General features: G+C 35.6%; 7 protein-coding genes across 18 annotated transcripts; 3 read left to right on the plus strand and 4 right to left on the minus strand.

The window, feature by feature from the left end:
- The first annotated feature begins 2382 nt into the window (after positions 1-2382).
- LOC125664426 (uncharacterized) lies at positions 2383-9901 on the plus strand. The gene is made up of 4 exons (XM_048897194.2): positions 2383-2641; positions 3242-3325; positions 8933-9133; positions 9480-9901. Exons 1-4 carry the CDS (start codon positions 2572-2574, stop codon positions 9734-9736), a joined length of 612 nt encoding a protein of 203 aa, XP_048753151.1. The 5' UTR covers positions 2383-2571; the 3' UTR covers positions 9737-9901.
- Positions 9902-10171: 270 nt separating this feature from the next.
- LOC125664424 (WAP four-disulfide core domain protein 1-like) lies at positions 10172-16433 on the plus strand. 2 transcript variants are annotated; one of them, XM_048897190.2, is made up of 7 exons: positions 10172-11509; positions 14035-14248; positions 15113-15154; positions 15347-15388; positions 15890-16033; positions 16159-16273; positions 16382-16433. In XM_048897190.2, the coding sequence occupies exons 1-7, from the start codon at positions 11378-11380 to the stop codon at positions 16425-16427; spliced, it is 735 nt and encodes a 244-aa protein (XP_048753147.1). In that variant the 5' UTR covers positions 10172-11377; the 3' UTR covers positions 16428-16433. The 2 variants fall into 2 exon arrangements, with proteins under 2 accessions (XP_048753147.1, XP_048753148.1); XM_048897191.2 differs by having other exon boundaries at positions 10757-11509; positions 16162-16273.
- Positions 16434-18354: 1921 nt separating this feature from the next.
- On the minus strand, positions 18355-35003 carry LOC125664423 (uncharacterized). Of its 8 annotated transcripts, none has more exons than XM_048897185.2 (5): positions 27955-28379; positions 27284-27629; positions 25960-26145; positions 19883-20089; positions 18355-19519 (listed from the first exon to the last, which is right to left on the minus strand). In XM_048897185.2, the coding sequence occupies exons 3-5, from the start codon at positions 26099-26101 to the stop codon at positions 18486-18488; spliced, it is 1383 nt and encodes a 460-aa protein (XP_048753142.1). In that variant the 5' UTR covers positions 26102-26145; positions 27284-27629; positions 27955-28379; the 3' UTR covers positions 18355-18485. The 8 variants fall into 8 exon arrangements, with proteins under 8 accessions (XP_048753142.1, XP_056007199.1, XP_048753140.1 ...); XM_056151224.1 differs by having other exon boundaries at positions 27280-27629; XM_048897183.2 differs by lacking the exons at positions 27284-27629; positions 27955-28379 and adding an exon at positions 34253-35003.
- A 5639-nt stretch (positions 35004-40642) lies between these two features.
- LOC125664422 (uncharacterized) lies at positions 40643-45245 on the minus strand. Its single transcript, XM_056151212.1, has 5 exons — positions 45167-45245; positions 44709-44879; positions 44399-44605; positions 43233-44255; positions 40643-40946 (listed from the first exon to the last, which is right to left on the minus strand). The coding sequence occupies exons 2-5, from the start codon at positions 44848-44850 to the stop codon at positions 40915-40917; spliced, it is 1404 nt and encodes a 467-aa protein (XP_056007187.1). The 5' UTR covers positions 44851-44879; positions 45167-45245; the 3' UTR covers positions 40643-40914.
- Positions 45246-51889: 6644 nt separating this feature from the next.
- Positions 51890-76266, plus strand: LOC125664421 (vigilin-like). 2 transcript variants are annotated; one of them, XM_048897178.2, is made up of 24 exons: positions 51890-52203; positions 52299-52373; positions 54510-54731; positions 59908-60022; positions 60904-61019; positions 61199-61405; positions 61880-62095; positions 62405-62608; positions 63174-63386; positions 63596-63674; positions 64325-64464; positions 64556-64774; positions 64890-64976; positions 65611-65742; positions 68317-68535; positions 68892-68978; positions 70008-70142; positions 70790-71008; positions 71612-71753; positions 72897-73024; positions 73518-73757; positions 73913-74134; positions 74336-74554; positions 74711-76266. In XM_048897178.2, the coding sequence occupies exons 3-24, from the start codon at positions 54558-54560 to the stop codon at positions 74939-74941; spliced, it is 3744 nt and encodes a 1247-aa protein (XP_048753135.2). In that variant the 5' UTR covers positions 51890-52203; positions 52299-52373; positions 54510-54557; the 3' UTR covers positions 74942-76266. The 2 variants fall into 2 exon arrangements, with proteins under 2 accessions (XP_048753135.2, XP_056006993.1); XM_056151018.1 differs by having other exon boundaries at positions 52188-52224.
- A 2808-nt stretch (positions 76267-79074) lies between these two features.
- LOC130050770 (uncharacterized) lies at positions 79075-99647 on the minus strand. 3 transcript variants are annotated; one of them, XR_008799032.1, is made up of 10 exons: positions 99240-99647; positions 97205-97297; positions 96019-96093; positions 92417-92456; positions 91952-92020; positions 91283-91404; positions 83101-83175; positions 81058-81420; positions 80561-80712; positions 79075-79922 (listed from the first exon to the last, which is right to left on the minus strand). XR_008799032.1 is itself a non-coding variant. In XM_056151303.1 (9 exons), the coding sequence occupies exons 1-9, from the start codon at positions 99457-99459 to the stop codon at positions 80618-80620; spliced, it is 1152 nt and encodes a 383-aa protein (XP_056007278.1). In that variant the 5' UTR covers positions 99460-99647; the 3' UTR covers positions 79075-80617. The 3 variants fall into 3 exon arrangements, 2 of the variants coding, with proteins under 2 accessions (XP_056007278.1, XP_056007283.1); XM_056151303.1 differs by having other exon boundaries at positions 79075-80712; XM_056151308.1 differs by lacking the exon at positions 83101-83175 and having other exon boundaries at positions 79075-80712; positions 99240-99645.
- Positions 99648-103159: 3512 nt separating this feature from the next.
- Positions 103160-112347, minus strand: LOC130050790 (uncharacterized). The gene is made up of 9 exons (XM_056151386.1): positions 112049-112347; positions 110338-110430; positions 109814-109882; positions 108235-108265; positions 107373-107408; positions 105454-105545; positions 105154-105201; positions 104502-104681; positions 103160-103449 (listed from the first exon to the last, which is right to left on the minus strand). The coding sequence occupies exons 1-9, from the start codon at positions 112266-112268 to the stop codon at positions 103436-103438; spliced, it is 783 nt and encodes a 260-aa protein (XP_056007361.1). The 5' UTR covers positions 112269-112347; the 3' UTR covers positions 103160-103435.
- Positions 112348-136226: the final 23879 nt, after the last annotated feature.

The raw sequence follows: 136226 nt of genomic DNA on the forward strand, positions 1-136226 counted from the left end.
CCAGGAATCAAAAGGTATAAGTAGCTGACTTCTTTAAACGTGGTATCTGGAAATTTATGGCATGTCAAAATACCTAGTACCACTCCACTTCACATGGATGGTTGTTAACTAGTCAGATATCTAATACAAACACAGAGTTCTTTAAGATATTTATGAAAAACTTGAAATTTCAGGTTACCTGGAATCAAAAGGTATAAGTAGCTGACTTCCTTAAGGGTGATATCTGGAAACTTATGGCATATCAAGATACCTAATATCACTTTTCTTCACTTCGATAATTGTAAATTAGTCAGATATCTAATACAAACAAGGAGTTCTTTAAGATATTTATGAAAAACTTGAAATTTCAGGTTGGCTGGAATCAAAAGGTACAAGTAGCTTACTTCGTTAAGTATGATATCCAAAAATTGTTGGCATATCAAGATACCTAATATCATACTTCTTCACGTAGATAGTTGTAAATTAGTCAGATATCTAATACAAATACAGAGTTCTTTAAGATATTTTGAAAAAACTTGAAATTTCAGGATACCAGGAATCAAAAGGTATAAGTAGCTGACTTCTTTAAGCGTGATATCTGGAAATTTATGGCATGTCAAGATATCTAATATCACTCTTGGTCACTTTGATAATTGTAAATTAGTCAGATATCTAATACGAACTCAGAGTTCCTTAAGATATTTGCGAAAAACTTGAAATTTCAGTTTACCTGCCATCAAAAGGTATATGTAGCTGACTTCCTTAAGCATGATATCTGAAAATTGATGACATATCACGATACTCAATATCACTACTCGTCATACGTATCGTTGTAAGTTAGTTAAATATATGATATAAACACGGAGTTCCTTATGGTATTCAAACGGATCTTGAAATTTCATTGTACCGGTAATCAAAATGTATAAGTAACTGATTTCCTAAAGAGCGATATCTGAAAATTCGTGGAGTACCAAAACACCATCTATCACTTCTTGCCATATGTATAGTCGTAAATTCGTCAGATATCTAATACAAATATAAAGTCAAACATAAAGTTTCTTACGGTATTCACACTTATGTTGAAATTTCAGAGTAACTCGAATCAAATTGTAAAAGTAGCAGATATCTCAAAATGGATGGTATATCAAATGATCGAAGGTCTGAATTCAATCCGTATCACTTTTAAAGTAAACACTCAGTTGAAAAAGTTTATTCGTATTTTGCATTGCAACGTTATGTAATTGGGGATAATTGAGCATGAAATTTCATACGACTCCTCGTCCTCTTTAGAAAAAAAATCTGATAGATAATAATTTTCAAACTCATTAACCTTTATCTGGTAGCGAGCTATCAGTAATTATAACTTTTATATTTTGTAGTAGCTGGCTACGAGTTGCTAACTTTTCTTACTTTTAGTAGCTGGCTACTAGTAACTGGCTACTAGTAGCTAACTTTTCCTGGTTCAAGTAGCTGGCTATTAGTAGCCAACTTTTCTCTTTTTAAGTAGCCAGTTACTAGTAGCTGGTTACTAGTAGCCAACTTTACCGATCTTACAATGTACCAACTGACTCATCAAAGTTTTTCATAGTATTTCAGTTTGAGCTGATTGATCTGTACTGTATATGAATGATAGAACATACAATATACGGTACTTGTGATGTGGAGAGAGAGAGAGAGAGAGAGAGAGAGAGAGAGAGAGAGAGAGAGAGAGAGAGAGAGAGAGAGATATGGAAGGACAAAACTTCACGATCAATGATGATGAACAACGGAGCTAATATTGATCGATTGATTGATTGATCGATTGATTGATTGATTGATTACATGTATGTACGACGACGAGTTGATGTGGAATTTTATTTCTTAAAAAAAGCCAGCTGTGTCTTGTTTTGCTCTATAACACAGTATTGTTATTGGAACAGGAAATCAACATCCATCTGGATTCAGCATACAATATGAAAAGGTGAAAATAACTAACAGTGACCAATCTCATAACTTCTATAAAGGTGAAAATAACGAACAGTGATCAATCTCATAACTTCTATAAGGAATATGTCATTATAAGAACTTTCCCGTACATTTCATAAAATGAAATATAAAGTCATATTTGAATGTATTGAAGAAGAAAAAACAAGTAAGCATGAGATGGGAATAACAAAACCACATAGACAAGGAGAATGGCATTCTTCAAAAGAGAATTTCCAATCGAAGATAAATTATCTCACTCAATCGGTCTTTTCACACTGAAAAAAATTGTTCATCCCAAGATTTTATTATTTTGAAATGGTTAGTTCATCTAACGTTAGTTTGTCTTTTCTAAACAAATTTAAAAAAAACAACTTAAGAGTCTTCAGTTTACAATTGATCTTTTCAAATATTTAAATACCAGGCACTCATAATGCAAATCGTCTACCGTGTCAAGCGTGTGTTCAGACAGAACCAGCCACCCGTGGAGTATGCATTGCACTTAAAGGTTTCCACCATGAGCGGAGTGATACTGTAATGTCGAGTGTGTGTCGGGATAAATATAATTCGGGACATTTTACACATACAGATAGTGTGAGTTTTCAAAGACAGCTGGAATATCTAGTCTAAATGTCGCTTATTCATCGTATAGGATTAATCCTGTGTGTGTGTTACGGATTGTTAACATCTCAAAGTTTGGGTACGTATTTAACAGTTTAAAGAAAAGTTGTGAATGTACCAGTCGAGGTTTTCCATTTACCAATAAAAGTGATTTAGTGACAAAATTTACATTCATTGCAAAGAATTTAATAGAAGGAGCAGAAACGTATTGAATTATTGGTATTAATCTTTTATCATCCCGGAAGTAAAAATATGCAAATCTACTTCCTGCTGAAAAGTAATCGACCAGTCATGAATAATTTGTGAGAAAAGTAAAGTAAAGTAAATTATATTTAAAGTCGGCACTATATACATTCAACAAATCAAACACAAGCTCTGTAAAGCTTTTTAACCGACTATTTAACAAAAGAACACAAAACATTTCATGCAAAAATATACAGATACGAAAGCATAAGATGCAGAGGAAGAAAGAAAATACTACAAGCAACAGTATATGTATATAAAAATCATCATTAAAAGATAAAGAAGATAAAATTGTCTTTTGATTTCACTTTGTTAATTCGTGAATTGATTTATTCAAAGGTATTAGAGAAAAATATGCATTTCCCTTCTGTAAACACCCTTCCCGTTTTAATTGGGGTGTATTTCTTAAATACATATGTATGTGTACCGATCACAGGAGCAACGACGTCTACCGCTGACAATGCAGGAACATCTACAGACACTTACAGCACAACGGAACACAGTGACGTCACCACGACAGGTAAGGCAAAGTCTGTTTAAAGCTAACATGGATTAATAAATATAGTAGAATTCTATGTGTGCACCATATTTCTCTGCTAATCCGCCATATTAGTTGGATGTTCTATCGGAGTTCGCATGGTATATAAGGGGGCGAGTTTTGTTTCGTTTTACTTCACATCCGTGTTTTCGATTTACCTGTGCGGGTAACTTCAACAGGTAACACGTCTTCGATGATAATTTATTAGACATCAAGTAGAAAAATAATCACGTTTTAGAACAAGATGCAGTGCTCAAAATTGCAATAAACATATCATACAGTTGTAAATCATTCTAAAAGCTTTGGATAAATAAATATAGAATGCCTTTTTTACGTACATTTGCAATAAATATGTCAAAACTATACAAAAACGCGGAGAAATATTTTATCTATTATCTATTGATAAAATGAAATAAGCAAAGGGTATAAAATCTATACCATTCACACTTCAAGCAAAATGCAAATACATAAATACTACTGTACTTATAAAACATGACATGTATGCTCGCCATGAAAACGCATCGAACGCGGACGACTGTTTACCTGGGTCTACTCGTAATATCTGTAAAGGACCGCAGATGTACGTGTACACTTGTCGAAAATACTCTACAACTGTAAGTAGTAGTAGAACTCCCTTTATTAGCATAATCCATGAAACAAAATGATAATTAAACTCTATTTGTATTCCAACAGTAAACAACATTGTTCATTGTACAGACTGCGACACACTTAGCCCGTGCCGACCAGCGATCTTCAATCAGGGGGAGTATCACAGTATAATATTTACCCTGTATTGTGCATGAATCCGTATACCGTATGATTTACTGGTCAGAGTATTGCAGATTTATAAATCAGGAAATCATTTAGGTACATGAATTGTTTGTGCACGTATAATTTGCATATACAACACTGTACGAGTGTATGGGATGAGAGAGAGAGAGAGAGAGAGAGAGAGAGAGAGAGAGAGAGGGGGTCAAACGAGAATCTTGTGAGCATCTTGTAATAATCATGTTCTTATCCACACAAATGATATCGTTAATTCAATAAAATAGAACAGTAACTCAATATTGCTCTCATTAATTGATAGTACTGATTTATTTGATTCATTTAAAGCACACAATAATTAAAAATTAAACATACCATTAAATAATGTTATTTTCAATCGCTTTATTTTACGCTAATTTGGCGCTCAATAGATCTTATATATCTATGCCATTTTGCGTTATTACATTCTGCGTCGAACTCGACGCAAATTGTACTAATGTAAAATGTAACAATTGAGTTTATCATGTTATGCGTCGTTATCAGGCTCATCCAGTGTAGAATTAAGGGGTGGGACAAGGAGGTCTGCCCCCCCCCCCCCCTTTATTAATGATATCCATTATTTGTTATTTTGTAATGCATATAAAAGATATATTGTCGTACCTAGAAAATATAATATTCGTTATAATTTACAATTGTGATAATATACAATATATGTTTAGGTTCATGTAAGTACATAATCGGGCATAAAGTGCAAAACATATTTTGAAAATAGGATTTATTTGTAATGCATAAGTAGGATTTGCAAAAGGCAAGGGTATAAACATTTTCTTTTCTTAATAGTAGTATCAATATCTATATAATCACGAAAGAAACATTACATAATTCATATCCGGATTCATATACGTGTACCGATTTAGATATCAATAAAACCAAAGCTGCGTAGTTTGGGGGGATGGGGTTTCTAATGCGTCAGATGAAATTAAAAGAAGGAACCCCACATTTGCATTCAAACTAGGTGTACATGTACTTCAAAATGAATTCATTTCTGTTCTGACTGAAAGCATGTTTCTAAAATTTCGGGAACGAATCTTGCATACAAAATAATTAATAGGGGAACACATAAATTCGAGCTTCTTTGGAATTTGATGAAATGTATAGATGCACCTTTTTTCAACACGAATTGAACTTAATTGTGTAAATGTTGTATCAGGCACGTATACGGGGGTTGGGGTGGGAAAGGAGGCTGGTCTGCTCTCCCCACTTTTTTGACAATTTACTTTTCTCCGTTATTCTAACATACAAAGTCAGTATTTTCTACATACACAGTTGAAACTAATATTTTTTTTAAACATTTGTAATGAATACAATTATAAGCATCAACTCCTATATTTCCAATATATTGTCAATCACAAATTTTAAAATAGCTGGAAATTTTTAATTCTTGTAGACTTACATTTATAAATTTCAGTGATCAATTTTCTTTTCTTCTGTGAAATGATTTATTGTACATCAGAGTAGAACTCTCTCTCTCTCTCTCTCTCTCTCTCTCTCTCTCTCTCTCTCGTTCAATCAATGAATATGGACATGCACAGACCGTAAATAATTATGTGGTTTCCAAAGAGACAATAAAAACTATATTTTCGTTTATATATTTCCTTTTATATATGTCTTTGTGTAATCAACTGTTTAATATGGATTGCAAATGTAATACCCGTATTTTCACACAGATGTATATTTTCGATCATTATTCCCTTATTTATTTATCCAAGTTTGTATATGATCATCGATAAATTTTTAATTGTGCAATATATCCAACCAGATGCTCAGTGTATATATATGTGCATAATTAGATTTCCGATTTCTATAAACTGCAAAACCGCTGACCAGGCAAGCATTCAATACAGGAAAAATTTTCGATTCTGATATCTCCCCTGATTGAAGACACCCTGTTTGGCGGTGAAGTGGTTTTTTTATTTGGGGGGGGGGGGGGGTATGCCATGTGCATTACATGTTATGCATATGGCATGCACCTGTATTTTGCAAGAATTGATATAAATGATATATTTTATGCTCTTTGCTTATTCCATTCTATCAATATGTAATTGGCAAATGATTTCTCCGCAATTTTACATGTGAACATTACTAATCCTTTTAAAGTTATATGTATATTTTTAAGCGTTTTTTTAACTTGCATTTTAAGCTCTAGTATTATTTACTAAGTAAGTTTTATGCTCTTATGTTTCCTGACCTTAGGCAGCCGGTGCCCCCCCCCCCCCCCCTAAAATTGTCAAATTTAAGGTATATCTTGGTGTCTTATTTAGAAAAATGTACTAAACGATAAAAGAAGTAATAAAAATTTCTTCCACTTCCGGAGAAATAAATGACAAAATCTTTTGATTTCTTGAATTACTTAATTGGGAGAACTTAATTTTTTCCAAAAATCCTTAAAATTTGCGTCATTTTACTAAATTTACTTTATTTAAAATGATAGAAAATAGTACAAATGACTTAAATAGGAGACATATTTCAAGCCCTATAAAATCTGTAAAATCCGGGGACTTCGCCCCCTGCCCCCCTCCCACCAGGGCTTCGCCCTGGACCCACAGCCTCATAAAGTGGCGCCCCCCTTAAGTGCAATTCCTGGATCCGCCCCTGGCTTCCTTCACTCCTCGCGCTTCTCAGCTTCCCGCAGTATGGTGTTCCAATCGAGGCCATTTCACTCTTCTCATTGCTTTCTCTGTCCTTTACTCTCACCCCCTGTACTGTTCCCTGCAAGATAGTATTTGACAGCTAGTCCAGATAATTGTGTGACGTGCCTAGACCACGTCAGTTTGCGTCTTTTCACTGAGGTCAGGAGGTCTTCACAAGGCCTTAATTCTGGTTTTCACTGAGGCCAGGAGGTCTTCAAAAGGTCCTAATTCTGGTTTTCACTGAGGCCAGGAGGTCTTCACAATGACCTAATTCTGGTTTTCACTGAGGCCAGGAGGTCTTCACAAGGACCTAATTCTGGTTTTCACTGAGTCCAGGAGGTCTTCACAAGGTCCTAATTCTGGTTTTCACTGAGGCCAGGAGGTCTTCACAAGGACCTAATTCTGGTTTTCACTGAGGCCAGGAGGTCTTCACAAGGTCCTAATTCTGGTTTTCACTGAGGCCAGGAGGTCTTCACAAGGCCCTAATTCTGGTTTTCACTGAGGCCAGGAGGTCTTCACAAGGACCTAATTCTGGTTTTCACTGAGGTCAGGAGGTCTTCACAAGGCCCTAATTCTGGTTTCACTGAGGCCAGGAGGTCTTCACAAGGACCTAATTCTGGTTTTCACTGAGGCCAGGAGGTCTTCACAAGGCCCTAATTCTGGTTTTCACTGAGGCCAGGAGGTCTTCACAAGGATCTAATTCTGGTTTTCACTGAGGCCAGGAGGTCTTCACAAGGATCTAATTCTGGTTTTCACTACCAGGTCCTATTGGCTATGTGATCTCTACACGAGATACCACGACGGAAACATCCCATCTCTATTGTCCGCGTCCTTCTTTCAATGTCTACAGTTATGGTCCACGTTTCACTTGCATATATAGATATGGAAATGGTCAGGAAAAACATCACTCTGATCATGGAGGTGATGGCGATGATCTTTTCGTACCAAACAACTTTTAGTTTGGTCACTGCCGCTGTGGTTTGAGTTACCCTGGAGACTACTTCAGTCTTGGATCCCTCATCCGATACTATAGCTCTAAGATATTTAAAGCTACGGACGGTCTCCAGTTTCTTGTCTACAGTAATACCTAATCCGATAATATGGTTCTCAGATCTCCAGTTTCTTGTCTACAGAAATACCAGTCCCTAATCCGATAATATGGTTCTCAGATCTCCAGTTTCTTGTCTACAGTAATACCTAATCCGATAACATGGTTCTCAGATCTCCAGTTTCTTGTCTACAGTAATACCTACTCCGATAACATGGTTCTCAGATCTCCAGTTTCTTGTCTACAGTAGTACCAGTACCTAATCCGATAATATGGTTCTCAGATCTCCAGTTTCTTGTCTGTAGCATTGCCATTCCGTGTTTTATTTGTCAGCAACTGGGTCTTCTCTGCACTCATCTGCATGTCATATGCCGTGGGGGCGTTTCTAGGATAATTAATTAAGTTGTCCTGCAGCTAGACCGTCAATGTCATAGGAAAACATAAGTTGGTAATTGTCCTGCCTCTTATTCTGACTTTTCCTTCGTGGTATTCAAGCGCATCAGCCTTTATTCTCTCTTTGTTCTGTCTCTTATTCTGACTTTTCTTTCATGGTATTCAATTTAAGCGCATCAGCCTTTATTCTCTCCGAGATGTTGAACTCGACCATCTACTTCCTTTCGATGACGATGGAATTCTCACCACGCTGACGTCACGCGGTCACTGAGAATGTAAAAGGGATACAGTCGTTTGTCTTAAATTTAAGAGGATCACACAAGATGCACAAAGCATATGAAATATTTGATTAAAAGCAGTCATAGATAAACTAAGCGAAGGAATACCTGATCACACCCACAGTGTCACCCACATTGTGTGTGCGAGCGTGTGTGTCTTTGTGGGCGTGTCGTTTGCTAAACACCTTTTTTCTATCTTTAACACTGCCAATGTTTTGTAATATTTCATGATTGATGTTCCTGTAAGTTAAGATAAAATACTTTATATTGTATAGATGTAATTTGTAATAATGTTATTATCAGTGAATGACGTGCTGTGCTACAGTTGTATGATATAAAGTGTAATTGTTTTGTTTAAGTGAATGACGTGCTGTGCTACAGTTGTATGATATAAAGTGTAATTGTTTTGTTTAAGTGAATGACGTGATGTGCTACAGTTGCTCGGACACGGTGCGCGGGGCGGAATGTCAGAAAAACACAAGGGCGATGGCCGAAGAAGCGGGAAATGTTAAACCCCAGCAGACACAGGAAGGAAGGAGTAACAATGTCTATGCGAAAAGCTGTAAAGGCTACCAAAATTTCACATACTGCATGATAGAAACCATTGAAAATAGAGGCAAGTGTCGTTTTCTATGGAAAGTTAACGGGGTCCAAATTCTATCCCTGTAACTGTGTAACTCCGCAATGCGCCATTCGTTCAATGTAAATGTAGAGATGTTAAATGAATGGTGCATAGTTACAAATACAGTTAAATGGATAGAATGTGGACCCTGTTGGCTTACCATCACTTAGAAAATGCGGTAACGTTTCACCGATTTCATCATCCCTCGGCTTATAAATGACATAATTGTCAGTGTAGGACGCATGCATTATCCTGGAGAGCAAATAACTATGAATATCCTGTATTCATATTGTGATTTAAACGATGGTATTTTCAAATAATGAATCTTATTTTCATTTAGGCGAGATGCATTCCTACCGCCGAGATTGTTCGGACGGGGTGTCGTTCTCCTACGATGCCGCCAAGCTGCGGGCCGTCCGCCCAGACAATCAGACGACATGTGCCTACAACGGCCAAGGTTACGTCATCTGTGTACGCCTGTGTCAAAGGAACTTCTGTAACGGACCATTCCCTTTCTCGTCAGCGAATACAGAAAGACAGTGGTCTTGTCTGATAGTTTTACTTGTCATTTCGTTTTATGTGATGTTTGGAGAATGACATCCTGCAAGGACCACTCGCCTGTACATGTATTTATAACAGTAAAAACTGGCTCTCAAATCCCTGAAGTACGGAATAAAGTTTCGAATTTGTGTTATTTATTTTTGTATTTACCAATAACTTGTTAACTTGTTATACATCAGAACAATAAAATATACGATTATATTTCTGCTTTTTACATTTCTAATGTTTTTGACTTTGATGTCTTTACAATTTGTAATGACAGCCATATCCTCGTGAACGCGTGTCAGTTGTGAATAAATGCACGAGTAATTCGTTATAGATATATAGTTCTTCTAATTGAACAGCTAAAACGAAAATGAAAGTAGAATGTAAATATGAGAATTTCTAATGCACTTCATGCAGTATGCTGATGTGAGGCGTGACAGTTCATCGTGCTCAATACCACGTGTATTTACAAAAATGAAACATTTATTAAATGTCCTCCTAGCCTACAATTACATGTAATTGTTAATAGTTTTGTGTACGTTTGACTGCGAAAATCAAGGAATTAAATAGACGTTCGTTCAGTCTCTCCCTCCTTTCCTCCCTCCCTCCTTACCTACCTACCTATTTACCTACTTGCTCACCAAAGATAAATCATGAACGCTCAAAAGCTTATTTGTAATAGGGTCCTTTGATGCACGAGTGTTTTCGCTGGTACAGGTACCTATGTACAGGTAGTCAAGGAGTGCGTTGGATTTTCTAGATATGGAAACTGGAGTTTTTCTTTATGTTGCATCATAACATTTTGAAATTGATATATATAAATGATAGAAACATACAAAAAGTTACTAATTCTCATATAATGATTGAAAATATTAAAAAAAAAAATTGTTAAAATATTTGAAATGTAAAATAAATATGATGCAACTAATTTAGTCTTGGTAATTCCCAAAACTCGCTAGAAACAACAGTATTTTGATATTTCCACCAATCTACGATGTACCGGTTAGAGAAGATCTGATTTTAATCAGATTGATATTTCCACTAGGAAACACTGGGGATCCTCAAGTTTACGCGGGAGACTTTGCTTTATAAAATTAACATATGTGTGTAGCGCCTTTTATAAAGAAAAATACATGTGAGTCATGCAACAATATGTCAAAATGTGAACAAACAGTTATCTCCGGGAATTTAATTCAAGCGTCTTTGAAAGATAATTCGCTAGTAAAATTAAAATCAATTTCAGTTCTAAATTTAAAATACCAGACCACCTCCGTAAGCAATAAGCAGTCGCACACGAGATCACAATGTTTGCTTAGGTAAAGGGCTACCTTTGGAATACATTGCTTTTCAATTATCATTTGCTGGCTTGATGAATTTGTTTTTAAAGCCGTCTGATAACCAGAAACCCCCGCACGCGCTATACAGACGTTTCCGATCAAAACTATCATAATTATATTAGCGTCAAAATAATACAAGCCACGTGCACTTTCCGCCGCTGCACAGGCGAACCACTGATAGGAGAATGCAGTGACCGTTCTGTGAAATTGGACAATTTTACACCTTTTTTCCAGTATATATATGTGCCGTAAAATTGTAAAAGTGGTGCGGATAATTGCCCTCATTCTTCTCTGATAGGAAGCCTCAAGACTGTGGAATTTTCTCCAATGTGAAATTTGTTGAAAATTTTGAGCGATGGAATTGACGTTTAAAGGTTTGAATTTGATCTGTTTCGTAATTTGGAATTTTGTGGTATGTTTTTCCGCGAAAAGTGTGAATGATATCCGTGTGTCTAAAGGAAAAACCAGGTGGTTGGCAGATGAGCTTGTGAGTATTAGTTAACCAATATTACGAAAATAATTTAAAACTTATAAAAAAAAAAAAAAGAATATGTAATTTATTTGAAACCAATATTGTAAAAGATAAATCATATTTGATTATTTGATAAGCGTAACTGATAATTAAAACTTTATAATCAATGTTTTTTCTTTGTACATGTTTTAATCAGTAAAAGAAGATCTTTATGACCAAAAAAAAAAAAAATTGCATCTTTCAAGTAAATATTATCACCAATTACGATACAGCAATGAGTTAGTGAAGCAATTGTCCTCCTGTTAGGTAAATTGGAGGTATATATGTTTGTACATGTACGAAAAAAAGTCTGCATTTCCAGTCAAGCTACAAAACCTGCGCTTTCCCCTCTCTTCAGAGAAAGTGGCTAAGCTTTGAAATCGACCTTACTACTTGCCTCTACATCTTTAACAATGCAGATAAGAGAAAGATCAAAGGGGGCCTTCCTCAGACAGAATGTTTAAAAACATCGCCGCGTCTCTGCTAATGTTAGAAATTCCGTTTTACGCAAAAGCAATCTTGCACTAATTAAGTTTGTTTCTTCTAGTCTGTAAACCGTGCTGTAATTTATATTTTAATTCAAGGCAATGCAAAAACAATACAGATATTGGAATGAAATGATTTCAACGTGAAAGGATTTTCATAAAGGGGAGGAGGATTTCGATATCTGTAAAATGAGACCAGGAGAATTTCTCTTATCAGTTTTCAGAATCGCAAATACTATCTTTCTCACTTCTGAGACAAACTGCAGGCGGATTCGGTTGCCATTCCGAGGCCGTCATAGCAGGTGCCCGATCTGAGAAATACATATATTTCTATTGGGGTTTTTGTGTGTTTGAAGCATACTGATTGAAGTAATCATAAAAATTTTAAAAGATGTGAAAAAAAAAATCAGATTCTGCTAATTAAAAGGGTCAGAACGTGTTTCGGATGATTTTTATCTTTAACCATCTGCGGGTTTACATTCCATCTGACATAGACAGGTTGTAAAAAAAAAAATGTGGCTTATTATATTCAGGACATCGACCTAGCTGTAAGTCACCTTATCTAGTATATTACAAATACTAGTATTCAGCCCACTGGACGAATAGGACGTGCCCAAAATCAGGTGGTCCCGAAAATTTGGCAATCTAAATGTTCGTGTTTGTGGTCATTTTAGTGATAGATAGATAGATAGATAAGTAGATAGATAGATAAGTAGATAGATAGATAAGTAGATAGATAGATAGATGTCGTATTAATTTACGAAGTATGCTGCCGTAAAGCGTTACAGTTCATAACCCTCATGTATTTTTGAAAAATGAAATTTACAATTACTTTAATTACATTCTTTTCTTTCTATCGCGATTTCCAGCATTTCAAATAGATGTATTATATTGCCAATATTCATATCAGCATTGTTCATATCTGCTACTAATTTATGAGGAAATGGCTATCATTACAATTTGTAAAGCTATCAAAGACAAAAACATTGAAAATGTAAATACAATCAATTTCATCTCAGAAACTTAATTTTGAGGTAAAGAAAACAAAATACTGCACATGTCCAAGTACAAGCCAAATTCTGGTTTCCTTTGGAGTTAAATGACTGGAATTTACGTCTTTTCCTATAAAACCCCTCGCTTCTACCCAGACAGGTGTAAATCAAAAATAAATTCGTTGCGTATAACACCGGTCTGCTTTTTCTCAGCTCAGATAATGTATATATCCGTCATTAGCAAGAACACTTACAAAGATAAATAGGCGGTTAGCTGATAGATATAAAACGGAGTCGACAGGCAATAGCCTCCTAAAGATCCACACGCATGTACCTATCGAGAGAGAAAGACATATAATATCTCCAGCATATTCGTTTGGTGTTCTCTGATTTTTATATTTTAAAAGTGAAATCTGAGGCTTGCTTCAGCAGATTGAGAAATATGATCGTTATAGGTTGAATACCTTTCCACATCGCGCTTCCGTGACATTAGAAAGTGAGATCTGTGGCCTGGTGATGGCTTGCTTTTCCTTATAACAGTAAATTGAGAAACTTATAGATTTATATATCGTATGTATGAACACTACTCCCCTTGTATCACAAAGTTGATGTCGGGGAAAATCTATATTTTCCAGTGTTTACATTTCTAATGTTTTTGCTTTCAATGTCTTTACCAATTAAAACGATAGAACTATATTTCCTCATGAATGTGAACAATGTGAGTATGAATCTTGATACATATAGTACGGCTATTTCAACGGTTGTGAATATTCCGACAAAAATGGGGAAAAAAGATGCAAATATAAATTTCATTTTTGAAAAAAAAATTATCAATTAAGGTATAAACTGCAACGCTTCATGCCAGCATGCTCTTGATGAAGTGCGCTTCATGAAATATGCTGGCATTAAGTGTCGCAGTTTATGACCTCATGTACATGTATTTTCAAATGATAAAATTTATTTTTAAATGTCTATGTTCTTATTCAGTCGTCTATGACTTTCATTTGAATTTTCCTCTTCGTAGAATTACGATGACGATGATTACAATGACGACAAACCTCAGAACCTTGCACTGAGTGATGACGTCGATGAATGCGGCCCCGTTCCAGATATTGTTCTGACCGGGTTCTGCAAGAAGAGGGTTTGTTCCAGCCATGACGACTGCCGGAAGAAAAATCACCGCTGTTGTTTCAATGGATGTGTTAAAACGTGCAGGAGACAACCCAACCCCCCTCCCTGTAAGTATTCAGTGCAATCTAATTACACTGTAAAACCAAATGTTAGATCCGCTCACATACTCGCTACACAAACATCTAACAACATCCCAATTTTATAAGTTCTGCAAAAAATGGAACCCTGTTGAATTATTGCATACAGGAACCCCCCCCCCCCCCCCGTTTTATTTTTACCACAAATATGTCTGGCCGAATTAAAAACGAGGGCGATGCCGTCAGCAAGTGTAGAAAGGCGAAAATAACACGGAGCAAAAATAACACAGGGCTAAAATAACACAGGGCTAAAATAACACAGGACAAAAATAACACAGGGCTAAAATAACACAGGGCTAAAATAACATAGGGCAAAAATAACACGGGGCGAAAATAACAAGGGGCAAAAATAACATGGGGCGAAAATAACACAGGGCTAAAATAACATAGGGCGAAAATAACACAGGGCTAAAATAACACAGGGCTAAAATCACACAGGGCAAAAATAACACGGAGCGAAAATAACAAGGGGCAAAAATAACACAGGGCTAAAATAACATAGGGCGAAAATAACGCTGGGCTAAGATATTGTACTTTATTTATGTAAATGGAATATACTCAATACGCTGATATTTAATTTGATATTTTGTAATAAAGTTCTATATTCTTAATATTCTTAATTTTTATCGTTGATCAAGTCATTCGATTTCGCTTCTATTTCTTATTATTCTTCCCTTCAATATATATTTCATTTTTATATTTTTACTCTGAACAGCACATTAGATTGATTTTTTGATAATTGTATAAAGCACTTTATAAATATTGTATTATGATAATAAATTAAACCTCAACAAAACTTTTAATTATCACCCGTATCTCGTATTCTATATACAGTTATTGACTGGATTAGAGAACCCAGAAGCAGAGTGGTTTCCGGTAAGAGATTAATTATTACATGACGTATATATCTATAAGTGTTTATTAGTGTTCAATGTGATTTTAGTTGAATTTACAGTATATAGGAATGATGTCACATGACTTGTTCACAAAAAGAACCATAAATCAATTGATAAACCTGTAATAGCTTACTGACTGCAATGCACGCTGTGAAGGTTTTATAAATTTCAGGTGTTTCCTGGTTAATTAACGGTCCCTCAAACAACAACGAACGTGAGTATGCGTAATCTAACGATGTAAACAGGTGCTTATTGATGATTGCATACTTTGACTTCAGGAATTCGATGAGAAAATATGTTGCTATTATATCATTCGTGTTAATCAATGCCTTGTTGCGAACTTTAGCAGTACAACGCAATTTATAACAAGAATTCAAAAAACAAAAAAAAATTCTTTCCAAGTAAGCTGACGTAATTAAATCACGCGCGTTGTGGTAATCAGATTTTATGCTGACGTAATTAATGTTGTGGTAATCAGATTTTATGCTGACGTAATTAATGTTGTGGTATCAGATTTTATTGTTTGAAATTCAATTACGAGCAGAGTAACGCCTGGAATTTTACTTCTATTTTTATTTCATTTCCTTCGGTCCTCCACATGTGCATCCATAACGAAAATATCTGCAATAAATATGATAGCAAGACAATATAGATTGTAGATGTCCCAATAATTTACCCCATTCTGAAAGTGATCTCGCTTTTCTCATGTTTCAAGTCCAAACATGCACGACATCTCGATTTGGGAAAAACGAAGATCCATTGCTTTGCCCCCATGGATATACATGTCACGTGATGATCAAGGGCAACAGAAAGAAAAGAATCCAAAACAGGGGATACTGCGTTCCGGAAAAGGATAATGGTAGATAACTAAAACCCAAGCGTGTCACGGTTATGAATACGTCAAGTTATTTTGTCTTCTATCAATGCCAAAAAGCAGCGAACACATCTCGTATTTATATAATATTGCTGTTTTTGTTATTGCAGCAGTTGTGCTTGACCAACATAAGCAAAGCAAGAAATCTTCACTCAAAGGAGAATGTTTACTTGATAAATACATTTTAGCGGAGGGCGCTTTCATGTTGTTTGATGGTAAAAAATGGTAAGAAGTAAGATTTTATTTAAACCTGTAAGCGCAGCATTCCTTATTTATCATACGAAATATTTATACCCATAACACGACCATAATACAGCGTTATTTACCTTTCAGCTTTTGCAAACAAGGGTTTCTGGAATGCTTGGGAACGAAAGGATGAATAAAATGTGTTTGGTGAAGGTGAATATTTTTGTATACAAATAAACAAATATACCAAAAAACTAGACGTTTTTACTTTATCAGCCTTCTTCCACCACCCCCCCCCCCCTTTTTTTTTGGTCGAACTGAAAGTTATGTAAGTTTTTTCCATAATATGTATACAAATAACAACCTACTCCACGAAAGCCAAAAATCATCCTGTTCTATGGGATTCTCTTTTCCCCGTTTGTTGTTGTTTTGTTTTGTTCCGGTGTCGTGAAACCGCCGCATTAAACCACAGTCCGGAGATGTCGGCGGTCTTTCTGTGTGTGTGATAAAACAGAGTTGTTAATATTAGACGTGTGTGTATGTGTGTCTGTCTGTGTGTGTGTGTATGTGTGTCTGTTTGTGTGTGTGTGTGATAAAACAGAGTTGTTAATATTAGACTTTGATTTAGATAGTTCATTGGTTCTAATTTAAGTAGTTCTTAGTACTGGAGTAGTAAAGCTCTGGGAGATCACAGATGTACCTGACAGTCTTCCTCTGACCTTCAAATCCTGCTCAAACAATATTGCATAGTTTGAAGGTTTTTTTTTTTTTTGTTTTTTTTTTTTTTGTTACCTGTAATATCAGGACTTGCTGAGAATGTACAGTGTCTTCTCAAACAATCAGGTTATGCAATATCAGACGTTGTGATTAATATTGATTGCAGAGCACACTGGTACTTAAAGATATTGACAAGATATGAGAAAAAGTATTTTGCAAAAAATGTAGATGTCTGCATTCATTTCATTATGCAAGATATATCGAAGTTAGCTAGAGTTCATATCGCATGAAAACAGACTCAATAAAATTGATATTACGTAACGAGTCTGAGAACAATATCAAATTTATGGACTGATAAAATACCAGTGATACACCCCATCTACAACAATGCATATGATGCATTTAAAATCGTCTGGTCTACGTGTGTAATATTGAATGAAGAATGCACGATCAATATTCATACTTCTCCAATGAACACTTGAAGATAACGAACAGTGTTCAATCTCATAAAAATACAGAATTAGGAGTTGGGCAAACACTGGATATACCAGAGGTGGGATCAGGTGACTAGGAGGAGTAAGCATCCTTTGTTCTCCTGTCACATCCGCCGTGAGCCCTGTATCTTGATCAGGTAAACATAGAAAGTGTCGCGTCATCAGAAAGGAACGGAAGACGAGTATAATACACATCTAGTGTTCCCAGTGTGATGCAGTTCCATTAAAACTCCGACATTCTCCGACAAGAATTACACTGAAACTGTACTAGTCTCCTCAGAGATAGAGAATACATGTCCGTTTATAGGACCAGGGGTTGATTTTAAACATAAAGAGAACAAGATGTGTTTGTGAAACACAAATGCCCCCGATAATGGCCAATTCCGAAGATGGCCAAGGTCATAAGGACAAATATCTTGGTACTAGTAGAAAGATCTTGTCACAAGAAATGCTCAAGTACAATATGAAAACTCTAATATTTACCATTTAGAAGTTATGACCAATGTCAGTTTTTTAAGAAGTTGGTCAAATGTCAAGGTCAAAAGGTCTAGTACCAACGGAAAGGTCTTGTCACAAGGAATACTCATGTGAAATATCAAAGCTCTATCACTTACTGTTCAAAAGTTATTAGCAAGGTTAAAGTTTCAGACAGAATGACAGAATTACAGTATGACAAAATTACAGACAGGACAAAAACAATATGCTCCCCGATCTTCGATCTCAGGGGCATAAAAAATAGGTATCAATGTATAATCTGATATCAAACACGAAAAGGTGAAGATAACAGTGATCAATCTCATAAATTTAAGAGTTGGACAAAGACGGGTCCCTGAACACACCGTAGGTGAGGTCAGGTGCCGTAGAGGAGTAAGTCTGCCTTGTTGATCACTCACACAAAGAGAAAATCGGTATAGTTGTAAAATTTAATATTGAAATATTTATACTTTTTATGTAAATATCATAAAATACTAATTTTTAAAGATTAAACAAGTGCCTTCAGTTCAATGTGTATAATATTTTCACGTTTATCACAGCTCTCTTCACAAACAACATTTTTCAGCTACTGGACATTCCTCTCCGTATTTCTTTTCATCTACCTTTTTCTGTAAAAGTCCGATATTCAAAATCGTTGCACAAAAACTACAAACTGCAATGATGACGAAACTCCACGTGAAACAATGCAGCCCATAGCATTGGTTGTTGGACCCGGTGTTCACATCGTATAATACACCGAAGATTTCTTGCAGTATTAACCCGAGGACTGCGTTTCCTAACATTATGAAGCCCCAATTTCTACTGAAATTTTTCATTCCATAAAACTCGCTTATCATTGTGGGAGTTAAACACCAAACAGCACCGTTGGCAAATCCGATCACGAGATCCGTTATAAGAAATAACGTGAAGTTACTTGCGTAAAATATGCATAATCCCAGATCTATGGTTTGTACAATGTTAAACGATAGCAGGACAGCTGACCTAGGCACCCAGTGAATGATGGCATCGGACGCGAAACCTGCGAAAAATTTGGAGAAAATAGCTGCAATGGGGTTGAGTATAGTAAAAAGAGTAGTATAGCTCTCCAGGTCGTATGATTTCAGATATGTACCTAAATTGTTTTGAAACATTAGCTGCAGACCTGCGCAAATAAAGCATGCCCAGGAGAGATAGTGAAAGTCGAATCGTGTCAGTAATTTCATTCCGGTAATTTCTCGAAGAAAACTATTTTTGGATAACAGTGAGGCCTCCTCGTCATTATCACCGTTCACGTTACTGCTAACGACACGGGTGACTTCAATATCTAAATCGTACGTTATTCGTTTAACGAATATCAAAGCAAGAAAACCGACAACCAGAGCACAGACAATGTTGAGGAGGTAGAATCCCTTAAGATCTTGATTGTCTTCGTCGGTGACGTGTCCCTGAACGAATAGAGCTCCGTAAAGTCCAGCAAAAATAGCAGGTCCGGCACTAAACGAGGCATCCATTATTCCCACTATTTTACCTCTGTGTTTTGGATGAAAATTTCCCATGTTTATTGATAGAGGTGTCATGTAGAAAAAGGTGGCCCCAAAACCTGTGAAAATGAAAAAGCGACATGTAGTATTAACTAAGTTTTTATCTTTAAAGTTTTTCGAAAATAATTGGCATTTGGAAAGACGACCAATCCATAAATCTTGACATTCCTCATTAAGCAGGTTTCCTGAAAACTAGATTAAAAGGCTATGGATTTGTTATAGATATTCTAGAACACTTGTTTATAAATGATTATGTTCGCGATTTTAAAATACCCGCTACGTTAATATTCACCTACTGTGAAAATGACGTGATGCACGGTCAATAGAATACGAAACTATTCTTAGAATACGAAACTATTCTATATTCTTATATATATAGCAATTTTAACACAAAATGACAACATTTTATGAAATATACAAACCTGCAATGAAGAAATAAATACACTGGAGCCAGGCTTTTGAGTGGTACAATTGTCGTTGCGTGGTAGTAGTATACAACAAGGCGTAGCCCACAGAGGTGAATACCACGCCCCCTAGTGTGGACCACCGAGGACCCAATTTTTCGATGATTATTCCAGCAGGAAATGCAAATGAGATTCCAATATTCGGCATCGAACTCAGGAATTCAACTATTAAAAAAATATATAAATAAATGATTATTACACCAGGAAATGCAAATGAGATTCCAAAATTCGGCATCGAACTCAGGAATTCAACTATCAAAATATATATATAAATAAATGATTATTACACCAGGAAATGTAAATGAGATTCCGATATTCGGCATCGAAATTCATCTATCTAAAAAAAAAAGAAGAAATAAAATAAAAGTGATAGTTTCTCACCTGAATAGGATGTCTATCATGTTTCATAACGTTAATATCACGTGTACCCAGACACGTACATATAATGTAACCCACGTTATTACGTCGGAATTTTTTTTACAGATAAGTGTATGTGTTGAATATTTGAACTGACGGTGAAGGCGTTAGTCCAAATATTCAGCCGATCCGAACCTCAGCCGAGATTAGTGTTAATACATACTCTAGGTTTCAAATTCAAATTAAAACAAGAGGCCCAGGGGCCTTATAGGTCACCTGAGTATCATGTAACAACCTTCCAATGTTTGAATTAGGTTTGTGTTTAAATATAAGAATTTTACTTTTGGATGGAAGAAACACTGAATAGCTATGTGGTCAGCCCCGCCTTTGCACCAGAACCCCTGACCCAGGGGCCATAAATTTCAGTTTTGAAAGAAGCATCCTTGATCATCATTATCATACTATTAGTTTGTCTACTTAATACCCAGCAGCAGAGGAGAAGATTTTTAAAGAAATAAAATGCATTTTCACTATATGATCAATAGGGCCCCACCCTAATACCAGAACCCCTGACCCAGGGGCCATAAATTTCACAATTTTGAAAGAGGCATCCTTGCTCATCATAATCATGCTATTGGTTTGTCTACTTCATACCCAAGGACAGAGAAGAAGATTTTCAAAGAAATAATGCATTTTCACTATATGACTTATAGAGCCCCACCCTAGCACCAGAACCCCTGATCCAGGGGCCATGAATTTCACAATTTTTAACAAGAGGTACTGTGAGCAATGCTCACTAAGAATACCCCCCGCTTACCCCAATCTCCCAAAGGGTGTTGGTAATAGGTATAAACTACCTCTTTTCTGAGTGTTGCTACTTCGATGTCCAGTGCGCATGACCTTTGACCTTTTGACCCCAAAGTCGATAGGGAACATCTTCATCCCATGAGTAGTCCATATGTATGATATGGTGACTGTAGGTGGAAAGGATAACGCTTTAGAGCCCGGAAACCATATTGCTACTTCAATGTCCAGTGCGCGTGACCTTTGACCTTTTGACCCAAAAATCGATAGGGATCATCTTCATCCCATTAGTAGTCCATATATATGATATGGTGACTGTAGGTGGAAAGGATAACGCTTTAGAGCCCGGAAACCATATTGCTACTTCAATGTCCAGTGCACTTGACCTTTGACCTTTTGACCCCAAAATCGATAGGGATCATCTTCATCCCATTAGTAGTCCATATATATGATATGGTGACTGTAGGTGGAAAGGATAACGCTTTAGAGCCCGGAAACCATATTGCTACTTCAATGTCCAGTGCGCTTGACCTTTGACCTTTTGACCCCAAAATCGATAGGGAACATCTTCATCCCATGGGTAGTCCATATGTTTGATATGGTGACTGTAGGTGGAAAGGATAATGCTTTAGAGCCCGGAAACCATATTGCTACTTCAATGTCCAGTGCACTTGACCTTTGAACTTTTGACCCCAAAATCGATAGGGAACATCTTCATCCTATGGGTAGTCCATATGTATGATATGGTGACTGTAGGTGGAAAGGATAACACTTTAGAGCCCGGAAACCATTGCATCTACAGACGGACGGACAGACGGACAACTCGATTCCAGTATACCCCCCACAACTTGTTGCGGGGGGTATAAAGAGGCATCCTTGCTCATCATTACCATGCTATTAGTTTGTCTACTTAATACCCAGAGACAGAGAAGATTTTCAAAGAATTTCTACATTTTCACTATATGACCAATAGAGCCCCACCCTAACACAAGAACCCCTGCCCCAGGGGCCATGAATTTCACAATTTTGGTAGAGGGCTCAATGCTCATTATAATTATGCCCACAGTTTGGCTTCTTGATGTCCAGGAGTAAAGAAGAAGATTTTTTAAAATTACACTCATTTTGATGGTTTTTGCCCCACCCCTCAGGCCCCAGGGGGGCAGGGACCACGAATTTCACAATTTTTGTTCCCCTTCACCCACAGATGCTGTATGCCAAAATTGGTTAAAATTGGTTCAGGGGTTTCAGAGAAGAAGCTGAAAATGTTCAAATGTTAACGCACGACGAACGACGACGGACAAAAACAGATAGCAATAGGTCACCTGAATGAATTCAGGTGACCTAAAAATCAAAATCAGAATACTTAATTTCTCTGTCGTGCATGGAGAGGAGAACTACCCCATAAGGCATTAAATTCGACTTTGATACTAAAGTTATTTTCAAACTTATTTGCATCTTACCTTCTGAGTAGTTGAAATGATATTTTACATTATTCTGACTGAGTGTAGTTGAAATGATCTTCAAAACTATTTGTATCTTACCTTCTGACTGAATGTAGGTGAAATGTTTAACATTATTCTGAGTGTGTTGATATGATATTTTACACTATTCTGACTGAGTGTAGTTGAAATGATATTTTACATTATTCTGATTGAGTGTAGTTGAAATGATATTTAATACTATTCTGACTGGGTTTTACTGAAATGATATTTTATATTATTCTGACTGAGTGTACTTGAAATGATATTTTACACTAATCTGACTGAGTGTAGTTGAAATGATATTTTACATTATTCTGCCTGAGTGTTGTTGAAATGATATCTTACATTATTCTGATTGCGTGTACAGTTGAAATATTTACATTATTCCGACTGAGTGTACTTGAAATGATATTTTACACTATTCTGACTGAGTGTAATTGAAATGATACTCTACAATATTCTAACTGAGTATAGTTCAAACGATATTTTACACTATTCTGACTGAGTGTAGTTGAAATAATATTTTACATTAATCTGACTGAGCGTTGTTGAAATGATATTTTACACTATTCTGACTGAGTGTAGTTGAAATGATATTTTACATTAATCTGACTGAGCATTGTTGAAATGATATTTTACACTATTCTGCCTGTGTGTTGTAGAAATGATATTTTACATTATTCTGATTGCATGTAGTTGAAGTAGTTGAAATATTTACATCATTCCGACTGAGTGTAGTTGAAATGATATTTTACACTATTCTGACTGAGTTGATATTTAACATTATTCTGACTGAGTGTAGTTGAAATGATATTTTACATTATTCTGACTGAGTGTAATTGAAATGATAATTTACATATTATGACTGAGCATTGTTAAAATGATATTTGACACTATTCTGACTGAGTGTAGTTGAAATGATATTTTACATTATTCTGCCTGTGTGTTGTAGAAATGATGTTTTACATTATTTTAATTGCATGTATTTAAAGTAGTTGAAATATTTACATCATTCCGACTGAGTGTAGTTGAAATGATATTTTACACTATTTTGACTGAGTTGATATTTAACATTATTCTGAGTGTAGTTAAAATGATATTTTACACTATTCTGACTGAGTGTAGTTGAAATGATATTTTACACTATTCTAACTGAGCATAGTTGAAATGATATTTTACATTATTCTAACTGAGTGTAGTTGAAATGATATTTTACACTATTCTGACTGAGTGTAGTTGAAATTATATTTTACACTATTCTGAATGAGTGTTGTAGAAATGGTATCTTACATTATTCTGATTGCATGTAGTTGAAGCAGTTGAAATATTTACATTATTTCGACTGAGTGTAGTTGAAATGATATTTTACTTATTCTGATTGCGTGTAGTTGAAGTAGTTAAAATATTTACATTATTCCGACTGAATGTACTTGAAATTATATTTTACATTATTCTAATTGAGTGCAGTTAAAATGATATTCTACATTATTCTGACTGAGTGCAGTTGAAATCATATTTTACACTATTCTGACTGAGTGCAGTTGAAATCATATTTTACACTATTCTGACTGAGTGTAGTTGAAATGATATTTTACACTATTCTGACTGAATGTAGTTGAAATGATATTTTACATTATTCTGCCTGTGTTTTGTAGAAATTATATTTTACATTATTTTGATTGCATGTAGTTGAAGTAGTTGAAATATTTACATCATTCCAACTGAGTGTAGTTGAAATGATATTTTACACTATTCTGACTGAGTTGATATTTAACATTATTCTGAGTGTAGTTGAAATGATATTTTACAATATTCTGACTGAGTGTAGTTGAAATGATATTTTACACTATTCTAACTGAAATGATATTGAAATGATATTTTACACTATTCTAACTGAGTGTAGTTGAAATGATATTTTACGCTATTCTGACTGAGTGTAGTTGAAATGATATTTTACACTATTCTGACTGAGTGTAGTTGAAATGATATTTTATACTATTCTGAATGAGTGTTGTAGAAATGGTATCTAACATTATTCTGATTCCATGTAGTTGAAGCAGTTGAAATATTTACATTATTCCGACTGAATGTAGTTGAAATTATATTTTACACTATTCTGACTTGATATTTTACATTATTCTAACTGAGTGTAGTTGAAATGATATTTTACAATATTCTATGTATGTATAGTTAAAATGATATTTCATATTATTCTAACTGAGTGTAATTGAAATAATATTTTACTTATTCTGATTGCGTGTAGTTGAAATAGTTAAAATATTTACATTATTCCGACTGAATGTAGTTGAAATGATATTTTACTTATTCTGATTGCGTGTGGTTGAAGTAGTTAAAATATTTACATTATTCCAACTGAATGTACTTGAAATTATATTTTACATTATTCTAATTGAGTGCAGTTAAAATGATATTCTCAACTGTATGACAAACAGGATGATTTCAGCTTCTCCATCGTCAACTTCCCACATTTATGTAGCAATATTCCATTATCACCTGTATATGGTATATCTCAACTGATTCGATATGCAAGAGCTTGTTCTGTGTATAGTCAGTTTTTAAATCGAGGTAAGCTACTGACTAACAAGTTGATGGTACAGGGATTTCAATAGTCTCGATTGAAGTCAGCATTTCGCAAATTCTATGGTCGTCATAACGATCTAGTTCGTCAATACAACCTCGCATTGGGTCAAATGCTGTCTGACGTGTTTCATACCGATTGTTAAGCTGTTCTTGGCACACTGATTTGACTGCGGATAACTCCGTTTACTTGATCAGGATATGGGGCTCACGGCGGGTGTGACCGGTCGACAGGGGATGCTTACTCCTCCTAGGCACCTGATCCCACCTCTGGTGTGTCCAGGGGTCCGTGTTTGCCCAACTATCTATTTTGTATTGCTTGTAGGAGTTATGAGATTGATCACTGTTCGTTATCTTCACCTTGCATTCTACATTATTCTGACTGAGTGCAGTTGAAATTATATTTTACACTATTCTGACTGAGTGCAGTTGAAATCATATTTTACATTATTCTGACTGAATGTAGTTGAAATCATATTTTACAATATTCTGACTGAGTGTAGTTGAAATGATATTTTACATTATTCTGACTGAGTGTAGTTGAGATGATATTTGACACTATTCTGACTGAGTGCAGTTGAAATGATATTTTACACTATTCTGACAGAGTGTTGTTGAAATGATATTTGACACTATTCTGACTGAGTGCAGTTGAAATCATATTTTACACTATTCTGACTGAGTGTAGTTGAAATGATATTTGACACTATTCTGACAGAGTGTTGTTGAAATGATATTTTACACTATTCTGACTGAGTGTAGTTGAAATAATATTTTACACTATTTGTTTCTTACCTTCTGACTGAGTGTAGTTGAAATGATATTTGACAGCGTTAGTAAAGGCTCCGAATGCATACGTGGAGCCCGCAGTTATCATGCTCAGAAAACCAATAAAGACGGACATGATCCTCTCAATATCTCTCCTTGTCAGAGACATGACAAGGCTGAAATCCCTGAGTTACAAGGTGTACATACAAATATCTACAATAAAAATCCCTAAGTTACAAGGCGCACATACGAAGGTCTACAATAAAAATGACAGTGTCAATTTCCTTCTTCAATAACCACTAATCCTCTCGGGTAGAATGAAGTTCATGTTTTCAATGATTCTTAAAAACAATACCATGCAAAATATATCCGAGACCGCGAATACATACCAGTGGCGGATCTAGAAGAAGTTAACGATAAATGTCATTTGGGGACATGGTGTTGGTTATTTAGGTCTTGTTTTATTTACATTCAGTTTAACTACAAGCATTTTACCTACTTGTACTCAGTTGGGTCTATTTTGACCAGAGATGACTTCCAAAAGTCCTCTTATATAATTTTTGGTAATCTGACTGTTTTGTTGCCATGGAAACATTTAATAAGAACTGTAGCAGCTACATGTAACTATTCATATATCAATGATTGGGTATGCATGCTTTTCCCAACATTTTCTTGACATTGATTTTTATCAGCTACCCACATTCTGAACAGAGCTACATATGTACTAAATGTTTCTAATTTGTTTTGTGTGTCAACTAAAGCTGAAAGGTACCAGAAACATTATGTTACTTAGGTCATAATCTACTTACACCACCCGTGACCCCTTCATTCCATTTCTTTCTTTCTCAATTAATCTAACTTTAGTGGAAAAAAAACCAACAACTGAATATGGATGGTCTTTTGGTTTGTGTCAATACTCTCTCCATAAGTACATACATGTATAATAAAGTGCACTTTTCTAATTAATTTGTAGCAATTAATTTCATTCATTTCCATGAATATCAGATTCTGTGATGAAGGCATAAAGAAGATTTGCAATGCAAAAATGGGGTTTATATACCATAAATTGCCCACCTTCCAAGTCGTGGGAGGGGGGATTTGATTTTAAAAGCAAATTTTGGGTCCATCTTGGTTATATTAAAAATAGGAATTTAAAGTTGTCCTGTTTCTGTCAGACTTATCCTGATTATTTTCTATTAGATTAAAATTGTACATTCTGAATAATAAAAAAATCCCTTGAGGAATTGCAGTTTGTGAAGCTCTCAGTCACTGAAGGAAATGAATTAAACAATCATCAGTCATATGTTCAAGCTTTATCTAAGAATGAGTTTGTAAACAATGACTAACACACACTATTTTTTTCTGCATATCAGTATTTTTCAGTAAACTACATATACAGTTGCATTGTTCAGTTGAGTACAATTCCTTTCATGAAAGGGGATGAGAAATTCAAAAACAGTTAATCAAATATTCTCCAACAGTCTCAGTGTCTGTGATATCCTCCATGGACACATTCCAGCAGAACAATCGTTAGATATGTTATAACCATTGTTAGATCCACTTAAATTTTAATGACCCACAGTTGTGTTGTCATAGGATGATGCTGAGTCTTATACATTCCTCACAGAAAATATTTCTGTCCTAATTTCATTTAGAACATCCATGCAATCTTGAATCTGCACCTCTGATTGTCAGAGCTAAAAATGTATATAAAAAAATAATGAATTGTATATATTTCTTGCTGATCAATAAGTTTATAACATCAAAATCTGAATTATCAATTGCAGACTTCAAAATGAAATTGAATTGACAGCTTTATGAATATTTACAAACTTTAAAGCTAATGTGATAAAACTTATTCACAAACGCTTAGATCGGGACAGGCATTTCTCATACAAGATTTTCCTAGTACAGTCGACAACAATCGATTACATATACATCACTGTACATGTAAACAGATTAGTCATTACTGTCTAGTTATTTTACAAACTGAAGCAAAATGAGTAATGATAAGGTACTTACGGATCTGAACTGTTATGATAATGACACAGGGCACATTCAATGCCACTTGTTATGATTCAATGTCACCTGTGCATTTCCTTTGTGTTTACATTCAAGTTCTCACTGTTGTAATCACGATTGCAGCGTAAATCCTCTGATACATCATCATTAAAAGCTACCCATCAAGAGCACAACGATGTCCGACAAACACTTCAGTGTCAAATGAAAATTTTTACTTGATTTAAAGATTTAAGCAGATCAAAATACCCAAAACCAAAACAGTAAACAACCTTCACAAATTTCTACTTTCACTATTCAAAACTTGTCTTGATCATGAATATACTTGGAATACGTATTGCAGTCAAGAGCCGAGGTGATCTAGATACTCGGCTATCTCCGTAAATCTCCGACAAGCTCGTCGGAGATTTACAGAGTGGTTGTCGGAAGACTGGAATAAAAAAAAACAAAAAACAAAAAACAAAAAAAAAAAAAAAAAAACAAAAAAAACAAGCAAAAAAAACCTCGCATATTTTCGCGATAGCACACATTTTGAAATCAATTCATTTTCTTCTATGAAATTCTTCTATGACATTTCTAATTTAAAAAAAAAAAAATTTATTCTACGATATGTACATTATCAACGTTAGAACAATCCACCAATGGTTGTGTTTCTGCACAAAGTTAAAACAGTTTCAAATCTCTCATTTTCAGTGGAATTTTAGGCATTTGAAATATTGAAAGCATGTATTTCGTGCTTAGGCGTTCTGGCAGCAAATTAATTTAATTCTTCTTTTTTTTTTAGATTACGCACAACATAGCTTAGTTAAATTAACTTAACGGGAAACAGAATGAAAGGTGAAGATAACGAACAGGATCAATCTCATAACTATTATAAGCAATACAAAATAGATAGTTGGGCAAACACGGACCCCTGGACACACCAGAGGTGGTATCAGGTGACTAGGAGGAGTAAGTATCCCCTGTCAACCGGTTACACCCGCCGTGAACCCTATAATCTTTCAAGATCAGGTAACCGGAGTTCAAAATCAGTGTGTCAAGAACGGCCTAACAATTAGTATGAAACACGTCAGACAGCATTTGACCAAATAATAGGTTGTATTCGCAAAGTAAATCGTTATAATAACCATAGAATCTGCAAAATACGGTATTTAAATGAGACTGTTGAAACCCCTGCACCATGAAGTTGATTGTTAGTAGCCTGCTTCGATTTAAAAACTAATCATACGTTGAACAAGCTCTTGCGTATCGAATCAGTTGGGAGATATAAACACCATATGCAGGTGATAATGGAATATTGCTACATAAATTTGAATGAAAAATTAATATGCACATTTTTAGAAGCCAAATTCAACATTTACTGAGGCTCACGTCTTTGCACAAAATCGGGTGTCTTGTTGTCATGGAAACACGAGTCAAGGCACATTTTAAAAGTTGTCATGATTAAAGTACTAAAGTATGTATATTTTGTGTAAAATCTCGTCAAAATCTGTTTCGGTCATTTTCCACAATATTCTAATACTTAGGCTTCAGAGAATGACTCTTAAAGTAATTCCACCCTCCTGTGACGTCATCAGATTTTGCAAAATCAATTATTTATTTAGATTTATGCATGATAGGAAAATTAATTTTGTTGGAGTTTTTTCCGATAGTTATTGTAAGAAATCTTGTTAAAAATAAAATATTTCAAAAGTCTAAGTTATAGATGAATAATGAATGACATGTTTCAAAATATTGAATCCAAAGGCAGTAACTCTGTTCCTATTGTATATTTTTGTGAAGGTACAGTTTCGTGAAATTGTTATGAATGCTACTATATCGTCATAACCAGTTTGTAAGGAATTTTAATAACGCTGTTTAAGGAAAATTGCAATTTTCTGACGGTGATATATGATTCTGTTTATGTACGTCTCACATCTTAAAAAGTGTGATGGCCTATGTCTTTTATTTGATAATTTGTTAGTTTTAACTCTAAGAATGGAAATAGATAGGCCTACATATTTTAAACTTGTATCAGATAAAACTGTGAGTATGGAGACTCGATTTTGAGCAGAAAATATATTTTCTCACTTTTAATCTTTAAGATGCTTAACTAAGGTATTTCTAATAGTCAGCAAAAATTTGAATGTCAGTTGTCAAGGTACATGGGAGATACCATCTTCCCAAGTCAAGGGTTTCTGATCCGCTCCTCTCCTCACAAGGAGAAGAGCGGATCAGAAACCCTTGACTTGGGAAGATGGGGAGATACAGAGCTCACAGTCTTTGTTATGCTTAAGACTCGTGTCATGTTTTGTTTTCATAGGTCAAATATACTACTAAAAGTTTTGTTTAAAGCAGATTTTTTTTAAATGTACAAGTTAATTCTGAACATGATTTTAGATATTAAGCAATCTATCTGTAAACATTTTCTGCATGGCACGAGCCTCGTTAAGTAATCTATCTGTGAACATTTTCTGCATGGCACGAGACTTGTTTACATAACACAATGTTGTATCTCACTTTATTGTATTAAACTTTTGGTTGACCATTAGAAACATTGTAAACAATGAAAATGGACAAAACCAAATTTGACAATTTTCAGCTCAAATCGTGTCCATGCCCTAAAACGAAGTAAATTTTAGAGATACATCAAAAATTGTAAAATAATGAGATACTAGTTTAATCTGTGCGAGGTGTACCTTTTGTGATCATCAGCAAAGACGTACATGTATACTGGACCCCATTACAGTTTATAAATCATATAATGCAAAATTACACTATGACACACGCATACAAACATTGCATCTTCGCTCTTTTAAAAGTGACAGGGCATTTATTTTCATAATGTGCAATTTAATTTCGATATTTTTTTTTTCAGAATGGAACCCTAGAGTAGCAGAGACATTAAAAATTATGCATGTCGTAATCTTTATTTCTATTTTGGTTGACAGGTATTTTTACTTTCATAAACTTAGTCGTATCAAGCAAAGAGGAATAACTCGAATTTATTTCAAGTGCGGGATCGGAACTAGAAAATTTTCAAACGAAAATTAAGCATCACTTGGGCAAAATAGTGAGAGCTAAAGACGACTCATTTCTGATACGAAAATATCTACCTGGTTTATAAGTTATTTTGCAGAATGTTGTAAGTGAGTGTCCTAGTACCAAAAACATGAGTTATTAGATTAAATTTCTGGTGGATATTAAAAGTTTATTTCCTCTATGTACGTATTTGGATATTTACTTAGGCCTAATGAGATTTATTTTCTCGAGTCAATAAAACAACCGACCGCTATGAATTGATATAAATAATCACAATTTATGCATCGATCCCCAGATACATATATACAGTACTCAACATCATGTAGCCCCCTTCCCTCCCCCTCACTTCTAACCACCCAACCCCCAACCCCCGTTTTCTTCTTGACATGTGACGTATACTTATCGCGCTATTATCATATACAATGTTTGTTATTTAGTACATGCAAATATCGATTTATTAGCTGATCACTTGTTATAATGGCGATGAGAGCTAGTAGAAATGCAAGTATTGAACTTGAAGAATACACTCCCCCTTTTATGATTTTGAGGTTTGGGCAGAATTGCTTTTCTTGCTAAAAAAAATCTACATATATAATGGCAACATTTTTCTCTGTTTGCTCCCCATCCCTCAACTTTCAAAATCGACGTTAACTGTGCCTGAACTCACTAAATCTGAAATTAATTATTAATTAAGTGCTTGTCTACTGAAAGTTGCCCTAGTTAACGCAGAAAACGTGATCTCGTTGGGCATACTAAATATTAAAACCACGACGAAATCGGAGACGAAATAATGGTTCCGATATTCCGTATTGTGATACCTTCAAATTGCCCATGAACCCAATCAAGTAAATGATACCACAAACTACAGAACAGCTCTCAGTCAGGTAAATAATACCACATACTACAAGACAGCTCTCAGTCAGGTAAATAATACACACTCTCAGACAGGTAAATAATACACAAACTACAGGACAGCTCTCAGTCAGGTAAATAATGCACAAACTACAGGACAGCTCTCAATCAGGTAAATAATACACACTCTCAGTCAGGTAAATAATACACACTCTCAGTCAGGTAAATAATACACAAACTACAGGACAGCTCTCAGTCAGGTAAATAATGCACAAACTACAGAACAGCTCTCAGTCAGGTAAATAATACACACTCTCAGTCAGGTAAATAATACACAAACTACAGGCCAGCTCTCAGTCAGGTAAATAATACACACTCTCAGTCAGGTAAATAATACACAAACTACAGGTCAGCTCTCAGTCAGGTAAATAATACACAAACTACAGGACAACTCTCAGTCAGGTAAATAATAGAGAAACTACAGGACAGCTCTCAGTCAGGTAAATAATACACAAACTACAGGACAACTCTCAGTCAGGTAAATAATACACACTCTCAGTCAGGTAAATAATACACATACTACAGGACAGCTTTCAGTCAGGTAAATAATACACAAACTACAGGACAGCTCTCAGTCAGGTAAATAATACACAAACTACAGGTCGGCTCTCAGTCAGGTAAATAATACCACATACTACAGGTCAGCTCTCAGTCAGGTAAATAATACACACTCTCAGTCAGGTAAATAATACAGAAACTACAGGACAGCTCTCAGTCAGGTAAATAATACACACTCTCAGTCAGGTAAATAATACACAAACTACAGGACAGCTCTCAGTCAGGTAAATAATACACACTCTCAGTCAGGTAAATAATAGAGAAACTACAGGACAGCTCTCAGTCAGGTAAATGATACACAAACTACAGGACAACTCTCAGTCAGGTAAATAATACACACTCTCAGTCAGGTAAATAATACACATACTACAGGACAGCTCTCAGTCAGGTAAATAATACACACTCTCAGTCAGGTAAATAATACACAAACTACAGGGCAACTCTTAGTCAGGTAAATAATACACAAACTACAGGTCAGCTCTCAGTCAGGTAAATAATACACACTCTCAGTCAGGTAAATAATACACATACTACAGGACAACTCTCAGTCAAGCCAGTGTTTCACGTAACGTGCAAGTAGGAGGGCTTATGATAGTCCAAGAGCTCTCGTATAGGTACCATTCAATGTTAGAGTGGTCGTCATTCTTTGACTCAAGAAACGAAGACCAGTACATGTTACGTGTGTGTCAATGAAAAGGTGAAGATCAATCTCATAATTCCTATAAGGGATAGAAAAAATAAGATTTGGGCAAACATGGACCCCTGGGTATTTCAGAGGTGGGATCAGGTGCCTAGGAGGAGAAATCACCCCCTGTTGACCGTTACATATGAGACGAAAGTTTGACTGAGTTCATGCAGCAGGTACTGAAATCATTTTAGTAGAAGATGCCAGTGATTCCCTGTCTTTTCTAGGTATATTGATAATTCTAAATGAAAAGTGAAGGTAACGAACAGTTATAAATCTCATAACTCCCATAAAGATTACGAAAAAAAGAGTTAGGCAAACACGGACCCCTGGACTCACCAGAGGTTGGATCGGGTGCTTAGGAGAAGTAAGCATTCCCTGTCGACCGGTCACACCCGCCGTGAGGCCTATATCCTGATCAGGTAAACGGAAATAATCCGTAATCAAAAACGGCCGCGTAACTGTCGAATCACCAGGTGGAATTCATTATATCTCAAGGAATTTCATGAGCGAATACGGGTGTGAAGTCCACGGTTGTTAACGTTGTAAGATATATTCCAAACATATTGATTAAATGAAAAACGACCGATAAAAGAATGCAAAGTGAACGGGAAGAAGGTAGTGCCTGTAATCTAAAACTTTTCATGGACTGACACATTATGAGCTTTTATCTATTGATGATACAGTTTATAACACTTCATATCTGGAGATAATCTGAATTGATAAATAAACACACGCACGCACGTGTTTGTGTAAACATAAAACACGAATACGTTTTGTATCAACGCTTTCATTTCCTATTTTCAGAAGCTTTACATTAATGAAATACAAGAACAGACTAGCCTAATTTATTTTACGACGATTAACGCACAAATTACGTAGCTTATTTATTCAAAATGTTTCTTGTTGGCCTAGATATTGGCGCAAAAGGTTCCTATTTTCAGCCAGAATCTTTCGTACATTCCTACTTTACAACAGGAAGATAAACATTGATTTTAGTAGTTAACTTACGTGTTTCTGTGTTTATGAAGTAAATACGCCCATTTGTTAGTGTATTGACATCAGAAAACTCATAATCACGTGTATATATATATATATGTATATAAATAGAGTTACTGAACTTACCCCGTATCTTATCACCTACATACACTGTGGAGAGAGTATGATTTTGCTCAGGATTAAGGAAAAGCACAGTCTTTCAACACAAAGCGAAATTAATGCCATATTTTGTACGGCGTCCAAGACGACCCTCGTGCAGCATTCATTTCACAGAATTTAAGTAAATCTAGATGTGGTTTTTCAAAAAATCTCACATTATCAAACAGGAAACCAAAGTAACTCCGAGTGTACAAGGCGATAGGAAATGTTATCACATGGTTGACTATAGCACTACATTATACAGATTATTTAATGTAGGTGAAGTAGGGAAATGCTAGACCTCCACACGGCGCTCAGGGACGTACACGCGAGGATCCAATACCTGTAGTGACATCGGATCTAGGTTTTTTAAGATCTCATCCTGTTGACCGGTTACACACCCACGAGTCCTATATCTTGATCAGATGTAGAGAGTAATCCGTAGTCTAAATTAGTATGTGAAGAACGGCCTAACAATTAGTGTGAATTCTGTCAGGCATGTGGCCTAATGACAGGTTATATTTGTAAATCAGATCCTTATAATGACCATAGAATATGACATACATGGAGTAATTTCAATTGATTGTTCAGAGGAAAGTAACCCATGAGACAAATGCCCCCAAAATCTGACAAACTTCACCGACCATTTATTTGACACGCACAAACCATGCTCCCGATGTCAACTAACTTCTTGCCGGTAATACTAGTCATATTTTGGAGCTTGTGTTATTGTAAAAAAAAAAATGTAGGCATAGAAAAGAAGGTTTATATTCATCCTGCAAGTTCTCCGATTGTCTGAATACTTTATATTGTATGGATACTTTATTTTATCTGGATACTTTATATCATCTGGAAATTTGATATTATCTGGATATTTGATATTATCTGGGTACTTTATATTATCTGGATAGTTTATATTATCTGGATAGTTTATATTATCTGGATAGTTTATATTATCTGTATACTTTATATTATCTGGATATTTTATATTATCTGGATAGTTTATATCATCTGGATATTTGATATTATCTGGATATTTGATAATATCTGGGTACTTTATAATTATTATCTGTATACTTTATATTATCTGGATAGTTTATATTATCTGGATAGTTTATATTATCTGGATAGTTTATATTATCTGTATACTTTATATTATCTGGATATTTTATATTATCTGGATAGTTTATATCATCTGGATATTTGATATTATCTGGATATTTGATAATATCTGGGTACTTTATAATTATTATCTGTATACTTTATATTATCTGGATATTTTATATTATCTGGATAGTTTATATTATCTGGATATTTGATATTATCTGGGGACTTTATATTATCTGTATACTTTATTTTATCTGGATACTTTATATCATCTGGATAGTTTATATTATCTGGATAGTTTATATTATCTGGATAATTTATTCTGGATAGTACATGTATACATCATCTGGATATTTGATATTATCTGGATATTTGATATTATCTGTATACTTTATTTTATCTGGATACTTTATATCATCAGGATATTTTATATTATCTGGATAGTTTATATTATCTGGATAGTTTATATTATCTGGATATTTGATATTATCTGGATAGTTTATATTATCTGGATACTTTATATTATCTGTATACTTTATATTATCTGTATAATTTATTCTGGATAGTACATGTATACATCATCTGGATATTTTATATTGTCTGGATATTTTATATTATCTGGATAGTTTATATTATCTGGATAGTTTATATTATCTGGATACTTTTTACGCATAACAGAGAAAGACTTAATCCCCTTTACAAGATACATGTACCAGATGTCGGCTATTAAAATAATTAGATAAGGACGTTTTGTACTGCATTCTATTGCTTTCGATTTGCATAATTCCATGACCCATCGATGTAACGTACGATTTTGTCAGAGAATTCTAAGTACTTCCTGTGTTGGTTTTGAGAATCAATTAAAAATTTTGATACATGTTTTCACTCGAGATTACAACAGTTGATCAAATTATCATGAACACCTGTAGTTTCCCCTATACATTTCACGCAAAACCACTTTTATAAAAATTAAATTCTATATCTATTTCTAGTTTAAATCTAGTTTTGTACAATTGTCACTTGTATTACATGTGTAGTATAGATAAAAAATTCGTGAATTACAACAATGAATTTGATATCACCAATTTACAGTAAGTATGAATATTTACATTTTCAATGTAGAATTTCATATCTTAACAAATTGTATTGATAACTATTTACTAATGAATACACTGAAGTGTTGAACAATGAGCAAAAGGATTTTTATTATCATGGTCCTTCTATGAAATGGAAGTAAAATGTAGATATATGAAAAATGAATTTCGTTTTTTGAAGATACATGGAAATACGAACTGTGACGCATCACGCTGAGATTCATGAATAACACTGGCGTGAAGCGTCACAATTAATACCCTCATGTACTCAGTATTTTAACAAGAGGCCCATGGGCCACATCGCTCACCTTGGTCCATATCAGAAGACTTTCCATATATATTTGCATGTAAAACCGTAGTCCCTATTATGGCCCCAAACCTACCCCTGGAGGCCATGGTTTTTGCAGACTTGAATCTACACTATGTCAGAAAGCTTTCATGTAAATGTGAACTTCTTTGGCCCAATGGTTCTTGAGAAGAAGATTTTTAAAGATTTTCTCTATATATTTGTATGAAAACTTTGATCCCCTATTGTGGCCCCATCCTACCCCAGGGGGCCATGATTTTAACAATTTAGAATCTGCACTATATCATGAAGCTTTCATATAAATCTCAGCTTTTCTGGCTCAGTGGTGCTTGAGAAGAAGATTTTTAAATTTTTTTCCTATATATTTGTATGTAAAACTTTGATCCCCTATTGTGGCCCCATCCGACAACCGGGGGCCATGATTTTAACAATTTAAAATCTGCACTATATCAGGAAGCTTTCATATAAATCTCAGCTTTTCTGGCTCAGTGGTTCTTGAGAAGAAGAATTTTAAAGCTTTTTCCTATATAACTTTGACCCCCTATTGTGGCCCCATTCGATCCCCGGGGACCATGATTCTAACAAACTTGAATCTGCACTATATCAAAACAAAACAAAACCCAACTTTGACCCCCTATTGTGGCCCCATCCGATCCCCGGGGACCAGGATTTTAACAATTTAGAATTTGCACTATATCAGAAAGCTTTCATATAAATCTCAGCTTTTGTGGCTCAGTGGTTCTTGAGAAGATTTTTAAAGATTTTTCCTATATATTTGTATGTAAAACTTTGATCCCGTATTGTGGCCCTATCCGACCCCCGGGGGCCAGGATTTTAACAATTTAGAATATGTACTATATCAGGAAGCTTTCATATAAATCTCAGCTTTTCTGGCTCAGTGGTTCTTGAGAAGATTTTTAAAGATTTTTCCTATATATTTGTATGTAAAACTTTGATCCCCTATTGTGGCCCCATCCAATCCCCGGGGCCATGATTTTAACAATTTAGAATCTGCACTATCTAATAAAGCTTATCTATAAATTTCGTTCTTGAGAAATTTTTTAATGACCCTACTCTATTTTTACCTTTTCTTGATTATCTCCCCTTGGAAGGTGGCCTGGCCCTTTATTTAACAATTTAGAATTCCCTTTACCTAAGGATGTTTTGTTCCAACTTTGGTTGAAATTGGCCCAGTGGTTTTTGAGAAGTAAAAAATGTTAAACGTTTACAGACGGACGGACGGACGCCAGAATACGGGCGGTCAGAATAGCTCACTAGAGCTTTTACCTCAGGTGAGCTAAAAAATGAAATACATTTTTAATTAATTATAGTAATTTGTAGCATCAAAATTGAAATCATGAAGTACCTTTAAACTTCATTTTATTTTTCATTATATAAGATCTTCCTCAACTTGGAATGAGATAAGTACTATAAATAGTTTTCACAACGTTACAGGCAATTTATATGAAATAGATATAGAGGGAAAATAATTCGTTTATGATATCATGAGGCACGGGCCCGATGAACACTACCCATTTCACGGTATTTGCAATACAACGAGAATTACAGATTTTTCGGACATGACCTTTAGAACTGAGACCCAGTGTCGCGGTAGACATTAACACATTACACAGTCATCACTGCTACGGCCCTCAGCGCTAATCATAGTTTGGTTGGTTGTAAATTGTTTTTAAAACGTCCCTCTCGAGAATCTTTCACTCATGAAGATTTCACCATTGCCGTAGAAGGGTTCAAAATTTAGGCCTATGCTTGGCACATACGACCTCTGACCTGGGAGAGATTTTTATCGTGCCACACCTGCTGTGGCACGGGACCTCGGTTTTTGCGGTATCATCTGAAGGACCGTCCCATTTACTTGCCTCCTACGACAAGAAAGGAATACTGAGGACGTATTGTAACCCGGTACTTCACTTACAACTGGTGAGGTACATGAGTGAAAAATTCTCGACAAGACGCAAAACAAACAATACAATGGACTACTGCATTTTATAACCTTTATCTAACATTAACATTTTGAATTTGAAAACTTCATCTCATTTCACTGACCATTTCTGCCAGTTGTACTTCGTAAGCAATGGTCATTTTCAAACGTCTGTACGATATCGATACACTGAAAAAAATCCTAGTTAATTTAACTAGGATGCCTCGTAAAGACTTGCTCATGACTAGTAAGTAATGGATTTACTAAGCAAGATAGTGATGTAACTAGAAATATGACGTCATAAGCATCGTGACTCGTGTTGCCCACGAAAACTGCAGCAAGGTCTACTCTGCGAGACGCCATTTTTATTGGGATGCTGGAGAGGGAACATTGACTTAAAAGGTTTGTCATTGAACTGATGACTGGTTTTTTTTTTTTTAATTCTTTATGTTTATTAGAAATCCTACACACAGCTTCATAGTTTTTATTACGCAACTTAATACATTTTAACACACTGTTCTGTTTTTGTTTATTTAGATGCTGATGACTGTTTGGCAATCCTGTGTAAAGAAAAGTTTGAGAAATCCTGATTACAAGTTCAAGAAATTCCACAGAAGATACATCCCCCATCGCAATCAAGATTGACCAGAGGATCATGTCGACTTTTAACTTCAGATTAAAGTTCTTGATGTTATCTTCTGTATTCAATTTTTTGAAGGATTAACAGGGCGATTTTACTTGAACTGTCAGTTAAAGTACTAGAATGCTAGTAATTTTGGCAATTGAATACAAGAATGGAAAATTAGTAAATCTACTGAATGCATACTAATATTTACTATTGACTGAAGTAATGTTTTACTGTCTGATTAGTTAAATTACTAGTTAACAAATAGTAAACTTACTTAACACCTAGTAAAAACTACTTTTAAATTAGTGATTGTATGGACAGTAGTTTTACTAGTTTGCTTAGTGTATTTTACTAGTTATTTTTTTCAGTGTGTATCAGACGCCAGAACAGGTCGCAGTTTGTGAAGCACAGCAACGTCCCATGACGTCATGCATGTATGACCCCCACCTCGATGTACCTCCAAATCGTACAAAAACGGGAAGCACGTGTGTTCATTGAGTAACGAAAGAAAAGGTACAGAAAACATTTCATGGATTAGCCAGTTTACTCCGCAACATGATGATCATACTCTCTACGCTACATATCCCATACCAATTGTGAGGCCGTTCTTTACATACTGATTTTTGACTACGAATTACTCCACTTACCTGATCAAGATACAGAGCAGCTACAGATGTGACCGGTCAACAGGGCATGCTTACTCCGCTTAGGCATCTGATGTCACCTCTGGTATCACAGTTGGCATGTAACACGCCAGACAGCATTCAACATAATGATATGCTGTATATGCAAATTAGATCATTATAACGACCATAGAATTTGTGAAATGTAGACTGTTAAAACACTTGTAACGTCAACTTATTTGTCAGTAGCCCGTCTCGATTTAAATATTCATCATACGAAAAATTTGCTGTCGGGTATCGAACCTGTTAAAACATACACACTGTATGCAAGTGATAATGTACCATTGCTACACAAATATGGGAAGTTGATAATGGAGTTGAGTTTCTAGTTCCCCATTAGCATCTGTTAAAAGAATATACAAATATGAAATAGGTATGGAAGACTCTGTAGTGTCTCTAATTTCGATTTAATTGGATATGTCGAGTCGATATAGGAATGAAAACGAGTCTTGTTGAATAAAACGTCGTCGATATATCTTTTAATTTGAGGATCATATTTTATAAAACTGTACTGTGGTACACCATGTTTTCCACGATAGCTTACAATTACCCATTAGAAAAACTCATACACATGTTTTCTATGATGCTTACAATTACCCATTAGAAAAACTCACACACATGTTTTCCTTAATTTATTAGTATACATGTACACATTTTTATGATTGTAAAACAATTCAGGTTATTTCCATTGAAAATGGTTCTTATGTGAATCTTTCATATACCACGGACAAGTATCACATCTTCATTATATATAACAGTATATAAATAATTCAGAAATATATATATTACATTTGTAATTCATAAACCTTCATAATTCATATAACAAATATCACATTAGGTATGGCGTCACTAGAGATCCTAATGCCTGATCAGCGGTGTTTATTTCAGTCTAGTATCTCACTGTTCCGCCATTTTGTTCATCTGCGCAAAGGAACAAAAGTGTGATAATGACAATTCTTCCCACATCAAAACAAAAGTAAACACTGAGGTAGAATGTGATTTTCCCCCTTATTTTCATAATATATACCGCATAACGGGTATTTTCTGCGATTTGAAATATTTGGCGATTTGATTCCCAACTAGTAGCAAATTGTGTTCTGCATTTCCGGTTGCATCATACCTATTTGCTATTGTAATTTTTTGCGGATTTTTGCTATTCACAAGATTTCTACAACTTTGGACAACCGCTGGAAATACCCGTTATACAGTATTACCGGTATATAGATATATGTTATGCAACGTAGTGTGCATATAGCCATACATACATACATACATACATACATACATACATATATATGTATATATATATATATATATATATATATATATATATATATATATATATATATATAATACACGTGTATATACATTATAACTTGTGTAATCCAGCATACACTACAGTTGATATCCAACTAGACATGTCGAATTGACTCTAAAACATTTATATATATATATATAATATACACGTGTATATACATTATAACTAGGCATGTCGAACTGACTCTAAAACATTTGGATTTTCAATAAAAAGGACAACACAAGAGTCGCACTAGGTAGGATATGAGAAAGACATAGACGAAAGCAGCTCAAAATAATATCCTTATGAGAAAGACACAGACGAAAGCAGCTCAAAATAATATCCTTTTGTAATCCACTGTAAAGTAATTATACATTTTTACACCACAATGTATTTTTTCCATAACTGCGTGCTTTGATCTACCGTTCATAAGACAAAACAAGTGTTTGCGGTTACCCGACCGACCCTTTTTTTTTCTTCCGACCCTAATTTTCCGGATAAATTCCAGTTCTTAAAAAAAAATCTAACAAGTTCGGACTCGATATTCAAATTATGGAAAATTTTCAAAATGGCGTCGTGTATGCTTTCTGTAAGTAGATCAACACAGATATACCTGCAATCATGTATTAAATAGAGTGAAATCAGTTGTCAAAATGTCATTTTTTGTTTATTTTAGTATTTTACCCACTATTGATGCTACATGTCAGTATTCACATATGTATGTATCGTGTATAAGTTTCTTCCCTAGTGATACAAGGGGAATATGTACTGAATTAAAAAAACCGCAACAACAACAAAAATTGCCTACCATCATATCAACCCTATTTTTTTTTCTAAGTTGGTATTTGGCTAAGTCATCATCCAAGATCCTTGTAAGAATAAGCTGACGTATGTTATATTCATAAACTATCAATCTATTTCATTTAGAACAATATCATCAAAATGATAGAAAAGGTATGGCACATATACATATAGATAACAAGGACATAAATTGACAACTGAAAGGGAGCTCAGTGTACACACATAGGGGGTCAAAATACAAAGAATTAAAGAATACATATAACTTAATTGATAAAATGAATATAGCATACAAGTAAAAACTCATGATGTATTTCATCATCATTTGTTACCATGAACGATTACTTTTGAAATTATTGATTCATATTTCAACATTATTAAGAAAATAACATTACAAAAGTACCGTTATAAAATAGCGAGATGTATTGAATCTTACAATGTACAGAGGAAATCTGTGATTTTCTTCAACACGTCTTCCTCTATTTTCTTATACACATGGCGAAAATTGTCGATTATGCAATATCTCACTCAACAGTGTTGGAGAATTTCAGTGATAACCTGACGTCACAGAAAGCAGACTACTACGTCATGATTAGGTACGTTGGGCTACATACATGGAAAGCAGACATCGGTCAAGAACACACAGCTTACATGAAAGGTGAAGATAACGAACAGTGTTCGATCGTAACTACTCGGCTATTTCCGTAACCGCAAATAAACCTCATATGTAGATCGACGCCATCAGAATATGTTGCTATGTGTACACAAATGCAACCGTGGCGTCACAGATATAGGCTATATGTTACAATATGAAACACGAGCTTTGGGACTAAAAACAAGCACACATTGCTAAAATATCCTATTTCTATCAAATTCAACTTATGTTTATGTGTTAGAATGAATAAGACTTTAATGATACATGTACCAAAACTGAATCAGTAGTGAAAATTAATCTTTCATCTAGATAACACATTATTCAGGGCTTTTTTAAAACTTAAATCATCCACATGCGCGCTTCAGATGACTAGATGCATTGCTTTGCGCCGATCCACGTCCGGGCCTTCTTTCCGGTTACGGAAAATGACGAGCGTGATCTGATTGAGCTTACATACCTGTCGGACAGCACATTTCAACATAACTATTTTCACCTTCGTATTTCTTTTCATCTAGCTTTTTCTGCAGAAGTCCCAAGTGGAAAACGGTTGCACAAAAACTGAGAACGGTGATCATTATAAAGCTCCACGTGAAACAGTGCAGACCAAAGCACTGGTTGTTGGAATCTGTTTTAATGTCATATAAAGCTCCATATACCTCTTGCATAGCCAAACCCCCAAAGGCATTCCCAAGCATCATAGTACCCCAATTTCGAGCAAAGTTTTTCATACCGTAGAATTCACTGATCATCGTCGGAGTTAGGCACCAAAGGGCGCCATTTGCGAACCCGATCACGAGATCCACTATTGTGAATACGATAAGGTTGTCAGAAAAGAAAATGCTTAACCCCAAACATATCGTCTGCACTATATTGAATATTAACAGTACACCTGATCGGGGAATTTTGTGAACTATGGCGTCCGATAGAAATCCCGCGAAAAATTTAGAAACCACACCTGCGATTGGATTCAATGTAGTGAAGAGAGTGGTGTATTTCTCTAAATTATACGACTTCAAGTATGTTCCTTGGTTATTTTGAAACGTTAGTTGCAGTCCCGCACAGAATATGTAGGCCCATAGCAAGTAGTGGAAATCAAACCTGCGAATTAACTTTACTCCCGTTATATCTCTCTGCACCTGGTCTTCCCTATTTATTGTTTCGTCCAAGGCATCGTGATCTATTATTCTATTAACTTCAAGATCACTGACATCAAACGTCACTTCCTTCAGAAATAGGATACCCAGCGCTCCTACGACAGCGAACGAGATGGCTGTCATGAGGTAAAAACCACCCAGGTTTTGATTTTCTTCGTCCTTTGTGTGACCTCTAGCAAAAATTGTCCCATACAAAGCAGAAAACAGGGCTGGACCTCCGCTAAAGGAAGCGTCCAATATGCCCACGATTTTCCCTCTATGTTTTGGGTGAAAATTATTCATGCTTGTTGTAAGAGATGCCATGTACATAAATATAGCTCCAAAACCTGTGTGGAATAGAGACATAATTAATGCTTTATTAGTAGATTTTCGTGCTTATAATCATTTTACCATAGAAAATTGATTTCAAGAAATAGTAGATAACAAAAACTAAATCCAACCGAGACGGAAATGATCAAAATACACAAACCTGATACAAAGAAATAAATGTACTGAAACCATACATTTTTATGGTAGAATGGTTGCATGAATGTGGTGCTGTACAATAAGGAATACCCCAGCGCGGCGATCAGTAAGGCAGCTAGAGAGGTCCATCTCGCGCCTAATCTCTCGCACATCATTCCGGCGGGAAAACCAAGAGATATTCCAAAGTTGGACATAGATCCTAGAATTTCAACTGAAATGAAACTGCACTCGTTAATTAACCTGATGGTGCACAATTTTACCTCGCTACACATCTTTATCTTACATGTCATGGAGTGTATTTATATATACTATACCTTGTGACTGAGTATAATTGAAGTGGGCTTTGACAGCATTGATGTAGGCCCCGAAGGCATAGGTGGAGCCGGCGACAATCATTCCTAGGCACCCCACCACCAGAGCCAATACCCGCGTGACGTTCACCGTGTTTAGCAACATCTCACTGTCCCTAAATAGACTTCCTGATTCTGCAATAGAGATACTGATGCATATCGAATACTGATAGAAACTTCAAAATTCAAAACACCAAACAAAAAGCTATGGGAGAGAGAGAGAGTGTGTTACGGGCGAAGTACGACTGTACATGTATTCAGCCATGCGAGGGATACGGCGATGAGAAGAGAACTGACATCACAATAGCGTCATGTACATATGATTATATTGCTATTAAAGGTTTCTGTTCTCAAATTTGTCATATGGTTAAAATTGTGAATTCTAAAAACACATTTCCCACTGGATTCCAAAGTTTACTTACATCTAAGAATAAATTCAGTCCAAACAAATATAAACCGTGTATTGCTGTAAACCTGAACGAACAAACTCCACATTAAGTTATCAGTTTATTGTTATTTAATCTCCGATACAGATAATACGTGTGATATTGGTGTTACCCTACAGGCAGTGGTCGGTGCGACCTCGTATCTCCATTCTACATGTGTACGTATTGATAAACAGATTCACTCCTGTCATTAATGTGAATTACTCAATAAATAAAAAAAACGGACTGTGGAAAAATACAAGCATTCTTAATCATTAGCTGATTAAGGGGTATTTTCAGAAAAGTATGCATTTTGAATGAGGTCACAAATTATATACCAGTATTGTTGTACATTCCGCCTTGTTGATTCTGGGCCTATAAAGCTCGAAATATTTCTGAACTTTAGGCGTGTTGTCTTAGACAGAATCCTAGCCTCGTGACAATTTTACACAATTATCCTTTTTCTGGATATTGAGCGACATCGGATTCCGCATTAGAAGATATGCTCTGCCTTATACCCACATTTAGATTACAATGTCTACAAGAACCACACTCAGAATTGTTTATCCTTAGTTGTGTGTTCCGTCAGTATTATGTCATGTTTCATGAAAGCAGTCGGTCTGTTTTTCTTAATTCAAGTCCAGTCAAATTCAGGATTAACCTACATTAATTACACTGATTGTTGTAAGTATATGAGTTCAAAATGCTACGATAGAGGAAAATCGAGTCAACAAAGGGAATAAGTTCAGGGTGGTCTAATTTGACCCCAGTTTTGACTGACATTTGTCACAACTTTAAAGTGTTCTTGTGAAATTGGTAAAATATACACAACTGATAATAAAGCTGTATAAAACTGATAGTCAATGAATTTGGGGGATAACTTACGAATCTTTGATACACATTCTTACTGACATTTGCAATGTCCTTGGTTTTCATCACATACCCGAGATCATGAGAAAGAGAGAGATACTTGGGGGTGGGGGTGGGGGGGGGGTGGAGGGGGGGTTGCTGTGACAGAGTGTGAATTGGGTATTCTGACGTGTCAGAACGAATGCCGCCTGTAATTTATGACAAAGTGAAACATAGCTCTAGCACGTTGGTTGTAAACAAGTAATACTCCCCATGCTGTGGGAATTCTGACTACAGTTATACAATATACGTATTGCATATTTCGGCTTTTGAAATCATTTCTGACAATTATGCGATGGGTAGGGCGGGGGTTGGAGTACAGGGATTACTTTCATTTTAGAACGGAACAGTTTAATAGACAGTCATTCAACTATTCAAACCACACAGTCCCCGACCCCAGTAAACACCACATTTTGACAATGTAATTTGTGGTGACATTATATACTTTACCACATGTATACGTTTGAACGTCAAATTCTAATTTATATTCGGTACGGGTGATCTGTATTTTTGAAGTTCGGGGATCGAAAAGACGGTGATCAGGTTGGTTGTGTATTGTTTAACGTCCTGCTCGAGAATTTTTCACTCTCATGTTGCTGGCGAAGGTTTGTAAAATGTAGGCCTAGATGCTCGGCGCTTACGGCCTTCGAGCAGCTGACAAGCAGAGCTTCGGGTTTTGCAGCCTCATCCGAAGAAACTCCCCATTTAGTCGCCTCTCACGACAAACAAGAGGCACTGACGATCTATTCTAACCTGGTTCCCCATGAGTCCAGCTACATGTATTTAAAAAAAAAAAGGGACAAAGGGAGAGAAAATCATAGCCTATAAGTGATTTTTTTTTCTATCGTCCTAATGCCTGCTGTGATGCAGGACCTCAGATCTTCAAATCTCACATAAGTCCCGCGACTCTCACTTTTAAATTCCGCGTTAGGCGAAGGGGCATTCACTATCTATTTTTCTTTATAAGTCTTGAATTTGACCAACCTCTCATACAGAGTTGTCGATCCTTACAGTGCTCACGGTGAGCACCGTAAGGATCGACAACTCTGTATGAGAGATTGAAAAGGTACAAGCGTGGCTCGACCTCACGACCATCCGCTCACGACGTTAACCAACGCGTTGATATAACGTAAAATACATCGAATTTATGTTAATGATATGTCGAAATCCTACTGATAACACATGAATGGTCCAGTAGATAATTATTCAATAGTAACCCCACCAAGACAAAGGCTTTTGTTATGATTTTCCAAATTACTGTATTCAGGCAGATTGAATTACTGTCAGTCTAAGAAAGATTTCATATTTCAATGCAGGTTTGTAGATCATTAAGGATGAATACTGAAACAGAGAGTGTTATGGATGAAAAGCGGAGATTATGTACAACAATATTTCGAAATTGAAAAGTTTTAATTTTACTTTATTTAGTAAAATAGTGCAATTTTAGTAAAAAGTAATCTGAAAAAATAAAACTCCTGCTGGATTCAGATCCGCGATCTACAGATCAACATCTGGTAGGTTAACCGACCGAGCTACTTAGCTAGGCATTTTAAAAATCTAAAAGGAATAGACAGAGTATTGCTGATATTCTATTTTCATTCATGTTTTAAAAGGAAGTCAGCCATATTGTGACGATACAGTATGCCTCCTTAAAAAACAAATTTCAATTTTGAAAATACATTCACGAGGGTATGAATTGCGATCGGAATGGAGAAGTTTATTTCTGACATATATTCCGTATATTTACATTCTACTTTCATATCTGCCAAAATTCCCAGCCGTTAAAATAGACGCACTTTATGTATTTTGTTAGTTTGGAACTGCAGCACAATCACGAGAATTCTAGAAATACCAAATGCGAAAACACTGTAAATGTAAATAAGATTTTAAAGATTGTGAACGAGGAGCTTCTTTAAAACGATGTTTAAAATCTTGGTATTTACCATGGACTTTGAATGACCGAATTCTATCTTCTGCACACTTATTTCCATTTGTAGAAATTCTGCACGTCGTCGCCATCGTGACTAGTTGAACCGCCCGACATTCATCATTGACATTAAATGAACTTAATATATACTGCAAACTGCATTCGTTATACAGCAGTATGTGTGTCGTATATACAAAACAAGTGTATACAACACATGTTTCGCATTCTTTGAAAATCAATAACCTCTGTTCATATTTCTGTCGATGTCAATTTAGAAATGCCTGAAACAAACAATCTGGTGCATACTGTTACGATCTCCGTTGCTGTGCTATGAAACATACAACGCTATACTTTTAAGTTCTGGGATTCGAAGGTCCACCGGTCGCAGTAGGCAGTGGCAGAGTGTTGATTTCGTAACCGGGCTCCAGGTCGCGAGTTCGAGTCCCGCTCGTGCAATGGTGCATCAAACCTAGACGTTAAAGGAACTGATTGACGATTTTACCCAAACTTTTGTTTTTCACTTTTACTGATCAAAATCTACTGCCTAATATGTTTGAAAGATTTCACCAAAAAATTAAGGTTATACATTATCACAGAAGCTCATTTTAGTGAGTTTATTATTTGTTTTGTAAACAGAGATTGCGTTATGCTATTGTTTACGAAATTTTCAAAATAGATGGATATCGATCCAAGTTTATTATATCTTTCATATTTCAAGCATTTCTAGCACAGGGGCTAAGCCCGTTTTGGGCCCGAACTCTGTGATACCATAAATATAGATTTATAACAGAGTTCGGGCCCAAAACGGGCTTAGCTCCTGTGATTTCTAGGGTAACATGTGTAATCTAAACGTAAGAATTTGTGAGTATGCAAAATTAAGATGCATTATATTACAAAATCAATATTTCACTTGTTTGTTTGTTTACATAACATAGATTTAAGGCTAAAATATTGCTTTCATTCTTGCATCCAGAATGTCAAAATTTTGTTTGTCAACATTAAATGAGTTATATTTCTAATGTTTAACATAAAAAAAAAATAAAAATTTTTTTTTATCAAAAATCGTGAACCAGTCCCCAGTGATTGTTTTTTTTTTCTGCACCAAAGGCTCATCATTTAGAAGTGAGAATAACGGGTTTCTCAAATATAACCTTACGAATACACACTTCCTTTACAACCAGGCGACAGTAAACTATCCTGGGTAAATCTTCGAATTAATCCCACAAGTACTTTTCATGTTCGAGTCACACAATCAATTGCTTATTTCTAGGTCAATACCCGAGAAATACAATTTCCACTGAGTCCCTTGACTATTAAAAATCTCAATAACTATAATTATTTGAATTAAAAAATTCAGCAATACACGAAAATTGGTCCCCACGAATTTAAATCATTCTACAGTATTTTATCGTATGATTGGATAATCCAGAACATCGATACTGGCTACTAGAGCTGACGAAATGATATCCGATCGGTCATCTTTGTATGCAGCTAGAGAGCAATTCACATTGGAAAATAATTAGAGACATGCGGTTTTGTTTATTATATATGACTGAATAATTTAGAACATCGACTACTAAAACAAGGAGAACCTATCAATAGAATCGGACTCGGTGTTGCTATATATAATGGTCTGGAGAAACTATCAATAGATACACAATCGGACTCGGTGTTGCTATACAATTCTAAAATTGTTACACATGCAGTTTCTGACAGAACAATCTAAAGTCGTCTCATTAAAGTCATTTTACACATTATAGTGCACGATTGTCAAAAAGGAGTATAGAGTCATGAGTTTTCTTCATTCAGTGACCACAAAATAGAAATAGTAAACACTACCTGGTCAGCCACCATTCTCTCTCTCTCTCTCTCTCTCTCTCTCTCTCTCTCTCTCTCTCTCTCTCTCTCTCCCGACCAAACCTACTAGGTGAGGACGTCCTCACCATATGCATACAGTCAATGCAGCTCGCCGACGTTTTGTATGTTGGGTTCTTTTTCTATAATGCATTGCTTAATTATCAACTTGTTTGTCAGTAGCTTGCCTCGATTTGAAAACTGACCATACGCAGAACAAGTTGAGAGATATAAACACATATGCAGAAGTAAGTAAGTAAATTCTATTTAAAGTCGGCTCTGTCTACAAGTGACAACAAATAACATGAGCTCTACAGAGCTCTTATACCGACTATCACAGACAAAATAAAATATCACAAGGTAAGCATGCAAAAACACACATATACATATCTACACGCACACTATATAGATAGACAGTTTCAGAAGTTAAGAATTAAATACAAATCAAACAAAAGTATTTCACTATAAAATTTAAGCGTTAAATTCAAACCACAGCATTACGAATTGTTAAGAAGCACTATAGCTGTTATGATATAAATTAAGGAAAAATATAATAATAATAAAATAAATAATATATATAGCAGTTAACAGTAAATAGGTTACAAGGTATACCAAAAAAAAAAAAAAAGAAAAAAAAAAAAAAAAATAAATAAATAAAAAAAAAAAATTAAAATTAAAGGTTTAGGAAGATGAAATAAAAATGAATCTTTCAAAAGACAGTACCAAAAAAAAAAAAAAAAAGAAAAAAAAGAAAAGAAAAGAAAATAAAAAAAAAAAGGAAAAATAACACTAAAGGCAAAAATTTGTAGTAATGCAGATGAAAGGTTGCATAATTTGCATAAAAGAAACAGCAAACTAAAACGGTATATAATATATTGAAAAATGATATTTTCATTCAGCCATACATCTGCAGATGCAGCTCCTGTCGAGTACACGGTGTCGAGGTACATGGCAGAATGAAAATATCATTTTCAATATATTATATACCGTTTTAGTTTGCTGTTTCCATTTATGCAAATTATGCAGCCTTTCATCTGCATTACTACCAAGTTTTGCTTTTTGTTTGATTTTGATTTTTTTTTTCCTGTCTTTTGAAATATTCATTTTTATTTCATCTTCCTAAACCTTTAATTTATTTTGTATACCTTATAACTTATTTACTGTTAACTGCTATATACGCATCAGTGGCGGATTTAAGGGGTGGGGTGCAGCCGGCGCCACCCCCCCCCAATTTTTCAAATTCAATGCAAATCGTGTTTAGGCCTAGAAAAATGTACTAAACGATAAAAGAAGCAATAATTTCTTCCACTCCCGGAGAAATAAATGACAAAATCTTTTGATTTCTTGAATTACTTTATTGGGAGATCTTAATTTTTTGTCAAAAACCATTAAAATTTGCGTAATTTTACTCAGTATTTTCACCTTATTAAAAATAATAGAAAATAGTACAAATGACTTTTAAAATAGGAGACATATTTCAAGCCCTGTAAAATCCAGGAGCTTCCCCCTCCTGGACCTCCACCAGGGCGAAGCCTCAAGGCGGCTCCCAGACCCCCTGCTTCATAAAGTGCCCCCCCCCCCCCCCCCCGTAACCGCAATTCCTGGATCCGCCCCTGCACATATAGGCCTATATGAGGCGGGTACTCGCGGCCCAAGCCTACCACCATTTGTATGCAGCACTAGAAGTTTTCCATTGGATCCCTTTAAAAGACATGGGATGAAACTCACTTTCCATGGGGGGAAATTTCTGGATCCGCTCATATGTACATATGTGGCTGCGCTCGGTCTGACGAAAACCTCGACATTTTACGTCAAGCACATGTAACCGCTTTTTAGTACCTTCAATCAGTACTTAGAATTAAATACTGCTTTGGAATAAGTTAAGTGGGTATACATTGCATCAACAAGGCCAACTTATTCTGCAAAATTACCCCCTTCCACCTCAATATCCTTTTTTTATTATTATTTTTTTTTTCTTTTTCGGATCCACCCACGTGTACATCAATGACGTATCATGTGCGTCACAAACAGGTTGTCATTGCCTTTTGCATATGACAGATCGTAAGACTTTGTAGAAGTGAATACAGATATGTAGGTATCTTTATTAAATGTAATAACACGACATATTTGTACGATGTAGAATGTTTATTTCGTATTTCTTTAGCCTTTTTTTCGAATAAAGTAGTGCGATAGTCAAATACAGAAAATAAAACAATAGTTTTCATTAGTTGCATTTTTCACCTTTGACCTAGAGGAGTTTTGATTGACCAATCAAATTGCATCTGAGAAAAGCGCATGAATATTGTTGACGTTGCACCCTGCGTAGACAGTTCCTCTTGTGGTGGTAAGACATGGTAGACGTGTGGTAAGATATGGCTTAGAAAAGTTTTTAATTACTTGTTAATGATTCATATGAAACTTTGTTTTTTTGTATTTCAGCTTAAACAGAAGCCACATTGGAGCATAAAAAGTCATTTAGTTTTCCATAGGACGGATTTTTGCGGACGCAGTACGGTGAGTATCTTGAACGCCTTGTCATAAAACTCGACACGTCGACACTTTCACCAACACTAAGCTTATACACAAATATTCATATCTCAATATAATTATTAACTTGTTGTGGTAAATTTTATTTGTATTTGTCAATTCTATTGTTTTTAAGATCAAGTTTCATTTTGTTAGTCGGTGCTAAATAACAGAAAGATGTATTGTACAAAAATTGAGCAGAGAAAATGCCGGTTGAGGTTGATAGCTGCTTCACTTGTCGTCTGTCACTTTAGAAATGATTAAGAAAGCTTTTATGAATTATTAGTTGATTTTATTAGTATATGACTGAAATGTTTTGAATTTTACCTTATAACTTTGATTTTGTTTAAAAACATATTTAATTCAAATCATTACTAGGTATAGGGTAATCCGAGATTCCTCTGACTCTTACCCCCGCTTTTATATTTGACATGTGCGGGGGAGAGTCAGAGCGGACTCCATATTGAAAAGTGGGAATTCAACGACACCAGCTGGTGTCGCTGCTTTACCTACCTCTTACAACTTTATTTCGCGGATCTATATTCCAAGACGTGAGAATTCAGTTATCGGAAGATTATTCTACAAATACATCATGATTAATACGATGCTATCGCCGTTTAAACGATGGAATTTTGTGGTTATATGTGCTGACGTCATGCGCAAAGAAATCAAATGGCGAGGCGGCGACCTAATTCAAGAGATGCTCCATTTGTCGGTGTTAGGGCCGTTTAAACGGCGATATCATCGTATTAATCATGATGTATTTGTAGAATATTCTTCCGATAACTGAATTCTCACGTCTTGGAAAATAGATCCGCGAAATAAAGTTGTAAGAGGTAGGTAAAGCAGCGACACCAGCTGGTACTGGTGTCGCTGAATTCCCACTTTTCAATATGGAGTCCGCTCTGACTCTCCCCCGCACATGTCAAATATAAAAGCGGGGGTAAGAGTCAGAGGAATCTCGGATTAGGTATAGGGCTATGTGTATTTTGATTGCCTTTGAATTGGTAATTAATTGTATAAATGATGAGCAGCTCTAAATATAGATTGTTATTTCTCTCCTTTAGCTTAAAATGTTTCAAATTACTATTTATCAGGGTTGTCGCTTATGTAAGAATCTGTGTCCTGGTTGTGAAAAATTCACTTGTGAAGCAAGAATATCTCAAGTGATGAGTCCTGTTCTTTGTATATCATTCAGCAGTTGAAAAAAAAAATATGCAACCTGTTGCACTTTAGAGACCATGCCACTGAGTTCACACATTACACAGATCTGACGTGTTGATAGTTTAATGTCAGTCATTAGGTGTGAATATAGGTATATAATACACCCACTGCTCTATATACTTGTAGAGGTGATAAAATTTCGAAAATAAACCTTGTGGGCTCTGATGCGATTTAGTAAAATACAAATCACGATCTATTGTATACAAATATTTTCGGAATGAAAAGAATAGATTGTCTGTTGTGATTATGATCATCATCAAATAGAAGCATCCATTCTATCATAAGGATTACTATACCCAAGCATACTTTTAACTACGATAAATAAGATGTTATTGTCCGGTTGGTTCAAGTCTGTGAGAGCTGGGTATTCAAATCAACTCAAAAAGATTTTATATATGTTTCTGATTTGTAAACTAAATTTATATTTCTTGCGCTTGTGAAAGAAAAATAAAATGTGTTTCTTGAATGTAGATATCTTAAACAGAAAGAACATCAAATTATTTTAGGGTATTTGTTAGCAATTCATTGATATTTGTTGGGAACTCGTCAAATTTTCATTAAGATGCGAGCAGCTCCTAAGACATGAGTTCAGAACTGGCCTTGCAAAATTACAGTGTCAACCCTGATGTATATCTTGTGTTTATCTTACGATGCAAATGTTTAGTTTTGTGTTGGAGTTTTTGTGCAAATTTTATTTCATCATCAATGTAAGTGACTCTTAACCTCTGTTTTTATGTGAATATTTCTATGTAATGATGAATGATGCATTAAGAAATTCATAGGGTACAGAGATTTGTACAAAGTGTACCCTTGATAAAGTTAAAACACAAGACTGGCGACTCCTCTCTCTGAACACAAACAGTAAAGTGTATTCAATAATGTGAATTTTTAATGTTATAGATCGTACTGTTCGACTTGGAATCGCCCAATTGACAAACGAATTTGGACATGGCTTCAACCTCAGAGAAGGTCCGCCCTGTCGAAGAAGAGGCGTATGCGCCACAGAACTACGCTGATGTATTCCCGTCACTGCCCCAGGCCAGTCCTCTGGAGGGAACCCAATGGCCAGCCAAGACCCCAGCAGCATGGAAAACCAATGTCCGACCATCTAAGTGCACTCAGGTAAGCTGATGTCTGCACGGTCTCTAAAATATGTATACTAATGAACTTTTCATTTTATAAGAATAGAACCTTTGACAATATTTGATTGCATTTGAATGCTTTCTTTGAGGTAGAAATGTGGTTATGCATGTCCACTTTCTCAAATTGTGCAGAGACCTAGAGAGTTTATCCTGGTTTTAGTTTTTGGGAGAGTCAAAAATATGTCAAAATTTTAGCATTTACTGTTGTGATAGCAACAATGAACTGCCCGGATTCAAACTTCCAGAATACATTTCAATTTTAGATCAAGTCAGGAATATTGTATGAGATTTGGCTAAAATTGCAACTTTTAAAAATTACATATAATGAAATGTTGCAACATTTCAGTAACGGTCCATTCTGTTTTTCATGTTTTTCAGCATATATTCGGAATACATTGCTAACAAATGATACATATTTGGCCAACCCTGTAAAACTTGATGGATGAGACCCACAGCACAACTTTATTATTAATTTTGGCGCTAAGATAGTGTCCACGTTTACATTTTGAATTCAAATTTCACGGCCTTGCTATTTTCACTAATTTCACATGTACAGCCATTTAGATAGAAAAGTGTGTACTTTTACTGAAGTGTAAGATAGTTTAGTTACCTTCGAATAGATCCTCAGTACCCCTTGCTTGTTGTAAGAGGCAACTAAATGGAGCGGTCCTTCGGATGAGACCGCAAAAACCGAGGTCCCTTGTCACAGCAGGTGTGGCACGATAAAGATCCCTCCCTGCTCAAAGGCCATAAGCGCCGAGCATAGGCTTAAAGTTTGCAGCCCTTCACCGGCAGTGGTAACATCTCCATATGAGTGAAAGATTCTCGAGAGGGATGTTTAAACAATATTTAATCAATCAATCTAAAGCATGCCAAACCTCCCTGTAACAGGCAATTGAATAGAAAATGTGTACTGTTACTGAAGTGGAAGATAGTGTAGTTACCTTCTAAAGCATGTCATACCTCCCCGTAATATGCAGTTAAATTGAAAAGTGTGTACAGTTACTGAAGTGTAAGATATGTAATTTACCTCCCTGTGTTTTGCCATCTCCTTGTTATAAGCTATGTAGAAGTAGAACGTGACCCACCGTGACAAGTCATAGCTAGAATTCAGAAAACCAGATTCATACAAACAAATCCAGTTTATTTCTAGTAGAATTAACATTAAAAGAGAAAATGTTTAAATTCTCCTGTAAATTCGGCATGCTTCAGTAACAAATGTGACTAGTAATTTGAACAGATACGCCTTTTGTTATGACCAATCAAAATAAAATGTTAATGGCACATTCATGGGTTTTCTCAAAAATCTCCAACTTGCTGTAGTGGGTTTACATTCCAACTGCTTCTAGCAGGATCGAGATATAGGAACTGTAGACATTTAATGCTTGAGTAGGTAGCTAAGTATTGTAGATTTGAATTTTGTATGGTTTAAAACAAGTGCCTGTGCCAGGTACATACACAATTTCCTGATTCTAATGTCTTTATGCATAAAACACTTTATGATACACATTATCTAATCATGGCATTTGTTTTGTCTGCTGTAAAGTTGAATATGCAAGAACCAAGTTAGGCATATTTATCCATGACTGTATAAATATAGCCAGAAGGTTGTGTCACTTGTGTTTTCATTGGTTTTGTTGACAGCCGTTTTTTAAGAGTTTAAAAAAACAAGACAACTTGCACACAAATATTTCATCATGAAAACTATTTCATGTTTTGTTGGTAATATCATAACCAGTTATGGAAATTCTAATTCAGTAATATTGGAGTCCTAAAGGTTTTAGTAATTAACTTTCATCACTAATACACAGGATGACTGTCAGTAAAACAAACAGCTAACATTATTAGTATTACCGACACGATTAAATCATCTGTCAGTACAACAAACAGCTAACAGTATTAGTATTACCCACACAATTAAATCATCTGTCAGTAAAACAAACAGCTAACAGTATTAGTATTACCCACACGATTAAATCATACTTGTAATGCAGATATTTTTGTCTTGTCTACTTTCATTTTCATTTAGATGAAAATGAGATTGAAGGTCCATATTGATTTATTGTTTGCAAAATAATTGAATTGCTTAACCTCGTAGTCATTAGTAACATGGTTGATAATAATTGTTTATAATTAATCATAATCTTTGTGTGACTTGCAGATTTATCTCAACTTCACAAAGTTAAGTGTGATTGAAATTGTGCTTCACAGGGCTCTACATTCACAAAAATAGCCCCTTATCCACCAGACAGGCTCAACATTCACAAAAATAGCCCCTTATCCACCAGACAGGCTCAACATTCACAAAAATAGCCCCTTATCCATCACACAGGTTCAACATTCACAAAAATAGCTCCTAATCCATCAGACAGGCTCAACATTCACAAAAATAGCCCCTTATCCATCAGACAGGTTCAACATTCACAAAAATAGCCCCTTATCCATCACACAGGTTCAACATTCACAAAAATAGCCCCTTATCCATCAGACAAGTTGTCAACAAATTTCACTTGTCCAAATGCATTTTTTACTTGTCCAACTTCTTAAGAAGTTTTTTTTTTTTTTTTTTTAAACCTTATTAGACTGTAGTGCATGTATAAACTATAAGTGAATAATATGTAATTATAAAGATTTGCTTAATTATGAAAATGGAAATATATATGATATAAAATAGCTATGTCAAAAATAAAATTGTCATTTGTATTCATAAGATGCATTTTTCACAAAACTTCATTTCATATAATTCTGTATCCCTTTTTAAACCAATAGACTTTGGGGGAGGGGTGACTTGTGATAAACATTTCATATACAAATTGTGAGCATATTTTAGTTAAATTTATTATGCATTTTGATAAGTATATACTTGAAACTGTCTCTGTAAAAATTGAATAGATATCGAGTGTTACAAGATCGGTAATGGTATGCATGCATCTCCAATTTAAAATGGTAATTGGCACTTTTAGTCTATTTCAACAGGAAAATTAACTACAAAGCAATGCTTCATCATGTGAAGTTATGAAAATGTTCTTTATGGTGCAGTGTTTCTGTTAATGCAAATTTCTGTGTAATTTACGCATAAAAAATATTTTTCACCCCCAAAAACATCACCCCAAGGGTCAACATAACGCAGGAAGGGAAAAGATGAAGTTCACATTTTGTGATCGGGCTCCAAGTTCATTACCGGAAGTACATAAACAGGGTTCGAAATTAACTTTTTCAAGCACTAGTCTGTACGGACTAGTCACTATTGATGTTCACTAGTCCGCAAAGCATTTCACTAGTCCGTCCAGTATATCATAAAATGATATTCATTTTAATCAAACTAAACACATCACAGTTGCAAACAATTCAATTTTTGACACCTACAGAAGAAAAAGAGACCACCATATTTTATTTCGCATTCAAGATCTTCAAAAGCATAAAATATTAACCTCCGAGTTAATCCTTTGATAAACGTCCATAAGTGCGTTCGAGATCGACGTTCCTGTTGTTTTGGTGTTCAGACCTTAGAGTCACAGGAGTTCGAAATTTTATGAATAAAGACAATAAAATTCACTCGATTGACAAAGTCATGAGCTATAGTGTTATGAACTACTGTGTTAGAGTCGCGAATGACGAGAACATGTGCATACAAACGTGCATGTTCTCAGACCACACTACTTGCAATTCTTGCACCTAGAACACGTTCTCATGATGTGTACTCGGCGTTTGGAATCGGCAGGAATTTGACAATGTGTGCATGTTCGAAGAATGGCGGTCTCAAACGCACTCCATGTGTTTGGAAGATCAGACTGTCATACTCATGCAAACACCTGACCATGCAGGTAATCAACCATAAGTTCAAACATCTTAGAGACTCAGACAAATCTTGCTAAAATCTTTCCCAATTCAAGATTGATTTCTGGATTTTCACTACTCCGTACGGATTAGTGCTCTAGAGAGTTCACTAGTCCGACACGTTTTTTACTAGTCTCGGACTTACGGACATGAGTTAATTTCGAACCCTGCATAAGAATAAAGGCAGAGAACTAGTCTTTAGTTATGTTTCAACATGGCGACATTCAATTCTAGATTTCTAGATTTACACTGAACCAAATAAAATGCTGATCGACAAATCAAGAAAACAATCCCGTAAATGATCAGGAGGCATCTGGTCACGTTCACAGGGGGCGGCAGGTTCATCAGTAAAGGTCTACAATTTGTTTGATTGTTTGTAAAGAAGATTTTGATTGGTTTTCGAAATTTTTTCGTCCAATCAGAATTACTTTGAGAGAGAAATGATCTCTTGTTTTTGTGTTGCACCAATCAGCATGGAACCAGTTCATGAAAATAGCTCTGAAGAAGATGGGCAACAAACTCTATTAAACATTGGACATTTCGGTCACGGTAGCTCAGCACTTCGTAACTAGGAGGTCATGAGTTTGAACCCCGCTTGTGCCATTACCACATCAAAACTAAAACGTAAACATAGTTAGTGATTGCTCCTTCACCAAACACTGGGTATTTGCTAGATATAGAAGCGGGAATCATTGGTCATTCGGATATTACCCTAAATGCAGAGCTCCGTGTTGCGGCAGGCATTCGCATATTAAAGAACCTACACTGCTACGGCCCTGAGCGCTAAGCATAGATCTGAATTTGTGGTACTTTACTTTGAAATGGTAACGTCTCAATATGAGCGAAAAATTATCGACGGGATATAAATCAAACAACACCCTGTAAAACGGGAAGCAACCAAGAAGAATTCTGAAACAGTGAATTATGAAATTGTCTGACGATAGTCTTTTTGAAGAAGACTACAAACTCATCCAATCAGATTGTGTAGATAAAAATTGGCATAATTGAGTTCTCCATTATTAGTACGCTACCGGTTCGTAAAACAGAATTCGACTTACAGTCATGATAATTAAACAGAAAAATTGAAGGTTGTGAGTTATTTTGCAGCATTGCCTTGTATATATTTAGGGCCTAAAGTTTTCACCAAAGTGGCAAAATGACCTGTAATTTTTTTATCAGTTAGTCCCTCTGTCCTATCAACTTGCATTCCAATCTGAATCACTGGTCACATTAGTGTAAACTTTGGAAGATTTATTTCAAGTAAAACTGATTAGGATTTGGGATAGAAAGTGCATAAAGCAACTATTTGTTAATTGAAGGTGTTCACTGTCCCACTGGAAGAACGGAGATTCAAGGAAATGAATGAACATAGCTTTGGTGATGAAGGACAAACGGAACAGGCAAAAATCTGCACAGATATCATGGCTAAGAACGGTAACTCTGTCAAACACTACTTTGAATTCGCATATTTTCACATTTTCTAAATGAAATCTGATTTGATAGAATTAATGGGAGTATTTTTCATTTAAGGCTGAGATTCTGTTTTGCTATATATAGCTCATGAAATGTATTTCATATTATCCAACATAGAAAATAAAAAAACTGCATGGGAAATAAGCCTAATTGTAATTTTCATTCATACAGTAAATTCATATCCTCATTTGTAATGTGATCTTGGATTAATGTGTTATTACGAGATTATTGAGAAGCAGTAGCATTCATGTTTACAGAATGCTATACGATTGTATACACTTAATGTTTATCTCAGTAAATGTTTTGTATACACTTAATGTTTATCTCGGTAAATGTTTTGTATACACTTAATGTTTATCTCAGTAAATGTTTTGTATACACTTAATGTTTATCTCAGTAAATGTTTTGTATACACTTAATGTTTATCTCGGTAAATGTTTTGTTTACATTTAATGTTTATCTCGGTATATGTTTTGTAAACACTTAATGTTTATCTCGGTAAATGTTTTGTATACACTTAATGTTTATCTCGGTATATGTTTTGTAAACACTTAATGTTTATCTCGGTATATGTTTTGTAAACACTTAATGTTTATCTCGGTAAATGTTTTGGATACATTTAATGTTTATCTCGGTATATGTTTTGTATACACTTAATGTTTATCTCGGTAAATGTTTTGTATACATTTAATGTTTATCTCGGTAAATGTTTTGTATACACTTAATGTTTATCTCGGTAAATGTTTTGTATACACTTAATGTTTATCTCGGTAGATGTTTTGTATACATTTAATGTTTATCTCGGTAGATGTTTTGTATACATTGAATGTTTATCTCGGTAGATGTCTCCATTGAGATCAGTTTATCCAAGGACCAGAGTTTAACCGTGGTTATTAATGGGAGAGAACAAGCTGTGATGAGAGCTAGGAGAGAGGTTCTAGGCAAACTGCAAACCCAGGTATAATGGCATCTCTTCTTTGTCAGTTATTTCACTTTACCTTCATTGATAAACTTATTATTTACAGATAGGAATGTTATGTTGTGCAAGAAATTTCATCGAGGTATACACAGTCCTATTGTTTCCAAACACGGAAAAAGTGTTAAATTTTCTGTATGATTTTCATTTGGTACTTGCAGGCCAGCGACACTGTGAAAATCCCCAGAGAATACCATCGTTTCATCCTCGGAAAAAACGGCAAGAAACTGCAACAACTGGAAAACGAGACGGCAACCAAAATTACTATTCCAAGGGCTGAAGAAAAACTGGACGGAATCAAGATCATTGGACCCAAGGAAGGAATTGAACGAGCTAGACACGAAATTCAGATTATTGCAGATGAACAGGTGTGAAAGTTTATGAAAATTTCAATATTTATTAGCTTGAGCTTTAATGATGGGTCTCTTTTCAACTTTCGAATACATTATTTCCATTTTAAAGCATTGTTTATTGGCTCTAAATCTGAACATTTTATTTTGTTGTAAAAATGTATTAGTATAATAGTTTAACCATAATCATTAAAAAAAATCAAAATAAGCTTAAGATTTTAGCAAAAAAAAGATTTCAGTTTTATTTTATTAAATATATAGCATAATATAGAAAAGACAGTTATGTAATTTTGCTTCATTCAAAACCCCTAAATAGGTTTTTTAACACAAATATAGTTAACTCAAGTTTTTAACCTTTATTATTTTCTGTCATTGAAATTGTGAATAACAATTTTTCATCAAATTTTCAACACGAAAATGACAGCGAATATTGCTTTAATTGCAAAGGCAACCCCAATTTGAATGATTGACATTGAACTGTGTGCTTTACAGGCCAAACTAGCATTTGAACGACTACAGATTCCCCACATCTATCACCCCTTTATCTGTGGACCAAGCAACACTTTAGTGGACAAGCTGAAGGAAGAGACAGGGGCTAAAATTCACATTCCTCCCTCAGTTCTGAACAAAGATGAGATTGTTGTCTCTGGAGATAAGGATGGAGTTATGCGTGCAAAGGAAACGATCATGAAAATCTACCAAGAAAAGGTTCATTTTCTCGGGTTTTAGAATTCAAACATGTGATACAGTACAAGCTCATCTATCCAATAAGTTGATAATACATGTATGTTTTAGAACTATAGGGAGTGATAATCGCTTCACTGTAAGGCTGAATTTATTGTGTGTGTTCGCTGTGTGACTGTTTTACTGACTATTGTTAAATGAATAATCCCTCTGATGAATCTGTGGTTTATATATATACTATCTAAGTTGATTTGAAATCAGATGTGCTGAATAAATACAATTGTTTTATGCCTGTTGTAAAATTGGTGGTAACTGTGAATGGATACATTATAGAAAAGGAAATGTCAGACAGTGTCTGTAGAAGTAAGGAAGTCCCAGCACAAGTACATTATCGGCCCCAAGGGAAGTGGAATTCAGGAGATCTTACTGGCTACCGGGGTCTCCGTGGAAGTGCCCACCCAGGACAGCGTAGAAACCATCACCCTCAGAGGCGAACAGGACAAACTCGGACCCGCTCTAACCATGGTTTATTCTAAAGTAAGAGTGTGTTTCATATGATCTATTTATGTACTACTGTTTTGATATCAATGTTTAATTAACACTGGAGTTCAAGCTAATGAATTACCATCAAATTGTACAGGTCTGTACTAAGTTTCAGTTTTGTTGGATCTATGCATTGTGAATAGTTGATAAACACAAATCTAACACAAATTAGAAATACCAATATATGCATTTAATTAAATCATGATTAACTGCTCGTTATAAGGCTAAAAGACAGTATGCGTGAAACTCTGAATCCACACTGAAGCTTTAGTGATTTGTTTTTGGTTTGAATACAATTGGATGAGATTAACCTGTAACTACTGCCAACTTTAGACTTTATTATTGTTAGAAATACTGTATTATGTCAGCAATACTAGTATAGCGTCATATTGTTTCCTTATCAACATTATCTGGCACTGTGTGTGAAAAATGGATTACAAAAAAAAAAAAATTCAAATAGTTTTAGTCAAGTCTTTTCTTATGAAATGGACACTGCTTGAAAGTAAAATATCTGTGTTCCCTTGTTGTCATTAGATATATTTTCTGAATTTGAATACAGGCAAACAGTGTAGTTTTTGCTGAAGTGGATGCACCTGCATGGCTTCACCGCTATGTGATCGGAAAACAAGGTGCTAACGTCAGGAAGATTACCCAGGATTTCCCCAAGGTCCACATTGAATTTACGGAGGGTCAGAATAAGATTAAAATCGAGGGTCCTCCGGAAGAAGTGGATGATGCCGTGAAAGCACTGGAAACCACCGTCAGGGACCTGGTAAGGATTGTATAGATTGTATAATGTGTAACGTGAAAGCGCTGGAAACCACTGTCAGGGACTTAGGAAGGATTAAATATTGTATAAAGTCCTGCAAAATTTTCCCCTGGTATGGAGACTTGGTAAGGAGGTCTCCTCATGTAATCCATCATGGTAGAGAGTAACCATGAAATACAGTATACTCAGTGACCTTATTTTGTGTGTTGTAGAAAAAGAGAATGGACTTTGCAGAGGTGAACATCGATAATAAATACCACAAGCACATCATCGGCAAAAGTGGACAGAACAGTAAGATTAATGCTCACTCTTTTGACTACATGTACAGCTGTATGTAGTTTTACCCATGTCCAAACTTAATAATCTTAATCACCTGGCAGTTTATCTTTGTCCGTTAAGGTCATTTAAGCAAGGTCAAGACCATTTGGGAAGTGTGCTAGGTAATGAATTTGTAACAGATAAAACATGAAGAGTTAGCACAAAGTTTGCCAATGACCTGAATATGTATCAGCAACATGACCCAAGGTCATCAAACAAGATCAGGGTCATCTCGTTAACATGTATGACCTGTTTTCTCAGACCCATTATAGGCATATGACATTGGATTTGCTTGCAAGTTCGAGTTTCATTGTGAGCCTTATCCAAGATCTTTTTACTACCCTGTAGGTGAAGAAAAAATACTACAGTATGTATTATCTTCTAATGGCAGAAACTTTGTAGAATCATTCTTGAAAAACAATGCTGATGTTGACGCGTTATGTTGACTTCCACTCGAATCATTTGACAGGGTCGCAGAGAAAGCTTATTTAGACACCAGAGTATGCTGGCCAATGTCCAGCTTTCAGAATGTACATCATTTCAAGTCTTACCAATAAAGGGTATTGTCCTGTGATGACAATGATTTAAATCCTCTGTTGTACATGTAAGTTTTTTTTCCCCAGTAACCAGAATAAAGAATGACACTGGATGTGCTATTAAGATCCCATCAGATGCAGAAAACAGCAACATCATCAGAATAGAGGGGGATCCTAAAGGAGTGGCCCAAGCTAAGCAGGAACTCATGGAGATGGCCAAGAGAATGGTAGGAAATGTTGCACTCCACCAGAAGACAAGATGATTAATGTTAGGTCATATGATGTATGGTGGTATAATATTGAGTATCTTCTTTGCAGGAAAATGAGAAAACCAGGGATATCATTATTGAACAACGATTTCACAGGACCATTATTGGAGCTAAAGGAGAGAAGATCCGAGAGATCAAGGACAAATTTAACCAGGTGCAAGTCACCTTCCCTGATCAAGGAAAGAAGAGCGATATTGTTACCCTGAGAGGTCCCAAAAATGATGTAGACAAATGCTATAAATATCTACAGACCATGCAACAGGAAATGGTGAGACTGGAATTGAGTTTAGAGGAATGAACGTCTTCAGAAACAATTCAGCAACAGTGTGTGCTCTTTACTCCAATCTAAATGTGTGCTTATACTGATATCTTGTGAATTTTAGGTTCAAAGCAGCTTCCAGGCCCAGGTTCACATCTTTAAAGACTTCCACAAAAACATCATAGGAAAAGGAGGAGCGAACATCAGAAAGGTTAGATAGAGTAGTCGTTAGTAACGCGTCAAATTCTAAACAATCTGATCTGAGTCATTAGTAACGCGTCAAATTCTAAATAATCTGATCTGAGTCGTTAGTAACGCGTCAAATTCTAAATAATCTGATCTGAGTCATTAGTAACGTCAAATTCTAAATAATCTGATCTGAGTCGTTAGTAACGTCAAATTCTAAATAATCTGATCTGAGTCGTTAGTAACGTCAAATTCTAAACAGTCTGATCTGAATCGTTAGAAAGAGTGTCAAATTCTAAACAATCTGATCTGAGTCGTTAGAAGAGTGTCAAATTCTAAACAATCTGATCTGAGTCGTTAGTAACATCAAATTCTAAACAATCTGATCTGAGTCGTTAGTAGAGTGTAATTCTAAACAATCTGATCTGAGTCGTTAGAGGAGTGTCAAATTCTAAACAATCTGAGTTGTTAGTAGAGTGTAATTCTAAACAATCTGATCTGAGTCGTTAGAAGAGTATGAAATTTTAAACAATCTGATCTGCGAAGTTAGTAGTGTGTAATTCTAAACAATCTGATTTGAGATGTTAGAAAAGTGTTGAATTCTAAACAATCTGATCCAAGGTGTTTTAAGATATTGTATTGAATGTTTGTGTTTTTAGATAAGAGAGGAGACAGACACAAGAATTGACCTACCAAGTGAAAACAGTGATTCTGATGTTATTGTCATCACGGGAAAGAAACCTAATGTTGAACAAGCTAAATCCAAGATAGAGGCTATCCAGAAAGAGCTTGTAAGTATCCAGGACTTCCTTTATAAGTATCCAGGACTTCCTTTATAAGTATCCAGGACTTCCTTTATAAGTATCCAGGACTTCCTTTATAAGTGCTTGGGACTTCCTTTATAAGTATCCAGGACTTCCTTTCTAAGTATCTAGGACTTCCTTTATAAGTTCTTGGGACTTCCTTTATAAGTATCCAAGACTTCCTTTATAAGTTCTCGGAACTTCATAAATACTCGGGACGTCCCTTGTAGTCAGGTCTTCCCTTGTAAGTATCCTTTATAAGTACTCGGGACTTGCGTCATAAATACTCAGGACGTCCCTTGTAAATACTCTGACAGGACTTCTCTTGTACAGACCCTGAAACGTGCTACTACACCTTAAAAACGAACCGAACCGTTCCGTGCAAGAAACGAACCGTACCATTCAAGAAACGTACCGTACCGTGCAAAAAACGAACCGTACCGTTCAAGAAACGTACCGTCCCATTCAAGAAACGAACCGTATCATTCAAAAAGCGTACCGTACCGTGCAGAAAGCGTGCAGGATAATATTATGCAAACCCCGCCCCCAAAAGCCCGAAAGCGTACCGTACCGTGCAGAAAGCGTGCAATTTATGTCACGTGACCTACTTTTTCACCCACAGTATATTATTTTCACAATGGCGCCCAATGGGAAAGGAGGTCGTAGACTAATAAACAATTTTGAATTACATCGACAGAGAAATAAATAGATACATACATGTGTAAAAGAATGTAAACAAGTTAAATTGATGCAAAGCATCAAATCGGCCACAAAAAATTATTCATTTCAGCATTTTCAAGTATTTCAACAATATATAGAAAAGGTATGAAACATTTTTATTGCAAACTATACACTTTCCTTACTTTTCTGTTAATTTTTATTAATTCAATTTTCAGTGATCAAAAATAAAGTCAGGGAAATGAAAATCGGACTTCGCGTGATAAAGGATAGGAATATATATGTATTGTCATCATTTTATTTGATTCAAAGACAAATGCAACAGATATCTTACATTATTAATTATGAATGACTGAATACTGACGAAAAAGGACATACAAACTTCACGTACAGATATCCTGGATCTTTCATAATGCCGATGATAAATCACAATAAATGTGAAGTGCAGAAAATAATCATTGTGTCATTTGCGACTTTAGTGTATTCAAAACAAAATTCACTTCTTCTTAAAAACTTTTCCAATTTAGGCACTGTAATTTATATCCGGAAACTTAATACGCTTTGTTTTTACACTTACGCACGCCCATGTTCATGTAACAACTTTTTATAAAATCGTAAATTAATAAATGTCTGATGAGAAATGAAAAACAAATTGAAACGTAATAACAACCATTAAGACTTAGACTTAGACTTAAGCAAATTCTAAAAACTTTTATTCATAACTTTTATGTACGTTATCAATATGGAATTATTCAATCAAAGCAATCAAAAATAACGTCTCATTTCCCCATGTGCACATTCTAACACAACCACAAATCCTGCAGCCGATAATCAAAGAGCCGAATAAGACCGATCGAGTGAAAACAAACTATCGAAACGTACAATTTATACGAAGTCGAAGCGTTCAGGCCACGCCCACCTCATTAATAAAACGTTCAAACCGTTCACAAAGCGTGCAGCTATTTTTAGCAAACCGTACCGTGCAAGAAGCGAACCGTACCGTTCAAGAAGCGTACCGTACCGTGCAAGAAACGAACCGTACCGTTCAAGAAACGAACCGTACTGTTCAGAAAACGAACCGTACCGTTCATAAAGCGTACCGAACCGTACCGTGCAACTGGTGTAGTAGCATGTTTCAGGGTCTGTAAATACTCGGAATTCCCTCGTAAATACTCAGGATTTGTAATTACTTGTACTGCCATCATAAATACTCAGGAATTCTCTTGTAAGAACTCGTGTGACTTCCTTTATTAGAAATTGTGAGAACTGGTGACTTGTTTTTACTGACGGCTAGGGCCATAGGAAGAGTATATAACATGAAATAAACCTTTTGTTAATGGCCGATATTGTGGATACCCTGAGATTCCATGGAAGGGAATCATGCTTTTTTTCCGCACCGGTAAATATGGGATCTACCATACAAATATTAGAAGAACATGTTGTCAGGTGTTATTTATATTGCCTCTCGCTGTAGGGCGTCATCATGTGATAAGGGACTATTAAAGTTAATTTCAACGTTTTTTGTTAACCATATAATCTATAAATTAGAAATTTGTCAATTTTTAAACAAAAATAAAACTCAGCCACTGTTTTTATGCCCCCATAATTGGAGGTTTTATGTTCGTTTATCCACAAAAACTTAACCCTTGGCCATAAATTTTAAATGGATGGTGATAGGGCTTTCTTTTTGTACCAAAATTTTTGAACTCATGCTTTTGGAATTTTTTGGTCATTTGGGGGCATCATTGTTTCAAAAACATCTGATTTGAATTAGAATGCAAACATGCTATTCTTTAATGTGATTCTTGTGTGTAAAACTATGATGAATGACCCATTGTTTATTGGATTTACCTCAACAATGAAAACCTCCCTATCTCATTAAAGGCCAACATCAAAGAAATTACGGTGGACATCCCTCACAGATTTCATAATGCCATCATTGGATCCAAGGGAAAGCTGATTCGCTCCATCATGGAAGAGAATGGGGGCGTTATCATTCGCTTTCCCCAGGAAGGCTCCACTCAGGACAAGGTGACAATCCGTGGACCAAAGAGCGATGTGGAGAATGCTAAGGCTCAACTCCTGGAAATAGCCAATGAAAAGGTTAGTAATCTTAGCTCCTGAAAATAGCCAATGAAAAGGTTAGTAATCTTAGCTCCTGAAAATAGCCAATGAAAAGGTGAGTAAGCTTAGCTCCTGGAAATAGCCAATGAAAAGTACATTTCTGCTACTGAAAATAGCCAATGAAAAGGTCAATCAATTTGAAAATTGACTCTGTTAATTAACTTCAGACAGTCAGAGGAAAACTATTTACATGAATATAAGCAAATTAAGGTAATGCTTGTAATTGGGGATATTGGGTTAAATTAGTCAACATTTAGGTGGTGCATTTTACTGAATGTGTGAAAATGGATATGCTTCAATTTCAAAAATCATTATCTTTATCTTTTCTTTTGCAGCAAACATCAGGATTCACTGCAGAAGTGAAAGCTAAAGCCGAGTACCACAGATTCTTGATTGGAAAGAATGGCAGCAGTATTAGAAAGGTAGATAGCAATTTAGTTTACAGTGTGCGGGTAGCCTAACTTTGAAGTCAGTTCTGTTTTTGACTGGTGGTATTTAGACACAGTGTACTTCTATCTGGAGTCCATTGTCTTGTGAGATCGATATTTTATAGTGTAGGAAATCATTAGAGTGAAATATAACTGTCATTGTATTGTGAGATATCTTGTTGTGTAGGAAATCATTAGAGTGGAATGTAAATGTCATTGTATTGTGAGATTGATATCTTGTAGTGTAGGAAATCATTAGAGTGAAATATAACTGTCATTGTATTGTGAGATATCTTGTAGTGTAGGAAATCATTAGAGTGAAATATAAATGTCATTGTATTGTGAGATATCTTGTAGTGTAGGAATTGATTAGAGTGAAATATAACTGTCATTGTATTGTGAGATATCTTGTAGTGTAGGAAATCATTAGAGTGAAATATAACTGTCATTGTATTGTGAGATTGATATCTTGTAGTGTAGGAATTGATTAGTGTGAAATATAACTGTCATTGTATTGTGAGATATCTTGTAGTGTAGGAAATCATTAGAGTGAAATATAACTGTCATTGTATTGTGAGATATCTTGTAGTGTAGGAATTGATTAGAGTGAAATATAACTGTCATTGTATTGTGAGATATCTTGTAGTGTAGGAATTGATTAGAGTGAAATATAACTGTCATTGTATTGTGAGATATCTTGTAGTGTAGGAAATCATTAGAGTGAAATATAACTGTCATTGCCCTCCACCTTACCACAGAGCAGGTTTGGTTGTCTGTTCTGTTTTTGAATGGAGGTACACGAAAGTCTCTGTAAACCTTAGACGTTACGTTTATTGGGAGGTAACGTTTAACAAATTCAGGGACTACACATCATGTCTAGATTTCATGATTGTGTCGTTGTATAGTGCTAAAGAGCATGTTGATTCCAATATTTTACATCTTTAGGGTTATATTATGAGTAACAAAATTTGAAGGGAATTCTGTCGATATTTCTTTTTGATGATTTGGATATTGGTGTATTAGGTACGTGAGAAGACTGGTGCTAGAGTGATATTCCCATCAGCTGACGATACGGACCAGGAAACTATCACCATCATCGGTAAAAAGGAATCCGTGGAGGAGGCCAAGAAAGAACTGGAGAACCTCGTTAAAAATCTGGTGAGTGTTAACTAAAGAACCCCATCAAGAATCTGGTGGGTCAGTTATCTAGAGAACCCCATCAAGAATCTGGTGAGTGTTAACTAAAGAACCTCATCAAGAATCTGGTGGGTCTGTTAACCTCATTAAGAATCTGGTGGGTCTGTTAACTTGTTAACCTCGTTAAGAATCTGGTGGGTCTGTTAACTTGTTAACCTCGTTAAGAATCTGGTGGGTCTGTTAACTTGTTATTCTCATTAAGAATCTGGTGGGTCTGTTAACTTGTTAACCTCGTTAAGAATCTGGTGGGTCTGTTAACTTGTTAACCTCGTTAAGAATCTGGTGGGTCTGTTAACTTGTTATTCTCATTAAGAATCTGGTGGGTCTGTTAACTTGTTAACCTCGTTAAGAATCTGGTGGGTCTGTTAACTTGTTAACCTCGTTAAGAATCTGGTGGGTCTGTTAACTTGTTATTCTCATTAAGAATCTGGTGGGTCTGTTAACTTGTTACCCTCATTAAGATTCTGGTGGGTCTGTTAACTTGTTAACCTATCGAGAATTTGTGAAATGAAATTCAGACACTACTTTAAGTAGATATAAATGTTGATAAGGAACAGAATTTACACCTGCTTAGCCGTCTATAACAGAGACATGTTGACATTGAACAGGACAATGTCGTGGAGGGAGAAATGCAGGTGGACGGTAAACACCACAGGTATTTCGTCGCTCGTCGTGGAGAGGTTCTAAAACACATCGCTGACGAGTTTGGTGGAGTGACAGTCAGCTTTCCTCGTAGTGGGGTCAAGAGTGACAAGGTCATTATCAAAGGTTCCAAGGACTGTGTGGAAGGAGCCAAGAAGAGAATTCAGGAGATTGTGGAGGATTTGGTAAGCGTTATTCATGTAATATCAATTTATTTACCCTATCCTATTTCGAATGTCAATTGTGATTTCTCTAGCAGTTAGCCGCTCTTAAATCTAGAATAAAAAAAAAAGAAAAATTACAAACTGCTTTTGGTTTTATATTTTGTAAGTATTCAGAATGAGTTCTCTGAGAATGAGAAATGAGTATTTTGACAGAATTAGAGGTAACATTTCATATTAAGATGCAGTTGTCCTAGTACACATTTCCTCGAAGTAAACCAATGTTTTATTATCTGATTTGACATGGGATAGTTACATGTATTAGTTGCATTTGGATTTTTACTGATTCTGAAAGAAATATATTTGATTAAGTAGACGTGTAATTGATATTGATAAATCAGTCGTCAAATCAATAATCAGTCAGTTTAGAACTTACAAAGTGATTACTGATTGTTATTTCACACCGATTGTTTATCATTAGTTTCGTATTTTGTATCAAAAATAGAAGGTTGTTATGTTTGTCTCCTTCTGTTCTTTATCTATCAGGAATTTAGTTTTTTAGATAAAATGATAAGGTTGGGATGATACTCTATGTGTTTTTGACTGTGTTTTACTTTACTCTTCCAGGAGTCCCAGGTGACGGTGGAATGTGTGATTCCGCAGATGTACCATAGAACTGTCATGGGAACCAGAGGGGCTAATGTCCAGGACATCTGCAAGACTAGCGACGTCGGCATCAAGTTCCCGGACAGACCTATGCCTAATGGAGGTAATCGCAGCTCTACTTTAGTTATAAGACAGACCTCTGCCTAATGGAGGTAATCACAGCTCTACTTTAGTTATAAGACAGACCTATGCCTAATGGAGGTAATCACAGCTCTACTATAAGACAAACCTCTGCCTAATGGAGGTAATCACAGCTCTACTTTAGTTATATAACAGACCTCTGCCTAATGGAGGTAATCACAGCTCTACTTTAGTTATAAGACAGATCTATGCCTAATGGAGGTAATCACAGCTCTACTTTAGTTATAAGACAGACCTCTGCCTAATGAAGGTAATCACAGCTCTACTATAAGACAGATATATGCCTAATGAAGGTAATCACAGCTCTACTTGTAAGACAGACCTCTGCCTAATGAAGGTACTCACAGCTCTACTTTAGTTATAAGACAGACCTCTGCCTAATGGAGGTAATCACAGCTCTACTATAAGACAGACCTCTGCCTAATGGAGGTAATCACAGCTCTACTTTAGTTATAAGAAAGGCTTTCTTTGTCTGGGAATTGAGGTAGCTCTATCCTTATATGACATAGTAGGGTTTTACAGAATCTTGGTTATTAGAATTGTGCAAAATACAAATATTACTTTTTTTTTAAAGAAATTTCTTCCCAAGGTACAATAAAAAAAAAAATTGATCGACCATAAATAATCTATTACTGTATTTATATTTTAAAAAATTGTCAAGGGCAATAACTCCTGTTGATTTCCATGATATCCACAATTGATTTATGTATATTTATAAAGAAAGGAGCATTTTAAAATGTTAGCATAAACATTTTGAGCTTTTAAGCAGTTTTTATGTTGGTTTTATTTTGCTGTTTAATGAAAATGTGGGATTTTTTGGTGTTGATATATATATACAGTGTGTGTCCTATATCTTTTTAAAAAGTTGCAACATGTATATTTTCATTGGTTATTAATTAGATTAAACTATAATGAGTGGAAATTGATGCAGTTTTTTATAGTCTGAATTTATGATAATGCAAAGTCACATGAGGATAGAGTTCCCTTTGTGTTAATTTTTCTGAACCGTTTTATAACCATTGTTACAGCTGTAGATACATACATAGATTGCGTCCATCATGAAAAAGAGAAAACTAACAAGATTTTCAAACCTGTTTGTTTTCAGATAACCACGGTAACGGAATGGCCAATGGTGATGTAGATGACGGACCTGCACAGGGTCCAAAGAAATGCGATATCATCATCCTGACCGGCAAGCAAGAGAACTGCGATAAAGCGAAGGAAGCCCTGCTGGTAAGTGTGTACATATAAAAAAAATCTCATCATCTAAAACCGGAATAATTGAATGTATTAAGACCCAGGGCATAAGGAGCATGAGTTTGAATTTTAAGAAAATGTTGAGCACAAAGTCTTTCTAGGCAGATTCTCCCATTTTAATGACCTTCATGTGTAACACACAGATATGTGTTTGATAGTATATCCTGAAGTGCAGGTATAAAATTTCATAATTTATAGGCACTGTGAAATGATCAAAAGTGAAATAAGCTGTATAGAAATTACGTAACTTGCAGCTGTTCGTGACAAAAAAGAGCAGTGTAAAAATCTTCAGTTTACAGTATAATTGTGTGTGTTAATGTGCTTTGGTATCTGTAGTCATTAGTTCCTATCACTGAGACTACAGTATAATTGTGTGTGTTAATGTGCTGTGGTATCTGTAGGCATTAGTTCCTATCACTGAGACTACAGTATAATTGTGTGTGTTAATGTTGTGCTTTGGTATCTGTAGGCATTAGTTCCTATCACTGAAGAGACGACTGTTCCGTACGATTTCCACTGCCGTATCATTGGACAACAAGGAAAGGACGTGCGAGCGATGATGAAGCAGTTTGATGTGAACATCTCCATTCCTCCTCTTGACGAACACAGCAACCATGTCAAGGTCACTGGTCCCCCAAACAATGTCAAAAATGCCATCGAAGCTCTGAAGAAGAAGTGTGAACAACTGGAACTGGAGAAGGAGGAAAAGGTATCGGGTTCTATTTCCACAGGAATTGTTTATTCGTAATGTGATATCACTATCTGTACGTTGCCTGTTTTAAGGAATCTGTAATGATGACACTTGCTGTTGAACTGAGAATTCAGTAGCTTTAAAATATCATTGGGTGATTTTGCCGATTGTAGATTCTGAAGAGTTTCAGTCTGACCGTCTCTGTGGACAGCCAGTACCACTCCAAGATAATCGGACGTAAGGGAGAGAGGGTGAAGAAGATCAGGGAGGATCACGATGTCATCATCATGTTCCCGCGCGAAAACGAACCAGAGCAGAACATCATCACCATCACTGGATATGAAAAGAATGCCGAGGCAGCAAAGGAAACCATTCTTAATATCGTCAGAGAATACGTAAGTGTCCCGTGTTGATTAAGATCACTGTTATGTCTTGTCTGTCTGCAATGCTGATCTTCATCTTAATTGTTAGAATACTGAAATATCAAGGTTAATTGTCACGATTGAATGTGGCTAGGACTGAGGAACATGGCATTTCACAAACATGTATGATGTTGTGATATCATGTATAATGTGGTGTGTTTTATATATGTGTAGGAGGAAATGGTGACCGTGGAATGCAATGTGGACCACCGTGTTCATCCTAGAATTATCGGACTCCGTGGACGGAACGTGAAGAAAATAATGGACAGTTATAAAGTGGACATTCGCTTCCCGCGACAGTCGGACGACAACCCCGACCTGATCCTTATTTCTGGAGATGAAGAAAACTGTCACGAGTGTCGTGATGAACTACTTAATCTGGAGGAAGAATATGTAAGTTTTTCTATAGGATAGAATGCCTGTGTTTGATATTGTTTTGATTGACTAACAACATAGTTTTATAAAGATGTCGGAAGCTATTTGCTACACAAGGAAAGAGCCATTTCTAATATCAGTGAGAGGCCTCTAAGAATGGTACTTTAATTTCAGTTACAAGATGTAATTGACCGACAGATGTTAGAAGAAATGACAAGACCACCTAAACACCGTGCAGAGGAAAAACGGGCCTCTGTCAACTCGGCTGGATTCGTAGTAGCAGGTGCCCCCTGGGACAAACCCCCGGACACATCCAGCACTGAGGACTTTCCCTCCATGGGGGCCAGCACCGTGGCTCCCAAGGTCAACACGGCTTGGGGCTCCAACCGCTTCGGCAAACGCTGAGGATCAAGAACTGCACAGTTTGCTTTGTAATGTTTCAGTAACTAAACATATCCTCTGTTAAGAATGCAAATAAGTTCCGTGATAACTGTGTGTTAAGTGAGTGTCTCTGTGGTAGTATTGAATACCTTCTGTGTTATGGATGCAAATTAATTTAATGTAAGTTTTGTTTTTTCTCGTTTTACACAAACTGCCGCAAGGTTATTTTTACCTCATTTTTAAACACTTAAGTTCTGTTATAACTGAACTTTATGCTAATATATGTACTGTGTGTGGAACAAGTGATCACTCCATATTGAAGTTATGGTGGTGCGCTGTCTTGAAAAGAGGCATTATATTGATTTGTTATTGCATGAAATTAACCAGCCTTTCCCTCCAGAAAAAAGAGGGGAGGGAATTGAAAATTAATTTTCTGCATAGATTTTTAATGGCATTGATAAAGAACATTAGGATGGACATCAGACTGTTGTGAAACTAGGTTGTTGGGAAGGGTATAATGTATTTTAAGTCAGTTCAATTGTAATTCTTATGTCTCTATGTAAATAGTGTCATTATTGATGAATATTTATATATACTTATGCATATTGATATACAGGTCAAATTATTCATATGATACGGATGACTGGGTGAGAGAGATCCTTCATGTATGTCATTTTATCCATTATTATCAAGTTTAAGACACAGATATGCTTGGTTTAGGGCTTGCTCAACTCACCTTTTCTTGTTTCCATGGAGATCTTTTCTCATTTATTTTGTCATGCTTGGCCAAAGAATGGTCAATAAACCAAGTCCGCTAGTCAAAAACACAATGCACTAGCAAATTTATCCGAGCTTTGCAGAGGAAAAGCCCCGTTACAGGTTAATTTCCCTTTGTAGAGCTTGTGGCTGTGCTGGTGCAAGGTGTTGTAAGATATCAAACACATTTCCACCTCACTGTTGCTTTGATGCTACTTGAATATTAGGTTTAAAGGAAATTATGTATGTATATATATAACCTGTATATAAAGATTATTTTTATTAAAAATTTTGAACTGGTTATTGTGAAAGTGATTGCATTCATAAGCAGATGTAAATACCATTGATTTGTCATTATTACTCTTCACGATGTGTTTACTTTGTTGATGCATGGGGAGATAACCGTATTATTTGAAATGCAGTAAATAATAAATATTTTTGGATCCCTTTGTGTACTGGAGGTATACAGTGATTTATATGTAGGGAGGTGCTATGTAATGGCATCTCTTGTTTCTTTGATACAGGGACTTACTGTACTGTGTATGTTGACCAAACATTACATTGAATCATTTGAAATAAACGATCAAGTGATCTGCCTCGCTTTTATTTCTGGTACAAATGATGATGCTGAATTGCTTGATACCATTGTCGAATCTAATGAACAATAATGCTACGGTTCCTGGGAGATGTCTTAATGGGCGAAAGAGTTGAAATTATGTTCCTAGGGAAACGGAACATGGAGCCTCATATACAATGTTGGTTTTTCTTTTCTCGGATGTATCTTGTAACCCAGGTATTACCTGATATAATTGTAAACACAAGGAATATAAATAATGCCTTGCCTTAATGGGGGCATGGACATGATTTGACCTGAACATTTTCAAATTTTATTTGTCCATTTTCATTATTTACAATGCTTAATTTAAAGTATTTCTACTCGTTAACCAAAATTTGAATATTAATTACTGAGTTACAAGTGAGATACAGCACTCACAATTCCTAGTTATGTAAACAAGACTCGCACCACGTTTTTGTTTATATATAGATTGCTCAATAGAAAATGCCATGTTGAAAACAAAAGACGTGTCAAACATTGGTACTAAACTGTTCAGATTTAACTTGAAATTTATAAAAATCTGCTTTAAACGAAACTTACTAGTATACTTAACCTATGTATCATCAAGAATTGAACACCATTTGAATACGAACAATCTAATGGACAGAAAACGATCTGCTTATCGTTCTTGTCATTCAACGGAAACGGCTATGTTGAAAGTCCATCATGACGTAGTGAAGGCACTTGACAATAACTGTTGTTGCATTCTTGTAATGTTAGATCTGTCAGCTGCCTTCGATGTGATCGATCATCAGATACTTTTTCAACGTCTCGAATTTAGTTATGGAATAACTAGCTCTGCTTTGTCTTGGATACAATCATATCTGAGTGACAGATGTCAGCGTGTAGCCGTTGGTTCCGAACTGTCTGAATCCCAGGAAATTACGATTGGAGTTCCGCAAGGTTCTGTGTTAGGGCCTCGGCTCTATTGTTTGTTCAGCAAACCGATAGGACAAATATGTGATCTTCATGACATGGACTATCACTGCTATGCTGATGACAGCCAGATCTATATTGTAGTCGAACCGCGTCAAAACTGGGATGCTGTTTTGAATAGGTTAACACAGTGTCTCTCAGATATCCGTAAATGGATGTGTACTAACCTGCTAAAACTAAATCAAGACAAAACAGAATTAATGGTGTTTGTCCCAAAACGAAGCAAATACGATAACAATAATTTCAACATAACTTTCGATGGAAACATCATTTGTGATACTGAAAGTGTGAAAAATCTCGGAATGTATCTCGACAAATCTCTTACACTGGAAAAACAATGCAGTTCCGTTGCAAGATCATGTTACATGCATCTACGTCGGATAGGCAGCATTCGACCGTTTATAACTGATGATGCTTGTAAAATTCTAGTGAATTCTCTCGTTACATCGAGGCTGGACTATGGTAACGCTTTATTGTATGGAATCAACAAACAATTCACAAACAAACTCCAGCGAATTCAAAACACCGCTGCAAGGATAATTACACGGACTAGAAAACACGATCATATCACACCTGTTCTGATCAATCTTCATTGGCTTCCCGTTGATTATCGTATCCAGTACAAAATTCTCCTTTATGTGTTTAAAAGTCTCCACAACCTGGCTCCAGGATATCTAACGGAACTCATTATTCCATACAACACGAACAAGAGCCCTGCGTTCAGAAACCGCAAGTCTATTAACTGTACCATCAGTCAGAACTAAGACCTACGGTGAACGCAGATTCGACAAGGCTGCATCCACACTCTGGAACAATCTGCCTAGCCAGCTCAGAAACGCCAAAAATCTTGAATGTTTTAAATGTCTGTTAAAAACTCATCTTTTCTGTCAATCCTATAACCTTTAAATAGCTATGTACTGTTGAATTTAATGAACTTTGGGCACATTTGTGTTTTGGATTCCTTTGAGTGGTTTTACTTGTTTGTTTTTCATATATTTAGGACGTTGTATGTTTGCAACATATTTTATACTTTAAATTGTCTTGATTTGTACTTTTTATCCATTATGACATAATGTTGCATTCATGCTTATATGTGTAAGGATTATTCGTTGTGTATTCTATGGTTTTTCTTTTAATTATCAATTGTAAATTTTAATATGTTGTACAGCGCTTTAGAGTATTTTTAGATAAGGCGCTATATAAGTGTACTTTTATTATTTTATTATTATTATGTAAACCAACACATGGCACGAGCCTTGTTTACATAAAGAATTGTAAGCAGCTCCATCTCCCATATACCTCGACAACTGACAATTAAAGTTTTTGCTGACCATTTGTAATATCTTTTTGAAGCATTCTAAACATTACAGATGGAAAAACAAAATTTTAAAATTTCTTCTCAAACCGTGTCCTTGACACGTGGCAAGGCTTCAACAAAGGGCACACAACATAAAGGACAGGTAAACATCTTGACTGGTTTAGAGTATGAGGTCGACTGCTGACAAATAGGTGGACAAAGCTGGGTGAACTGGAGATCCGGGTTAGGGATAGAATAGACCAGGTTCAAAGGTCATTTACATAGGTACTTGCATGTGCATAAATACGTTTCACAACCAAGAACGGTTGGAACATTTTTCAAAATGAATCGAACACAGGACGACATTTCAATAAATGATCTAATATCATAATAAGATCAAGTGACATGCCTCACTTTGATTTGCGGTAGTAGTATATATTATGATGATAAGTCAGCAAATCCATCTAGGTTAAAAAAACGTTCAGCATTGGGCTTAATTTTTTAAAGAGTTGAAGAGAAAAATATTTTATGTACAACCACTACCCAATTATTTTCTAGTTTCATGCTTTTAAGAACATGACTGTCATTTTCATGATGGCAACATTGTCCAATCTTGTCGAAATTTAATTTCTGCATAGATACAAGGTCATATAAAAGAATTATACTCCTCCTAGACACCCGATCCCAGCTCTGGTGTGTCCAGGGGTCCGTGTTTACCCAACTATCGATTTTGTATTGCTTGTAGGAGTTATGAAATCGATGTTAAGTCGGAAGCATATGATATTAGAAAAGAATGAAGTACGACTGTGTAACAATACAAATACCAACACAATTCTGTATTTATTCAGACCATTTCCTAATAAAGTTTGTGAATGTTGTCCATTTGTCCTTCACCCACATCTTCCTCTGGATATTCTCCCACCTCCTCACAATCTCCCTGTAATCCTCGCTACATTTCCCCTTTATATCTAGTCTCTCTACAGCGCCTATCAACATATCAAATAGCCTTATATATCCATCCACAGATATTTTGCCTGGATTCTGAATTTCTCTACTCAGTCTGTGAGCTTGATACACTCTCTCTACATCATCTCCTACACCAGTGTCTGTGTCCTTGACCTTTTGACCCCAACCAGATTTTGGTCGATGATCCTCACTAAGTGACACTTGTAGAATAGCGTACATAACAGCAATATTATTTCTGTAGGAAAGTTCATGGACAAGGCCTGAATGGTACTCTGGTGGTAATACTGATTTTATTAAAGTCTTTTTTGATTCATCTTGATAATAGCTGTCTGGATTATCCACATACATCTTCATAACATTATACAGTATTTTCCTGGCTGGTCCTGTACACACATATTCCAAAAGATCATGTAACTCACTCCAGCCACCTTCTTCTGTAAATATTGAATTAAAAAATAATTGAAAACGCATTAAGATTACTAGATCTACAATATTATTTCCCAGAAAACATCCCACACAAGTGCCAAGAATCAACACTAATGATGGAAATAAATCATGATAATAATAATAATAAAACTCGTATATAGCGCCTTATTTAAAACAAATTACTCTAAGGCGCTTTACAGGGGTAAGAAGGGATTGGTTGTAAATTGTTTAACATTCCGTTCGAGAAAATTTCACTCAATATAGATACGTCACTATTGCCGGTGTAGGGCTGCCAAGCCATAAAAATCTTAGAGAGTTATATTGCATCCACTTTTTTGGCACTCTGTTTTCCCCTGAAATAGCTCTAAAACTTCATTGTTATTTCGGATTTCAAACATTTCGGTTGAGCATCACTGAAGAGACATTATTTGTCGAAATGCGCATCTGGTGCATCAAAATTGGTACCGTATAAGTTTTACATTATGACCCATGGGTCGAGACCTATGCTGGTGGACTGTTAGTCCTCGAGGGTCTCTACAGCCCAGTAGCTAAGTACTTTGTTACTAGCTTGAAAATACGGATGTATATTTTATCGCTGTTATAAAATTTAGAAATTCATTTCAAAATTAAGGATTATCTCCCTCACACATAGCTCTTATCCTTAGACGAATTTGAATCCACTTTTTTGGCACACTGTTTCCCCCTATAATAGCTCTAAAACTCCATTGACAGAGTCAATTGGCGAGTCGACAAATATTCCTTCAGTTACTATATTATCTTTCGATGTGTCTTCATTTCCTAAAAAAAAGAAATACAATTCTTTAACAAGTTGGGTCAATACGAGACTAATGTTCTTACAAACATCCATTACTGGGAGTAAACCTATTTTAGAGGGTAACATATTTTAGAGTTTTTGCGTTAAAACTTTTACACAAATTAATTTAAATCACTGTAAAATGACAAATTATTTAGCTATAGTTAAAAGCATTCCTCCATCATCTAACTTAGGATTGTGCAGTTCAGTTATGTTGGAAGTATTATAGCAGTATTTAATAATACATTATCTGTCTTAATTTGCATGTTCACATAATATCTAAAGTTTTACGAACAAATGTCCAACTGGGGTGAAAGAATTTAACTTACCGTCCTGGTCACTACCTGAATCTGCTGAGCTGTTCAAGTGTGTATCAGCTATATTACTTTGATGTTCCTGTTCATCCACGTGCTTCATTGTTACATTGTTAGAACTCCCACCCCCGTTATCACTCTCACGAAGTGTGTTATCTACTACAACATCCTCCAGCTCCGCATTTTCATCTCCAGAATTATCATCAGCATGTGTTTGTATTTCCTTCTTCTCATCATTTGAATCATCTTTGACAGTTTGGTTTGATGATTGATCAGTAACTGATGGAACATGCATCTCTACATCAACATTCCCACTATTGTTTCTCTCTCTTTGGTTCTCTTCGATAAACGTCACCATTTCTTGTGTCTCATTGTCACCTGACAAAAAATGAGTGTTATCTTCAACATCATCACCAGGAGCCACACCACAGTTAGCTCTACCGATTAATTTAGCTTTAAAATACTCAATTTCTATAATCAATGGTACACGTCTTGAATAGGTAAAAAACAAAGGAGAACATCAATGAAATGAATCTTCTAACCTTAATGTACAGACATGTAGGTAAGTTTTTCAGCATTTCAATTTAAAATTGATTAATACATACGACGTGTGTAAAAGTTAACGGCGTATGCTTACTCCTCTTAGATACCTAATCCCACCTTTAGTTTTTCAAGGTATGTCTTCTGTCTTAATTTCAACTTTTTACTCTTTATAGAACTTTTATTAAAATTGATGACTTTTCGTTGTTTTTACTTTTTTGCATATGAGAAAATAAACATAACACAATATACATTTCGTAAATCCTATGTTCGCCCCACTCCTTATAGGTGTTATGAGATTCGTTATCTTTAACTTCCATGGTCGTTATAACGATCTGGTTCACAAATATAACCTGTCATACCAATTGTTAAGTTGTCTCTTTACCTGATTTTGACCACGGGTTACCCTGATTACCTGATTGAGATAATGATAATAGCCTTTATTTATCCAGGATTACACAAATTAGCATATAGCTAGTTTCCATTGTGGTCCTGCATTAAACATATACACAAACGAAAAATTAACATCTAAAATTAGTATCTAAACATGAATACGATATAAAAGGAAAAGGTGAAAAAATATAGCATAAGACACATCTAATTAGTGATAAAATTATTACCTAAATATGAATACATGACATAAAAGGAAAGAAGTAAAAACAGCATTAGACACACGCACACACAGTGCCATATCACAACTACATTTGGCACATCTGAACAAAAAAAGGAAAGCACGATGTTTAAGTGTTACTTCTATGAAAATATTCCATCAAATACATAGCTTTAAAAATGCTAACCGAACCAGAACTTCGAACTTTTTGAGACAGTTTGCCCCAAAGGAATGCAGAAGGATGATCGGAATTAGGAAACTTTGACATCCGATGAACCTTAACGTCATTTTAGTTTTTTTCAATTCATTATAGAATTAGAATCTCTTACATTCCCACCACGTGGTGGATAAGTCTTGTTCCCATTAGAAAAGTCAAGATATCAAAGATCAGTGTTCTTTTTCAACCACTTGAATTATATATAAGGATACAAATTGAGAGTAGTGAAAACACGGACCCTAGGACTTCTTAAAGGTAGGATGACTTGTTAAGAAGGAGAAAGTACGTAGACTAGTAACACTTTCTGTGAGTTTTGTACCGTGATCAAACAAACATAATAAGACGATTTCAAGATTTGTATGTACAGGATTAGCTAGCAATTGCTATAACACACCAGCCAACTTTCCACCTAATGATAATATGCATTTGTAAATTAAATAATTATAAGGAAAAGTGAAGATAACGAACAGGTTCTTTATTAATTCAGCGTTTTTTGAAGATTCGTTATCTCTTTTGTGTTTGCTAATTTAGAAACTTTATGTAGAGCTACAGCTTTCTGATAAATTTATTTCCTCACAGAGCCATAGATTCAGGAGAATTCATAATACATGTATTTAAAAAAAACCCAATGCTAATAGGTAGAATAAAAATATTGGGGACGGACCAAACACGCACTAATAATCAATGTTACCATTCTCTGTACATAGCAAATTCTGATTATTTTCATCCTGTGAATTAATGTCATCATCTGCTGCTCTTCTGTTACCTATTAGAATGGAGTAGAAGTGAGGTCTGCGGGTTAGACTAATGCTTGCTGAATAATTTTGAATCTATTTCTTTTTCATCACACAAAACTTTTTTTTGACATTTATAAACAAATATATATCGTATAATACACATGTATACATGAAATGAAGACTTGATGTAGCTGAATTTCCTATACACATATAGAGGATAGAAGTCAAGTATTGATACGAAATGTGGAGGATGGATACGGGGTTCACATATTCATTAAATGCTTTAAATTGCTACAAAATACCGGATACTTCGAACTTAATAAAACATAAACTTATGCTCCGTTCAAACAAAGATTTTAATTCACAATAAACGTAAGTTAATGTGAATTAAATCTGAACAACATTCTGTTGGTGGACTGTTAGTCCCCGAGGGTCTCTACAGCCCAGTAGCTAAGTACTTCGTTACTAGCTTGAAAATACGGATGTATATTTAATTGCAGTTATACAATTTAGAAATTCATTTCAAAATTAAGGATTATCTCCCTCATGCATAGCTCTTACCCTTAGACGAATATCACTCCACTTTTTTGGCACGCTGTTTTTAGTTATAATAGCTCTAAAACTTTATTGTTATTTCGGATTTCAAACATTTCGGTTGAGCATCACTGAAGAGACATTATTTGTCGAAATGCCCATCTGGTGCATCAAAATTGGTACCGTATAAGTTTTACATTATGACCCCTGGGTCGAGGCCTCTGCTGGTGGACTGTTAGTCCTCGAGGGTCTCTACAGCCCAGTAGCTAAGTACTTCGTTACTAGCTTGAAAATACGGATGTATATTTAATTGCAGTTATAAAATTTAGAAATTCATTTCAAAATTAAGGATTATCTCCCTCATGCATAGCTCTTACCCTTAGACGAATATCACTCCACTTTTTTTGGCACGCTGTTTTTAGTTATAATAGCTCTAAAACTTTATTGTTATTTCGGATTTCAAACATTTCGGTTGAGCATCACTGAAGAGACATTATTTGTCGAAATGCCCATCTGGTGCATCAAAATTGGTACCGTATAAGTTTTACATTATGACCCCTGGGTCGAGGCCTCTGCTGGTGGACTGTTAGTCCTCGAGGGTCTCTACAGCCCAGTAGCTAAGTACTTCGTTACTAGCTTGAAAATACGGATGTATATTTAATTGCAGTTATAAAATTTAGAAATTCATTTCAAAATTAAGGATTATCTCCCTCATGCATAGCTCTTACCCTTAGACGAATATCACTCCACTTTTTTTGGCACGCTGTTTTTAGTTATAATAGCTCTAAAACTTTATTGTTATTTCGGATTTCAAACATTTCGGTTGAGCATCACTGAAGAGACATTATTTGTCGAAATGCCCATCTGGTGCATCAAAATTGGTACCGTATAAGTTTTACATTCACACAGAGATTTTTAATGCGCATTAGTTTACTTCGCATTATTGCCAAATGAGCACTGTATAATGCGAATTAATTTAATGTGAATTATTTGTTTATGCTTTAATCTCAATGCAAAGTAGAATTTAATGCGTATCCGTGTGAACAAGGTATTTTTGGTAATCAATAGATCAATGATATGGATATCATATTTCGGTTTGAACAACACTGAAGAGACATTATTTGTCGAAATGCGCATCTGTTGGATCAAAATTTGTACCGTATACGTTTTATATATTGGTTACGTCTGAATATTTAAGGTGTCCATGTGTCACAACTTTTACCTGAATTACGTCTTGAAACTTAAAAGTTTGCAACGCTGATAACAGTTCGCAAATACGCCATGAGCTACATAATTAAAATACAGAAGAAAACTCCCCAAGTTTGGTAGCCTAGCATTGGTGTTAAAAGACAAGATTCAATTGTTTTAACTTTACAAAATTGTTCTATTTCTTGGAGAATAGTGCATTCGCATTTGGACATAATGAGCATTGGGTTCGTATAGTAAGGACACTATTTCTATCAATAAAATTATGATACTGACATTGCAGAATTCATCTAATTGAAAAGTACTAGTTTCTTTGGCATATGAGGAACCTTAACGTCCTTTTAGTTTGTTTTCAATTTATTTTAGAAATAGAATCTCTTCCATTTCCACCAAGTGGTGGATATGTCTCGTCCTCCATTAGAAAAGTAAAAAAAATGGAACTGGTTTAAGATATCAAAGAAATTTGTATATAATTTTGGGAGAGGACCTACAGGAGTCATGGCTGCTGCCCAGTCCTGTTCAGTTTCTCAATAAAATAAGTTTAAATTAAGTTCGTATATAAAAAAGAATACTTGAATTATATAACGGATACAAATTGAGAGTAGTGAAAACACAGAGCCCGGGATATCTTAGAGGTGGGATGACATGTTAAGGAGGAGAAAGTACGGTGCATTGTCACACTTGCTGTGAGTGATGTACCGTGATCAGACAAACAGAATAAGGCAATTTCTATACCGCACGTACAGGATTAGCTAGCAATTGCTATAACACACCAGACAGCTTTCCACCTAATGACAATATGCATTTGTAAATTAGGTAATTATAAGGAAAAGTGAAGATAACGAACAACAATCAATCTTATAACTCCTATAAGCAATACCAAATAGATAGTTGCACAAACACAGACCCCTGGATATACCATAGGTGGGATCAGGTGCTTAGAAGGAGTAAGCATCCCATGTCAACCGGTTACATCCACCGTGAGCCTTATATTTTGATCAGTTAAACGGAATTTTCTGTAGTCAAAATCAGTGTGCCAAGAACGGCCTAACAATCGGCATGAAATACGTCAGACAGCATTTGACCAAATGATATGTTGTATTTGCAAACTAGATCAATATAACGACTATAGAATTTGCGTAATGCGGATTTTAAACGAGACTGTTGGAACCGCTGCACCATCAACAGACTGTTGAAAGATATGATCACCAAAGACCACGAAGAGATCGTCAATGAGGAACTCTAGCATATTTTTTTATTTCAACTTTCAGCGTTTAATAAAGTAATTTTTGATGACTGATCACTAGATAGGAATATCTGCTTTTTCAATTTTGGTGACGAAGCAACTGTCTATGATGTAAAAAAGTCTAGCCTTTAATCTGTCGTGAGGAATGGTCGTGTAACGTGTTGAAAAGTCATACGCTTTGATGTTTTTGATTTTAAAAAAAGTTTTGCCATTTCAAGTTTACTAAAAGTTCTTTAGAATTTCTTAGATCCACATTTGATTTACACCATTATTAGCATATGACGTAGCACAGTACGTTCGAAGTTTCTTTTCACAGCTGTTAATATATTCGTGAAGAGCAAAGATAGGGGCTTGGTGGAACATTTACTGGATTCAGCAATGTATCTTTGTTTGTAAGGGTTTTTATGAAGTTTAGGAATCCAGTATAGGTACGGTAACTCGTATTTATCCGAGGAATTGACTGAAATATCAAATGTGTCTAAAAGTGAAGCATGGCTTTGAAGAATTTCGTCTTTTGAAAGGGCAGTTGTAGTATAAGAACGATTACCAAAGGTGGAATTAATGTTCGTTTAAAATACAGTTGTAATAATGAGCCTTAGAAACAAAAAATGTTGTTACAAGCTTTGTCAGCTGGATCCAAAACATATTCCTCATGTAACCTATCTAATTGTTCTATCACTTCTGGTTTGATAAACACAGAATGATAGATGGTATATACTTTTGTTTTGATGTGTCGAATGCGGGATTTTAATATTTCTCTTATGCTTTTAATCCATTCTGACAATATATCAAGTTATTTTTTCATATTTAGCCCATTGTCTAGCATAATCCTCGACAGAATTCATACTAGAAATGATGTTCTGTCTCCAATTGAAAGAGCGAGGTTCTCTGTATTTAGGACCTTTTAGAATAATGATTTGAGGTTCTCATTTTCAACTATATCAACATCACCAGTAATCATATGTCCAGCTGGACTATACATGTAGTTGAAGGAAGACAATGAAGAACACGTAGGTGGATTAAGTATAAGATGGTCTATATCTAGGCACTGCAAAGTTCGTTTTTGATTAAAATGTTTGGATGCAATAGTAGAAGTATTGCTGTAAGAAATACAGGGTGCAGAATTGAACTTGAAATAAGTTGAATGACACGTATGAACCCTTTTATGACGACGAATGTTGCTTATGTTGCCCGCATCTATTCCTTTGGAAGGGATATTATCCATGACCCGTGGAGATTTAAGGAAGTTAGCTCCTGATCCTTTGAGCACAACTGTACAGGATGTTACAACTAAGTATTCACTGGTTCAATACTTGTCAAATTGGTGCAAATATATTGCACATCTATTGCTGAACTCTATCCGGTTGAAATTTTTTGTGTCAATTGAAATTTTGAAAGGGTTTGACAGGGACTATATTTTGTGGCGGAAGGATTCACTAATCAAAAAGTTCTAATTCTGCATGATATTACAGTTTCTGTTTCATTCAATGCATCGTCTATTTTTATACCCCTATACATGTATTTCAGTATTATAATTTATGATACAAGTAGTTGAGACACTTGGAACTAGTTCAAATGTTGAAATTTATTAACTTGGTTGATATATTTTTGCAAACAGAACGCCGATTCTTAAGAACGTTTTAATTAATTTACTCGGAATTTTGTATGAAAATTCAGTATTTTCGAGAATAATTTAAAATTTTGATCTCCAACCCCCACTTTTTAAAGTTGTATTTTAAATTGGAAGACCAGACCTAGAAAATTATGTAAAATTTTGGAAATTGACATTACTCCTAATGTGTCCCTTTGAACTCTCTATTTTGATATGATGAAGTTTTTCGTATATCAAGTGTAAAAAGGTCATTGTTTATTTCCTTTACTAGTACTAATTTCTTTTTTCATCTGTAGTGTTAGAGGACATGGTTATGTATCTATTTTATGTAACCATTGATTTGTGTTGCTTATGTTGTGTTGACACTAATAGAAAAATCAAGTTTAATTGAATACATTTTAAGTGCAAAAAGGTCATGTTTAGAACACTATAGCTCAATAACAAGCGTTGCGACCCCAGTTTTTCTTTTAATTTCCTAATTCTCCTTCAATGTAAAAATCAAAAATACACTTCCCAAAAAATGACATTATTCCAAATGACAGGTGCGAACCTCTTTAAAGAGGCTGTGATTGGCAACATCCATAATCATAGAGTTCAGTCTATATTCAGGTGTTGAAAAATCCAAGTATAGACTAGCTTCTTGAAATAACGAATGTAAAACTCTCAATGGAACAGAGTAGAGTTTTGTGCGAATATGATGTGGACCTATAACTGTCTGTTGACGTAAGGTAAAAGTGAATCAAACGTGACATCATTTATACTTGGTTTTTGATATGAACGATGTCAATGACTGCGTTTCCGTCTTTGAGTATTGGGAGTCCTATCACATTCACGTTATTTCCTGTGGACTAGTCAAATATTCTACATCATATACATTATCATTGCATTCATATGGATCCAGTGTACTTTATGTTGGACTATTTATGTGATAATAATTTTTTTCAAAAATCCTTACCTTCATGAACAATATGAAGAGGATCATAGAGTTTGGAAAATACCGATTTTAAATGAAATTTGATACCTTCGTAACATCAATTTATTTGTCCCGTGGGGATCCGGGTTAGAATACATCATCAGTACACCCTTGCTTGTCGTAAGAGGCAACTAAATGGTGCGGTCTTTCGGATAAGACCGCAAAAACCGAGGTCCCGTGTCACAGCAGGTGTGGCACGATAAAGATCCCTCCCTGCTCAATGGCAATAAGCGCCGAACATAGGTCTAAAGTTAGCAGCCCTTCACCGGCAATAGTCACGTCCCCATATGAGTGAAAGATTCTCGAGAGGGACGTTAAACAATATCCAATTAATCAATCAATTTATTTGACTTTAGCCCATCTCGAATTATGATTTGATAATACACAGAAGATGGTCTCGCATATCTAATCAGCTGTTGAGGGACAAAAACGCCATATGCAGATGATAGTGGAATATTGCTACATAAATATGGAGAATATAAAGTAATTCTGTGATAAAGTTGAGATGTTGACGTAATTATTCAATAAAGTATTCAAATAGGAAGGAAATGTAGAAAAGTCTTCGATGCATTTTCTTTTGAGTTCGCTGGAATATATCAAGTTGAAAACTGAATGTCATAGTAAGATATATCTTCTCATGTAGAACTTTGTGAATAAAGCATGTCTCATGCTATAAAACCAGGTCACCCAAACTCCCCGTCGAGGCCTCATTACGTCACCTACGAATATACCTCACCTATGTGACGCACCACAATATACAGATTTGTATATTGTGAGTCCGAGATTATCACGCAAACAAATTACACTTAAGAAGTAGTTCGCAGTTAAAAGTTTGAAGATATTAATATTAAGAGCATTAATATAAAAGTATGTATTTTATTTTAAACATAAAATGATCAAAAGATCATTAAAGAGTAGGGAGACTCTGTTCAAATTATTGTGTAAAGTAATGAACTTGATGTTTACGTTCTTGTTTTGAAAGTTGTTTACGTTTGACGTTATGTTTTTTCGTCATTCTACAGTGACGTCACAGTATACGCGGCCTAAGAAATCGCTATCCCATAATGCCTAAGTGGAAGAGTTTGGTTTGTGAGCAAACGAACTCTGGTGGAAGTTTGCCAGGTCACCTAATAAATAAGCACAGTTAGTATCCGCTGGATGATCTGATAAACAAAATTTACGACGGTACTGCCAAATATTATCATATGCATTATATTAATAACAAATCCAGAGTACTTTTGCGGAGTGATGGTTAACAAAGTAGAATTTCTGATACTGATCACTAGATAGGAATACTTTTGAGATCCATTTTTATTGAAGAAGCAACTGTCCTTGATGTTAACATTTAAGTATATAAAGGGACATTGACATGCCTTTTTAATGTTTACAATTCTAATCTCATTTATTTCTAATGGTCAGCAAAAATTTGAATGTCAGTTGTCGAGGTACATGGGAAATGCAGAGCTTTATCATGTAAACAAGGCTCGGGACATGTTTCTGTTTACATATGTGAAATATACTAATGAAAGGTTCGTTTAAAGCATATCTTTTTTCAATTTACATGTTGATTTTAAGCACAATCAAATATTTTCTGGTGTTTTGCACATCTCATTTTATTTTAAACATGCTATTTTCTATTAAGCAATCAGATTTTATCTATGTGTAAACAAAAATATGGCACGATTCTTGTTTACATAACAAATAATTGTGAATTCTGTATCTCATATTTTGGTTGACCATTAGATATACTCTAGCTAAGCATTGTAAACAATGAAAATCGAAAAATAAAATTTGAAAAATTTCAGCTTAAATCGTGTCCATGCCCCTTAGATTTATGATATGGCGGTGTAAAATATTGTAGACTCTAATGTTTTAGTGCTGGGCTACGTTCAAGATTGTAGCGGCTAACCTAGGGGCTAGGTATGGTGGCTGATTTCTGCAATTTTACACTTTATCGTCTTATTGTTATTTCGAGGCGAAAAGACAACAAAACGATATTGAGCAAATTTCGTCCCGAAATAACGAAAATACGACAAATCGATATTATTAGTTACTTTTCACTTCAAAATAATGAAAAGACAACACATTGTAAAATGGAACAAATCAGCCACCATACCTAGCCTCTAGGCTAGCTGCAACGATGTTGAACACAGCCCTGTTTAATTTGGAAAAGTTTTAAGATTTTAAATTTACTAAAATGTTAACTTTTTTAAAGAATCCTCATGTATGGTACATGTATATGCTGTGGTGTAATAAATCTGAGCTCTCCTTCACATCAAGTTTCATGAGAAGTAAGAAAGGGCTTGTTATAACATTTACTGTATCCCTTAATGTATCTTTGTTTATTAGGGTCTTTGTAATGCTGAATAGATACGGTAACTTGTAGTCATTCATCCCATTGACTGTGATGTTCAGTTTGTTTAAAACCGAGACGTGATTTTGATGAATTTGTAAAATCCATATTATCCCCAAAATACAATATTATACAAAATATTATCAACGAGATTAAAACTTTATATATATATATATATATATATATATATATATATATATATATATATATACCTCGACTGTGTCGTCTTTTCTTGATCCTCCGACGAACTGCAACAACAGCAATAATAACAGCAATAATAATTGCTAGTAGTACAACTACACTGACTGTAATCCCTATAATAATCCATATAGTTCTGGAAAAAAATGAATTATATGTCAGTGGAGACTCTGTTAGAAGAAAATTAGCTGTTTAAGAATTACATATTTACACTGTTTGCTAATGGCGTAAATTCTTGACGATCACTATCAATCTTTTGATCTTTATCTTCATACTGTTTGAAATGTTCATTAAACAAGCAAAACACTTTTAAAATTCTAAATCATATCATTAAAAATTGCAAAGGTATTAGGGGGAAAAGATTTAACATATACATGTGCACATATTTATAACTGAGTCAAGACATGGATAAATTTGATCCTGGACAAAGAAGCAATTAAAACCGCTATGGTTAAAATGGATATTGAACTGATACGCATCAGTAAGAACATGAAAAACATCATACTTTCTTTATCCAAACAATATCCACATTCATCCACGTTTTATCTATAATAATCTTTGTTTCATTATTTTCATGTCTTGATGCAGGTAAGCTTTATATCCCTATACTGATGTGCGACTCCTGTAAATTCTTTGTATCATTGTATCATCACTGTTATTTTCATAAGCTATATATCACTCACCCGTCATTAGTTTGTGATTCCTGTGAATGTGTTGTATCATATCCCCCCAAAGTACCATTGACTGTTGTACTGAAATAATTTAAATACACTCATATTAGTAACAAGGATATTTATAGAGGTTAAATTTCTACTTGCTCAAATTCGTATACAATCAGAATTTTCGTTCATTTGTTGCAAGCTTTTCCATTAGTCTTGATCAGCGTCTTTATAGTAGACATCATTTAACGTTACTAGTGGGTGTTTTTATACATATGAAATTCTGAAACGGAAATACATTCTCATGAAATGCCGTTTTATCCGGAGAAACAGCCGAGTAAATACTAGTGAGATTACCATGCTAATGGAAACTACAATGTATCACTGAGTACCGCAATATTACCACAAGAATGATCAGCAAAGACAATAACGTGCGAAAATGTTTATACTTGTGTAATTATAGAGAGATATGTATAACATAAGGCTTACGTATCTAAATGAGGAACATTTTCGTGCTCACAAAAGATATCTGAAGAAAAAGAAACATGCATGTATGTACACATCAAATGAAATATTAAAATGATTACCCGGTATCTAGTTTAGTAATGCTACTCTTCGGGATGTGATTAATTCAGTGAAGGAGGAAATGAAATGAACACCAACAGGAAAGTCATAGAGTTGTGTGCACATGCATACAATGAAAATCCATCATAGATCAATGATAGCTTTCAGAGTTCTTAGAGGTGTATACGAGGTTCCACCTCTGGTATTTTCAAGTGTCTGTGTCTGCCCTGCTCTGAATTTTGTGATCAATCTCATAACTCATATAAGCAATACAAAATAGAGAGTCGGGCAAACACAGACCCCTGGATATAGCAGAGGTGGGATCAGGTGCCTAGGAGGAGTAAGCAACCCCTATCGACTGCTCGCATCCGCCATGAGCCATATTTCTTGATCAAGTAAACCTAACGTTCTTTACTGAAGTGGAAAAGTAGATAAAATCATAGGTTGATATTTTAAGACTTCGTCCACATTAATTTGCTTCTCTGAAACAGAAACTAGTGATACAAGCTTATCTAGCAGTAGCTATTAGATCGAATACAATTATTGATGGATTTGAAAAACCCTGAATGACTAACAATATGAAGAGTATACAACATGCAGATGATTGTATTCTTCCTCTTAAAGATGAAACCTCTCTAGAGCATTCCTTAAAAGTTATAGCAAAATTCAGCAATGTTTCGGATATATATTTAAATATGTCAAAAATAGAATGCATCTCAACGGGTCCTCATAAATATTATTAGATAACAAGTTAGAAATGTTAAAGTACACAATGATAGCATAAAAACACTTGAAATTTATATAGGACACAATAAAGAAATGTGTTATAAACAATTGGACATAAAATGTAGATGATTTAGAAAAACTGTTTGAATCATGGAAAAAAAGAAAAGAAAAGCAACCATCTTTGGTAAAGTATGGGTCATCATTAGTCTTGCAATGTCAAAGATTATATATGTTGGATCAATTCGGATTCATTAATGAAGAAGTAGTTAAGAAATTTCAAAGTCTGCAATTGTTATATAACTTTATATGGAACGAAAGAGATATAATAAAAAGAAATACACAGACTGGAAGTGTCCTAATGGGAGGTATAGGAATTAATTATGTATCTTTTGAAATTAAAATCCGTAAAAGTATCTTGAATAAACAGGATTTCAAGCGAGAGAATCTCTCTATTAATTTTTGTAGACAGTTTGTGCAAGGAAACATATTTTGATTATGAATATCTATGTAAAACAAATATTACCAAATCAAATAATTATCAAATAATGGAACATTGTTTTTTATTCTACAAGGAAATGCATGTATTTCTTAACGAATATAAAAGAAATTAAAAACGATTTTGTCTGAATGCATTATCAAGGGAACCGATAATAAGAAATTTATGTACAAAAACCAGCCAATATTTGTTCATAATTGGCTAAAGATCAGTCTTAAATATGTGAATGATATTTTGAATGAAAATGGCATAAAACTCATGGAATAGTTTAACGACAAACTTATATGTCAAAAACCGTGGATTTGTGAATATATGATTACAAAAACAGTTATTACAAAACCTTCAAAAGTTATGAATTTTCAAATATACGATACGAAAACATTTTCTGGGAATACATCATATGATTTATCATGTGAAGGACATGTTATAGTATGAGATATAAATTCAAAGTTGATTTACGAAATTCTTTGTCATGAAAATAGTATACCTCCTTTACACCAAACATAATTATTACGGAAACGCTTTTGAAATCCAAAAAAAAAAAAAAAAAAGAAATAAAAAAAAAAAATTAAAAAAAAATTAAAAAAAAATCCCGGCTTGGAAATCTATTTATTAACAAAACATCTTATCCATTAGATACAGAAGTATATCAGAGTTTAATAATGAATTGTTGAATAAGCTATTATGTAACAGAGAATTGCTGAAGAAATGGAAAATAGTAGAAAATGATTTTTGTATCTTTTGCAGAATTGTTAAAGAAAACAATGAACATCTTATCTTAAAATGTAGAAATGTTTCTCATATATGGGGCATTGATAAACAAGTTTTAAAATTTGATTTATCATGGAATAGAATAGAAATTCACTATTAAAACAATGAAAAGACACTTTTTTTGAATAGCATAATATCCCATATTGCCTGTAAAATAAACAAGTATAACAAGTAGTGCAGATTAGATAACAAAGACGAACAATCTCAAGAAATACGTAATCACATAGAAAATAAACTAAATTTTTATACAGAAGTGTATAAAAAAATTCGGGGCAAAATATCCTAAGGTTATGAAAGCTATTAAAGAAAAAATGTAATTTATACGCCGTTGCAGGATAAAAACAAAAGTATTTCATCTTTTTTCTTTGTCATATTTCACTGGAATAAAAATTGAAGGTGGTGTGTGTCTGTGTGCACGCGTGTGTGTGTGTCTGTGTGCACGCGTGTGTGTGTGTGTGTGTGTGTGTCTGTGTGCACGAGTGTGTGTGTGTCTGTGTGCACGCGAGTGTGTGTGTCTGTGTGCACGTGTGTGTATGTGTCTGTGTGCACGCGCGTGCGTGTGTGTGTGTCTGTGTGCACGCGTGTGTGTGTGTCTGTCTGTGTGCACGCGTGTGTATGTGTCTGTGTGCACGCGTGTGTCTGTGCATATACTTATGTGAATGTGTTAAATACATGCCTTTTTCTGCGATGAAACCTCTAAAAATATTTGTATATTCACATTTTTGATTATGCTTCGATAGGAGTTTTTTGAAAAAATTTAAATTGATTACAAACAACTATATCTCTATATTAGATATAATTGTAATAGACCATTTATATTCTGGTATCTTGCAAGAAGTTTCCACTACGAACAGGGACCTTGTCCCCCTGTAATGCTGTCATCGAGGTTCTGGTATGAACTTTTAAATTGGTTAACCTCTCCTATGGCAGTTTCAGCTTCTTAATGTACATATACTGTTTTTTTTTTAAAAGGCCTTCTTTTTTGCTATAACATGTCAATGGATTTCGTTATATAACAGATGCACATGCATGTATATTATATATGTGTGTATGTTTGTATACGTATGTGTATGTGTGTATATATTTGTGTGTATGGGTATTTATGTATATTTGTATGTTTGTATATGTAGATATATATATATATATATATATATATATATATATATATATATATATATATTCATTTATATATGTGTGTATGTATGCTTATGCCTATATACATCTAATCCAGGGGCCCCCTGGCACCTTAGGTGAGGATCATAAAGGGGTCTCTGCGGAGACTTTACCCCGAATATTAACGTATTTTGAAATTAAAGACTGATTTGAAAAGCAAAAAAGCCTTATCTAACGGGATGCAATACTTAAGTACTAGTTTGATAATACTCACACTTATATTATTACATGCAATACTTAAGTACTAGTTTGATAATACTCACACTTATATTATTACATGTAATATTTAAGTACTAGTTTGATAATACTCACACTTATATTATTACATGTAATACGTAAGTACTAGTTTGATAATACTCACACTTATATGATCCAAAGGCGTCTTCACATTTCTTTTTGCATGAACCATTTTTGTTGAATGTCGATGAACATTTGCCTTCACACATAAAAGAGGTTTAAAGACAGATTTGCAAGTATAAACACGTAGTTTTCATATTACTTGTATCATTATTCGGTCTGTTATTAAATGAATAGCAGATATGTAGATGTAATTGGAAGATCAGTGCATGGAATATTTCATATGAAGATCAGTGCGTGGAATATTTCATATGAAGATCAGTGCGTGGAATATGAAGATCAGTGCGTGGAATATTTCATATGAAGATCAGTGCGTGGAATATGAAGATCAGTGCGTGGAATATGAAGATCAGTGCGTGGAATATTTCATATGAAGATCAGTGCGTGGAATATTTCATATGAAGATCAGTGCGTGGAATATGAAGATCAGTGCGTGGAATATTTCATATGGAGATCAGTGCGTGGAATATTTCATATGAAGATCAGTGCGTGGAATATTTCATATGAAGATCAGTGCGTGGAATATGAAGATCAGTGCGTGGAATATTTCATATGAAGATCAGTGCGTGGAATATTTCATATGAAGATCAGTGCGTGGAATATTTCATATGAAGATCAGTGCGTGGAATATTTCATATGAAGATCAGTGCGTGGAATATTTCATATGAAGATCAGTGCGTGGAATATGAAGATCAGTGCGTGGAATATTTCATATGAAGATCAGTGCGTGGAATATGAAGATCAGTGCGTGGAATATTTCATATGAAGATCAGTGCGTGGAATATTTCATATGAAGATCAGTGCGTGGAATATGAAGATCAGTGCGTGGAATATTTCATATGGAGATCAGTGCGTGGAATATTTCATATGAAGATCAGTGCGTGGAATATTTCATAGGAATTGTTCTACAGCTTTTAAAACGTGATATCTTTTTATTGAATTTGATATTAGTTGTGTATTTGAGAGAAAAAGGAAAATAACAATGAAATGAAATAGACACAGACCGAATAGTAAACCTACACATGAAGACAAGGTTTCGAGCAGAAAAAAGCTTAACCATATAAATGTAATTTCAAAACAAATTGTAACATACTCAATTTTGGAAGAAACAATTAATTTACTTATTTATCAAATATTCCCACAGTCTTTCACACCAAATTTATAAATTTATATGCAAAATTTCAACTTACAAACATCAAACAAATCCTCGTTCCACAGGCAGTAAGATGTACAGCCTTCTTCTTTTATAGCATCTGATAACTTATCGTAGTATGGACAATAACCTAAAACATACAGTGGAAAGGTAATTTATATTATGATAATATTATGATTATATTATGATAATAGTATTATACATTTATTGCATGATAGTGAGGGAGATATGAAGATTTATTCAACCAAGAAAAATCATATTCCCCGAGGGCAACGCCCGAGGGGAATATGATTTTTCTTGGGTGAATAAATCTTCATATCTCCCGAACATTCATGCAATAAATTGTTTATTATACCGAAACAAAGCAAGACTACAAAATTGTATTTGAGATTGGAGTTTACTCATCTATACATCGTAGCCTACATGTATGTAGCTGAGATCGCCCTAACAGTAACATCGCGCCGTCAACGTATATATAGAAGGTACAAACAGCGAAACACAGTGATATGATAACCAGTTTTTGTATTTCCATTCTCCTTGAATGCTGATTTACTTGCATGTTTTTATATCAACCAAAATCAGTCGATTTTAAAACTGTATATCAGAGACTCGCATATTTTGTACCTTACGAACTATGAAAGTAGAATGACTCGGACTTATTGTGACGTCACAATACTCTTCGTCTACTTTGACGTTAAATTTATGGAAAATGCACGAAGCTGCCCAAGGGGAAATATGATAGGGAGATATGATGTTTGAGAGGCAGATATGAAGTTTTGTCTTCCCTGGCACGTGACTGTCTAGACCAATCAGATTACGCGTTGCATAGAATTCTCATACTGAGGTATAACAAATTGCTACAGAGATATGGTAAGCGGACGATGGAAAAGCTGAAGTCATCTCGTTTATCATAAAGTTGTGTTGTTGTTAATCTGCCATTGATATCTATGTTCAATAACATACTCAAATATGAATGATATTTGGAACACTGTATGGGGCCTTTTATTTGAGTTTACTTGTAAAAATCGAGTGTATATACGCAAGAATGCAAATGAGCATTGTTGGTAGAGAAACGTCGTCGATATACATGCATATCGATGTCAAGTCGAAGGGCACAGTAGGAGATATTTCCTTCCCATATAAAAGTGTATGATTGAATTCTACCTGATAGTAATATAAGATCAGGTCATATAATCATAAAGCATAATTTGTTCTAACAGATCGTTGGAACATCTGATCACCAAAGATTACGTAAATAATGTGAAAGAGGAACTCCAGCATCGTTTTTGATATTAAGTATCGAGAGTGCTTGTATGTAGAATAGAAATTGTTCTTAACAAAGTAATGTTTTGGATTATATGTCATGCGTATAGCTCTGTATGTCCAGAGGTTGGTGCTCCCCCTTCTCTTCATTTTGCATTAAACAAAGGATTTATCAGATTGATCACAGTTTTTTTTATCTTTGTTTGTTCATTGCCTTTACCAATGTTTTTGTCTTTGACATCTTGAAGAATTGAAATGAAAGATATTTTCTGATTATTGCGCTACAGTTATACACAATGCACTTTTGAATCTCAAGAAATATAAGACATCTTGTTTAACAGCTGGGAAGTTTAAGAGAAATAAACTTAAAATGTGGAAATAAAAATAAATCTCATTCTGCAATCATGAAGTATGCTGACGGAAGTGTTGCAGTTCTTACCTTATGCATTTTCAAAAACAAAATCTATTTCTTAAATTCGTATCTATTTCGCTTTAGTCTTAGTTTTTGGCATGTCTTTAAAAATCGGGAAAACCCATCACATGTAAAACAAAAGTAAAAATATCATTTCTTTTTACATTATGTTCATCAATATATCTGTTGAATAAACATAAGTTCGATTCGTTAGTTCAATTAATACTGGCTTTTTTTTGTTGCATATTTACCTCAAAATTGCATCTTTGAAAAAAATGAGAACTAAAAGTACAGTGAAAAAGAATGATGTCATTAGACATAGATCAATGTACTATCTTCAATATAAATAACTACATACTTCCCTGATCATGATTCACAAATAGTATTAATCTTTTACCTGGTGTAATCCATTTCCACTCTACACAAACTTCCATTTCCTTATGTTGATCATCAGGAATGCAGTGATTGACCACGTGTTCACCTGTGCATGTTATTTTATCCTTGTTCGTTTTGTCCAGTTTATAAGTCTCCAAACACGATGTGTTGGTGTATCGGTAGGATGCACATTGTGAAGTATGTAAAGTCAAGATACACACTAACGTCACCACAATTATCATGTTTAACACACAAAAGTATGTAGAGTCAAATGATCGCAAATAGTAGATTTAACAAGGAAAGGCTAAGATAACCAACAGTGATAACTAAACACAGGTAAATGTGTACCACTAAAATTCCCCGGTAATTTCTGTTCACGTGATCCGATTGAAATTTGTTTTCGATAATCAGCATTCTATGGTCGTTATAACGATCTAGTTCGTCAATACAACCTCGCATGGGGTCAAATGCTGTCTGACGTGTTTCATACCGATTGTTAAGCCGTTCTTGGCACACTGATTTTGACTGCAGATAACTCCGTTTACATGATCAAGATATAGGGCTCACGGCGGGTGTGACCGGTCAACAGTGGATGCTTACTCCTTCTAGGCACCTGATCCCACCTCTGGTGTGTCCAGGGGTCCGTGTTTGCCCAACTATCTATTTTGTATTGCTTATAGGAGTTATGAGATTGATCACTGTTCGTTATCTTCACCATGCAAGCATTCGAAATATAAATGTTATACATGTAATGAAATAATTTGTGATTTTTCCTTTTAGATTTGGTACAAGCATTTCCACATTTACGTTTCTTGCTTGATCTTTAGGGAAAGAATTCTAGAACATCACCACAATTCTCAAGTTTTATTCTCTCTCGTGTTTCATGGTGGCGTTAGAAATTGACGTTATAATTCATGGTCAGATCTTGGGATTTTTGCTTGTCGCTCACTCATCTCACAGATTTGAATTAATGTCATAGAGCTTTTTCCTGAATTTACAACTTTCTTCAGTTTATTTCATTGGTCAATTTTACGTCCAAGTGGGCGGGTTTGTGAAAGTTGAAAATGTGTGGGTTTGCAAGAAAGTTCTAAAATTTTATTTACAGTGTTAGGAATTTTTTATTTTCTGTCGACATATTGAAAGTCACACAACATATGATTACATTAAATGGTGAAATTGAAACATTTTGTTTTAATTCGGAACTCCTTATCCAGCCCCATATTGAACTTTCTCTTACACTTGCTAAAGGTTCTTGTCAATTACACTTACAATTAACCAAAGTTTCGTCATTTGTAAACTGTGGTCATGATAGGTGAAGATAACGAAAAGTGATCAATGTCATAACTCCTATAAGCAATGCAAAATAGAGATTTGGGCAAACACGGACCCCTGGATATATCAGAGGTGGGATCAGGTGCCTAGGAGGAGTAAGCATCCCCTGTCGACCAAACACGCCCGCCGTGAGCCCTATATTGTGATCATGTAAACATGTAGCACGGACATAAAATGTCAGCTATGCATAACAAGGGAATCCTTATTCCGAGATCATCAGCAACACCTCTTAGTAACAATTTAAAAGTACCGTAATGCTGTTTGCATGAAATGTGATAACAGTTTTTCTTCAATGTAATGTTGAAAAACAACATAAAGACGTGAATTTTACGTAAAATTTACATGAATGTTATGTGAAATGTATGTAAATGTTTACATAAAGTACATTAAAGTACACGAGAAAAGCTTTCCGAATTTGACGTTTTTCACATGAAATGCCACGAAATTTACTCCGATTTGAGTGACTTTTTATTCATGCAAGGTGAAGATAACGAACAGTGATCAATCTCATAACTCCTACAAGCAATACAAAATAGATAGTTGGGCAAACACGGACCCCTGGACACACCAGAGGTGGGATCAGGTGCCTAGGAGGAGTAAGCATCCCCTGTTGACCGGTCACACCCGCCGTGAGCCCCATATCCTGATCAGGTAAACGGAGTTATCCGCAGTCAAATCAGTGTGCTAAGAACGGCTTAACAATCGGTATGAAACACGTCAGACAGCATTTGACCCCATGCGAGGTTGTGTTGACGAACTAGATCGTTATAACGACCATAGAATTTGCGAAATGTTGACTTCAGTCGAGACTGTTGAAATCCCTGTACCATCAACTTGTTTGTCAGTAGCTTACCTCGATTTAAAAACTGACTATACCCAGAACAAGCTCTTGCATATCGAATCAGTTGAGATATATAAACACCATATGCAGGTGATAATGGAATATTGCTACATAAATGTGGGAAGTTAAAATTTGTTTGGATTAAATCATAGAAGAATGAGATGAAGAATACGTTTTAGTTCCAGATGACAAAGCTTGTAACAACACTGTTTATCATTATTGCAAGTGTATTTTTAACGAACTTTACTTTTATTCCACATTTGGTAACCTTACTTATACTATTGTCGCCTGTTTGTGGCAAAGTTTGCTACGAGAATATGTGGTGTTGTCTGCTCTTCCTGAACTTATGTACATTTAATCAACTATATGTTTATTCATATTTCAATCTATACTTGTATATTTTGTGACTCTTACCAGTAACATTCGTTTCATATGTATATATTTGTTTAGAGCTCATGTACCAATGATCTGGTTTTAAGTGAATAAATAGACTGAAATTAGTGCTTTGTCTATCGGTTGATTCGATGAGGAGGGTGCTCTGCATGTCGCAGGTTTTTTGATCTGGCAGGTAGGTTGATGTTTCAGGGGTTTCAAAAGCTACGTTTAAAGTTAGCATTTTCAAAATCACTGTTCATTATCTTCACCTTTCATATGGTTGCTATAATGATCTTATTTACATAGTAAACACACATATTGCCATTGGATAAAATGTTGCTTTATACGAATTGAGGGAGTTCCTTCACTGATTTTGACTACATACTACTCCGTTTATCTGATCAAGATATAGAGCTTAAAGCGGGTGTAACTGATCAACAGAGAATGATTTTCCTCCAGGTACCTGATTCCATGGCTAGTGTGTCCAGGGGTCCATGGTAGCTCTACTCCCTGTATAGGAACTATAAGACGAATCACTGTTTGTTTTCTTCAATTTTTGATAATTCTAACTGGATTGCCAACTATGATGAAAGTTGAAGATAACAAACAGTGATCAAACTCCTATTAGCAATGAAAAATAGAGAGATGGGAAAACATGGACCCTGGATATACCAGATATGGATAATGTGCCTAGGAGGAGTAAACATCCCCTGTAGACCGGTCACATTTGCCGTGAGCCCTATGACTCTGTGGTATCTTTAATTTCGAATTCACAGGGATATATCGAATCGACATATGAATGAAAAATAGCATTGTTAAAATATAAAACGTCGTCGATATATCAAAATTTTGCATTGAAGGCCACAGCAGGGGAATTTTTTTCTCACATAGAAATTTTAGAATAAATTCTACTTCATACGAATATAAAAACAGCTCAGAATACAAAGGAGCACAATTGGTGCCCATGGCAATTCCACAATTATGATCTATCTGGAGATCATAGAAACGTAGTTTTCTTTTCTACGTTTGTTTGTTTCGATGTTTTCTGCCACACTCAACATTTTTCAGTTATATGGTGGCGCCCAGTTTTTATTGGTGGAAGAGAGAACCCAGATACAATGTACCTGGGAAGAGACCACCCACTTTCCGAAAGTAAACTGGGAAACTTTCTCACTTACCAGCGCGAGCGGGATTCGAACCTGCGCCGACAGAGGTGAGAGGCCGTGTGATTTTGAGCGCAATGCTCTAACCACTCGGCCACGGAGGCCCCTCTTTTCTACGTAAAATCATTCATGGATACCTAGTGAATACGATTATTATCCCGATGAACTAAATTATCAATGTGCATTTTTTGATACTAATTAACAAATGGTATTGCTAAAAAGACTCGATAATGAAATTTGTGGTCAATTTATTCGCGCCATCCTTTTCATTACAAATTACATATATCAATTAGATCCATCATCCACGTGTAATCTCTCATGTGAGCTAAGTCGCTCCAGTGTGCTGCAATTGACATATCTTTAACTTTAAACCATGAATTCAATCAACATTTGCCTTTCAAATAGATATCAGATTAAAAATTTTCCTTGGGTATTCTCAGTCTTTTAATCAGTGATTTTTCTTAACGGCTGCTAACTTCAGCGTAATTGAGTGAACATTCGGAAGCATTATCTGTCGTAATCTGGAAATATAAATGTTAAACATCAAGCTTGGTTTATCATAGTGTATCCAAAGATAAAAGATTTGAATAAACGGTAAAATGCTCAAAATGTATTGAACCATACGAAACACTGCCTTTCAAATTCTATTCAGTGTTTATCATACAAAACTGCTCTAAATATAATCAGTTCTAATAACTTTAGCCTACTGAAATATATTTCTATATCAGAATTATCAAAGCAGCATATAGAACAGAAACAATATGCCCATACGCATAAAATTAGAATAATGGTATGCATAAATCATGCACTGTCAGTTTAGAAAGAATGGCTTTAAAAGGTTCAGAATAATTTCTATCAGTTCAGAAAAAGAAATAAACATCAAATAATTACCATCATCTGTCTCGAGTTGCGGTGAGTTTTTCTATATTTGTGAGCTGTGCATGAGCTCTTTGTATACTTCTGTGTTTTCTAATGTAAAACACATATAAAATAGTTAAAGAGGTTCAGTCAATACGTCCCGAATATCCCCATAGACATCAAAATAAGAAAATGGCCTTCAATGCTTGTTAATAAAGGTATTCTATCGGGTAACATATTTTAGTGTTTTTGAGCTGCACTTGATCGCTGAAAAATAACAAGACTTAACTTTGTAATCAAAATTTAAAAAAAAATAGATGAATTCAAGGTTGTGCTATCAGGTTATGTTCGAAGTACGATAAAACTATTTAATGTTTCGTCAGTTGTTTAACATTTTACTAGTCGAGCTGTTAGTAGTTGATTTACCATCCTGATCACTATCTATATCTACTGAGTTGTTCAAGTTCATATCAATTGTTTTACTTTGATGATCAAGCTCTTATTTACCCATATTTATGTACATCATTGATACATCATCAAAACGATTACTCTGATTATCACTTTCACTAAGCATACTATTTACTAAAGCTTGATCCTGTTCTGAATTTTGTTCTCCTCCAGAACTACTATCAGTATGGTAAATCTATTTGTTTTACATCATTTGGGTCAGCATTGGCGGTTTGCTTAGATGATTTGGTATTTATTGACTCTTTACCTGTTCTGCCATATTGGTCCTTTTCTTCGTTTTCGGTCACGTTTTGTTTCTCCTTAGGACTACTAATATAATCCTCAGACAAAAAACGAAACTCGTCATTAACACTCTCATCCGACAACAAATCATCTGTAACATTGTCACTTTCATCGGATCCGTCGTCTTCTCTTCCCCCTTCATCAACTTTTAAGTAAACAGATATCTTTCAAATCAAGAATCAAAGTTTAAAATAAGGTAATGTTAGCAGGATCCTTAATTCAGCTTCTTGGGAGTCTAAAGTGAACTTATCTAAGACTAACACCAAACTATATCATTACACTTTCCTGCAAAATATTTGACTCTGATTGGATAAAAAACTTTTGAAATATCAAAATGGCATCCATGTCCTCTAGAGTGACATGTTGCAACGACATACATAACTGTATTACATAATTACATAACAGATGTCCCTTAGGCTTTCTTGCAAAATGTGTGGAGTTCTTCAATGCATAGAGTAAAAATTTCCTTAAAATTAGACAAACATTGGGCAGAATATACGATATGCAAATTTAATGCACACGAGGTAAACATGATCATCATGATCATCAGTAATGTTTACTAATTGAAAACGAAAGCTTTCGAGACTTAAACTATTGATATGATTTGTAAACTATACTTTTTAACTGAGATCCTTTCACATCTCCTTGTAGATATTCCTCGTTCCCTTCAAAAAGTCCACTCACATAACTATAGCAGTTATCAAATTCACTGCAAACTAGAACTTCCCGGAAGTAAGATTATGTATGATACAAATAATTGCTAGATTTATCAAATGTAATTGTATATTTTAAAATTTTATACGAAATGCCAATTGAGATTCGATAAATGAATCAAACGAGAAATAAACAGTGTGAATATATTAACCCCAAAGTTAGTAAATGTTGATTGTATACCTTGTATAGTGCAGACACCCTACCTTGTCTCTGACGTCTTATCTTGCAGATTAGAAAACCAACCAAAAGTATAACCGCTACAATTATACATAGGGCAACCCAAATGTAAACGCCACTGAAAAAAATTAAAACAAAGCGAATGATTTTTGATAAAAATTTAACTCGTGAATATTTATGAAAATGTGAAGATAACGAACAGTGATGAATTTCTTAACTCCGAGAAGGAATACAAAAGTACGTGTTTGTAAACACGGACCCCTGGGTATACCAGAAGTGGGATCAGGTGCCTAGGAGAAGGAAGCATCCCCTGCAGACCGGTCACACCCGGCTAGAGCCCTATATCATGATCACGTAAACGCAATAATTCGCAATCACAATCAGTGTACATTGGGAGACATAATCACCATGTACAAAGGACAATGGGATATTGTGATATAATTCTGAGATATTGACGATGAATGAGTTGCTTTCATCCCTTCTGTTATGAAGTTGAAATGCTAGTTTCATACAACATGGTATCTTCTGCATCTGATAATTTTTAAACCGGGACAGGTTTCTAACAAATAAGTTAATGTTACAGTAGTTTCTACAGTTTTGCACGAAGTCAGCAGTTTGCGGTTTCTATGGTGGTTGAATTAATTCAATATGTATTGCAACCTGTCATTAAGTCGAATGTTGTCGACCATGTTTCAATTGTTAAGTTGACTTTTACATACTGATTGTGACTGTGGATTACTCTGTTTACCTGATCAAGACGGCTCACAGCAGGAATGCTTACTCATCCTAGGCACCCGATTCTACCACTGGTGTGCCCTATACTTAATTTTGTATCATTTATAGGAGTTATGAGATTGATTACTGTGCGTTATCTTTACTTTTACAAATTAGCTGATGTGACAGGGGTATATTTCAAACGTTTTTGATCATTATACACTGTAATGTATTTGCTGCAAATACAACATGTCAATAGTTTGTATGCATTCTGACGTGTTTACATGCCAATTGTTTGTCAGATTTACATACTAATTTCACTGTGAATTACTCCGTTTACCTGATTAAGATAGAGGAATCACAGCGGGTGTTACCGGTTAACAGGAATGTTAATTCCTTCTAGTTACCCATTCCAATCTCTAATGTTGAAGATGTCTGTGTTTGCCATGTTTTCAATTTTGTTTCTCTATAAGGTTTACAATATTGATCACTGCTATTTCTATATATAAATGAAATTTATCAATATGATTGTATTAGAGTTTATTTGTAGACTTCCGTAGCCGGCATATATGTGCTCATTATGTAAATCTTTTCAAAATCATAGTATCACTGAGGATACTATTTAAAAAGTTATTTGTCAAAAACAACAGTTTTCTAAATCCTAAGTAAATTGCAAAAGAAAATACATTGTCATAACGAAGATTTCTTTCATATGTACATGTGCAGTTAAATGAGCAGTTGCTCAACTCGTAAAGTTATTCCAAGGTAATCATACTGAATAGCTAAATATACCAGAAGCTGAAGCAGCTCAAATTTCATACTGTTGACCAACTTTTATTCGCTTGCAAATATTTCTCGCCTTGGTCGCGAAAATTGATCGCCACAAATCACTTCATCTCTCGTAGATAGTGAAATAAATTCGTCACAAATAGATGATGGTTTACAGTATTGAATTATTGCAAATAAGACACAACTTAAAGAATGACATGCATGTATTTTCTATATTCAAATACATGTAAATTTACAATCATCGTTTTGTCTCTAAGAAAATATTTGCTGTTTTATTGTTCCACTTCTGGATGAAGATAACTGTATTGCACAATATGACATAAGTGTATCTACTTATATCCCCAAGTACCTGACATAGAAAGAAAATTATTCATCATTATTGACATACAGGTACCCGGGAATGACCATGATTAACAATTGATCTTACGCTTTCAAAACTAACCTTTTATCTTTTTGTGAATCCATTGAATTCTTTGGACTGAAAAATATGAATATAGTGATATCAGTGCTCACATTTCTTCCTATATTTCTCCATCATCACTCTTTTCTGTAATATTTCACATCAATTAATTTCAATATTTTCAAAGAAGTATAGTGCACTTGGTATGCAATTTCGCCTACATGAATATTTTTTCTTGAATTATATTTACAAATATTCTGCTGTATAAAAACTCATATAACAACATATGATATTGAGGCAAAGCTAAACCCTCGAATTGTCAACTAAAGGCACATAAATGACATTGAGCTAAGTAAACCCATATGTAAATAGGTTCTTGTGTGATATGAATGCACTTATGAAAATATCCATATAGGAACATGGTTTATTAATTAAAGAACGACTCAAAGAACAACTCATAGAAATGTCAGTAATGCTAAACTGCAGCAGTTATTTTTCTTGGTTACCGAAACATTACAAATGTTGGCTTTATATTCAAACACAACACAGTAGTCTATTATTGGAAACCGGTGATTTGTTTTTAGATTTCCGAGTCGGCTGTTTTGTCAGCAAAAGCGCTATACCTCTTTCATCTACTACAGATATCTTCTTTTATTAGTTCTGATGAAAGACATCATATTAAACATCAAATAGTGAAATTGTTACGCAACAAATCTGACTTGACTAGGGTTGACTTTATCTACATATACATTGAACAAACGTTATTTTTTCCAGATTACCTATTTAATCTATCACTGAATTACTGCGAGAGTACCAACATAACTGTTGTTAATGACAGTAGCGTGTGCGGAAAAAGTGGTATACACGTGCGGTCTTAAATAGTCATGAATAATACAAAGCTTACGTAACTGAGGAAGAGACCTCGCAGAAGATATCTGAATGAAGCAAAACAAATAATGCATACAAATATCAATCAAATTGTAATTCAAAACAGTAACACGAGTGTCTGTAGTTTATGTGCATCAGTGATATTAATAACGAAAGCGTAAAGTTATAACAGATAATACATTTTATTCAATGGAGAAAGCATAGACAAAGGACTTTAAACGCTAACCCTTGATTGATGCCTATGTTTTGCATTCGCATATTTAAAAGTGGTTTGATAATTTTCAACTATAATGTTTTCTATTGCAAAAATGGATTCATCATCAAATGATTAACAAGTCTGGTATAAGTGTAAATTTATAATACACTCTAAAGTACAACATACAACATATTTGGTTAACGGGGTAATACAGGTCCACCACTGACATCAGTTGATGTTACAGGAGTTTCAACAGTCTTGTTTAAAGTCAGCATTTTGCAAAATGTATGGTCGCTATAACGATCTAATTTACTAGAAAAACGTGTCATTGGGTAAATTGCTGTCTTACATATTTCATACCAATTGAGCCCGTTCTCTATACACTGATTTTGACTACGGATTATTTCGTTTACCCGATTGAGATAAAAGACTCACGACAGATGTGACTGGTAGACATGGGCTGCATACTCCTCTCAGACACCAAATCCCACCTCTGGTATGTCCAGTGATCCATGCTTACCGTAGTCTTAATTTTGTATTCTTTATAGAGGTTATGAGATTGATTACTTTTCGTTATCTTTACCTTTTAATTATGCTCTAAAATGTCGCAGAATTAGGAATAAAAAAATTTATTAAACAACGTCGTGAGAATTTTATTTATATTACACAAATGAATAACATTTTTTGTTAATTGAATTTATTTGATGATCTGTAAAATGCATTGTGGAAAGACACCAAAGTCAAACACTAGTGGGCCCACCTGGCTCTTCACCATTTCTTCTTTAGGAAGACAGGCAAATGATTCGAGTGTCATAATTGTCAAAGTCCACCGTATAGTAGATACAGCTATGGACGAGTTTCGCCATTCACCTTGTACAATTTCTGCGATTGACCGCCAACTTGCCCTATATCTTGATCAGGTAAATGGCGTAATGCAAGGTGAAGATAACAAACAGTGATCAATCTCATAACTCCTATAAGCGATACAAAATAGATAGTTGGGTAAACACGGACCCCTGGACACAAAAGAGGTTGGGTCAGGTGCCGAAGAGGAGTAAGCATCCCCTGTTGACCGGTCACACCCGTCGTGAGCCCTATATCTTGATCAGGTAAACGGAGTTATCCGTAGTCAAAATCAGTGTGCCAAGAACGGCTTAACAATCGGTATGAAACACGTCAGACAGCATTTAATATATGTAATATTTTATCAAAATGAGTGTAAAAAGAACGTCCTGACAATTGGTATAAAACAATTAGATTGCATTTGACTCAATGACATGCTGTATTAGTAAACTAGATCGTTAGAACAACTCTAACATTAAGGTCAGCATTTTGCAAATTGTATGGTCGTTATAATGATCTAATTTGCCAATACATTAACAATCGGTTAAAAACTCACACATATATGATCCAAACACATCTTTACATATGTTAATGCATGCATCTTTCTTTCTTGATGGACAGGTGCCTTCAACACGAAAAAGGTGAAGTCACTACTTTTAAATATACATTTGTAAAAATACATATAGCTGTCGTCTTTTATTAATTCAAATATCCGTGTAAAGATGTTTTAATGTAATAATTGCCCTATTGCAGGCCTTAATCTTGTAATTGAAACAAAAGGAAATATGGTGCATAATTAAATTTACAGCAAAGCTAAAATTATGTCAACACATTTCAAAAGTAAAGCTATAAATAAACTCGAGTATAAAAAGAATAAGCAATCAGATTGACAAAAAAGTTGGGTTAAAATACGTTTTAAGCATAAATCAATAGCCTAAAAAAGTGTGAACTTTAAAATTTTAGAACTTATTAAGGAAATAGCAACATACATGTATGTTTAAATTCTTTTGACAGTATTTCACCTATTGCATTAATGATAGAAATTGTTACCAGTGTCTTATATTCAAATTTACAACTCACAAACGTCATGCAAATCCTCGTTCCACAGACAGTAAAAGGAACAGGGCACTTCTTTTATAGCATCTGAGAACTTATCATAGTACGGACAGTAATCTAAAAGCAAACAATACATGCGGTAGATTCTTGATATCATGAAAATCATTATTCCTGTAGGCAGTACAAGGAACAGCGCAATTCTTTTATAACATCTGCGAACTTGTCGTGGTATGTGCAATGACCTAACTCATACAGTGGAAACGGTACAGAAACTTTGCTAGCATCTATATTATGATAATGAAATAGCGCTATAGGAATATGTGAAGTTGACGATGGAGAAGCTGAAGTCATCTTATTTAACATAAAGTTGTAGTGTTCGTCTGCAATTCAAATATATGATCAACAAAATAATTTAATATGAATGATATTTGGGAGACTGTATGATGCCTTTTATTTCAAATTAACTTGTAGGTATCGAGTGTACATAAGTATGGATACAAATGAGTATTGCTAGTCAGTTCTTAAATCAAGGTAAGGTACTGTCAAACAAGTTGATGGTACAGGGATTTCAACAGCCTCGATTGAAGTCAGCATTTCGCAAATTCTATGGTCGTAATAACGATCTAGTTCGTCAATACAACCTCGCATTGGGTCAAATGCTGTCTGACGTGTTTCATACCGATTGTTAAGCCGTTCTTGGCACACTGATTTTGACTGCGGATAACTCCGTTTACCTGATCAGGATATAGGGCTCACGGCGGGTGTGACCGGTCAACAGGGGATGCTTACTCCTCCTGATCCCACCTCTGGTGTGTCCAACTATATATTCATTATTGCTTATAGGAGTTATGAGATTAATCACTGTTCGTTATTTTCACCTTTCATTTACACCGCTCTGTGTAGGAGTCCGTAGGAGTCCGTGTTCACACTTCTCGTAATTTTGCATTAACTAAAGGATTATTATCTGGTTCATGGCAGATGTGACCGGTCGACAAAGGATGCTTAATCCTCTTAGGTACCTGATTCCACCTCTGGTGTGTCCAGGGGCTCGTGCTTGCCCGACTCTCGATTTTGTATTCTTTATAGCAGTTTTATATTGATCACCGCTCCTTATCTTTGCTTGTTCATTTACATTTGTAATCTTTTTACCTTGACATCTTGAAATTCCTGATTAATGCGCAACAGTTATACACAGTGCGCTTTTGAATCTCAAGAAATATAGGACATCAGGTAAAACACTGGGGAAGTTTAAGAGAAATAAAAGTAAAACGTGGAAATAAAAATAAATTTCATTCTGGAATATGCAGGAGGGTTTGAACTGCGCTAACGCGCTTCATGAAGTATGCTGACGTAACTGTTGCAGTTCTTGCCTTATGCATTTTCAAAAACAAAATCTATTTCTTAAATCCTTAGCTATTTCGCTTTAGTCATGGATTTTGGCATGTCTTTAAAAATCGGGAAAATTCATCACATGTAAAACGAAAGTAAACATATCATTTCTTTCTACATTATGTTCATGATCAATATATTTGTTGAATAAACATAAGTTCGATTGGTTAGTTTAATTCATACTGTTTTTTTGCATATTCACCTCAAAATTGCATCTTTGAAAAACAAGAACTAAAAGTACAGTGAAAATAAATGATGACGTCCGACATACATCAATGTATTATCTTCTATATGAATACCAACATACTTCCTTAATCATGGTTTACAAATAGTATTAATCTTGTACCTGGAGTAATCCATTTCCACCGTACACAAACTTCCACTTCCTTATGTTGATCATCAGGAATGCAGTGATTGACCACGTGTTCACCCGTGTAGGTTATTTTATCCATGTTTGTTCTGTTCTGTTTATAAGTCTCCAAACACGATGTGTTGGTGTATCTGAAGGACACACATTGTGAGGTATGTAAACTCAAGATACACAATAAAGTTACCACAATAATCATGTTTAACACACCAAAGTATGTAGAGTCAAATGATCGCAAATAGAAAGTAGATTTAACAGGGAAAGCCGAAGATAACCAACAGTGATAACTAAACACAGGTAAAAGTATACCACTAAAAATCCCCGAGAAGTTCTGTTCACGTGATCCGATGAATGAAATTTCGATAATCAGCATGCATAAACGGTATCATTTCACATGAAATACAACGAAATTTACTCCGATTTGAGTGATTTTATGGCATGTATTGAAACATTCGCGAGTTTCAAAACTATAGCGAAATGTCTAATGTAAAACTTATACGGTACCAATTTTGATGCACCATTTCAAGCTAGTAACGAAGTACTTAGCTACTGGGCTGTAGAGACCCTCGGGGACTAACAGTCCACCATCAGAGGCCTCGACCAATTTATTGATACTTGTACGATTGTTAGGTCGTTCTTTGCACACTGATTTTGACTACGGATAACTCCGTTTACCTGATTAGCGCTATTACCTGATTAGGACTCACGGTGGGTGTGACCGGTCGACACAGTATACTTATTCCTCCTAGGCACCTGATCCCACCACTGGTGTTTCCAGGGGTCCGCGTTTACCTAACTATCTTTTTTGTATTGGTTATAGAGATGTGGGACTGATCACTGTTCATTATCTTCAACTTTCATCAGACAAGCTATTAACAAACCAGTTCATGTTACAGGTGTGTCAGCAGTCGTGTTTTAAGTTTGCATTTCGCAAATTCTATGGTTGTTATATTTATCTAGTTTGCCAATATAACCCATCATTGGGTCAAATGGTGTTTGACATGTTCCATACCGATTAATTAGTGGTTAATGACACACTGATTTTGACTAAGGATTTCTCCTATTACCTGATCAAGACAAAGGGCTCACGGCGGCTGTGACCGGTCGACAGGGGATGCTTACTACTTCTAGACTTCTTAAACCATCTGTGGTATGTCCAGGGGTCTGTGCTTGCCCAACTCTTTATTTTGTATACCTCTTCGGAGGTTTGAAATTGATCACTGCATATCCAATGTTTTAACTTTCTTAAAGTAAGAAATCAGATGAATTTTAAACCAGTTGAGGCAGGCGACGTGAAAAGAATTGCGTGCCTTGTCTTCTTATAATCACTGATATTGTGGTTTTTACTAATATGGGACTAACAAAAAATAGCAATTTTGGATGAGTTATATTTACAAAACAGAAGTCGAAAACAAAGAGGTCTAACCCAGGTCAGAAAAAAATAAGAATAAGGTGTTGGGTGGTGTTGGTGGAATGATCATGATTCATGCCTCAAGTGCCCGTGAATGGACCACAAGCTCGAGGATCTTAAAACTTAGTATATTTGATCATCATGATGTATTGTTTTTGAAGGTCAGAGGTCACAGTCGTTATATCATTTAATAGGAAAACCTTGGCATACTATAAAACCTGGCCTGGCCCCATTGGCCTGGCCTGGCCTGGCCTCAAAATTGGCCTGGGCCCAATTTTGGCCTCTAATTATGCTCCATCCCAAATTTTGGCCTGACCTCAAAAGTTGGCCTGGCCTCAAATTTGGCCTCTAAAAATTTTGTTGGCCTCAACCAAAATATTTTTTTTGAAATTCAAATTTTTTATTGATTTCATTGATTTATTATTGGTTTTAGTTTTTCAAAGTCGTAGCAGATATGTGATATGTTTCTGTTGTTTTGTAAATGTGCATTTTAAAATAATCATGAACTACCACCAATCTGATTGATTTTATTGAAAATCTATTGATCAGTTAATCAATCATTTTCTTTTCCCTTAATTTATATCTGTACGTACTAGTACACACTAAAACAGACTGCACAACTAATGAAACAATTGGCATATTGATTTTTTTTCCAGAATTATGATTGATTTCATTGATTTATTATTGGTTTTAGTTTTTCAAAGTTGTAGAAATAAAATTACTATGTACATTAGAATAAACATGAACTACTACCAACCTGATTGATTTTATTGATTATTCATTGATTAGTTTATTGACAAAATTATTTGCTTTTCCCTTCTTAACTTATGTACTAGTACATCAAAAAGTATACTGATGAAATGATTGATTTAATGATATTTTTGTATTCAATAGAATTCAATTTGATAGCAATTTACAAATTATAAAAGTATTACAATTGTGTTGTCATTATGGTGAATTCGATTTTAAGATCAGTGCACATTCAGAACAGAGCATGTGGTCTTAATGTTTTCAATGTGCAGATACCACACATTTAGTGTTACTTGTTTAATTTCCATGATAAATGACATTTTCAAAAAATCAAAATAAACACAGTGAAATGTTTGCTAGCATAATGATAATAGCCAATGAACTAAGGATTTTAGATTTGTATTTTAGTGTTCATTTATCTATACTTTACCCTGAATGAACAATGTATCTATAATTGATTTAAAAAAATCCTCAGCTATTTTAATAAAAACACATGAATAGGAAATGTCATTGCCAAGGCCATGCAATGCACAGTGTTAAAATTATGAAGTGATTATCTGACATTGCAGTTCATAAATTTGACTTCATTCTTGGCGCTTGTGACAGAAAATTGTTCTCCCTTGGATGAAGGGGCTTTGACAGATGTGTATGCAACTAAAGTAGAACAAACAGATTGAACCAAATTACACCTATTTGTACCGGATGAGGGTGTTGAGTTACATTGCTCTAAAATAAAGAGTGACAGTTGGGGGATAGTAATGTTATGAAGCACAGAGACTCCTCTCCATGACTCCACGATTCCACTCCGCTCCATTTCATAAATTACCCCAAGCCGATATAAATATCCTTAATTTATCAAAGTTGTAGTTTCAATCTGTATGATTTATGGTAGTATTTTTATACCTAGATATCAAACTCATTGTTCTTATCAATGAGAGTAAAGGCAGTATGCTACATTGCAGTGTGTGAAGTGTGATGATTCATCATTAAACTAGTGTGAATTTGTTTTTTAAATTCATTATCAATAAGTGAAGTGGATAACTAGTAAAATGAGAGTTTTCAATGTGCATATTTACAAAACAACACAAAGATATCAATTTTCAAAACCAATAATAAAACAATGAAATCAATCATAATTTAAAAAAAATCAATAAGCCAATAATTTCATTATTTCGGTATGCTGTTTTTGTTGTATAACAGTGCATAAGTTAGGATGGGAAAAATTGTTTAATCAATAAATTGATCAACATATATTCAATAAAATCAATCAGATTGGTGGTAGTTCATGGTTATTTTAAAGTGCACATTTACAAAACAACAGAAACATAGCATTTATCTGTTACATGACTGAAAAACTTAAACCAATAATAAATCAATGAATTCGATCAAAATTTTAAATACTTTTTTTTTTGGTTGAGGCCAAAATTTTTTTAGAGGCTAAATTTGAGGCCAGGCCAACTATTGAGGCCAGGCCAAAATTTGGGATGGAGCACAATTAGAGGCCAAAATTGAGGCCAGGCCAATTAGGAGGCCAAGCCAGGCTAATGGGGCCAGGCCAGGTTTTATAGTATGCCGAAAACCTTGTAGGCAGAATAAAGACCGAACTACTAAGGCTAGGATCATACAAATTGGTGAAAGGCAACGAAAACAAACAGTGATCAATCTCATAACTCCTATAAGCAAAACAAAATAAAGAGTTGGGCAAACACGGACCCCTGGAGATACCAGAAATTGGACCAGGTGCCCAGGAGGAGCCACATTTGTTCTTCATGATGAGTGAAGTATGCCAATTATTTGTCAGAGGTGAAAGTTCAAGGTCATAGTATCAGTTAATAAGTAAATCTCGTCAGCAGAAACTTAAGTATTGGGGGAGAACTGTCAAAATTGGTAGACATACTGCGCATGCTCAGTGGAGGACGCATATTGTTCTTCAAGGTCATATATCAAAGATCTAGATCATAGTATCATTTAGTAGCAAAACATTGTAGGCAGCTTACAGACTGAACCGTTGGGGGCTAGGACCGATGACTTTTGTTTTGATTTGTTGTAAAGGATTCAAGGGACGACACACTGCAGAAAATATTCGAAGCAAATATGAGGAAGTTATCGCCTCTTTTGATATTGCCCACAAATTGTGTCCATTGTCAGTGATAATGCATCTAATAAGGTGAAGGCATTTAGTCTTCTAGATATTGAAGCTGATCTACATGAAAATACAGATTCAGATGATGATTCTGAGGAAGAGTATGATTAAGAGAATTAATATGAAAAAAAGGTGGAAAATCTACGAAAGCACATGAGAAGCTTTGCTGATAGCCTACAACTTATGATCAAAGATGGCATGAAAGAGTGCTCTGGGCACCCGAAGACCATAATAGGAAAATCATGAAATCGTGTGTCTTTCTCAAGAAATTAATCCATGCCAGTGAAATGTTTAAAAAATAATAGCCGCCTTCAGAAATCAACAATTTCAAGATGGAATTCGAAACTAATAATGTTACGGTCCATTATAAAATTCCTGAATACAAACTAAATGAAATAGGATGTAAAACAAAACTCCGTGCGTATGAAAGAAAACTTTTTGAACACTATATAGGTACAGGGAGAAAAACATGTTACAAGCAGCCTTCAAATTACAGTAAATTATGCGATCAGTCATCAACTTAAAAACTTGCTACTAATTACAGCAACAAAATGTTCACCACTCTGTGTGCCTCTGTTGAATCAAGATTGTCTGAAATAGAGACAGATGAAGTTGACATCCTAGCCACAATTTTGGGCCCAAGATTAAAAATAAGTTGTTGTAAAGATAGAAACCTGCATGACAGGTATATCCAAAAACTAAAATATGATGTTTCTCATTTAAATGTATCCCCAGCAGCCCCCGAAAAAGAACATTCACCACTTTATACAAAAAGAATGAAAGCAACACATTTTTGGCATCTTGCCTGATACTGCGCATAGACGAAAACATACATCAAGGACATTTGATGAAGAGGACGCATACTTATCAGAAGACAACATTGAAATGTATGAAAACCCATTAGAGGTTTTGAAATCAGCATAATCAAAATTCCCTATCATGTTGATTCTTGTACGGAAGCTTTTGTCAATACTTACAGTCGACGACAGATTTTTCAGTCTTGCAGGAAATATTCTACGCCCTGACCGCAGTAGGATGACTAACTTAACCTTTGAAAAGCTTATCATGAAAAAAGGCAATGGACATATTATCTAAGTATTCATTTGGAAACATCAATTAAATAAATAAGTTACATGAGGAATATGATCTGGTTCAAGCTGACAAAGCTAGTAACAACATTGTTTTTGTTTGTAAGGCTCTTTATTGCAACTGTATTTTAAACGAACTTGGCATTAATTCCACTTTTGGTAATCATACTTATACTCCAACTACCCTTTCAAAAGATGAAAGTCTTCAAAATCCATGCTTCAGTTTTAGACACATTTAATATCCCAGTCAATGGGTCGAATAAATATGAGTTACCGTACCTAAAATGGTTTCCTAACCTACATAAAAACCTTACAAGCAAAGATACATTGCTGGATCTAGTAAGTGCTTTACCAAGCTCCTATCTTTGCTCCTCACGAAAATATTAACAGCTGTGAAGGAGAAACTTCAAACTTACTGTGCGACTACATATGCCAGAAGTAGTGTTAATCAAATGTGGATTCTAAAACATTCTATAGAACTTTTAGTAAACTTGAAATCACAGAATTTTCCTCAAATCAATAAGAGTCAAACCTATGACTTTTCAACACTTTACACGACCATTCCCCACAATAAATTAAATACTAGACTTTTTGACATCATAGACAGTTGCTTCTTCAACAAAAACGGAAATATTCATATCTAGTGATCGGTCATTTCTAAATTACTCCACTCTGATTCAGGGTACAAGCACTCTGAACTTGAAATAAAAAATTATGATGGAGTTGTCAATATCTTCGTGATCTTTGGTGATCAGGTCATCAAACGGTCTGTTAGAATCCACATGGGCACGAATTGTGGTCCTTTGTTAGCTGAACTATTTTCATATTCAAATGAAATAGAATTTATTAAAAAACTTCTACGTGAAAAGAAATAAATTCTTGCTGTGGACATCAAGTCGACATTTAGATATACATGTATTGACGAAGTGTTATATATCAACATCAATAATTTTCATACATGTGTTGATTTGATATATCCCAGTGAATTTGAAATAAAAGACACCATAGAGTCGTCCACTTCTGCTTCATACTTAGATATTTTATTGAAAGTAGATATCAACGACAAACTAACAACTCAACTTTATGACAAACAGGATGATTTCAACTTCTCCATCGTCAACTTCCCATATTTGTGTAGCAATATTCCATGATCACCTGCATATTTTGTTTTTATATCTCTCAACTGATTCGATACATAAGATCTTGTTCTGCATATGGTAAAGTTTTAGATCGAAGCAGGCTACTGACAAACAAGATGATGCAGGGGTCCCAACAGTCTCGTTTAAAGCCAGCATTTCGCAAATTCTATGGTCGTTATAACGATCTAGTTTGCCAATACAACCTATCACTGGATCAAATGATGTCTGACGTGGTTCATACGGATTGTTAGGCCATTCTTGGCTTATTGATTTTGACAAAGGATAAATTCATTTACCTGTTCAAGATATCGGGCTCATGGCGGGTGTGACCGGTCGACAGGGAATGCTTACTCCTCCTAGACACCTGATCCCACCTCTGGTGTGTCCAGGGGGTCCATGTTTGCTCATCTCCCTATTTTATATTGCTTATAGGAGTTATGAGATTGATCACTGCTCATTATTTTCACCTTTCATTAGCAATTTAATTTTGATGTTCAGATAATGTTTAATATTTTACAAGTCCAGCTGTTTGTATATATATATATATATATATATATATATATATATATATATATATATACTACTCAAACTTTGATAAGGATCACTAGGTTATATGTGTGTAATTTACCACTAACACAACAAAAGACATAAATTTGACCCAGAAACGTGTTTACTCAGGTTATGAATGAAAATTCATTAACGGCATGAACTTTTATCAATACGGAATGCTTGAAATCTGATAACAACACCAAAAGGCATTTTATTACAAAAAATTAACAGCAAACCAAAGAAAGAATTACACAGTTTTTGGGGATAGTCCATCATTACACTTAGTCGATGAAGTGTCAATACCGGGTATGGCCTCCCCTTGCATCAATGACGGCTTGACAACGTCGAACCATGCTGTCAATAAGCACCCGGATGTTTCCAATGGGAAGGTTGTTCCATTCTTCCACGAGGGCGTTTCCAAGCTCTGCCAAAGTCGTGGGTTGTGCTCTCTACGGCGTGAAAGGGCAACCTGCAGCATGTTCCATACATGCTCAATCGGGTTCAAGTCCGGCGAACGCGCTGGCCAGTCCATACGGACAATTGCCTCCTGCTGAGGGTACTGCTCCATCACCCTGGCGCGATGAGGACGGGCGTTATCATCCATCAGGATGATCTCAGGGCCAACAGCACCAGCGTAGGGTCTGACGTAAACATCGAGGATATCATCGCGGTACCGCACCCCGTTCCTCTCCCCAGGATATGAAGATATGTTCTTCCATCCCTGCTGATTCCACCCCAGACCATGATGGAACCACCACCATAACGGTCATGTTCACTGATGTTGGCATCATGGAAACGTTCACGTTGTCGTCGCCACACTCGGTACCTCCTGTCTGTAAAGTCCAAACAATACCTGGACTCATCGGTGAACAGAACTTGAACCCAATCGTTCTGTGTCCATGTGACATGATCTTCAGCCCATTCCAATCGCTCCTGCCGGTGTTGAACAGTCAGAGGGACTCGAACACATGTACTTCTCGAGTTGAGACCTGCATTGTGAAGCCGATTCTGTATCGTCTGAGTAGACACATTCACCCCCGAGGCGTTCAGGAGGTCGTTACGTAGGCTGGTTGCTGTCCAGAAGGGATGGCGTCGTGCCTGAAGAGCCACAAAATGGTCTTGGCGTTGGGTTGTCGACCTCTGACGACCACCCCCATGTCGGTGTGCTGCTGTACCAAACGTTTGCTGTCGCTTCCAGGCCCTGTTTACAACTCTCTGGCTGACGTTTAGTGCATTTGCAACGTCACGTTGTGAATAGCCAGCGTCAAGTGTTCCAATACATCTGCCCAGTTGTTCTGTCGTCAGGCGACGCCTTACACGTTCGGGGGGGGGGGGGGGGGCATTGTGTTGATAAATGTAGTGTAAACACTCAAGTGAGTTTGAAATTTTAGAAAGAATCAGACACCGATGCTTGAGTGAAAATCGTGCAATGGTAGCAAAAGCATAAACTGTGATGAGAAACGCATTTTCCATGGCATGAAATTGCACGTGCAAGTTTGTTGAAGACGTTTTTGATTTCACTTGGACACAATATTGCCAGTTATGCAGTTATTAAATTTTTAAATAGAAAATATCTATGATCCTTATCAAAATTTGAGTAGTATATTTTACCGTCCTTTACACTACATATATCTACGGAATTGTGTTACTTTGATGTTCATGTTCTTGTTTATCTACATGTTTTAACTTCTACCTCCATCATCATTCTTACTACATAATGATATGTAAGTATATTTTTACTAAAACATGTTCCTGTTCCTAATTTGGTTCTACTCCATAACTACCATCAATTTGGCCCCTCTATTTTTTCTCATCATTTTGTCAGTTTTGGCTACAAGATTTAAAATTGATTGATGGAACATATAGTTTTACATTCCCAAACGCGTTATCCTTTCCGTCATATCGGTCCTCTACACTTTTCCCCATCACATTTTGTTCACTCATACTCTCAGAAAAAACTGCAAGTCACTGTTAACTTTGTCATCGGACAACAATGCATCTGTAACATTGTCACTTCCATTGGATCCTTCCTTTTCTTTTCTCTCTTCATCAACTTTGAATTAAGGAAGTTAGCTCCTGGGTGTTTGAGCACAACAACTCAGAATGCTACAACGAAGTATATACTGGTTCAATACTGATCTCATTGGTGCAAATATATTACACATCTATTACTTAATCCTATCCAGATGAATAAAATCTGTCAATTCAAATTTTGAAGGGGTTTGGCAGGGATTATATTTTGTGGCGGAAGGATTGATTAATCAAAAAGTTCTAAACCTGCGTGATATTACAGTTTATCTCAGGTGATGACTAGATGGTATCCCTGAAAAGCAGGTGACCCACGAGTTACTTGCCCCTGTTCATAGATAGAAAGATAAGTCATACATCGAATAATCTTTCGTAAAGAAATGTTTTTACGATGAAGAAGGCAAAGAAAATTGTTGGGATTTTTTACTAATTATGATTACTAATTAAACCATAATTAGCTCAACTATTAAAAATGTAAGAAATAAATAAAGCAATGAACGCAATATGGAGAGAAATACGATTTAATGGAAAGCGTCCAGAGTATTGTTTAATTAACATAATTAATCAAATCCTAATTCTCTCAGATGTTAAAACCAGCAAGAAATTTGATATAAAAAACTGTAAGGGGCGAGATCAAAAGATTTATTTCGAATAAAAATCTAAATTTAAATAGTTAGGGGAAAGGAAGGGGGGATAAAACTTCTGTAAGTTTCTCTCATCCGACATCGATTACACATTAGTCGAAAAAGGAGAAAGACAAGTGACTGTTAAAAACCACATGACGATATTACATTTTAATGAACATTTGATAGTTTTAATCTACACTTTCAATTGTGAATAAACAGAAGATAGGGTATACAGAGTTATTTATGCTCATTTGTTCTTACTTGTTAATCAGTTATAGTTTAAACACTCATCATATCTAGTTTAGAGGGTCGTTGCAGGGGTGGAGGGGGGGGGGGGAGCGTAAAAACTATGTGAATTTAGTTTTTTAGTCAGGCATTGAACTTTTGATCTCGTCACTATGAAGTAGATAAAACAACGAATGCAACATGGAAAGAAATATAAGAAGTCTTATTAAAAGCAATACTGATGATACCTAGCGGTGGTCAGAGTAAAATATGTTTAGAAATTATTTTTGAAAGTACAGAAGGGTATTTTCGATCGAAAGTTAATCATAGAAATTATTTTAATTATTTTGATTACCCCCCCCCCCTCCCCACTCAGTACACAAAATCAACACAAAACTTTCATTCAGCATTATAACTAATTGAAAAGACCATTCCTCAAAACCTGCTTTTCAGGGATATCGAGTTAATTATTAAGGCCAAACTAACTCCAGATCCAGGGCGATATAAACACCTACTTTTGAGGGATACCAAATAAGCTTTGCCACCCAGCGAGCCCAATGCTAGACCTGCCTTTCAGAAATACCGAGTTAATTATCAAGGCTCAAGTAACCCGGGTTCACGGGCCTAAAGTCACCTACTTTGAGGGATACCAGATAAACTTTGCCACGCAGCGAGCCCTATTCTAGACCTGCTTTTCAGGGATACCGAGTTAATTATCAAGGCTTAGCTAGCCCGGGTTCCTAGGTGATCTAAACACCTACTTTTGAGGGATACTAGATAAGCTTTGGTATCCAGCGAGCCCTATTCTAGACCAGCATTTCAGGGATACCAAGTTAATTATCAAAGCTCAACTAGCCCGGGTTCACGGGCTCTAAAGTCACCTACTTTTGAGGGATACCAGATAAGCTTTGTCACCCAGCGAACCCTATGTAAAACCTGCCTTTCAAGGATACCTATTTAATTATCAAGGCTCAACTTGCCCGGGTTCCCGGGCGCTAAAGTCACCTACTTTTGAGGGATACCAGATAAGCTTTGCCACCCAGCGAGACCTATATCAGACCTGCCTTTCAGTGATACCAAGTTAATTATCGACGCTCAACTACCCCAAGTTCCAGGGCGATCTTTACACCTACTTTTGAGGGATGCCAGATAAGCTTTGCCACCCAGCGAGCCCTATATCAGACCTGCCTTTCAGGGATACCAAGTTAATTATCGACGCTCAACTAGCCCATGTTCCAGGGGGCTAAACTCACCTACCTTTGAGGGATACCAGATAAGCTTTGCCATCCAGCGAGCTCTATATCAGACCTGCCTTTCAGGAATACCAAGTTCATTATCGACGCTCAACTAGCCCAATTTTCAGGGAGCTAAACTGACCTACCTTTGAGGGATACCAGATAAGCGTTGCCATCCAGCGAGCCCTATATCTGACCTGCCTTTCAGGGATACCAAGTTCATTATCGACGCTCAACTAGCCCATGTTCCAGGGCGATCTTTACATCTACTTTTGAGGGATGCCAGATAAGCTTTGCCACCCAGCGAGCCCTATATCAGACCTGCCTTTCAGGGATACCAAGTTAATTATCGACGCTCAACTAGCCCATGTTCCAGGGGGCTAAACTCACCTACCTTTGAGGGATACCAGATAAGCTTTGCCATCCAGCGAGCTCTATATCAGACCTGCCTTTCAGGAATACCAAGTTCATTATCGACGCTCAACTAGCCCAATTTTCAGGGAGCTAAACTGACCTACCTTTGAGGGATACCAGATAAGCGTTGCCATCCAGCGAGCCCTATATCTGACCTGCCTTTCAGGGATACCGAGTTCATTATCGACGCTCAACTAGCCCAATTTTCAGGGAGCTAAACTCACCTACCTTTGAGGGATACCAGATAAGCGTTGCCACCCAGCGAGACCTATATCAGACCTGCCTTTCAGTGATACCAAGTTAATTATCGACGCTCAACTACCCCAAGTTCCAGGGCGATCTTTACATCTACTTTTGAGGGATGCCAGATAAGCTTTGCCACCCAGCGAGCCCTATATCAGACCTGCCTTTCAGGGATACCAAGTTAATTATCGACGCTCAACTAGCCCATGTTCCAGGGGGCTAAACTCACCTACCTTTGAGGGATACCAGATAAGCTTTGCCATCCAGCGAGCTCTATATCAGACCTGCCTTTCAGGAATACCAAGTTCATTATCGACGCTCAACTAGCCCAATTTTCAGGGAGCTAAACTGACCTACCTTTGAGGGATACCAGATAAGCGTTGCCATCCAGCGAGCCCTATATCTGACCTGCCTTTCAGGGATACCGAGTTCATTATCGACGCTCAACTAGCCCATGTTCCAGGGGGCTAAACTCACCTACCTTTGAGGGATACCAGATAAGCTTTGCCACCCAGCGAGCCCTATATCAGAGCCCTATATCAGACCTGCCTTTCAGGGATACCGAGTTAATTATCGACGCTCAACTACCCCAAGTTCCAGGGCGCTAAACTCACCTACCTTTCGTTGGATACCAGATAAGCTTTGCCACCCAGCGACCCCTATGCTAGACCTGCCTTTCTGGGATACCGAGTTAATCAGCAACGCATAACGACGAGTGTAGTACGATTTTTAGGCTATGGTACTAATCTGCCTTTTAAGGATACTAATTTGGATTTCCTATACAAAGATCAATTCATAAGATCTGCCTTTTAGGGATACGGTGTTAGTAATCCTGGGACAGCTAAGCCAATTTCTAGGCTGTTTTACTAAGCTGCCTTTGAGGGCTTTTGTGCACAAATGAAGCTATTACAATAACGTATTTCGCGCCTAGGATAGTTATTACTATGCAACTAAGATGTATAATACTAGTAAATGAGAAACACTGTACTGTAAAGGAAATGACACTACACTGTAATGATAAAAAATCTCCATGGACATCCTTAAACGTTATGAAATAATCACCATGTTGCATTGACTAGATCAAATTAAAACAACATTTAGTACAGAATTTTAATTTTTGATAGACTGATTAAGCTCATCAGCTATGATATTTTGTAAATGAATGTGTGCATATATGATATTGGGTGTTAATTGTTACTGTTTTTCTATCTATCGCTCCCTTGTCTCTCTCCCTCCTCCCTCCTTTCCTCTCACTCTCTTTCGGTCTAATATATTTCTCCCCACTCAATGCCTCCATGCCTGTCTTTTCCTTTCTCTCTCCCCCACCCTTCCTCCTCTCTCTATGTTTTCTCTCCCTATCCTACTCTTCTCCCTCTCTCTCCCTCCCTTTCTCCTCTTCTACCTCTCCTCAACCATTTCTATCACTCATTCCCTTTCCCACCATTCCTATCTCTCTTCCCTCTCCCCTTTTCTATCTCCTCTCTCTTCTCTCCCCTTATCCCTCTTCCTCCATCTCTTTCTCCCTATCATATCCTTCCCCTCTCTATCTCTCCCCATGTCTTTCTTCTCTTTTCTCTCTTCTTTTCTCTCCCATCTCTCTACCTCTTCCACTTTTCCCCCTCTCTCTTCGATCTCTCTCTCTCCTCTTTCTCTTCTCTCTTCCCCATCCTTTCTCTCACTCATTTTATACCCTTCCTCTTTCTCTCTCTTCCCTCTCCCCATTTCTATCTCCTCTCTCCCCTTATCTCTATCACCCATCCTTCCTCTCTATCTCTCCCATCTCTTTCTTCTCTTCTCTCTCCTCCCTGTGTCACATTCCCTCTTCCATTCTTTCGTCTATCTCTCCTTCCTCTCTTTCTCTTTTTTCTCTCCCACCCTTTCTACATTTTCCAACCATCCTATCTCTCTCCCCTCTCCCTTTTCTACCTTCTCTCACCTTCTCCCTTTATCTCTTTCCAATCCTTCCTCTCTCTATCTCTCCCATCTCTTTCTTTCTTCTCTCTCCCCTCCCTATTCTCGCCCTCCTTCCCTCTCTCTCACATCCCCTCTTCCATATATTCCGTCCTCTTTCTTTTCTTTCCCCCACCCTTTCTCTCATTTCCTTTCCCACCCTTCCTATCTCTCTTCCCTCTACCCTGTTTATCTCCTCTCTCTTTTCTCCCCTTATCCCTCTCCCTCCATCTCTCTCATCCTTCCTCTATTTCTCCCCATCTCTCTTTCTCTCCCTCCTCTCGCTTGGCTCCCTCTCCCATCTTTCCCCTCTCTCTCTCTCACATCCTTTTCCATCTCTCTACCTCCTCTCTTTCTAATCTCTCTCCTCTTTCTCTCTATTTTCCCTTTCCCACTCCTATTTCTCTTCCCTCTCCCCTCACTATGTTCTTCTCTCCCCTTGTCCCCATCTCTCTATCTCCAATTCCCATCCTTCCACTCTCTAAACCCCCTCTCTCCTTTCATTCTCCCCCTCCCACACTTCCTCTCTTTTCCCTTTCTACCTCCGTATGCACTATGACTCTCTTCCCCCTCTCTTCTCTCTCCCTCCCTCTCCCACCCTTTGTCTTCTCTCTATCCCCTCTTTATCTCTTTTCTCTGTCCTCTTCTCTCTCTTACCCTCTTCCCATTTATATTTCCCTCTGTTGTTCTTTCTATCTCCATCTTTCTAACCTCTTTTCCTCTCCCTCCTCTAATTACCCTCTTTCTATCGTTTCTACTTCCACAGCTCTCTCTATCTACCCTCTCTTTCCCCACTCCATGTCTCTCCCATCCTTTCTCTATCTACTGTCTTTTTCCTCCTCTCTCTCTGTACCACCAATCCCCCCTCTCTCTCTCCCTTCACTCTCTACCCTCTCTTTATGTCTCTCTCCATCATTCTCACCTCTTTATCTCTCTATCCATCCCCCTCTCCCTTTCTTTCCCCCAACCCTCTCTCCGACTGCAGTGTAAAAGAAAGGCTCCTCATTTATTTTGATTAATTACACTATAATTTGCAGTTTAATCAATAAGTCCATTGGGTGAAGGTAAGGTGATAATAATATTTTTTATCTGTATATAAATAAATATACTCAAGATCTATCATCATATTTTGGGCAAAACATGTGTCATTGCATTGAGAGAGCTTGAAACATTGCAACCATATGTAATCAGAATTGTTACTGATATGCCAACATTACCATAAAAAGAAATGATTTATTATAAATCTTGGTCGAAAAATCTAATTGAGAGTTATGCGTATAATTGATCTTTCTTTTCTGCAATATCACAGTCCTTGTAAGTATATACAGCATTGATAGGCGGGTCAAAGGCCAAGTGACGATGTAACAATAAAAACCATTAGCGCTATGACGCAAAATGTCAATGACGTAGGATTAGGATGGACTTAATCGGATCACACGCTAGTCTTTTTCCAGTAAAAATAAGTCGGAAGTGGATCGGCGCAAGAATTGCATCAAATTGATGCATTTCTTCGCCGGAAGAGCGCCTGTGGATTAGGGTTTTAAAAACCCTTGTATAATGTATTATTTATATTTTCACCAGAGATTCATTTTTGGTATGATGAACGTCTTATTCACTCTAGATAATACATAAACATAAAAGTAAAAAATAATAGTGGTAGAATACCATAGACATGTATGATATCTTAAATGCATTTGAAAGCTCGCGTTTCATATTGTAATATACGCCTGTGACGTCATAATTGCATTTGTGTACACATGGCAACAGACTCTTATGGCGTCGATCCACATACGAGGTTCGTTTGGGGTTACGGAAATAGCCGATTGGGATGAACTAGGTCGGGTGTGATATGAATTGGTACCCTGTTGACCTCGCTTCTCTCGCAAATCAGCGGGAAACCAGTTTAGGGTATGCTATAAAAATACAAAAGACCTATGACGTCAAGTCGGATATGACGTAACAATAGAAGGTTTGGAGCGCTATGTTGTAATGATAACGCAGAAAAAAATTGAGAAAACCAAGAGCGCTATGACGTAGCAATGACAAGGGGAAAATCGATAAAGTCGGCGTAGTGTTTAAATGTGTCAGTTTAGTTTTTAAATTATAAATGTGCCAGTGGTACCATGTATGTATAGGAGGTGATATAGGTGATTGTATGGGTGGTGGTATGTGGTGTATGAGTGGTGGCACAGTTTGTATGTGGTGTACAGCACCGGCCACCCATACACTATCAACCACAACCTATACACCACATACAATTACACTGCTCATACACCACATACCACCACCCATATTACAAAATACCATTACAGCTATATCACATACCACTGCAATTGTTACGTCATTGTGTTCTCTGCTATTTCAATGTTTCTGACATTATTCTCCCGACGTAAAGCTAATAGATTTCATTGTTACGTCATGCTCGACTTAACGTTATATCACTCTTTAAACTTCCGCCAGAGTTCGTTTCCTCAAAAACCAAACGTAGTTGACGTAGTGAGGCCTCGACGGGGAGTTTGTACGCTCTTGCATTCCTAATTTATACCGCTCCCAGCTTTCATTGTTACGTCATACCCGACCCAGGTCTAGTCTCGTTCAACCAGACACTAGGCTATCTTGGCAAATCTCCAACGAAAATCTCTGATCGTCGGAGATTTCTGGAGAGAGCCAAGCGTCTGGTTCCACAAGACTAACTTAGGTACTAAACTGGTTCCCTACTGATTAGTGCTACACACGAGAGAAGCGAGATCAACAGGGTACCAGGTGAGCGATGTGGCTCATTGGCCTCTTGTTTGACAGCGTACATTTCCCATTATTTTTTACAATCAAAAACTATCTTTACAATCTAAAGTAAAATATTTTGGGTATACCCCCTATTTTTCAAGTATGTAAGCTTGAACAAGAGAAGGCAACGAACGTTGACAGTCGCACCCCGCGGTAAGCCCTTATCTTGATCAGGTAATTGAAGTAATCCGTAGTCAAAAGTAGATGTGAAGAACATCCTCACAATTGGTGTGTACTGTAACTCGTCAGAGAACATTTGATCCTATGGATTTAATTGTAGAGGGGGAAGAATATTTACTACTCCCCCCACCTTCACGACTCTTTACAATTTAAGATAGTTGACTTTTGAGTAAAGATCGTCGTTTAGTTTGTGTGTGTGGTTTTTTGTTTTCCTTGTAGCCCTACAGGATTTTGAAGTTTGGGTTTATTTAGGTTTTAAAATTTTATTGATTTTTCTTTTATTTTGCTTGTCAAGAATTATAGACAACTGTGAAATCAACGTCCCATAAGACTCATCTTCGCTAGCCAAGGGTGACGATACACGGTCGTTACCCTTGGCTAGCGAATATGCAAAAGACTGTACTCTCCTTTACTTTGAAAAATTTGCTGTGAGTCTCTAATGTCAATCCAGTAATGAAGGAAACAACCATTCCTGAAGATATAACAGGTAGCATACAGATATCTGCCTGGGACTGAAAAAATATCACTAACTGTACCTCATTTTGAATTCATGCCATAATTTATTTCTTTTATAAATATAAATACGAGCTGACTAAGCTAACACCAGCTTGGATTTATTTCTGTTGTTAAATATCACGAAAACAATATTCAAATATTACAGGTAAGATATATATAAACTCTGCAAATTGATATACTTTATATTTATGATCTATTTTACATGACATGCATTTTTACAGACACTTACATGTACGAAGTTGACGTGTCTTTTATTTTACCTTGGAAAATTCTACATTAAGAAAACATTGTGTTTATTTGTTTAAGTTCATGTAATTGTATCATTGCTACTGCTTCCTTAGATTTCGGGAATAAGAGAAGGTCTTACAAACCTTCCGTAAGATATATCATTTAAATTATTCAGCTATCTCGTTACAACGAGGTGGATAATTCGTTATAACGAGACACTAAGTCGTTATAACGAGATAATTAATTCGTTATATCGAGATAGTTAACTCGAAATAACGAGATACTTGCTCGTTATAATGATATAATTAATTCGTTTTAACAAGGTAACTAACTCGTCAAACGACATAATTAACTCATTATAACAAGATAATTAATTCGTTATAACGTTATAACTAACTCGTTATAGCGAGACACTAACTCGTAATAACGAGATACAAACTCGTTATAACGGCATAATTATTTCGTTATAACGAGATAACTAACTCATTATAACTAGATAAATAACTCGTTATCAGATATTAACTCGTTATAATGAAATAATCAACTCGTTATAATGAGATAATTAACTCGTTATAACGAGATAATTAACTAGTTACTAGTATAAAGATATAACTATGTCGTTATAACGAGATAATAACCCGTTATAACGAGATCAATTACTCGTTATAATGAAATAATGAATTCGTTATAATGAGATACTTAAATCCTTATAACGAGATAACTAACTCCTTTTCACGTTTGAAAAATGAGTCTATCCGGCTGTCGTAGTAGTCATCATGAACTACATTTGCTCCTTTTATAGAAAACCTTAGTTGTTATCCCTCAAATACGGGTTAGCACAGTACCCTGGAAATCGGAATGGTTATGCGTTGATAATTAACTCAGTATCGCTGAAAGGCAGGGCTAGCATAGGTTTCGCTGGGTGGCAAAGCTTATCTGGTATCCCTGAAAAGAAGGTGTATAGATCGCCCGGAAACTTGGGCCAGTTGAGCATCGATAATTAACTCGGAATCCCTGAAAGGCAGGTCTGATACAGGACTCGCTGGGTGGTAAAGTTTATCTGGTATCCCTCAAAAGTAGGTGTTAAGATCGCACAAGAACCCGGACTAGCTGAGCCTTGATAGTTAACTCGGTATCCCTGAAAGGCAGGTCTAGCATAGGTCTCGCTGGGTGGCAAAGCTTATCTGGTATCCCTCAAACGTAGGTGACTTTAGCGCCCGTGAACCTGGGCTAGTTGAGCCTTGATAATGAACTCGATATTGCTGAAAGGCAGGTCAAGCATAGGTCTCGCTGGGTGGCAAAGCTTATCTGGTATCCCTCAAAAGTAGGTGACTTTAGCGCCCGGGAACCCGCGGGCTAGTTGAGCGTCGATAATTAACTCGGTATCCCTGAGAGGCAGGTCTGATACAGGACTCGCTGGATGGCAAAGCTTATCTGGTATCCCTCAAAGGTAGGTGAGCTTATCGCCCAGGAACTCGGGCTACTTGAGTCTTGATAATTAACTCGGTATCCCAGAAAGGCACGTCTAGCATACGTTTCGCTGGGTGGCAAAGCTTATCTGGAATCCCTCAAAAGTAGGCGACTTCAGCGCCCGGGAACCCGGGCTAGTTGAGCCTTGATAGTTAAGTCGGTATCCCTGAAAGGCAGGTCTGATATAGGGCTTGCTGGGTGGCAAAGCTTATCTGGTATCCCTCAAAAGTAGGTGACTTTAGGCCCGGGAACTCGGGCTAGTCGAGCCTTGATAATTAACTCGGTATCCCTGATAGGCAGGTCTAGAATTGGGCTCGCTGGGTGGCAAAGCTTATCTGGTATCCCTCAAAAGTAGGTGTTTATATCGCCCTGGATCTGGAGTTAGTTTGGCCTTAATAATTTACTCGATATCCGTGAAAAGCAGGTTTTGAGGAATGCTCTTTTCAATGAGTTATAATGTTGAATGAAAGTTTTGTGTTGATTTTGTGTACTGAATGAGGGGGGGGGGATAATTAAAATAATAAAAATAATTTCTATGATTAACTTTCGATCAAAAATACCCTTCTGTACTTTCAAAAATAATTTCTAAACATATTTTACTCTGACCACCGCTAGGTATCATCAGTATTGCTTTTAATAAGACTTCTTATATTTCTTTCCATGTTGCATTCGTTGTTTTATCTACTTCCTAGTGGCGAGATCAAAAGTTCAATGTCTGACAAAAAAACTAAATTCACATAGTTTTTACGCCCCCCCCTCCGCCCCCGCAACGACCCTCTAAACTAGATATAATGAGTGTTTAAACTATAATTGATTAACAAGTAAGAACAAATGAGCATAAATAACTCTATATACCCTATCTTCTGTTTATTCACAATTTAATGAAAGTGTAGATTAAAACTATCAAATGTTCATTAAAATGTAATATCGTCATGTGGTTTTTAGCAGTCACTTGTCTTTCTTCTTTTTCGACTAATGTGTAATCGATTTCGGATGAGAGAAACTTACAGAAGTTTTATTCTATATTTATTTAGAATTTCTTTTATAGCAAAATTAAAATTTTGCCCCACTGACATATAATGCAAGTTACCGGCCATGAAAATACCAACTCGGTCTGTAACTACACAAAAATTACGATCAGAAAACAAAAATATGTGCACACTTTTATCATCGACAAGGAATCGACCGCCTACGGGACAAGCCTAATCAAAAGTACTTCGACATGCCGCGGTACCAAATATTCACAAGCACAGTCTCTTTTTTCTGGAGCATATTGAATGTAACAAATCTGAACAGCTTTACTTACTAGGCTAGGCCTATTTATTTAAAGTGCCTCAGGATTTCCTCTCGCCCTTACACCCAAAGAAACTACGTAAATAAAATCCAAATGCACTAACACACCTACTTTTCATTGTTAAATGTTTAACATTCTAATAACGCTGCATTAAAATATTACTTTTTAATATTGATCGTTATTACACATTTTTATTTCAAAACGAGGACATCAAACTTTTATCAGAAGGTCAGGCCTAAGTCAAAAAATAAATACTCGGTCAATATTTGTTACTTTGTTGGAATGGCAAAACCATTATTAACTATAAACTATAATCCGTTCTAAAACAATTTTCATCCATGGTTTCTTTTATTGAAATGCCCTTTTGTATTGTATATTCATGGTTTATAAGCGCACTATTTTTGTCCGTGTAAGGAAGACATATTAAGCACGACATCTGAGCCAAGGATTCAAAACAAATTCAATGAGCTGTTTCTAACATACTGGGGATCATCTTAAAATTAAGTGAAAAGAAGACACATGAGATAAATAGAACATCTATAATTACGTGTTTTGCTATTTGGTTTATCCAACTCGTTGATATCGTGTATTGAAAGACCCCCCCCCCCCAAAAAAAAAAAAACAACAAAAAAAACAACAACAAAAAAACACCGTACTGTTTCTCCACGGATCAGTGAATGTGGCGAGCTTATCCATGGTCAATGTTATTAACCTGGCCAAGAGATCAGTTGTTGTGTATATTTTTATGATATGCACTTCTCACGTTATTGTAATGATTCCGGATATTTGAGGTACGACCATGCGGAGTTCTCAATTAGTCACTTTACATCACGTGATCTCATTTGTGTATAAATACCGAGACTCCGCAGTCGTCAGTGTCATTCAGATAGAAGACCCAGCGAAGTTGAGAGGACGAGAGTATGGGTACTAATAAAGTATTCATGGTAAATAATTCCTCGCCTGTTCTTAGTTAGAGAGTGAATTTGGAAGGCCATCAGAAGTCTGGCCTGCCACGATTAGGTTGACCTCCAGTAAAGAGACTAGTCATAATTCGTTTTTGGTGTCGTCCGCATTGGCTGAACAGACCGTCGTCCAGGCCGTTGTACTCATTGTCCGTCCTGAATAAGGCATCCTACAGTGAGTGTAGTGGTTGAAGGGCTACCACATATACTGTCCGTCCTGAATAAGGCGTCCTACAGTATATGGGGTAATCCGAGGGCGACTGTGCTCTAGATCTACATTTTGTCAAGTTAGCACTACCAGTTTATCGTTGCTTGCCTCTGATTGATATAGTGATTCTCTGTTTGATGATAATTAACCTAGATAAGGTTAGGACATATTTGTATATTTTGGCAGTCCACTAAAATCATACCAATTAGTTTAAATTAGTTATTGTTGAATACCCCAAACCCTGGAATTGACCAGGTACGTTCCAGAAGTTAATGTAAATACGTTAAATTATCACAAATTATGCTTAGTGTCTTGATTTGTGCAACAACAACAAAATTTCTACCTACATGCATACCGCATTTCTATTTCCCGTAAACCTTCAAAATTGGTCATATTTATGTATTGCAGATATTGGTCTAGCCCATTTCTAAACCTGTGCTTTTTAAAACTTCTAATTAAACTCTTACATGTATATATCGTATATAAATAATTTCCTAAATATAATATTACCCGGTGTTTACGGGCACTTCCTGGTGTCCTGGGAGTTCGCGGTGTCGTGGGTGTAGTAGGTAAAATATCCATGTTTCGAGAGAATGAATAAATCCAAGTAGATCTGTGTACATGTACAACCAAATGAAGAATGATCAATATACCCCTGAACATGGGCTGTCTGTAGGGTTTCTGTGGCTGTAGTGTTTGTGTAATGGTGGTATCCCAAACAGAAGCTGACACAAAGTCTAACCCCCCCTCCTCCCCCTCTCTTTAGGGTTTCTGTGGACAAAGTGTTTGTGTAACGATGGTATCCCAAACAGAAGCTGACACATAGCTAGTCTACCCCCTTCTCTCTCCCTTTCTCTCAATCATTGACTAAATTAGGAATTATTGGCATACCTATGCAACACTATTGTCATGCCATATTATTTCATCTATCTTTATTATTGCTATAGTTTTACACATTTCTCTCTCTCTCTATAAATATAAAACCGTCTCTCTCTCTCTCTCTCTCTCTCTCTCTCTCTCTCTCTCTTTATAAATATAAAGCCGTGATAAATTATGAATAGAAATAGCTCAATAACGTAGTTATGCTATTTTACTATTGTTCGATTTTTGATTGTGTAATTTATAATCCATGTGGTATCCCAAACAGAAGCATTTTTTTAGTACTGTAACAGTTTTACGCATGGGCAATATAACCATTACATGTTGGTGTGCTGCGCCAATAAAGAATTGTTCCTTTTTTTATAAATATAAAGTCATAATAAATCATTAATAGAAAATATTCCAATAACTTATGTTTGTTTGGTTTTTAAAAAAAAATATCATTATTGTTTGATTTCTGGGTGTTTAATCTATAATACATGTATATAGATGGAGAGAGAAAATACGATGATAAATTGCATTGTGTAGGGGAAGTTAGCCATTAAAATAATCTAAGTGAGAGTCAATGCTATCAAAACTCAGGTATACTGGGGCTTTCCTTGAGATCTACAAACCGCCGGTCATCATTAGCCATGATTGTTATCAAAACATCTTTCTCAGGTAGCAGTAGACCACGGTCTCTGCAAACATCAATCAACCTAAGCTCTATTGTTAAAAGTTTGATTGACCGGGCGGCTTGTCATTGATCACCACACGGGTAAAATTTGGGGGCGTTAACTTAAAGTTGGGTCTTTAATCGGCAAGCCTCGCGACTAAATACACCATATCAACCAGTTGGATAAACCAACTATCAAAACACGCAATATAGATATCCTCTATTACTGTTTAATCTAATATATCCTCAATTCTTATACTCCTATACATGTATTTCAGTTTTATGATTTATGATACGAGTAGTTGAGACTTGGAACAAGATGAAATATTGTAGTTTATTAATTTCGTTGATACATTTTTCCGAACAGAACACCGATTTTTTTAAAATCTACTCAAAATTTTGAACAAAAATTCAATATTTTTTCTAAAAATTAAAAAAAATTGTCTTCAATCCCTTCTTTTTTTAAATTCCATTTTAAATCTTAAGACAAGCCCTTGAAAATTATGTGAAATTCTAGAAATTGACATTACTCTTAATATGCTCTTTTAACCTCTCAAATTCAATATCATGATTTTTCGTATCTCAAGTGCAAAAAGGTCATTATTTATTTCTATTAATTGTATTAAACATTTTTTTTATCTGTATTGTCAGAAGACATGCTTATGTATCTATTTTAAACAATGATTGATTTCTGTTGCTTATATTGTGTTGACACCAACAGACAAATCAAGTTTAACTGAATGCATTTTAAGTGCAAAAAGGTCATGTTTCGAACATTGTAGCTGAAAAACAAGCATTGTGACCCCAGTTTATCTTTTCAATTTTCTAATTCTCGTTCAACTTAGAAATTAATATACACTTCCCAAAAAATTGACATGACTCCAAATGTCTGCTGCGAACTTCTTTAAACAGATAGCTTTCAAATCTAGAATCAAAGATCAAAATAAAATCATGCTAGCGGGATGTATCAAATGAACTGTGAATGAATTACAACTAACGCTAAGAATATTAAACTCTGATTGCATAAAAAACTTTGAAAAAATCAAGATGGCATTAATGTCCTCTAGAGTCACATGATGTAGCAACGGAACACATTACTGTATGAGAAATACCATACTAAATGCGACTTAGGCGTAGAGCATAAAGTTTCTTTAAAATAAGAGAAACAGATATATCCAGG

This window comes from Ostrea edulis, chromosome 1 (genome assembly GCF_947568905.1).
Source record: "Ostrea edulis chromosome 1, xbOstEdul1.1, whole genome shotgun sequence".
Classification (NCBI taxonomy): Eukaryota; Metazoa; Mollusca; class Bivalvia; order Ostreida; family Ostreidae; genus Ostrea; species Ostrea edulis.

Excerpts from the sequence above, each read along its gene's own strand:
- LOC125664426 (XM_048897194.2), top strand. The coding sequence starts at position 2,572 with ATGTCGCTTATTCATCGTATAGGATTAATCCTGTGTGTGTGTTACGGA. Across the intron at positions 2,642-3,241 it reads GTTAACATCTCAAAGTTTGG|GAGCAACGACGTCTACCGCT; the intron begins GTACGTATTTAA and ends TACCGATCACAG. Across the intron at positions 9,134-9,479 it reads AGAAACCATTGAAAATAGAG|GCGAGATGCATTCCTACCGC; the intron begins GCAAGTGTCGTT and ends ATTTTCATTTAG.
- LOC125664424 (XM_048897190.2), top strand. The coding sequence starts at position 11,378 with ATGGAATTGACGTTTAAAGGTTTGAATTTGATCTGTTTCGTAATTTGG. Across the intron at positions 16,034-16,158 it reads CGTTCCGGAAAAGGATAATG|CAGTTGTGCTTGACCAACAT; the intron begins GTAGATAACTAA and ends TTGTTATTGCAG. Across the intron at positions 16,274-16,381 it reads TTGTTTGATGGTAAAAAATG|CTTTTGCAAACAAGGGTTTC; the intron begins GTAAGAAGTAAG and ends TTTACCTTTCAG.
- LOC125664423 (XM_048897183.2), bottom strand. The coding sequence starts at position 26,101 with ATGTCTCTGACAAGGAGAGATATTGAGAGGATCATGTCCGTCTTTATT. Across the intron at positions 20,090-25,959 it reads CAACTACACTCAGTCAGAAG|TTGAATTCCTGAGTTCGATG; the intron begins GTAAGAAACAAA and ends TTTTTTTAATAG. Across the intron at positions 19,520-19,882 it reads TATTTATTTCTTCATTGCAG|GTTTTGGGGCCACCTTTTTC; the intron begins GTTTGTATATTT and ends TCATTTTCACAG.
- LOC125664422 (XM_056151212.1), bottom strand. The coding sequence starts at position 44,850 with ATGTTGCTAAACACGGTGAACGTCACGCGGGTATTGGCTCTGGTGGTG. Across the intron at positions 44,256-44,398 it reads CATTTATTTCTTTGTATCAG|GTTTTGGAGCTATATTTATG; the intron begins GTTTGTGTATTT and ends TATTCCACACAG. Across the intron at positions 40,947-43,232 it reads TGAAATGTGCTGTCCGACAG|ATGAACAAAATGGCGGAACA; the intron begins GTATGTAAGCTC and ends TCCTTTGCGCAG.
- LOC125664421 (XM_048897178.2), top strand. The coding sequence starts at position 54,558 with ATGGCTTCAACCTCAGAGAAGGTCCGCCCTGTCGAAGAAGAGGCGTAT. Across the intron at positions 64,465-64,555 it reads TGGAGATGGCCAAGAGAATG|GAAAATGAGAAAACCAGGGA; the intron begins GTAGGAAATGTT and ends TCTTCTTTGCAG. Across the intron at positions 68,536-68,891 it reads TGGAAATAGCCAATGAAAAG|CAAACATCAGGATTCACTGC; the intron begins GTTAGTAATCTT and ends TTTCTTTTGCAG.
- LOC130050770 (XM_056151303.1), bottom strand. The coding sequence starts at position 99,459 with ATGATAATTGTGGTGACGTTAGTGTGTATCTTGACTTTACATACTTCA. Across the intron at positions 96,094-97,204 it reads CGAGGATTTGTTTGATGTTT|GCAAATGTTCATCGACATTC; the intron begins GTAAGTTGAAAT and ends TTATGTGTGAAG. Across the intron at positions 92,021-92,416 it reads AATGTTCCTCATTTAGATAC|TACAACAGTCAATGGTACTT; the intron begins GTAAGCCTTATG and ends AAATTATTTCAG.
- LOC130050790 (XM_056151386.1), bottom strand. The coding sequence starts at position 112,268 with ATGATTATTGTGGTAACTTTATTGTGTATCTTGAGTTTACATACCTCA. Across the intron at positions 107,409-108,234 it reads GAGGTCTCTTCCTCAGTTAC|TCCAAAGAATTCAATGGATT; the intron begins GTAAGCTTTGTA and ends CATATTTTTCAG. Across the intron at positions 105,546-107,372 it reads GATTCACAAAAAGATAAAAG|TGGCGTTTACATTTGGGTTG; the intron begins GTTAGTTTTGAA and ends AATTTTTTTCAG.